Here is a 137,932-nt window from a genome sequence, read left to right on the forward strand (position 1 = left end):
AGTTCAAAGAACAAGTACATTTTTAAAAATGAGGAAAAAATTTGTACAGTCATAAAAACTGCATTTGTGCATGGAACTACATTCTTACACAATTGATCAGACTCTGTCATTGCTGGTTCACACCAAATGATGCGTCCAGGCCTCCGTTAGTAATTCAATAATGTCACTTCAGAAATAGTATCACGGCTTGTGCTGTTTCTACCAAGTTATTGGATGAACAAGGATGGATGTGTGTGTGTGAGAGAGAGAGAGAGAGAGAGAGAGAGAGAGAGATGCAGCATGTGCAATCAACAGTTGCCACTCCCAAGCAGAAATGCTGTCAGCTTTCTCAGTGGAAAAATAGCCGTCAAAGCAGGAGTATATCTCCATATTTTGCGGTAGCCGAAGCGCATGAGTCATTCACTATAGAAACCACAGTCTCCTCCGCCATTATTAACAGTGTGTCCACTCCAATGTGGAAAGTCCGGTACGGGTTAAGTGCCTTGAGTTTGTGTAATTAATCAATCATCTCAGCTGTGATGAACCATAATGCTGAAGTTATTCATTTAAAAGAGTCTGAGTGCTGATGGTGTGAGACCATCAGTACTCATAGAATGTCTCTTGTCCAATCAGATTTGAGGACCAGAACTAAATGTTGTAAATATATATATATATATATATATATATATATATATATATATATATATATATATATATATATATATAATGCCTTAATGCTGAAGTTGTTCGTTTAAAGCCGTCTAAAGCTATTTCCTAGCTTTAGTGTTGTAGCAGTAATACAAGTGTTAACGTGGTGCTGTTGTATGTAAACACTGACTGACGATGACTTACTAACTGGCTCATATTACACACAAAAATTATCTTTTTCCACCACCTTCTTGCTAACATATGTAATGTCAAAAAATTACATGTAAAGAGACACATATACAGTTGCTCTTAACACATCTGCACTGCTCTTACACTTTTAGTGTTAGTCTTGCACAGTTTCGAATGGCATGAACACAAGCGGAGTGATACACACACAGTGAAGCGTCTGACACCATCAGTACTAATAGAATATCTCTCGTCCAATCAGATTTGATGACTGGAACTAACTGTTGTATATATATATATATATATATATATATATATATATATATATATATATATATATATATATATATATATATATATATATATATGCAATATTTGTTTACGTTTATTAGGGAAATAAATGTACAGCACAATTTATGGTTACTCCAGGGATGTTTGTGCATCAGAATTAGATGCTGGAAATATCACACCCCTTACTGAAACAGAAAATATGATTGGTATGAAAATATCCAGTTGCGTCTAAAATTAACATTCTGATTGGTGGATAAGCTTAGTCGTCTGTCTGTCTTAGTCGCCTGTCTTGCCTGTGCCATCATTTACGCTCCCGCTTCTCCATGCCATTTAGAGAGTATATCTGTGCGCTTTAAAAAAAATATTAATAATAATAATAAACACACACACACACACACAATTCACTCAATGGTGCTTGCATTGTGTTATTAGATTGAAAAAGTTCCGGGACAAAAGCCTACTCGTTGTACTGTTGGCCATATGTATCAACACTTATTTTAGGTGGACATATGCAAAATCCTAAGAAAGATATATGGGCTTACAGTGTTTGCCTGCGTATGCCCTAGACTACATTCAATGCAGGATCCCAACCCAGTTCTCCTATGCTACTGTCACAACGTGCTTCTGGTCACGCCACAGGGAAAGGTATACATTCTGGAGCTGATGCAAAAATGTCTGAAATGAGATAGTGATCATCAGTGAGTCAGCATTATTTGGCTGATCCTAGGATACCGGAACTCTCAAAAACTACATGCCAAGTTCCCATGTGATCATGTTGCATAGAAAGGTAGTCTTTTTTACCCGTATTAGTCATGCTAGAAGAGAGAGACCTGTGCCAGTCATCATAAATATAAAGCACACACACACATATGCACACTTCTAACTAATCAGCCCTATTGAGCTCAAGCAACAATGGACGCTCATCCTCTGGCCACCCAAGCAGCACAGCAGATAGTGTGTTCCTTCTTTTGAAAATGTTCCCTCCCCCTCTTTGCCTGCCTCATCGCTTTACTCCGATAGTTGCCATCTGAATGCAGCTATCTGTTATTAAAGGTGTCAGCTGTTATCTCACCCGTATATTATAGACTATTTAAGGGAGGAGAGATTCTTTCAGTTTGTGCCAGCAGCTGCCCTTCGTATCTCAAGCACCCTTCTCTAAACCGCTCTAACAGTTGTGTTCACACACACACACACACACACACACACACACACACACACACACACACACACACACACACACACACACTTTTGCTCTTTCTTTCCGCCTCTTTAAATCTCAGTCTAAATCTACCCTGATGAAGTTTATAGAACTGGATGGGAAGGAGATAGTTAGACCCCCCATTTTGAATCACAATGCCAGTGCCAATTGGCTCCCGCAGCTCACGAAACACTGCCAAAACTAGACATGAATGAGAGACAGACCTATCACTCTTGCAATCAGCTCTCTCTCCCTCCCTCTGTGTCTCGTATCTTCACTATAAACAGTACGTCACAGAGCTCCTCAGGAAGATGTAGTTAAACTACGTCAGCTCTCCTTATCTCCTAATCTTCCCAGCGGAAACTGTTAAAAGATCTAGACCTCACATTAAAGCATAAAACTGAACAAAATGCCATCATACAGGCCTAAAGCATTGCCTGCCCATAAAATGATCATGTATGCTTTAAAAACAATTATTATTATGGGATATAATTATTACATTATATTGTGCCAATTGTTTCAAACCTAACTTTTCAAGAAACTATTAAAACATTGTAATGAGGAGTAGGGCGGGGCCGGGCTGTGACTACACACAGCTCCCAATCAAGCTAATCAGCCTAGGAGAGGGATCAGTGCAACGGAATTCAGCAATTCGAGAGAGAGAGAGCCACACGCAGTCCCGGAACTGACAACTGCAGTGTGTCAGTTTGTGTTCTGTGTCTTTTTGTTTACGTTTTCATTAAACCATTCTTTTGACGGTTCAGCTGCCTCCTCCTTTCCCATTTGAAACTTGTTACAAACATAAACTGTGAATGAATATATTTATATTTATATTTATGCATTTGGCAGACACTTTTATCCAAAGCGACTTACAGTGCAGTTATTACAGGGACAATCCCCTGGAGCAACCTGGAGTTAAGGGCCTTGCTCAAGGGCCCAACAGTGGCATCTTGGTGGTGCTGGGGCTTGAACCCCCAACCTTCTGGTCAGTAACCCTGAGCCTCAACCACTGAGCCACCACTGCCCCCTATGAATAAATGTAACTGCACTTTGTAAACCAAATTCTCTGCTTGCGTTGGCTGATCAGTACTTACGTATATGCGTTTTCAGTCACAATTCCAAAGCTTCCAATTACGCTTCTGGAGTTTTCATTTGCAGTTCTGACACAATTATCTCATGTGGGCGGGGCTAACAAAGATGAGTTCTCATTGGCTTGTGAGATTTTGAGTGAAAGCTCTTTGGCCTGGAAGAAGAGTTAACCTAGAAGGGTCTCTGGTTCAGGGTTTGCATGTAAAAGAACGACAATCTGTTTGCGGTTTCAAAATTAATTAGTGTTTAGTGATATATTTAGGATTTTGGTTTTGTATTTTATCAGTATTGTTTCCTACGACTATTTTGTCATATGTTTTGAGGAGCAACATGGACGAATGCCTTAATCGTCATCAGCAGAACACTCAAGACAGCCTGAGGTAAGTCAGTGTAATTAAGACAAGCTAATAAATAAAAGTTATTGCTTTTCAGTCGGAGAGCTAGTATGAGTCCCTTAGATGACAGAGTGATTTTTTCCTGAAATAGTTTTGCATGCTCTTTTACTATAGTAATACTGTAGACTTTATTAACTATGTTTTTTTCATATACTGTATACAGGGGTATATATTTATATATATATATCCAGATGCGCTGAATGACTTCACGAAGACCACCCCTCCTCCCAATGACCAGGTGCTCTGTCTTACCATGGCTGATGTGAGGAAAACTCTACGTAGAGTCAACCCACAGAAGGCTGTTGGACCAGACAACATTCCTGGCAGAGTGCTCAGAGGATGTGTAGACCAACTGGCAGATGTTCTTACCGATATCTTCAACATATCTCTGAGCAGCAGAAGTCTTCTATGTCTTGACTCAACGACTACCGTCCTGTCGCACTCACACCCATCATCATGAAGTTCTTGAGAGGCTCGTCATGAGGCACATTAAGACCCAGCAGCCCCCCTCACTAGACTCACTGCAGTTCGCTTATCGTCCCAACCGTTCTACAGACGACGCCATCACTACCACCCTCCATCTGGCCCTCACCCACCTAGATAAAAAGGACACATACGTTCAAATGCTGTTCACAGACTTCAGCTCAGCATTCAACACAATCATTCCTCAGCACCTGATTGGAAAGCTGAACCTGCTGGGCCTGGACACCTCCACTCACTAGACACATCTGCAACTGGATCCTGGACTCCCTGACTGGGAGACCTCAGTCAGTCCGGATCGGGAAGAGCATCTCCACCACCACCACCACACTGAGCACTGAGGCCACCCAGGGCTGTGTGCTCAGACCACTGCTGTTCACTCTTCTGACTCACGACTGTGCAGCAATGCACAGCTCGAACCACATCATCAAGTTCGCCAATGACATGACCGTGGTGGGTCTCATCAGCAAAATGACGAGTCAGCATACAGAGAGGAGGTGCAGTGGCTAACGGAATGATGTAGAGCCAACAACCTGTCTCTGAATGGCGACAAAACAAAAGAGATGGTTGTTGACTTTAGGACAGCACAGAATGACCACTCTCTGCTGAACATCGATGACTCCTCTGTGGAGATTGTCAAGCGCACCAAATTCCTCTGCTCTATTACCAAGAAAGTCCAGCAGCATCTCTATTTTCTTAGAAGGCTGAGAAAGAACATCTCCCACCCCCCATCCTCACTACATTGCCATGTCTCCCTTCCCTCCATCAAAGACATTTTCACCAAATGCTGCATCTGCAAAGCAACCAGCATTGTGGATGACCCCACACACCCCTCACACAAACTCTTCACCCTCCTGCCATCTGGCAGGAGGTACCGAAGCATTTGGGCCCTTATGACCAAACTGTGTAACAGCTTCTTCCCCCAAGCCATCAGAATCCTCAATACTCAGAGTATGGACTGACACACACACACACACACACACACACACACACACACACACACACCTGTACACCATCCAACTTTTGCACATGTCCAGTTACGCTTAATTCATTGTCACTTTATACCTGGATGCTACCTCAATAACTGCAATGTCCATAAAACACTATTTCATAGTATGTTATGTTTGGCATTTTTAGAAAGTGTCATATTTTTTTCACTAATCAATTACAAATGTGTCTCTCACTGTGCCTATTGTCCTGTTCCTTTTAGTAATTATTGTACTGTCCCATACTTTCTGCACACATTGCACGTGCACTTTATGTAGGAATGTTATTTAGTCCGTGTAGTCTCATGTGGTCCTGTATTTGGTCCTATATTGTTTTATGTAGCACCATGGTCCTGGAGGAATGTTGTCTCGTTTCTCTGTGTACTGTACTAACTGTATGTGGTTGAACGACAATAAAAACCACTTGACTTGACTTGAAAACTATATCTTTAACCATTTTTGAGAATAGCCACATCCACATTCTAGAAATGTTTTTAAAAAATTGTTCAAAGCAGTTTGTAATGTTTTTCTGATGAACCAGAGGATGGAGTGGTGGTACCAGAGATCCATTGCCCCTCATCAGACTAGAATTTTACTATTCTGCATGGATTAATGAATCCCTTGACATTACCTTTGAAAGAACTGGAGCTCCAGACAATATTATACTGTGATATTATGCAGACTAGGTTCTACTAAATTTGTTTTGAGTTCACAATTCACAAGTACACAAGCAGTTAAATTGTATTAGTCTACACTCACCTAAAGGATTATTAGGAACACCTGTTCAATTTCTCATTAATGCAATTATCTAATCAACCAATCACATGGCAGTTGCTTCAATGCATTTAGGGGTGTGGTCCTGGTCAAGACAATCTCCTGAACTCCAAACTGAATGTCAGAATGGGAAAGAAAGGTGATTTAAGCAATTTTGAGCGTGGCATGGTTGTTGGTGCCAGACGGGCCGGTCTGAGTATTTCACAATCTGCTCAGTTACTGGGATTTTCACGCACAACCATTTCTAGGGTTTACAAAGAATGGTGTGAAAAGGAAAAACATCCAGTATGTGGCAGTCCTGTGGGCGTAAATGCCTTGTTGATGCTAGAGGTCAGAGGAGAATGGGCCGACTGATTCAAGCTGATAGAAGAGCAACTTTGCCTGAAATAACCACTCGTTACAACCGAGGTATGCAGCAAAGCATTTGTGAAGCCACAACACGCACAACCTTGAGGCGGATGGGCTACAACAGCAGAAGACCCCACCGGGTACCACTCATCTCCACTACAAATAGGAAAAAGAGGCTACAATTTGCAAGAGCTCACCAAAATTGGACAGTTGAAGACTGGAAAAATGTTGCCTGGTCTGATGAGTCTCGATTTCTGTTGAGACATTCAGATGGTAGAGTCAGAATTTGGCATAAACAGAATGAGAACATGGATACATCCTCTGATGGCTACTTCCAGCAGGATAATGCACCATGTCACAAAGCTCGAATCATTTCAAATTGGTTTCTTGAACATGATAATGAGTTCACTGTACTAAAATGGCCCCCACAGTCACCAGATCTCAACCCAATAGAGCATCTTTGGGATGTGGTGGAACGGGATGTGCATCCCACAAATCTCCATCAACCGCAAGATGCTATCCTATCAATATGGGCCAACATTTCTAAAGAATGCTTTCAGCACCTTGTTGAATCAATGCCACGTAGAATCAAGGCAGTTCTGAAGGCGAAAGGGGGTCAAACACAGTATTAGTATGGTGTTCCTAATAATCCTTTAGGTGAGTGTATATCAGACTCTTTATATACGCTAGTCTCTGACTAGCATTCCATCAAATATATGTTAATGTCTGATATTGCATTCAGTACCACATTCTATAGAATGCATACTTGCAATTACATGTTACATATACACCACTAGGAAGGACCCTTGCATCAGGCAAATACCATTTCAAATTCAGTTGCTTGGTGTTTCTTATATTAACATCCTTTATGCTTATAAAATTGAGACCACTTGAAGATATAAAAAAATCATAATAGTATATTTTTTGTCTTAAAAAAAGTAATGTGTTTTAATGTGTCGACTGTTTTAAGAGAAAGAATATGGAACTTAATCTGTAGATCAGACACATGTGAGTTTTCTGGATGATAAATTCCGATTGTCAACTGATTGTCTGAAAATTAACATGAATGATAATTCTCTAGTTTGATTTTGCAATGATATTCAAATGATATATGGTTAGTCCCAATGAATTAAATTGTACTAGACACTGAAATGTACAGTACAGGAACACTGAATCAATAAAAAGAGACAAGCCTTTAATGTGTACTAATGATTGTATTATGTAATATGGATATTGTGTATTATGTGTACATATTTGTTCTCCATCGTTTTTTGTTCCTTGGAACGTTTTAAGTATCTGATCAACAACATGCCACGGTAAAGCTTAACTTGTATTCAACCCAAAACATTCCTTTCACAAGGAAACAAGTATAACTTGTACTATGCTGCAGTTACTCTCCAAATATTAGCCTAGATAGCCTGACATTGTTCTTGTTTCACACCAGCCATTTTGACAAAGCAACAGCTTTCAACACATACTTTTTCACAAACTAAAACTAACATGTTGAACGAGATCGTGCCCCACGGTCTCATTCGTTGCTCTCCGACTCTACAAGGTAAAACCCCTGACCTGCTCTCTGCCTCTTACAATACTAAGGGGCCTCAACAGTAACTTCAAAAGCCAGAGGTGTATCAGATTCAGACAGGCCCGAGGTAGCTGACAGATGAGCCCATGTTGTGGGAAGCAGAGGAATTTACAACACACGCCTTTCATCTTCATAGGTGGGCTTATTGTAATGAGGACACTAGCCTGGGGAGTCACAACAATAAAACAGGAAGTGTGGAGCTGATACAAATATACTGCATTCCCTCCTCTCACCTAATTACCTCACACATTCTAAAAGTAATTAGTTGGTAAAAGTGTTGTGCTGAAGAATGTGAACCACTTTTTTAGTAGTGGAATTTCAATGGTACAATGTATGTAAACAACATCAAAATATGACAATTTTTCCAAGCAAGCAGGCATATAATCTTGAATTTTTTATTTATTTTTTTCATTTATTTTGTTAGTTGAATTCCTATAAAGGGTGAAGGAAATGATGGTCACAAACGTTTTTTTCCCCCCTCAAAGTTTTCTGAAGTCACAGTGTTTTACACAACAACAAAAACAGAAACCCTTCAAATCTTTACATGAAAAAGGAAAGGCACAGATTCTACAAAAGTTGGACAACTGTAGTCACCTCTTTCCTTCATTATTTCCAACAGCAATATGGAGATCTCAAAGCCCACTCCACCCAAACTTCCCCACCCCAAAAAATAACAAATCTCAGAAACAAATAGATATAATTATATATTTATATTTATAATATATTTACTCTTTAAAAATATAACTTCAATCTAGTGACTAACATCTGTACAAACTACAAAAATAAAATTTTTATATAAATAATTTATATGGCATGACATACATTTGCAACAAAACCCCTATGCAGGATCCCCATCCCCTACCCTTGTCTCATTTCTGCTCAATCCACCCGTCCTTAAGCTGTACATGTGCTTTAGATTGCTTGCTTTGTGTTGCGTTGTCTTCCAGATACAGTAGCTACTTATTTAGTTTTCATTAAATCTTATTGTGTTAAATAGAGAAAGAGAGTGTATGAGAAAAGTAAGCTGCCACTTACATTTAACAAATTGTCCCTGCATTTAATCTGGCAGTGATGTGACAAATACTGAATGAGTGAGCTTCCTGCTGAAATACTGGCTGAAATTGGACCCAAGTAAGAGAACTGGATCCAAGACAGTACTGAGAAGACCCTACACCAGCCTTGTGGGAGAAGCCCATAGGGCAACTACCTGGTAAACGATTGTGCAGGTATTTTGCGAAAGCAGCCAGCAAGATGGAAAAAGAGAAAACAAACAAACAAACAAAAATATCCTTTTACAGTTAAACAAAATTCCCTTTCTGAATGATATTTGGGTAAACAACCCATTTGCCTGATATCTTCCCAAATTTCCTAAACAAATAGTGACAAATTGTAGCTTACTCAATGTATGGCTAAAATAACCATAAAGAAAACATCTAAAGTGTAATTTAACCACCCCTTCAAGTATGTAAATGTAGACATTAAAAGATTATATATTGAAATATTGTAACATAAATCACTAGACCCATAGTCTTGCTGTTCACTCTACAAGACATATGAAGCAATTCACACTAACAAGGATATCTGAGACCATAAGAAGTAAAACAATGGATGATAACATTTCTGTAAAAGTCCATAACATTGAACAGTCGGTTGCTGAACAGTACAGTAACTCATTAATGAACAGTTTGATCAGTTTTGTAAGATTGAAAGTTAAGGCACAGTGGTTGCTGTCAGTAAAATAAATAAAATAATATCAATGGAAGATTCATCAAGGAAAATTGCTATGTAGGTTTTGATTTTGTACAGTGCAATCAAAGATAAGTCAGCATCTTTGAACAATACAGATAAGCTTCATATTGGCTGCGGTTTAAGAATTTGTTAATCTAAAGTTATAACTTGGCTTATGTTGGGGAAAGGGGTACTGCAAGTGTAGCAGCAAAAAAAGAAAAGAAAAGAAAGAATGAAAAGAAAATGAACACTGACCTTACATTTCAATAGTCTAATATCATTTAACTTCTTTTTACATATCGCACATTTCATAATCTATATATACATCGTAAGGAACCAGAAGGCCTCCAAATCCTCTTATACATCTGATTTTTACACAAGAGAATACACAAGTTATAGAGCATATTAAAAATATTTTCCCTCTTTTTAGTATTTTATATATATATATATATATATATATATATATAAACACACATACACTTATTTATTTAGAAGTGTCTAAGTAGACCTTTTTTAAAAAATTAAATATTTCCTCTTTTCTGTGTAAGTTCTATTTACAGTTCAAAGAGTCAAAAGACACCAGTCTAGGGTTGGGAACTTCCCAAAACAGCCAGAGATTCCAGACAAAGGGATGTGGGGGCTGGGAGCAGTCTAGCAATCTTTGGCTGCTTGGATCCATGCACCACCTGTAAAACATGGCAAAAATAGAATGTGGTTAGGAGCTGTATGTTTCTCCATAACAATTTAAAATAAATAATTTCTATGTCAAGTGTAGATGTTAAACATCAACTGTAATTAGGTCAGAGCTTTTACCTAGCGCCTGGTTAGCTTGATGCTGGCTTTTCTCTGTGGATTCCAGATCCTGAAGTTCCAAAGAGTCACTCTTATAATGTGTAGCTTTACCATAAGTCTGAGAAGTCCTCTTAGAGTCCTCAAAAGAGTCCAACTCATTATCCTCGAAACCCTCATGTATGTAACTCTGGTACGACCCCGGTAAACTGGGGTGCACTGCCACTGTCACTGAGGCTGTGGCTGTAACCATGGTAATAGCATTGTTGGGTCGCTGCAATGCCCCAGTGCTGTGAGTTGGGGCTGTAGTCCTGTTTTGCTGCTGCCCTTTCCCTGGATGTGACCCTGGGCCACACTGAGTAGTCCTGTGAGGACAGTGGGTCCTCTCGCTGGGTAAATGTTGTCGCTTCTGCCCTTGGTACTCGTGTTTGTTATTCCATTGTGTGATCTGCGAACTGACTGAGTTGACGGCATTCTGGGTAGTCTCACTGATCTGTCCTTTAGAGTCGCTTTCATTGAAAGGTTTTACCACCTTGGAAGCAAGAACAAATGCAAACACATTATAAAACTGCTCAAAGGAAACATCTTAAGTGGTTTAATCCTTATACTTTCTGTCAGGTCAATATGAGGGACTTACTGTGAGCTTAGGGAAGCTGGGGTTCTTGCTGGCTTCAAGCAGAATATGAGAGTTGGGAGGCTGAGCTGGGGGTGTGATGTATGCACTCCTGTCACAGTACTTGTACTCCTCCTCGCCGATGCCAGAGGTGTTGGTTGTTTCAGAGTAGTACTCAGAGTCCGAGGTCTCTGAGAATGCCTGACGTGGTCCCTTGGGGATGTGCCCAGAGTAGTACCCGTGGTGGTTCATAGATGGAGGCATGGGCTCAGGGGAGGGACTTTGTAGATGACTAGAATTGTTAGCAGGTACTACCTCAGCTGGGGGGCCCATGAGGGACAGCAGTACTGGAAGCAGCACCAAACCATTCAGGATTCCCAACAATGTTAGTATCGCCAAAACTGCAAAGAAGTATCTACAAGAGACAAAACAAGTGAAGAGAAAGTTAAAGCTAAATCAGTCACCAAAGATGCACAGAATGTTCAAACTAGATATGGCATAATTTTGCCATTTTCAGTGGACAGTGGAGAAACAAGAGCTCTTGTAAGTGCTTTTAGGATGTTGGTTCCCCTCTTATTCATTATTTCTTTTATCCTTTCCCTGCATTTCCTCTTCCTGCTTCCTCTTTCCTGGTGACCTGACAAATCTGGAAAGAAATTCCTGGGTTCCATCTTAGTAGCGAGCGCTTTCTCTCTCTCCCTATGGGAACCCTCATCTATCACCACTGCCCTACCACTTCCTGAGGAGGTGTGTTTACATTAGTTAGCAGATTCTACAAGTCAGAAACACACTCTCTCTCTGCTTTCTTCCCGTCCCTCTGGCTTGAAAGCTGCCACTGTTGTTAATGTAATTTTACCCACAGCAACTTAATAGCCCCTCTCATTGATATACTATTTCACCAGGGCACCAAGGCACACCACCTCTATGCTTATGCTGGGTAGGCCACGCCAGACGTTTGCTTTCTATCTTTTGCTTTCTCCAACACTCTCTCCCCCCTCTTGGCCCCCTACAGCCATATTGGCTCAAGAGCTAATCACACAACACTAGCATGAGGATCTGTTGAAATGCATTTCTTTCACATGTGTTATAAACTGTTAAATGAAGAGCCAGTAAAATCGACCCTCAATAACAGTCCATCAACAACAGTCAACAAGTATTTTGTGTGCGTGGGGGAATTGTGCTGACAAAACAAAATATATATATATATATATATATATATATATATATATATATATATATATATATATATATCACACTCATTGGTCCAGGATGGTCTGAATAAGACTGATACTAAGACTAGCTGTTTTAATGAGACTCTTTGGACCACACCCTTTCTCAGCAGATGTGGCTAAAATGCAGAAGCCTCAATGCAGTGATGAAAAGAAGCAAGAAACACCACCCTCCAATGCAAGAGCCAAGAACATGGAGGTCTGGTTGGCACTGGTGCTAACGGGTCTAGTAGAACAGTGTGAAGCGGTGCAAAGTTGCTCAAGGCTGGTAACGGCACTGAAAGTGCATGTTTGAATGAAGGGGCCAAGGGAGAGGGTGGTGAATGAAGCTCTGGCTCATGTGAAAGCGTTAGATGTTAGCCATAAAGGACTGAATGATATAGGGCTGAAAAGAGCTATTGCAGTTGCGCTCTGTTCCCTGGCTAGCATGTTAACATGAAGGGCTCAATAATAGGCTGCAGGGCTGCAAGGGTGTCCGCATCTCAGTGCTTCAGCTCAGAGCATTAATGGAGAGCTCTAATTCATCACAAGGAAGGGAGTTCATGAGAAAATTAGAGAGCACTCCAGTTAAATGGCCACACCAAAAAGAGACAATTCAGCTTTTTTTTTTGCTGTGGTTCAAACTTCTGGAGTTAAGAAAAAAGTCTGGAATGTTCTCTTAACCTCCCACCCTCTTACCATTTTTGCTTCAGTCACATCTACAAGAAAGTTAATTTTAAGAAAGAAAGAAGAGGGAAAAAAGTTAATCTTTGGCATATCTGCTTGGAGCATTCCACGCGTACAGTGGAAACTGCTGTCCATTGACTCGTCTCCATCAATGAGGCCATGTGTTTACTTTGGCAATCTAAGAATTGCCAAGCACATGAATCAAAAAGCCCAGTTAAAAGATTACAGTTCTGACGGTCATCATACCTCCATTTTGTATTTATTTTAGTTTAGCCTCTATCGTAGCTCTCTATGGAACTGAGACCTGTAATGTGTCCTAGTACCTTGGGTTTAAAAAGACTATAATTACCTATTTCAGTCATTATGCTCAGTCAGGGAGAGGTAATGTTTAAATTGACCTCTAAAACCCAAATTTCAAAGGTGGCCTGTCAGGGTCTGTGTGTAAAATTCAGCACTACCGGAGATGCTGGTCAGAATTACATGCCACATTTAGACCAGAGGTTGAGCTATGCTGTGGGTTTCTCAGAAAGAGAGAAGCAAGCCTGCTCTCATTCTCCCAACCCTTTCCTCCCCCATTCTCCTGTGCTTGCCTCATTAACATAGATGAATCAGACAGCTTGAGTGTGAACCATTTTCTTTTCACTCAGCTTTATGAAACTCTCCATACCAATGCCTGAAAACAGTTCTCACACAGTGTGAGTGGCACTTTGATAGGAGTTCGAGAAAGGCACAATCAACCTTTCAACACAGTTTGTAATGTTCAGTGAAAACATAAGGGCTGTTTAAGAATGGAAAAAACAAAGCCGCCAACCATCTCTAGCTGCACTTAAGTCCACCTTTTGTTAGTTAAAGGCGCTCATTCTCTCTGACGGTCCTGTATACATGAAAAGATTGGGAAAAGGGTGCTTGTTTATTTTACTAAGTCAACATTCTGAAAGTGGAGCGTGATTTATTTAAGGAGTAAAAAAAGAAAAAAGAAAAAAAAGACTAAACCATCCATGGGCCCCGCTTGGGTTAGACCTCCAGAGTAGACCTAGTGTTAGGAATTCTGTTGTTTATATAAACTGTAATCTTTTCCATTCCAAGTCAGGGGTTGGAAAGGGTGGCTCGTTCTGAGAGGGGCCTCTGAGCTTGTTCTCCTGTTTATTCAGTGTCCCACAGCCAGGAGATGTTTACAGCAATGTATTTATGCTACTCCCCAACTAGAGGGCCAGACCTCTCTCTCTCTCTTTCTCTCTAAATCAAAACAGGACCTCCCACTGTGAATGCCCCAGTGCTGGCACACAATTTCACCAAATGGTTTGCTCCAATCCCCAATCTTTTCTTCAGCTTTACCACTGTCCTAAAAGCAATCTGCTTTAACACCCCACTGCAGTTTCCTAGAAACTCAAACCACACTCTTACTCGTATTCAAGTTCTGCATCCATCTTTGGTGCAAAACGAGTGTGCTACCCTTTAACAACTAGAGATTGAATGAGTCAAGAGGCCTCCATCCTGAGCATATTTTTTTATTTTTCACTGTGCTGCAAACCTCTAACTAACCCGTTTTTATGTCATGGGTCTGTTTGAGGCGGCTCTCAAGGTTGTGGTTTGCTTCCAGCAGAGCCCAGATCCAGTTATAAAACACTGCTATTTGCTGTTTTATCTTCCTGTGAAGCAAAACAGTGCAGTGGTTGGAGGGAGTTTGTCATTTCTAGCTGTTGTGTGCCTGACCCATTGAACCCAAGACTGGGCAGGGCAAACAATTTTCTTGTGTGGTGCCCAGTTTAGATGCAGAAGCTCTCGAATGAATGATTGGACTGTTGACACCCTCCCCACGATCAGAGTGGTAAATAATGTGAGTGTGTGCATGTATGAGTAACCACTCAGTAGGTTGTATGTTTACATGTTTACAAGCAGCTGCTACACTCCCTTGATGTTTCCTCCATTTGTTGTGCATTCAAGCGACTCAGAGGATGTTTGTAAGAATGCTCTGATGTCTGAGGGGGGTTAAGATCCAGACTGATAAAACCAGGTGATAAAAGAGAGGTGAGATTCAAACATTACCACCTGTACCTAAGAGTCATACAGACAACTGTCTTCCTGCCTAAGGACTGCCAACCTTTTAAAAAACAGCATATGGCCAACTGCAGAGATCCTCCTGGAGAAATGTCAATCACTCACCTCATGATGAAGTCAAACTCTGAGCCGGCAAGCATGAGCACTCCCAGCAGTGTGGAAATGGCGCCGTCAATCACAGGAGCGAACATATGCTCCATAGCCACTGCTGAACGAGTGTTCCTGTCACCAATGGCAGTCAGGAAACCCTGCACAATGACAACATAAAGAGAGTCATCATTGTTGCTTTGTGTATATAGTCAGCCTCATTGGCAGAAATACAAATAATTATAACATCAGAATAAATGTGCAAGATGTTCTAACCATTGCAATATGCACAGTAAACTCCACTCCAATACCCACGGAGGCAATGAGGATGACCACAGGAATGGCGCTCAGCTTGATACCAATCAGGCCCATGATGCCGAAGAGTTCTACAGTCATCATGGCCAAAATAAAAACCTAAGGAGTAAAAGGAAAGATTAAAATGTAAGCTGCAACATCCAGTTATTCAAGAGCATGTATGGCTGTTCATTGACTCCAAAAGGGATTATTTGCATGGAAATACTCAAAATGAATCATAAAACAGAGATGGGCCTCTTTAGCTAGCACCCTCTGCATTACACAATCATCTGCCCATGTTTCAGATTACATTGTGAACCATATTCTGGCCCCTCCTCATGTCTTCTCAGTTTCAGGTCTTGGAAATTGAGTGACACTATATGATAAAAGAGCATAAGCATCACTGTGCTCCGATCTGCTCTTGCTTTTCTTGTACTATTTAGACATCAATTATTTCCTACTCAAGAGAAACTTTTTTATACAATAACTAGGGCACTTGGTTAAGTCTTTGCCCTGAGAACCTTTGATGTTGGCAGGGGTCCCAATTTGGTCATGCTTAAATTGGAGATGGTAAAACCCATTTTTACTGCAGCCATATATAAGCTGTGAAACTGAAGAGGACAAGGCCAGTTTCGGAGCGAAAAAGTGCATGTGTGTGGATAAAATACAAAACACTCTTTTCTTTATCACGTAAATAATGGATCTTACACCAAGTGAGTTAAAGTGACTAAAGCTAAACCACTACTACATCTTAACCAAGGCCAATGGCAACTTCTTGTCTCCTTATTTCTTCATACAGAGCAGAGGACCCCACCAGCCTGTGTGAAACGCCTCCAAACCGTGGAACTAACCCACACTCTCACTCCCCCACTACACCCTGTCCCTGATGGATGGGTTTAACAGGCCAAGGTCAGATCTGTCCTATCCCCAAATTTCTTGACAAAGGCTATTGGAGGTAAAAGCCTTCAGGAAAGCTTTGCATTTCTTCTTTAGAAAACCTTGCTGCATCCAATTTGAATGATAAAAGAGGTAAGGGGGAGAGTATGTATGTGTGCAAATGTGTGTATGTGTATGCAAGCAGCACCTTCTAGACAACCCGCCAAGGCCCTCCCCAGAAAACTGCCCTGGTGGCAAACTTATTGAGCTGTGTAGAGGGGATCAGGGGGAGCAAGCGAAATTAGAGAATAGGGGAAGAGGGTAAAGAATAAGAAAAGACAGAGAGGGAGTAGAAATGGATTAGGGTGAGAGGAGGGCAGACTTACGATGATGCCTGCAGTCCAGGGATTGAGCAAGAGGATGGCGCACACCAGGAAGGTGCAGGCCAGCACCACGCTAATGGAGAGCAAGAACCAGTGGCGCAGGCCAATGTACTGTTCCCAAAACAGGAAAGGATAACCATTGGGATAGTTCTGGATTCCCTGACGCATGAACTCCTCGCAGATGGAGCGCACACTCTCGATGGCTTCAATGAAGTCTGAGGCTTGTCTGAGGCCATTCAGGTAAAAAGGGAACTGAGCAAATTCTAGATGCTCTGCTGCTGGGACTGGAGGAGAGGAGAGGGGGAGCGTTAAGACATACCATATATATAAAAAAGTAATGTTGTTTATAACCATGTTTATGACTAAACTAATGACACTGACATTAGGAAGTTTAACGGTGGTCACTTACTGCGAAGATTCTCCCCGGTGGCGTCATACTTATCATGGATCCATTCTCGTGGGTGGGGGTAAAAGTTGGCCTGGGAGGCTGCGTACCCCAATGGGTCATTACTGACCCATACTGTCAGGTAGATGTAGAAAACCTCATGGGGGATGACACCATCCTCATCCACCAGGCGACGGGATGTAAGCTTTGAGAGAAATAAACAGTATTAATGACTATGCAACAAAGCAATTACAATTTTGGGCTTGATTTCAATGGAATGCTCCAATAGTGGACCACACACCTGGCTGTAGTTGAAAGGGTCTTTCTTAGAGCCAGTCTGAATGAGAAGCTTGTAGGCCAGTGCTCCATCTTCTGTACCATTGCGATAGCTGTCATAGGTTATCCTGCCAGCTTCCCAATCAGCATCAAATGTAGCCTGTAGACCTGCATGGATCATGGAGGTGTGCAAATTAGAAATATACATTTTGACTTGTGAGAAAGCTGCTCAAACGTTTATATTTTGCAAGTCACAACTTGGTAAGGTATTACAGAAGATGGTAAAATCACTCTTTCTTCACAGGAGGGAAAATGTTTGGTCAAAGTGCATGCCAATTCACGCACACAAACAGATTTATAAACCAAAAGCCCCCTCCCATTTGCTTGGTTCTCCATCTTTCTGCCTGGTGCTGAATAAGTGTGTGTGGGCTGAATAAACTAACCAGAGAAAGGCTTTCGTGCTCTCCAAATTACAAAGTTTGGCAACAGCTGAAAAACAGTTTCCACAACCATTCTGTAATTACAGAGATCTCCTCACAAGAAAAGGAAATAGCTTAGGGGAGAACAGGGAGTGGAGGGAGAGAGAGAGAAAGAGTCTTTCAACTAACTCCAGTTTCCACAGCTTTTCAAAATAAAAAACTTCTTTTCCATTCGCTGAGTTCTAACTAGAGTGGATTCACCTCACAATTAAGCTCTCATCATAAGCAAATGTGAACAGAGGGGTCACAAACTGTCAGAGATAACACCTGACCCTCCCTCATAATCCTCTCTATGGCCAGGTGGAGGAACACAATAGCAGATGACAGAAGTGAACTTTCACTGAACTCTTTCTCTCACCTTGACTGATAAGAGTGATTCCCACACACAACAATGAACTCAAATGAAAACATTAGTCTAGTTGGCATTCTTTGTCAAAGGTATGTTTAATAGTTACCCTTTGGCATTTTTATATATCTTAATCTATAACCAACACAGAGATCATTATCATGTGAATGCTAATGCTAATAAAGAAAATTATAACTTCATAATGAAACCATGGCTTACCTCTGAGCCAGTCCTGAAAGTAATGCAGCCACATTCTGGGAAGTTTGTGATTGCTGTCCTTAACCACATATTTCACAGAGTTGAAGGCATTGTGAAGTTGTAGTAGCTGCCGTTGGGAACGAGCATAGTCAAAGCCGTCCATGGTAACCAGGTACATGTTGTAGAAGGAGAAGTATTTAAACTGGGCTGTAATGAAGTCATACTCCTGTGTGTCTCTGGGGATAATGTCATTCAAGTAGAGTCCATCATGAACCATTGTGGTACCATAGAGGCTGAGGCTGAGAAGTACCACAAAAACAACAACCACCACAGTCTTGGTCTCGGGCTTGAGCAACAGAGGGGCATACTTTTCCCGTGCAAATCTTGACAGGTTCCAACGAAAGAAGGGCAGAGGAACGCACTCGCGACCCCCTTTGGGCTCCTCCGCCTGGGCTAGAAGATCTCTAGTGGAGCTGGAGTTGGTGAACAGCTGTGAGCCATATGGGTCAGTGGTTGTGGGGGTGGAGACGACCATGGATGGATGGCTAGTGGAGATCTGGGAGGTGGGAGGCAGAATGGTGACAATATGCTGGCCAGCTGCATCACACTGGGTGAACGCCTGGACAGTGGTTGTAATGTGGGTGCTGGTGGTAATAGTAGAGCCAGTGTAGGTGGGGGTGGCGGGGGTGTGCTGGTGGTTATCACTGGTGTCAGAGAACTCTTGAGGCTGGATCTGGATTACCCGAGATGAACAGGGGCTTGAAAGATTGAAGAAAAGTTCAGTTAACATCTTGATGCTCCGATCAACTTCTTGAGCACCATAAAAGTTGTAATAATGAAATAGGTTGGGATTAAAGAAGAGGAAAGTGCATTTTAGTTACCTGTAGAAACAGCACAGGATGTCCAGTCTTTTGTCCTCCCGTCTGTGCAGGTCCAAGCTCAGAATGGCAGGGAAGATGAGCAGAACCATAGCAAAGTTAAAGACCACCACAATAGCCGCCTAAAATAAAAAACAAGCGAGAGAGAGAGAGAGAGAGAGAAAGATAGACTTTAGAAAAGAGGCCAAGTGTTTTCGTTCATGGGCTCTACACTGCCACCCGACTCCACAGCTGCTGTCTGAACTTGAGAAAAAACACTCCGCATTCAGGATCCCTCACTGTTTTAGTGCCTCGGATTGAATCCCAGAAAGTAAAATATGCACCCTAAATCAACCAGCAATTCCCTTCCCTCCCCCTTCACTCCCCAAATAGTAAACAAGCCAAGCAAAGGGGACTCCCAAGGTCACAGCGAGTCTGAGCAGAACCAAACCCCCCCCCCCCACACCCCCCCGGACAGACATTATATTTTGTATCATTACAACACAGACCACCCAGGGTTAGCCTGGGGAGATCAGAGAAGTATAGTCTGATGGCTGGGTGATATACTGATATATTCACTCATCTCATTACCACTCTCTCTCTCAGTATCCCCTCCCCACCTGAAAACCAGGCTGTGACTTTAGGTGGATGAAGAGGTTTTGACCATAAAGAGAGAAAGAATGTGAGAAAGAGAAAAGAACAAAAGCCATCGTCATTCTGAATTAACTATGTCCACTTGTTTATTAAAGCCACTTTTCACTGGCCTTTTCAGATCACTACTCCAGCCAGTCTTCTGAATGAGCATCACATGGCGCAATAGTTTATGACATGCACTCATACAAGACACACTATTGACACTGGTACCTGAAGTGAGAATGCCCGGAGAGCAGGAATGGGCACCAAGGCAGCCATGAAGAATGCAATCATGTTATTGATGGAGGTGAGTGCCACGCTCGTGCCAGTTCTTCTCAGGCAATCACCTGTCCTCTCCTATGCAGTGGCAATAAAAATGGCAAAGCATGAGCTAAGATCTTCTTCAGCAACAACCAAGATCCTCTGCAACACCAATATCTTCTACTAATCAAGTTCCAGAAATAGTTTAAGATATACATACCTTGAATGGGATATTGGATCTGGTTTCAGTGAAGGAATGAGCCAACAAGAACATGTCATCTACTCCAATGCCCAGGGCCAGGAATGGCAGCACCTGTGGATGAACGCACAGCACTGAGTTACAGCCAAGCCCTAGGGGAGAGTGTGAATTTAAAACGTTATTCAGGTGTGTACATACCTGTGTGGTGGCGGCATTGAAGGACAGCCCCAGCAACGAGCACAATCCAAGCCCTGCAGCCACAGACAGAGCAACCAGCAGCACTCCTGCCAGCCCTACAGCACCTTGGGACTTAGAGCAGTCCCAACGTAGCATGGTCATGCATGCGTATGCCAGCTACGCACAGAGAGACACAAGTGTAAGGCAATAGCTCCATTCATTCTATTAGCATTTACTGTATTAGCCACAGTAATGGATGTCTTACCATGAGCAGATAACCACCTGCCACCCTGATTACGCTGATGTCGGAGAAAGACTTCATGATGTCATTGAGAGTGGTGGTAGAGAAGGCATATACATTAGAGGAAGAGTTATGAGGAATGCTTCCATGGACGACCTAGAAACAAAATCGCAATTTTAAAATTCAAAGCTTATCATGACAGTCCTTTATATGCCAAATTACGATATTTAGATTGGAAATAGCATATATACGTGTTATTTGTAGATCTAGCTTGCAAATTACTATAATGTCGTCATGCCCCATTAAATTACAGCCTGACCAATGTTTGTGTTTTTTAATGAACTTGTACACTCATTGTGGAATTCAGAAAAAATCTTAAATTACGTTTTCTGACAAGCCACGAAAATGTTACATTCTTCACTGTGGGCAGTATCCCCATCCACCTCATATTTTATCCTAATAACACACAAACAAAATAGAGTCCCTATGAAGCTTGACAAGTGAGAAATAATGAGCAGAGATGCCAGAGGGCAGAGGTCAGATGGATCAGATGTGATCACATGGTCTCTCAGGCTACTCCATCAGCACCATGAATGGCCAACAACCTTAAGGGGAATGAAATACCCCTGCATTTTGTTTGTACAGTGCCCTATCCCCCAGCCTCCCCTGACTCCACTTCCCTCTCTCTCTCACTCTTTCTCTCTGAGGCAGTAGAATTTGCTGGAGACTCTTCCCGCCCTCCCACCCCTCTCTCTCTTTCAGTCAGTGTGCTGGGTGTCAGTTATCACAAAAACAGCTTGTTCCTATAACTGAGAGTCTGCCAGTGGCCTCCAAGGAGGACTTCTTTTACTAGGCAGCTGAGAATTGATAGAATTCAGACAAACGTTGCCATCCTTGGGTCTAAAGAAAACAACCTTCTTGCACCACTTGTGACCTTCTACGCTCTGACCATTCCTCCACTCTCTATACCTCTAAGTCCCAGTCCGCCACCCTCCGTGGTCATTGAAACCATTCAGACCTCCCAAATTTATGAGGGGGTGTGGATGTATTATGAAGCAGGAAATTACCTCAACAAACTTTCTTTGCCAGGACTCCAGGATGGCAGTGGCCTTGTCCTCGTTCCAGTTGATGTCATGGATCTCATAATCATCTTTAAAGTGCTCGTAGAGCTGTTTGGGACTCATAAGGAGGAACATAGTCTGAAGGGCCTCTGCACTGTGGGGGGGAAGTAGAAGGCTGGGTGAGATCAGAGTGCATACACATATACACGTGCAGATAACAGGGTGTAAGTGGAGTGTTAAGAGCTGGAGGTGTTATAATAAAGGCTAAATTGATGCACGTGACCCCTCACAGGCTGCTGTAAATCACTCTATCACTTCCAGTGAGATTATGATGTGGTTCAAGCACGTGCGGAAGGTCAATGCACTGCCCTCAGCTGAAACTTTATTTTATTGCAGATTAAACTCTGCATTATACTACACACGTGGGATTAAATTACAAGGGTCATATAAATGTACCTTTGCATTTGTTTTAGGCAAATTTCTGTTTACTTTGTATCATATGCATTTTTTTCTGTTTTCATGTTTTTTCTTTTTTCTCCATTGAGCATTTCAGATCTGTCCATAGGTTATGTGGCTGTCCATCATGTTTAATTGGTCTTTCCTATACTGGGGTCAAGGGTGGAAACTGATCCCTCTTCATACAAGGAATTCCTTGGATGTGTGAGGTTATTAGAAGTCAGAAAGTTTCCTCCCTCTCTTTCTCTATCTCTGTCTCTTTTTGGTTTTCTCGCTCACTTTCTCTCTCATCGGGGCCTCCTTTAAAAGAGGCCCACCCACACGCCCCTCCTTTCCCACTCCTCTCTTTTCTCAAACTTTCTCACCTCTGCAAGGCATTCTGGGAGTTCTTTACTCTTTCACCCAGGATCAACTCCTCCTGCCAATGCATGAACTTCTTGGAAAAACCATGGCAACCACCCTGAAGTTCTCCAGAAATGTCAGGGACCTAAAGACAACACAGACAGTGCATTTAATTAAAATGTATACAAACTTCAGACTCAGTTCATATTAATATCACATTGTCTTTTGCATTACACCACTGTGCCCACCTGCCATGGATCTTTATTAGGGGCACTCTGAGGGCAGTCTGTATCGTTGGGATCCAGGCAAGGCCGGTTCATATAGGCATGGCCCACCTGAGCCTTATCCAGCATTTCTCTGAAGCCCTCTAGAGACGTAAACTGGCTCAACTCCTCCATTAACTTGAGAGGGTCCAGATTCATCCACTGAATGTCAGGCATGCCCCTATAAACAAATTAAAACATACAATTATTAACTTCGCAATGTTTTCATGCATCTCGAAATTCCCCCTGCAATCAGAATGTATTGACCACTATGCAACTCTTTCAAAAGTTTGTATGCTTTTTTACGTAAAACCTCTTTCACAAACACCTCTCCCTTTCCACACTGCTTCTTCTTTGGGCCTGCCGGCCCTAGTCTCTCACTGGTGGTGGCGGGCTACAGATGCCGCATAAAGTAGCGTTTATTATCCTGTTACATGGAGAGGCATAATGTGCTGGCGGTCTACAGGCTGCTGTCTCTTAACTTTGTGCATTGAGTCATAATGATTACCTCTGCCTCTAAAACATCTTGATAAGGATGAGGGAGGGTAGTGGGTAGGCTAGGAGAGGCTGTGCCGATCGCCTTGCAAGCTTTGAGGCCAGTGTTCTCAAACCCTCAGCCTGCAGGTTTTAATCTATTGAGTCTCAGCAGGTGGGTATTGAAAGAGTGGACTTTTGTCTATTGATGTGCCAGAAACTAATTCTCTAGGTGTAGTGGAGTTACAGTTGGGCTCCTTTGACGTGCTGATTTGTTACGAGGTAAGATGTCAACAGAGTTTTTCAGCTAAACTGTGCCAACACTGATAACTAGAGGACTGAAAGCATGCAAATATGCATTATCTTGATATTATTCCATTATCATGACCTTCAAAACTGGTAAAAAGATGCAACTCTCCCAGTCAACACCTATGTAGCTAAAATAAATCCCACTTAAACAAGACATAGAACAAAGATTGTTACCCACTGAGTGAGAGGGGCCATTCAATGTGATGAGAATTTGTGGGTAAAGAAGAATAAAATTGTCCTAACTACAGGCCCAATCTCATTCCAATAACTCATGAAGAGCAGCTTCAAATAAAGCTGGTCCTCTCTCATTCCCACATACCAAACGCCTTTGCTTCTGCTTGCAAAGAGAGTCTCCTTTATCTCCTATTTTTTGCTTGAGTGAACCTGCCTGGGCCCTTTTGTTTTTCCATAGATTGCTGCTCTTTGTTCCCTCAAGTTTTTTTTCCTCCCTCACTCACTCACTCTCTCCCTCCCTTTCTCTCTCTCTATCTCTCTTTCTCTTTCCCCTTTGAATAATAAAAAAAAAAACAGCTGAACTGAAGCGGAAGCCTGAGAGGACATTAGCCTTATTGGCTACCTCAAGCCCTCTTCACACATGGCAAAATAGAGAGAAAACAAAAAATATATAAAAATATTTTATTTTACAGGCCACTCATTTTTTTCATACAACATAAGTCTATGAGGATGTAAAAAAAAAAATGTCTTAATGAGAACTGACATAATAAACCACTTTAAAACAACAAAAACATTTTTGTCAGGCATGACATGCATTTTCCACCTCCAAATTTGTAAAGCAATGTAATGCCTGGAAATGTATTCTACAATATCCAAAGTCCACTGTTGATATCTCCCTCTTTTTCTCCCTCTCTCTAGGCCCACGAATTGAATAATGGCCATTTTATTTGTTAGACAACTTACAGCTCCGAGCCTGGGCGATTACCATGAGAATGCACAGTGTTACCCAGTGCTCACAAAGCCAGGCCCCCTCCAGGCCCCCTCACTGATGGACACTCACTCGTAAACTGAAAGAATGCTTACCATTGTCTGACCCAAAGAGTCCCCTAACCCCCCTCCCCCACCCACCCAGTAGCAGTCATCTCTCTCCTTCTCTCTCTCTCTCTCTGTCCCATTTCCATAAGGGCTTCCTCAGCCTGGAGTGGAGGGATTGGGTGGGACAGGGGTGCAGGATTAAAGATTGTCCTGTAAAGCCCCTCACCACATTGATGACAGCTCAAGCCCCAGTGACGATGGAACCAGGCCTCTGCTTATCAACAGACTAAATAGAGCTTTTTCTAGGGACTTGATGTCAGAGTTTGCCACAGTCAGCACTATGTTTGGTTGAAGGTAAAACTCAATTGTTATAGGAGCACGTATAATATATCTGGGAATGGTTCACAGTCTAGACACAGTCCGCTGATCCAGGGTTAACTCTGTACCCCTGATCTTAGATCTATTAATAATACTACAATAAAGCAATATGTGAATTAATTACAGAAAAGTAGTGGGTAAAGTTTAGCAGAATGCTTACGGTAAGTAGGCAGAGCCTCCCTGCAATTTGGAGCCTTCCCAAAAGCAGTCCAGTGGAGTCACGATCATACAGGGGAAAAGCTTGTCAATCATCTGTGGAAAAATGGCATATAATCTTCAATAAGGCAGAACTGATAGCTTGTTAATTCTTGTATGATGCTAAGTGGATCAACACTGTAATAATCATCTGAATTACTAGCAAGCAAACATTAATAAAAAAATTATTACAAAGCAAGCCAAAAAACATGCTTACCCTCTCAATCATGACATTTTCTATAATTGGGACTCCAGATTTGAAGCAAATTTTATTAAGATCCCAAGATCTGAAGATAGAAGTTGCACAGTTGCATATTAAAAAGACATCCTTTTTAAGGGCAGAACCACATATACATAGCTGTTATGAAATTCCCTGTAATCCCCCTGTACTCACTTTCCGTAAAGAGATACCTGGACTTTGCTGGCTGCCAAAGCAGCCTCCAGGTGGAGCAGCAAAGCATCCTGGGTAAGAATATTGGTTCCTTCCTGTTTGGGTGTCTGTATGAGCATCTGTGAGGTGAACACTGACTCCTCTCCCTGCTTCTCCTTTGTGTAGCGTAGCTCCTTGCTCACCCGACTGCCAGCTGAGAAATGTGATAACGCAGTCTGTTATTTTTCAAACACAGGGAAAGGGGAATCATCTGTGGTCATAATTGCATTCCTTTCTGCTCTATTAGATGAATTGATTTAGGTCTATAGATAAATACACTAAAGAAACAATACAGTTATATGGATATGCTAACACTGCAACAATTGTTTCAACTAAAAAACAAATAATATCTTTAATATGAGTGAGAATAATGTCATAATTAAACTGAAATTACAGTCACTACATTTCTCATTCCCCTGTGTACCCTCCATCTAAACTCAGAAACAGATTTGAGGGTCCAAATTGGACATTAATGAGAGTGGGAGCGCTCCAAGATATAGGGAACACTTTCTCTTAAAGTATACAGTAACACAGCTCATGCTGTCAAACAAAGTTTACAAACAAGCTTTTGCAAGGCTGATAGTCAAAATGTTGTTTCATAAATGAGACAAAATTTTGAGTTGTGCATTCTCTTTTTTTCTATAATTTTTGCCAAAAGTTACACCTCTGAATCTAAGGTGTGCATTTATTAAATTATATAATAGAAAATATTATTTTCTATTATACCCAAAAAAAAAAATGTGGTGGCTAAAACACTCTTTCCTGGGTTAATCTTACTACCAATCTTATATGTTGTCCAATAGGAAGACTTGGGTAAGTTTTAAAGCTTTTTCACATGACCATTAATGGCTAACCCAACAAAGTCTGTTGTTTATAATAGGAAGGTCCCAATCCCAAGGCTTTGGGTCTTGATCTCCAGGTCACCATGCCTGGATCCAAAATGTGAGCAGTTAATGGAAGGAGTGAATGAGGAAAAAGAGTAGAGGCAGAAACGCTGTTCATGTGGTACGATGAGCCGCAATGAAAAGAATCAAAGAGCGCAGAGGAAACTCCGGAGTCCAGCCCCCTAATTAACAGAGGCGATGGTGAAATGAGGACGCAGGGTATTTGCAGCCATGCCAAATGCACTTCAAACACCGGTCCAGATCAGAGCCTGCCCGTCTGCCTCTCCACATCCCAATACATGGTGACAAGCTTGCAGTGGCTGGCTGAGCCCATCGGGTCACTTTTTCTCCCTTGCATATCTCGCTGCCTGCCTCGATTAATTGAGAGAGAGAGTGGAGGGGCAAGAGACATAGAGAAACATAGAAAACATAGAGAGAGAGAGAGAGAGAGAGAGAGAGAGAGAGAGAGAGAGAGAAGTACAACACTGCTGTTCTTGTGTTAACCCACAGCAGCTTCGTAAGAGGCTAAGAGATCCTTAAAGATCATTCATTTAGCACACACGAACGGTACTGTTTAATGAATGAAAAGGCCAGCAAAGAGCAGAAACAAAGAAATTACACTGCAAATACAAAGTGATCTTAGAAATGTTGTAAAGATTCTCATATAGTAACTTCAAATTGAACAGATGAATTCAGCACGCATACATTCAACCTCCTGGATCCATTCATGCAGCTATCAGCTATCTGACATCTGGGTTATGTAAACACATTACTTCAAAAAAATGTAGTGGGTTAAATCTTAAGGCCGTATCCTTTTGCAAAATGCAAACACTCAATTGTGTCGATCTACAGACACTGTGTTCATATTTAATGCATCCAGGCATCTGCAGGAATTGAGCCCCAATCCTTGGGCCTGTAATTACAGGGGCTCCTGAAGTAAATTATAGCTATTTGTGTCTGGTTCCTCCCATCTGGACCACCCAGCTAGAGGCCCGAGCGGGCCCCGCCGCTCAGTCACCGCTCCACTCAGCCACCCTCCAGATGGAAGCTCTGCTCTGTTCTCTCGGCTCACTGCTGCTGCCGAACACTTAAAGAGACAGGAACGCAAATACTTTCACAGCTAGAAACACACCGCAGGAGGAAAAAAGGAACAACGATGCACAAAAGTGAGCTGGAATGTATATTTGTGATTTGAACAGCTAGAACTGTTAAACACAGGATTTACTTTGAGGCCTGATTTTAAAATCACTAATCTTTGCTTTGAGTAGCTAGGATGGGATTGGAGTTGTTTATGATGAAACAAAGGCTTTTTATCTATATAAAAAAGACTGCAAAAATTCAGAAAATTGCCAAAGTCAAGTCTTGTGTGATATTGATCCAGCAGTACTCCCATACCAAGCTTTCATTTTCTCAAGCACAGCCCCTCTCTTCTTTGTTGTCCTTCATTTTTCACAGCCTTGGGGGTGACATCACCATCACAGGCCAATTATCCATGAGGGTCCAACCAATGTTCCCCAACATAACAGGAAACCAGTTTCAATGTCTCACAGATTAGACAACTATGTGATGGACCCAGTAAATTCTCTCCTGAACAAAAAATTATAAGAGCTGAAGCTAGACTCCAGTCAAACTGATGCCTCTGTCCTTGTTGGAAAACCTGGATTGGGACACAGTAATAGCAAGCTTCAGGGGAACTGTTTCAAGCTCCCACCCAGAAGCAGACCAGCAAAGAGAGCTGGTGTGACAAGGTTCCCTCCCAGTGGGCAGTATGGAAAGTGACATGTAATTAACCATGGAGAAGAAGCCCCCTGCTCCCTGGTGTCACCCTGCCAGTGGACCCTGTCAAATCCAATCTCACTCATGTCTGCTCCAGCCCTGCTACTTTGACACTCTGCAACTTATCACCCACAAATTCTATAAAGTCACACTGACCTGTATTAAAGTCACACTGACCATCGAACGTACATTTCAAAATGTTCAGATAAAACATATTTGATATGTTCTATAACATATGATTTATTTAGCAGATAAGTGTGATATGCTTATGACGAAATTAAGAAATGTAAATGGCAACATACTAAAGAACTGCACAGTTACCATTAAAAATAATTATGACAAAGTTCTTGCCAACAGGTAAAAATAAATCTATTTCAAATTTCTTAAAAAATTGGCTCTAGAAAATCAATGATTGTGCTATTTGTATGTGGCTTAGAAGCACTGAGCAGCAAAGTCTGAAACCCAGTGCTTTCTCCATTAGGACATGCCACCTTCAAAGTGTTGTGGGACAGATTAGAGGGATTTAGAGGCTTCTGAAAGGACTCACGCTGTTCTGGAGGAAGTCTCTCAAGGAACAGTGCTGAATTATTATTTTTTATTTTACCTGTTTTTGCCACCCAAGTTACTCATGAACACAGATAGAGTCAGGTGCCAGTGTGTGCCCACTAAAAACTCTTGCATACATGCATTCACTCTCTCTTTCTGTTTGCCTTCTTTCTCCCACACACCTTCAAGAACAAAACAAGCTGGTCCAGCTCTTTTGCCTTGGGTCCGTCAAGCCCCCATCTTGTCCATTCCAAGCTCATTGTTTGATTTTTTCTTTCTCCTCTTTTCAGACACATAATGTAGACAAGAGGGATAGATTTGGCTTCAGTGCAAATCTTTTTAAACATTTCAGCTTCAGTGAAACTCTCAATCACAGACAGTCTCAATGGCTTGACCATGACTGAGAGAACCACCCCATCTCGCCCCAATACAGTGGCAGATGGAGACTGCTCCACCTCTGCCTCTATGAGCGCTAACTCAAGGCCACCAAGAGACTCAATGTGGGTTATTGTCACCCTCATTTTCAGTCTCTTTCAGTTGTTTCCCAACAAACAGGAAAAAATAAAGAAAGAAACTCACAACAAAAGCAATTGGACCCGGATTTTTCTCAGCAGATAAAACAATGTTCTAGAGAGGGAGGAAGGGTTGGCACAGTATGTATGGAAATAGTGTGTGTGTGTGTGTGTGTGTGTGTGTGTTTGCATTTGTATGTCCACATGCGTGTTCTCACGTACATCTTTCGAGGTAATTTTTAGCCAGTATGAAAAAACCAAAACACACCTCATAGCTTGTATAAAAAAAAAATTTGAATATTCACAAGGTAAAGAAATATTAAACACAAATCAAGATAGCTCAAAAGTATGCTTGAGCTAGCACCTATTCAGACCTGTTACTTCTGTCAGCATTGACATAAATTTCCACCGGTTCTGGCATTTAGGTCCTGGCCATTTCCATATGTATAGCCTTCCCTGTACTAATTATGCTAATCAGCCCCAGTGTTGGCTGCTGTGAAAAATACCCACATTAGGCACTCCACTGGCTGCTAATGCAGCTTAATGTGTGGTTGAAACATACATTCATCCCATGGTGAAAGGCAAAATTTTTCCACATTGCTGGTCTCATTCAAACTGGAAATGAATTTATTGAGCCCAGAAACCATTTCTTTTCCAGCGAGTACCAAGATTTTTTTTATCCTAACCAAAAGGGCAAACTGTTCAGTGGGACAAAGGAGACATTTTTTTTTTTTTTTTTTAAGTGACCAGTTTCTCTTTTTTAATATGTATCAAAGAAAATGACCCTAGTTGGACTGAATGTAAGAAATACTGTCTGAACCGGGCAGTGAGAGGGGCAGCTTCATGGGGGTCTGGACCCCTCCTGCCTCTGCTAACGTTGTTCTAGTAACATTAGCTTAAGAAAATAAACACAAAGGTGTACCCAAGCACCTCAGCCATGGATTTAGGCCTTCACTCACCATCAACACTGGCTCTCTGATGGTGTCACGAACAGCAATTGCATCTAAATTGCAAAAAAACAAGTGTGATGCCAAAATGAATGAAAATGCTGGCAGTGTGAGCAAAGCATTAATTGGCTATGCTCTGATTTGGGGTAGAGGCTAAAATTTGGAGAAGGGATGCATTCAGTTCATATGGCTGTTCTTGAGTAATGGGGGGGTTGATAATAAACATTTTCAACTGACCCAGGTTGACTCTGGCCTTGTTTGTTCTTTCTACTGGTGAGGTCTAAGTCTCAGCAGTTAGAGTTTATTTATGTAGCTGGGGTACTGTGGCTTTCCATTCACCTCCAACAATGTCTCATAGAGATTTCTTTCTCTTAAATTCGGCACCAGGACTGCAAGACTGTATTTTCTAATGAATTACTGCATTTACCTAGCATTTCTTTTTTGTTTAGATAACTGCTCCAAACATTGAAAGCTCCACATGTGTCTCTGTAAAGCCTGGTCTTGTGCTGAATCCCTGGGAGGTACACTCTGCCTACATGCATGTGGACAAGGTCATTTATGTGATGTGTATATATTCTTTATTCCTCTCTTCTGCTGCCTGGTGCCTTTATAAAACTCAACCAGGCCTGCTACCCAGATATCCCTGCGCACATTCACTTAGTGTTTGCACAGCTTGTCTGTGTGTACATGTCTTTCAGCCACACCAAAACTGTCAAAACGGACAAGAAAAATTAAGATACGAGTGTATATGAGCACATAAACACGTCCGTCTGTTTGAGAAAGTTTGCTGTTTGTTTAGCCCACCACACATTTTTGCAATGACCATAAAATGCCAGCAATCCTTTTGGGAGTCCAGCATTACTCAAGCATATAATCACATATCAAAGTCTGCCGTTGTCCCCTAAACTGATGGGCAACATGTCACTGACAAAGCTATCCTCATCCTTCACTCTAAAAAGGAAAAAAATATATAAATTAGAATCCGTACAATTAAAACAAGATGTGGTACTTCTTGGGTTAGTGCAAGAAGCCAGATGAAATAACTCAAGATCCTTTGAAACTATAATTTTTCCTCCCCCTCTTTTAATTCTCCCACTGCAATCTGACACTTTACATAAGGACAAAACATGCAATCCAGATAAATTTAAAGGTGTAGGGGCTAGAATGTTTATTCTCTCACCAGCCCCAAGCTTTCATTTAACTTTTTTATCCCCTCTATTTTTGGTCTTACAATGCAGGCTAAATAACACTTTCCCAAGAATCAACCAATGACTTCAACTTAACCCTGCTTCAGTAAAGTTTGAATTTTAAAAAACAAAACATCACTCTTGGTCTAGAATTTCAAACAACAAGCCATAACTTGGTCAAAGAGAGATAATAATCATGTGATTATATCAGCAAACCATTCAAAAATGTGTTAACCTCTATCACAGTTGGAGAGGTGAGGTTAGATATAACCCACTGATCTATTTTGGGCTAAGTTTGATAGATATGTTTATCATTAAATTCTGACTTCTTTCTTTGTAATAGGCAATGAACAAACAGTTTAAATAATCTCCAAACACACTCGTGCAAATGGAAGAGGGTTTTTGTGACACAAAAGACAAAACACACTGTATTCTTTACAGTTTACAGTTAAAGGTTAGTTTTTTAAGGCATCTTAACACCTTTACTAGGTTGACGATTTTCACACACTGTTTGATGGAAGGCGGAAACAATTACGGATGGCCGGGTGGTCCCTGAGGACATGGACACTTGGTGGCCTGGGTGACATTTGGGTGGGGGGGCTATAGCAGGGGTGAGGAAGGGACAGTTACCGCTTCAGGGGGTAAGTAATGAGGAGGCATATGCTCCAAAATGCACAGCTGGTCAAGTGTTAGTTCCACAGGCCAAGACTGCCACACTATTCAAAACAGCTCGCACACACAGCATATTTGAATATTTGTGTCTTGCTTGGACTTTTAATTGCAATGCAGTTGTACTTTTCATGTTGATATAATATTGTTTTCTTTATGATAATAAAACATTGTGGCTTGATAAGTAACTGCAAAACACCCTTAATATATGCAGTTATTTAGGCACAAGGGAGCTTTTTAAATTCAATTCCCAATTACAAGACCCATTATAAAACTCTTTTGTTTGCGCCTATGACTTTGTATGTGTATGTGTGCAGAAGTGAGTGTGTGTGTGTGTCTGTGTGTGAGAACTAACCTCTCCTTGTTACCATACCACTTACTCCCCATTCAGCCCTGAGCAGCTTTGTCAATGGGCTATTGGGGGAAACAACACAGGCAGAAACTTTAGAAACACAGGCACTGCCTCTTAAAGGCACAGCATTCCTTTTCAGCACTTTGGCGTTTCACTCCAGGAGCCCCATGCTTTATGCCTGCTTTACATTTAAACACAAATTTCACTGACAACATCTGACAACTCCCTTTGCTTTATACTCCATCTAACGTTCCCACTGGAGAGCACACGTTCATATATCGCCACGTTTACAGTTTGGCATATTTTACAAGTAATTACAACAACAATACTAAACTTTGTGTGCTTTCTGACTTGCTGAAATACATATTTTTGAAAAAAAAAAAAAAACTCTTGTCTTCACAGAGTATATATATAGTGAAATAGAATGTGTGAGTGTGAAACAGGTGGGTAAACTTCAGCTGTATTCACTTTTTTGGTAAAGGGGGGTCCTTTATTGTTGAATGGAATCCAAGAGTAGTGAAGGACCACACAGCGAGCAGGAGGGGGAGGGTCAGCTCCTCAAAGATGGCTAACGATTCACACAGCCCATCTGTGCAGGGGATCAGCACTGTGGTGAAAGCCTAGGGGGCTTGGAAGGAATTTGGCAGTGTGAAAACCAAATAAAGCTGCCCGAAAATGCACAGATAAGTGAGGTGCATGGAAAGGACGTCAAACGCAAGAAAAAAAAAACTTCTAGCGCAGCACCCACCGAAAACAATATAGGCGGAAAGGGAGAGAACAAGAGACGGCTTGCATGTGCTATGAAAAAGAATGCTATGTGTGCGTGACAGGAGATATGGAATTCCAGAGGCCACGGTCTACGTCCGCTCAAAGATCCAGAGACTTCATATCAGAAGCCCACACAAGCCTGAGTCAAACATCACCCAAGAACTGCACTATGATTACCACAATCGAATTTTCAATCAGAGAATATCCATAAAGCTAAGTACATTCAATCTGAAAGCAAAGACATTAAAATGTTTGGGGGTAATGTATCTAAAATTGAGCTGTGATAAAAAGGACTCTGTAAAATGGTGCCATACCAAGCTAACAACACTGCATACAGCCCCCACATAAGTTGACCTGACCTTTTACTGCAGATCTCATCGATCAGCCCCAAAACCCACCCACACAGCACACAACCAGAATATGAAATCTCAAACTCACCTTCCACCCATAGTTTTTCAATGTCCGTTTCAATGGCAGCGACTCGCAAACCAACAGATAAGGCTCCAAACACAAGTAGTCCAATGAAAAGGACTTTTCCACAGTGTCGTTGGATGTGACAGCCCAAAGAAAAGAGAAAAGCCTGGAATCTCGCCCGAATCCACAGCGGTGCTTTCTGTCCCACAGCTTTCCCCTGAGACACAAGAGAGGAACACTTATTCACATGTTCAGTGATGCTATTGCAAATCATTTGTAGCACACAGTGCCCTGCCAGGACAGTGAACTGCTTTGACAATGCAGAAATCGATATTTACAAATGAGGCTATTAAATTTTCATGCAGACATTTCAAATTGACATGATATCTCTTTTAATACAACAGGGAAGGTTAATAAGATACAGCCTGGCATTCTTTACCATAAAAGTGACCATTCCCAGAGATAACTGACACTTGTTCCCATATCGAGCTGTAGAACATACTTAGGGTGAACTTTATTAACTATATTAAAGGGCCTTCTCTAAACATCTCACAGGCCTTCTTGAGTGTCTCATTTGGGCAGTAATCTATGCTTATCTCAGTAGCATGTAAGACAAAATGATTATTAAAAGTGAGAGGTGTAACAATTTAGAATAACCAACATTACAGTTAGTATTTTAAAAGTTGTTTGCTCAATTAGCATGTCATACACTGGAAATCCTTGACAAGAACGCTACAACACATGGGACTAGGTAACCACAACTAAAAGCTGTCAAACATGTGTTTAATTATAAGCTACACTAATTGCTATGAGAAATATATTCTTCTGACACTAATCATACATATTTACTATGCTATTACATGACCAAATACTAGAAGCTATTCAGAGCTTCAAGTTCCAAACATGGGAAATGTTTTCAGCAGACCACTATTTGTAGAAATCAAAAGCCCACAATTACTGCTGCTGTGGCTAATGTCTTGCTAAATCTACTTAGACAGGTTCTCAAACTGTAAACTGTAGAAAAACAAACACTTTCGCGTGTAATTTGATCAAAAATTTAGATTAATGAAGCCAAGCTTGGTTTCAACAAGTTTCCTCTAACTGGCAGTGCTGGCTGCAGTATAACTGGACATGTTTTGGTTTCACTCATGGGAGTTTTGGCACATAGCCAAGCGTTCGTGCGCTTCACTGATGCTTTGTCAGATCAAACTTAATCAGTGAATTCATCAGCAGGATGCGCGCATTGTCAAACAAACAAGCTACACTGTATCTAGACCAACCAGACTGAACACTGAAGCGAATTAAACGTCATAAAGGCTCAAAACGCGCGTGTACCTTACTAAAGATGGGCTAAATGAATGGAGACTCTACTTTCATTCATGGAAAACACTAACTGGACTCACGCTTTCCTATTGAGTGTAGTTTACTCTCTGCCTCTAAACCACTGTCTACTCAACTAGATTTAATAACAACCCCTATGAGGAGTACAGCTAATGTAAAAGTTGTCTGTTGATAATTTCACTCTCACTTTCTTACTTCAAGTTAAATCTATAGTGTATTGTACCGATGATTAATTGTGATTTCCTCGAACACAACTAGGCTAAAGATTGTCCTTTACAATCCCCAGACTTCTATAAAACTCTAAATAAAACTTTAAGAACAACAATGCGGTGTGTATATTCCACTGGAAAATGCGTTTGTCACCTTAGAAATCTGTTTTAACGCAAAAGCTGCGTGGCAGTAACTGGGTCTCCGGAGGAGTTCTGAGTTCACAGGCGGCGGAGAACGTGTGTATTTCGGGGGTAAATCTCCAAAAACATCACTGGCCCCCGGGTCTCTAGGATCCGAGGCCATAGTCCAAACGAGAGAGAGAGAAGAAGAAGCGTTGAAGAAAGTTAAAAGACAAACGACGCGTGTTAGGCAGAAGCGATAATAACAATAATCCAACAAACAGGTCGCGCGCATCCACCGGGATAAACTTGAAAGAATCTTCTTTAGTCTTTCGCTGAGCCGAAGTCTTCCAACTCCATCCCAACATTATGCGCTCGAATCCGTATAGATCCTTCGGTTTTCATTCGTCCGGCTATAGCTCGTAACTCGTTTTAAAGTGGTGGAAAGTGGCGAGCGGATTCCTTCAGTCTACCTCTGATCCTGTTGCACTAACATTTGGAGAGGTAGCCCCCTTTGCAAATCCTGAAATGGGTGGTTTGATGGAAAAGTGCTCTGGTTCTCATTGGCCGAGGAAGAGGCAAATTACTTTGCAAACATCTATTATTAGCTGCTAAGCAACAGCTCACCAAAGTGGAGGGAGAGGGAGACCACCCAGGCAGCCCTTCACATCAGCGCCGGGAGGGGGAAGTGCAAGAGGAACTCTTTCAGTACACTCACTGCACTGCTGCCCTGCTCTGCACATTTCCAATAGCCCGAGTTCGTATTTTAACACGCTATCACACATGCCATCCATTGATACCACTGGCACAGATTTATTTTATGCTGACAGTCTGATATAGAGCGCGACATTACAAGTTAATCTGGTATAAACTCGCGCATACATTCACTAACTCCAGGAAGAGGACTTACATTTTTTTTAAATTAAATTATTTATTTAAATTATTATTATTGTCTATAATAATATAGATTAACTAGTTTATAATAATAATAAACGTATAAAATTATAAATAATTATTAATTACATTATTTTTATTATTATCAATAATAATAAAGATACAAATTTTTTATTTATTTTAACTGCCAGCATAATTGTAAGCTAAAAAACCCTTGGTGGATCACTTGTCCTTTTTAGAGCATTTGTTACTTGCTACTGACTCTTTTTGTCAAACCTAGGAATCAGTGGCAAATCAGGTAGCATTTTTTACCCTTATGTTCTAAAAGAAAATCTCTGGAGTTTGGTTGGTTGTTGGATATACTTGTAAGACCTCTGTGGTTAGTAGATGACCCCAGGTTTACTATAATGATTTTTAGATATTGCATAATGGCAGGGACAAGATTAACTTTCCAAGATTATCATTGATGATTAGACAAATTATAAATGGGTCTCCCTTATTGTTATTGTGCTGGCTGATGACATTTGCAATTAATTCATGGAGGGCGCTGTCCAGTGTCATACTTTCATATTTAGGGTTTACTCTCTCTTTAAGACACTTTCATCTGAACTAGTATTAATAACAACGTTCTGAGACATACAACTGGTGTACATGTAGCCTGTTGAGTATTTCCTCCCATTTTCTTAATTCAAGTTCAATCTGCTCAATCTTAACAACGATCATTTATTATTCTCTCAAACACTTCTAAAAGTAGGCTAAATAAATTCCTGTAAAAAGAACAATAATGTGGTGTGTGTATTCCACTGGAAACCATAGCAATTTGTTTTAACGTTGTGTAAAATGTGATACTTATTCATTTACATTTACATTTATGCATTTGGCAGACGCTTTTATCCAAAGCGACTTACAGTACAGTGCACTTATTACAGGGACAATCCCCCCAAAACAACCTGGAGTTAAGTGCCTTGCTCAAGGACACAATGGTGGTGGCCGTGGGGATCAAACCAGCGACCTTCTGATTAACAGATATGTGCTTTAGCCCACTATGCCACCACCACTCCATATAAAAACTTATAAAACATATTCAGTTTTCCATCTTGATTGGACAAAGTATAAATGAGTAACATGACATTCTGTTGATCATCCTTTATTGCTATTCTGGCAGCCATGACACGCGTGAAGAGCAACACACAGCTCTGCCTAACCTGACCATGCTAAAGAAATAATAGGGATCCTGTAGTCCAATAGTTTACTGTAATACTTTCCATCACAAAAGAGAAAGATGTAAATCAAAGGCTAAATATAAATAAAGTCAGACTCAAAATATATACACAGACAAGAGAAAAACTGTCTATTGTGTTACGATGTTGATATGCAGTTGTACAGAGTTCAATGTCCCTCACTTTTATACACACTATAACCATCATATTAAGCAATTAGTTCCTCCATTTATTATCCACTTTGATATGTATGAAGTCAAGCTATTATTTAACACTGAAGTCTTACTTTAAAAGTACGAGTGTCCCAATCTGCATACTACTAAACAGGGTGTGCACATGCGTGCATGCTGTGGCAGCCACAAATGCATTTCTTGAAATTATTTAATTTGATGAGGGTAAGGGCAGCTGGGAATGGGAGCTAATGTGGAATCTGAGGAATTGCTTCATGCAGTAGGGGGGGCCCCTTTAAGCCTAACAAACTGAGGGAGGTCCAGGCCGAGGTCTAGAGGCCTTGGATAAATAAACTGGGGAGATGACCATGCGCTGTCCAGAAATCTGCCATCACACCGTCCCTAAACATAAGAGGCCAACGGCCCATCCTTGCTTGTGTAAAGGTAATCTTCAAAAGTATAGATCTCTGCTATCATACGACAGCTGAGAGGCTCTGCAGACAAAGACGTGTTTATTTTCCCCAAAAGCTTCAGGGCTGAATTTATTTATCTTACTAAGGCATCAGCCTAGTGAACGGATTGCTTTGAAACTACCAGCTGAGAGGGTTCTGCTTGCAGTTGACGTGTGTAAGCATCAGTGAGCCTGCAGTTGGGTTTACACACTTACAAAAGATTAACAAAAAGTACTTTTTGGGCAAGGTGCTATTACTATGCTAATAATGCCATGGTTATAGCAATAAAAAAAATAAATAAATAAATAAACAATAGTATTCTTTTAAGTGCCTTGGAGTACCATGTGCAAACCGTGTTACATAAAAATGGTTATTCAGTACCATGTTATTACCATCTGATACATCCATGTTTCATGGTACAACCACAGTACTTTTTATAAAAGATATTCTAAACAATATTTCTAAAATTACCAAACATAAATATTAGTTTGATCATGTTGCATGTGCCAAAATTCTGTTTTAAGAAAAAACAAATTCTGAATCAGCATTGTGGGCTATTCCGTAACAAAACCTAAACATTAAGAAAAATTTAAGGATCCACAGGCTAAATTCGTGACTGCCTAGAATAATAAATTACAATAAATCTCTGTAATCTCAGGAATTGGATTGACAGATGATTCTTACCCCAAAAAATGTCCATGTAACAATGCAGAAGCAATGGCTTTGTAGGGGCCGAACCCCTCATAAAAAAATAGACTTGGCAGAACCCCAAATAATTGTATTTTAGTAAAGATAATAATGACATATCTCTCTTATATAAAATTGCCCCTATTGATTTAAAAAAATAATAATATTCTTCACCTTTGTTTCAACCACACACAACAACTAAAAGCACTATAACAAATAAAAGACTGGAATCATTTCAAGCACTGTATAGCATTACAAACAAATTGACCTCATAAACGTCAATAGATACACACATGCAACACACATAAAAACAATAAAAATCCTAATGGAATATACTAGACCACTAGTATTCTTCACTAGTAGTTACATAAACAGGGCAAATGTGTGTTGTAAAACACATTTTGGTAGGTGAAAAATATTATGTTAGTTAAAAGTTACAAAGGAACATAACTTTAACTTTGGAAATTAACTCAAAAGGGGGAAAAACATAAATCTTTCACACCAACACATACTTACCAACAAAAGTCTTTTTACATTATTTTCATGTTTAAGATAGTAAAAATGTGGCGCCTCACATTTATTAACATTAAATTAGCAATGTGGATTTTTTTCACACAGTTGCAAATACTAGAAACTTGTACCATTGTGCTATGGAAACATCCTTGAGAAAGGAAGTCAAAATTTGTATTCAAATTGGCAGTGACTGACTGTTTTGATCTTTATAAAGGCATGGGGAGACACTAGCCTCCAACTAACATTCAGGACTTGTTTGGCGAATGTTTACAAAGCTTAAAATATTCTTAGCCCCCAAAGTGCTTTGACACACAGTGATGTGTACATGTTGGCATTGTAAGGGTCCGTCAGTCTCAAAGGAAAGGACCCGCCACCCACAGCCACAGATAAGATTAATTATGATAATGTATTTCTTTGCCCTTTGTCATCGTAATGAATGGCTTGCTTAAAAAACTTTTTCAGCCGGCTTTGTTTGTGGCCCTTTAACAGCGGTATTGTTGGGACAGAACTAGCAGGTGGCAAGATGAAATCAGACCCTTTGTTTTCTTACTTATCTCTCTACTTATTTAATTCTTTCATAAGTGTTTGTTTGTGTGTGTATATATGCTGTACATAGTTGATATAAACAGAGTTTGCGCAATAATTCTATGAGATGATCCATGTTCAAACTGTCTAAACCATGAATTAGAGTAACTGATATGGAATGCTTATGGGAAGTTTACATGTACGGTTGACTTACTACACTGTCTATAAAACTATTTTGAACAGTATTTTGAGAATTCTTATAGAATTATTATGTATTCAGTACTTTTAAAAGTCAATTTGTCACACTGAAGGACCATTTAAAATTTACTATGAACTGATAAAATGTATATATTAATTAAAAGAAATGGTGACCAGCCACATCACCCAAAACATATTTTTCCTTATACATGCAACTTTTAACTGAAAAATATTGAGGTTGATTACAATACTGTTCATAGACATGCTTTAGACAGCCAATCATTAAATCATTATATTAAAGAAAACTGCACATCCAACCCAAATTAGGAACAGATCCAGTAATCAAAAATAGAGTAAATGTCCACACACTCCAAATTTTGTTCAACAAGAGTGATGTTTTAACCATTTTCGAATCATTACAATTCACCCATCATATCTGACAAGCTGTTATAAATGTCTTTGAGTTTATTTCTTATAGAGAGAATAGAGACACCAGTCACAGAGGTGTAGTGGCTGTGTGGGATAAACAAGGTTTACCGTAATTTAGCGAGTGTCCTGGGGAGCATTGTAAAGGAGCCAGCATGTTCATTTCAGAGACCAAGCAGTCCCTCACATGTCATAGAGGTTATTGGCCTTTACAGGCCACACAGCATCCATACTGTCTTTGTGCAGCTGTAAAAGTTCTAATTGTTAAGTGTGTGTGCACTGAAGGTGGGCGTGAGGGTTTGCAGGACGCTTGTGGGGGATGCAGCGTCTTAAAAGGAGTCGAAAAAGAGAGGAAATTTCGTTTGTACCCCAAGAACACAGAAGACAAATTGAGGAAGTGTTCTGTTAATGTGTAGGGGTCAGCAGCAAAAATGCAGGATTTCTGCCACTTGGGTGGCCAACAAGCCTCTCAGCACCCTCCACCATGCTCAGACCTTCAGACTAGTATCTCTCCACCCCACCCAACCAACTACACAAACCGCCAACCCCCAAACCCCACCCCACACACACACACACACACACATTCATTCATACAGTCCCATAGAGCAGATTCGTTGACCATGCCTGTCAACTGCTCAATCAGGTCACTGCCTCTCTTGGTTTTGGGAGACCTGTGACACTATCTCCCTTTACGACTAGTGGCAGAGACATTGGAACGTGTTCCAATTCTGTATTTTTATCCATGTCTCTGTGATTTATGAGGGCGCAGGCTTACAAAAGTAACAGTGAACTTACATTACTTACAGTAACTGCCACTCACACCCATTTAAGCACAGGCTTGTTCATATTAGCTTAATTTACAGTGCAAAGATAAGCAGCCTTGGACCTTTGGAGACTTTTAAGAGCTAGCATCTCAATCACTCTAAAACAAGACAGAGCTTGCAATGGATGTAAACAATACCATTTCAATTGAAGATTGTGCATTCTTTTCTGTTGCATACCATTAAATATACTAGTCAGTGGGGATATCATCGATGCTGAAAAGAAATAAATAGCTATAACCAGCCTAAGCTGATTGGCTGGTCAAAATGGGTTTAAGCTGGTCTCCAAGCTTGGCCAGCAGCAAAAAACAAATAAAAAATCCCAAGACAAATGACCATCCTAATCCAGGCTAGAACACAAGTTAAAACCATTTAACCAAAAACAGCTAACTTGATATTCAGTTGAATATATCTATAAATCTGGTTATTAATTATTGTGTGTTTCACTTAGTTAGGCCCATCTTGAATCTTGTCTCGCTTCTACTTCTAAGCAGGCCTAGAAAACCCAGGCTGGAAGCTACACAGAGACAGTGAGGTGAACCTGATATATGATCTGTCAGTTGACATCTGATCCCAGGCCCAGGAAAACACAAGCATCTGTCACATTTGGCCCAAAGGGCAGGGAATGACACTGAACACAGCTCCTTGGAGCTCCAAACCAACGCAGCCATGGGGACTCCAACTCTGGGAGGCTGTCTAAATATACAAACCTTTCAAAAACCACTGCTGCCACATCTCTTGAGCAAGGTCTGGTGGTCCAAGCGTGGACACTGCAGTGAGAAGGGGCAGAGGGCACGACATCTGATTAGTTATCACACTGACAAAATGGAGGACACATGTTTTGCATTAGCAGAGGACAGGCATTCAAATGAGATCGTTTCTGGGGCATTTGGGCTTAACTTATCATATACATCAGAGAGCCAAACAATCTAACGAACATTACATGTCTCCAGGGAAAAATTTAGCCATTTGGGAAAAATGCCTTCACAACTTTCAAGCTTAATCTGCCAAGTCTTGAACTCGACGGAGTTCAACTGAGAAAAGTGAGGACAAATGAAGCAGAGATAAGCTCATAAAAACGTTATTTTACGTAATTAGATAGAGCAAGAAAAAAAAAAGAGATGTCACTGAAAATTAATTTAATACGCCTAAATACAAAACTTGGGAAGCACGGTCTTGAAGATAGATGACGTGCAATCATTCCACTGGTGACACTAAATGACTTGCTTTGGCCCTAAAAACAATAAGAAGAGCTACAAATTACGGTAAGAGTCAGAGCATCTTCCTGAGGCTCTGAATCAATCTTCACCAGGGATCTTAAGTCCTGTAATTTAAGAGATGCAGAAGTGCTGGAATGCTATAAATCATTGACAGCAAAGAGAGATGGCAGAGAGAATCTTAAGGAAGTTATCCTTTTAAGCATTTTGTGAAAGGAGTATGCGAGAGAACATGAGAGAGAGAGAGAGAGAGTGAGAGAGCGAGTGTTAGTAGTCAGTCTCTGAGTGGGTGGTCTTTTTCTTTCATTCTTTTTGTGTACAAATAAACTTATCCCCATTGTGGTTATCTGTTCTTTTCAGCACTAGGGCTTGCAGTCCCAGTCACGGTGGTCACGCAGATGGGCCCTGGGATGTCCACTGGACAAACACCACAAACAAACTGCAAACTACACAGACACCCACCTAGAGCAACAACACCTGCATCCAAACATCATTCTATGAACTCATTTGCACTCAACTTTAGTATAAGCGCACACTTTAGAGCCACAATGTATTTTAATAGATCCTCTATTGAATCTAAGCCTTCTGTCACATCACTTTGTTGGAAGTTTATACAATTCTGTAAATACATGTCCCATTTAAAAGTGTTTTATTTCTATGACATTATGGGGACACCAAATGCAATTGCAAATATAATGAATGTTCCAAACTTATGGAAGCCCACAGAGGCTATGCATTATTTTTCTCTAGATAACTTGGTAAAAAGTCACAATAACTTCAGATCATGGCTTTTTTCCACAAGATCTTGAGAAAATGTGTTACCTTTAGACAGAAAAATACTAATGCATGGCTGCTTATTTGGAATAATTAAATTTTTTGCAATTCCTCTTATTACCACTAGTGTCACAGAAATTACACAGCTTGAACCTTTTTCTATAAAAGATGTAAATGTGACACCACTGTGTTCTTCCAAAATGACCTGTTTGTAGAAAGATTCAGTGAGGGTATCAGATGATAATTTAATGGTTCTTTGATATATACCAAGGTACTTTTTGATTACTATAGGACATGCTACTTAAATGATATTATAAGGTACTAGGGTAAAATGGAATTACCATCATGGTAATGTCCAAAAACATGTCATCACCATATTTATGGTAATATCATGATACTTTTTTGTAAGGGCCTGCGCCCACTAAACTGGTGAAAAAAGAAACAGAAATAAATAATCAGAGTCTTGAGATAAATAAATCCACTTTTACACATACAATAATGGATCCTGTGCAATGGGGTATGCACATGGAAGCGAGTTCTTCCATCCCGATTGGTCTGTACTTAAGGAAAGTGATCGATCCCTTCTCCACCAGGGTTCTAGAGCTCCATGAGCTGGTTGGATCCAACAATGACATCATTGGTTCTTTCAGCTGTAAGGGTAGAGAACAAGATTCTGAGACTGAGCTGTCAGGCATCTGTTGTGCCTGAAAGGAGATGAGATGTGTCCATCCATCCATCCATCGTCAACCGCTTATCCTGTGTACAGGGTCGCGGGGGGCTGGAGCCTATCCCAGCTAACATTGGGCGAAAGGCGGGGGACACCCTGGACAGGTCGCCAGTCCATCGCAGGGAGATGAGATGTGTGTTTGGTCAAATTAAACATCTGAAAACAGGCTTTATTCACAAGAGTTGTTTCAGCATCAATGATTGTTCCACTGAATCAAAGAGAGGAAAACAAGTTTGAACACACTTTAATAAAGTTTATCTGGACATATACCCTGTATACCCTTGTGAGCCATTCCATCACATACTGACAAGCACACAGTTTACAAATTTGTTAGGCTTATACACATTCAGCCTAGGAAAAGCTGATATCCTCTTGCAGATATGTGGCTATTCCAAACTAAACGTTTGAGAGCAAGATTAATGACCTATATAAAGACATATTTTTGTGTGAAGGAATCTGCACAAAAGTTTTTGTGTCCTGAGTTTTGGGAAAGACAAATAGAGCATGTTATATCAGAGAGAGAGAGAGAGAGAGAGAGAGAGAAAGAGGGAGGAACATGGAGAGAGAAGGTTAGAACAAGAGAGTTTAAACAGTATGAGGAAAGGTACATGTCAGGAGGTTCCATAACACCTGCAAATCTATTGCACCTTACAACAGAGTGAAAAGTGACAGGCAAGGTGATCTTGGAAGTACAAGCCATCTCCAGTGATGCTTTTAGCAGCTATAACCCAATACACTAATTTCCCCAAGGACAAGGATGCTGGGAACACAGGAACAAATAGAGAAAGTGTTCTGCTAGAGTTTATGAGATATCTATCACTCCTTTGTGGCTAACACACGCGAAGAGTCAGTAGTGGTAAACAGACCACAAATAGAGAAAGAGCGAGCATGAATGAGACAGAGGAGAAAGAGTGTGTGTGTGATGTTGACTACAAGACCACCATAGTGGAACAGCTATAAAGTCTACTTAGAGTAGTCTAATAACTCTAAACTAGTCAAATACCAAGTCATGTGCTGAAATAGAAATATCAATTTTGGCTGATACCAATATCTTATGATTATTTTAGCTTTTGGCTGATAAACTATTTGATGGTCAATGGATAAATCTATACTGTTTTTTTTGTTGTCTATTTTTCATGTTCATGCTAAAGATTAAATCTAGAATTTTACATGCTTCAGGCACCAAAACACAATGTACTGTAGAAAAGATGGGACATTTGTTGTGTGAATCTCAAAGATATCAGGGTATATTTTACACCCCAAAATCAAATAAAAAATATAAGTGCATTTCCCCCCAAATTTCCAATACTATAATAAAAAACTAAAAGAAAAAATAACTTACAATCATTATTATAATACAGTAATGACAATCATCCTGTCGAAAACAATTACTTCAAATAAAATAAAATAAAATAAAATCACTTTATTGTCACACTACCATGTACACAAGTGCAACAGTAGGTGAACGTCTTGTGTGCAGTTCCGAGCAACATAGCAGTCATGACAGTGACGAGACATATAACAATTACAATAAACAACATATTTACACAACACAATTTACATATCAAATGTACCCATACATACACAACACAATAATAATATACAATGTACAGTAAACAATACACACAATATAGAATACACATAAAAAAAAAAAAAAAAAGGTTATAAAAATATATATATATATATATTGTATTGTGAAGAGAATATAATTTATGACAGTCCAGTGTGATATAATAAGATTAATAAAGTGCAGTGCTGATTATTGATTGTGAGAGATCAAGTGTTCAAAAGTCTGATTGCTTGGAGGAAAAAGCTGTCATGAAGTCGGCTGGTGCGGGTCCTGATGCTACGATACCGTCTGCCTGATGGTAGCAGTGAGAGCAGCCCATGGCTCGGGTGGCTGGAGTCTCTGATGATCCTCCAAGCTTTTTTTCACACACCGCCTGCTGTTATATATGTCCTGGAGGGAGGGATGCTCACCTCCGATGATGCGTCTGGCAGTTCGCACCACCTTTTGCAGGGTTTTGGGCGGTGCTATTGCCATACCAGGCGGTGATGCATCCAGTCAGGATCCTCTCTTCAGTGCTGGTGTAGAACCGTGTGAGGATGTGGTGGTTCATTCCAAACTTCCTCAGCCATCTCAGGAAGAAGAGGCGCTGGTGAGCCTTCTTCACAACGGCCTCAGTGTGGACGGACCATGTGAGTTCCTCAGTGATGTCCTCAGTCATTTTCTTTATGCAAAATAAGATTTCTGATTTTTTTCCCTTTGATTTTGTGGTGACTTATGTCTCAGATAAGTTTGGACAGTTTTAGTAAGATTCACCAAGAGAAGAATAGTGCACTGTTGAATTGGAAAAAATAAGCTGTCGTACATTATTTATGTGCTTCAAATTTTGCCATAAAAACACAGACCCCTTTTAAATGCACTTAAGAAAACTGTTTATTTAAGTGTTTTTGCAGAAAGCAAAGAAAGAAACATCATGTAAACAAGAACGCAGGTTTCATTATGCCACTTAAGGGATTAAGAGAAAGCGGTTTAACACACCTAAGTTTCTCCTGGAGAACGCGGCTTATCTGGCCATGTTAACACATAAGCAGTGGCGGTTCTGGCTTACTTGGTGCCCTAGGCGAGATCCAACGTGGCGCCCCTTTAATATCAACAATGTCAACATGAGAAACAGATCAATATTTAAGTCCTTTTTATACTCTAAATCTCCACTTTCACATCTGATATTCACATTTGATGCCTGATGCACACGCACGCACACGCACACACACACAAACACACAGGAGGCTAAAAGTTTGGAATAATGTACAGATTTTGTGGTTTAGGAAGGAAATTGGTACTTATTAATTGGGATGTCATTCACCAAAGTGGCATTCAACTGATCACAAAGTATAGTCAGGACATTACTGGTGTAAAAATCAGCATTTACATTTACATTTATGCATTTGGCAGACGCTTTTATCCAAAGCGACTTACAGTGCAATTATTACAGGGACAATCCCCCCGGAGCAACCTGGAGTTAAGTGCCTTGCTCAAGGACACAATGATGGTGACTGTGGGGATCGAACCAGTAACCTTCTGATTACCAGTTATGTGCTTTAGCCCACTACAGCACCATCAGTATTTGAAAAAAGTTATTTTTGATAAAATCTAGACATGCCCCATTTCCAGCAGCCATCACTCCCAACACCTTATCCTTGAGTAATCATGCTAAATTGCTAATTTGGTATAAGAAAATCACTTCCATTATATCAAACACAGTTGAAAGATGTTTGGTTCATTAAATTAAGCTTAAAATTGTCTTTGTGTTTGTTTTTGAGTTGCCACAGTATACAATAGGCTGGCATGTCTTAAGGTCAATATCAGGTCATAGATGGCAAAACAGAAACAGCTTTCTCTAGAAATTCATCAGTCAATATTTTTTTTGAGGAAAGAAGGCTTTACAATGCTTGAAATTGCCAAAAAACTGAAGATTTCATACAAAGGTGTAAACTACAGTCTTCAAAGACAAAGGACAACTGGCTCTAACAAGGACAGAAAGCGATGTGTAAGGCTAGATGTACAACTAAATAAGAGGATAAATACATCAGAGACTCTAGTTTGAGAAATAGATGCCTCACACTTGGAGGATTTTTTGATGAGATCTCTTTAAAGTAGTTTAAGAAGTTCTGAAGTTTATGTAATATACCCTGGCACCAAAAGTTTGGAATAATGTACAGATTCTGCTCTTATGGAAATAAATTGGTACAATCAGGGTAACACATCATCGGATGGATCCGAACAAGAACTGTTTTAAGATTATAAGAAGTGGGTTCCCTGCAAGGGGATCATCATATTTGGGAGCCCCTGGCATCCAAAAGATTAAAATCTTGACCTAGATGATGGGATTGTAGATCGGCTTCATCCAGCATGCACTGTAAACATGTTAACTGGACCTCAATTGGTCTCGGAGAGGTAATGTGTGACCAAATGTTTTTCACCTGGACATCGAATGCAAAACAAGCAAGTGGTATATTACTTAATTATGCATCATGTATACTTGGACAGAGAGATGAAGACTGTAGCTCGATTATAACAGCACGCAACATTCAGCCTTACAAATATGTTAATTAAGCAAAATACAGGAAAGATCCCGAAATGGACTCCACACTCTTAATCTGTATAGACCATCAAGTTTCTAATTATAATTTATTCTCACTAATCAATTTTAATTGTAATCCTCTGCATCTCTTCTTTTGTTTTAAATGACAACATTTGTAATGCAATATCCTGCATCAGAGGGGTTCAGAGTCTTTCAATTTAGCCCTGACCTCAAAAGGAACATCATGATCTTTATTTCAGGAGGGTTGACATATCAAAAACACAGAGCTTCTCTGTACTTTAATAAAGAGATACATTTCTGTTTGTAAAAAGTACAGAGATGCTCTGAGTTAATGTTCAATTTGTGTGTCTTCATTCAAAAGAACTAGTGTCATCCCCAGGGCTACTGGGAGGAATTTATTGCAGTTATTATAAGCAATGCTTTTTAAATAATAGGTTACATTAACCTCTACTCTATGTTTTTGTGGGAACACTTTTAATTGTGGTTTCTTGCTGCACTTTAAGCAGTGAAGACTGTGGGGTGTGTGTCTGTTGGGGGAAGTACAGGGGGTCTAGCTTGTAATTTGGGATTTCTGGGAGCACTTCAATAAGCCCCAGCATTTTTGAAGGTTATGGCCAACTAATTGAGTCCAGCTCAAGTGATGATGGAGAGGTAGGGGGTGGTGGAGATGTAGAAATTTTGCAGGAGGAGGTGGTGGTGGGGTTTGGTTGAGGCAGCAACACCCTGTTGTTCAGTCAATTAGACCGGGCAGCCTTTGGACATCTTAGAGACGCCTTAAGGCACTGTCATTGATGGAGAGGCTAGAGACCAGGCGCGGACCACCCAGAATACAACAGCCTCAAGCCAACAACCCCCCCCACTCACACACACACACAAACCTCACAGTGATCTAAGACTGTGAGGATTAAGCATATTAAAAAATAAAGCTCAATTGTACACACAAGCTTAGGTTTTAATGCACTATTAAAACAGATTAAAACACACAAGACACACACAAGATCACACAAACAAAAAGGCAGACATGGGTGTGAGAGCGCACATATAAACACACACACAAAAGCTGGTTTTAATATGCACACAACGGAACTCCAGAAGTTTAGACTGTGTGTATTTTGTGTGTATAGTGTAACACACAGTGCACTGGACTGAATCGTTCTCACCCTCTGGCTCGACGTGCTGACCGCTGCCCACAAGATAGTACATAATGTCGGTACTTAATCACGGGATTGTTGCAGATCACGCTACCTTGAACGTTACACCTGGTGGAAAGCAATCTTGGATGAGTCTCATTTCAGTGTCTATACAATGGCACACATTATGATGATAGTAATAAACACATACATACTTTAAGTCCTACCTACAGGGTTCCCAAACTTTTTGACCAATGAATAGTCATGGCATTTACATTACTTTTCCAGTTGTTTGGAACAATGAATAAAAATGTCCTTTAGTGCTGCAATAACTAACCAATAAAATAGATTTTCTCCAGCACATAACTTGCAATTACCATTATATTCTTTTATTTAGGTTTTGCATTATTTTTATACTGTATAACTGATATTATTTCAAAGTCAAGTGTGTATTTCAATTTCACAAAAACACTTGTCTTTACGACCAGGGAGTGTCTGTTAAACTTCACTGAGCGAGCATGCACACGCATCTGTGTCAATCAAACAAGAGCAACAGAGCACAATCATTTTGATTAAACTATGCAGTATGATAAACATTTGTTGTTAAATATCAAATTTAGGTTAAATGCAACCATAACTGAAATTCAACATATAATGCTATATAATTTTGTTTTATAAGTACAGTAACTGTAAACAGAGTTCCTTATATTTTTATATATGGAACATTATAGTAACATGTTACATGTTCAGTGGTGTGTGCATTTTCCTGCATAAAATCATGTTTATTTTTAAAAAGTACATTTTAATAAAAAATAGGAAATAAAATTTGGCTTTGATCCAATTTATTGAAGAAATAATCGAAGATTAATTGATTATAAAAATAAGAGTTGCAGCTCTAGATAAAAAAAATACATACATTTTATGGAGGTTACTTTTAAAAAGAGCAATGACTTGCCAATTAAATATTAAAGAACTGAACATTACTAGAAACAATTATATTTACTATAAGATGTTTCATAACTCATCTTCACTTCATGAAAATCAAAGATTTTATAAATTTGTCCGACTTTTCCAGGACTGAACATTGCAATTTAAAAATTCCTTGATATTTCCAGGTTTTCACTTACAATGGGAATCCTGTAACTAGTAACAGAGACTATTTAGCAGAGAAACAGTCAATGGAAAGGAAGTCTCTTTTTAAAGGTAAAAAGCCTTTTAGATTCAGACATCGCCTGTCAATCAACTCAAAAACGTGCATGAGCATTAGCAATACAAGCTGGGAAAATATTGTTATTTTTAGGATAATCTGAGGTTAAGAAGCACAATTCATGATACCATTGTTGTCAGATTTTACTGCTGATTTGAAATATGCTTTTTGATCATAATCTTGACCAACCATTTTGGAGATTTCTGTCTTTCCCCATTCAAGAAGATAGGAGCTGCACTTGTATGCCACTAGTTTACAAAGAAAAATAGCTGCCCGAGAGTGTTCCAAAGATGGCCACCAGTGGACAAATTTGCTAATAAGACTTTGCTAGTAATAAGTCCACCAGGTTGATTAATTATCTGTTATTTGGCCATTTTGAGATTATTGGTATCAGCTGATAACTTTTTTTTATTTTTTTTTATTTAACCTTTATTTAACCAGGAAAAGTCCCATTGAGTTACAGTAACTCTTCTCCCAGGGAGTCCTGGCCAAGATAGGCGGCCAAAAAAAGTTGCAAAGAATTTACAATTTACAATTACATACAAAATTACATACTACACAACAAATCTCTATACATAGACTATACATATACAAACAAGACATTTTGTTTAACTTCAGTAAATACAAACATATCATTTAAAGGGTACCTAGTTAAAAACAATTACACCGTTCAGTCAAAGTTGACTTTAAAAGGTTTTTAAAAATATTAATAGATGGAAGTGATTCTAAATTTAAGGTGTTTTGGAGTTCATTCCAGACATTTGGTGCATATGATGAAAAAGCGTTTTTACCAAATTCTGTTTTTGTTGATGGAATAATTAATAATATTTTTTTTGACGACCTTGTTCTGTAAACACTGTTTTGGTAAATAAGTAAATTTGAAATGTAAATGGGTAATTTACCCATTAGTGCTTTGCCAATAAAAATCAATAGATGAAATTTTCTTCTGAGAGAGAGGGAGGGCCATTTTACAGTTTCATACAGAGTGCAGTGGTGAGTCCTAGCTTTTGCATCTGTAATGAAACGTAAGGCAGAGTGATATAATACATCTAATTTTTTTAATAAAAATGAGGTAGAGTGCATATAAATTAAATCACCGTAATCCAATACTGTTAAGAATGAACTCTGCACCATCCTTTTCCTTGCTGAATAAGGAAAGCACCTCTTTAATCTAAAATAAAAACCTAACCTAGGTCTGAGTTTTTTTAAAAGGCTCTCAATATGGACCCCGAAAGACAATTTATCATCAATCCAAATACCTAGGTATTTGTAAGAAGTCACTCTTTCTATTGGAGTACCACTTTGTGTTAAAATAGTGTAATCCATAGGAGAATGTGAACGTGTAAAGACCATTCATTTAGTTTTTTTTTTTTTAGCATTTAATACCAACTTTAATCCTACCAAATATTTTTGTACCTGACTAAAGGCAGACTGTAAATGATAAAATGCTTCCTTCAATGATGTAGCAGAGGTGTACAAAATAGTGTCATCTGCGTAAAAATGAGCCTTTGTTTGATTCAGACCTAAACCTAAATTATTTATATAAATAGAAAATAAAATAGGACCCAAAACTGATCCTTGGGGGACACCCATTCTTACTTCTAGCAATGATGAGGTACAGTTATCTAGTGTCACACACTGTGTTCTACCACTCAGGTAATCAGAAAACCAGTTTAGCACAGTGCTACTAAAACCTATGTTTTGCAATCTTTGCAGAAGGAGATTATGGTCAACGGTATCAAAAGCTTTAGATAAGTCAATGAATAGAGCAGCACAAGACTTTTTGCCATCTAAAGCATTAACAATATCATTTGTAACAGAGGTTACAGCCGTAATTGTACTGTGTCCTTTCCGGAAACCAGACTGAGTGGTTTCTTTCCGGAAACCAGACTGAGTGGAACTTAAAGTACATTTATCAGATAAAAAATGTTTTAGTTGCTCATTTATAAGAGACTCAAATATTTTAGACAAGACAGATAATCTGGAAATTGGCCGATAATTATCTAAGGCCAATGGGTCTCCACTTTTTAATAGTGGGAGGACAAATGCAGATTTCCATGATTTGGGGATAGAGCCACTACATAAACTAAGATTAAAAATGGAAGAGATGGGTTTAGCAATCAAATTTGCAGCAGCTTTGAAAAAAAAAAAACAAATGGCTCAATCTGGTCTGGCCCAGCAGACTTTTTACAGTCCAGGCCTAACAGAGCCTTTTGCACTTCAGAAACAGATATTGAAGTAAAGTTAATATAGTTCAAATTTACATTAGACAAGTTTGTGGTAGAAGTTACACTATCAGTGGGGTTGGTTGGGAGTGTTGACTGAGTATATATTCCTGCATTAATAAAATGCTTGTTGAATGCATCTACTATATTTTGTTTACCCCTAACTTCACCCTGACTTGCTATCATAACTTCTGGAATAGTTGGAGGGGGTACATCTCCTGAAGATGATTTTACTACTTTCCAAAAATGTTTGGGGTCATTAAGGTTTTTATTTAATAAATTCAGATAATATTCACTTTTTGTATTTTTTATTAATCTTGTGCATTTGTTTCTTAATACCCTATAATTTACCCAGCATTTATCATTTTTATTTACTTTTACTTTAATCCATGCTTTGTTCCGTTCTCTAATAGCTGTTGCAATAGAGTCATTAAACCAAGGATTGTCTCTACCCCTCACTCTGTATTATAACTGATTATAATATTTATATTATTCTCATATTGGCCAATTAATTTCAGCAATGTTTCATTTTTCATTTATAACCATTATATCGGCCACACTGCTTTGTAGATATCAGCATTGTCCATTGAAAAATCCTAATCCGTCCACAAAACTATTCTATCTAGTCTTAACCAAAGCATTCTACCCCTAACATTCCAGATATTATGCAATAAATAAGTTCTACATTTATATAATACAGGAACTGAATCTGTAATCATTGGCAATGCTTACAAACTTCATTATTTCTCTTTGAAAAACCTCAGTTTATGTCTGGAGTTTTGTGCTCAGCAATGCATTTCCGAGCATACTGAAAGGCTGATATTTGTGTATCTGAGTTGTAGACAGCCAAGTGCTAAGGAGCCCAACTTTGAACAGTGTGCACTTAGACGGATACGCACACACACACACACACACACACACACACACACACACACACACACACACACACACACACACACACACACACACACACACACACATCCCTGTGCTGCTGTCTGTTTACACCATACAAAGAATAATATTTTCCTGGGATCGCTTTGGCACCATAAAACTTTATTTGCACAGTTTTATGTTTACTTGGATTGCCTGCGCCAACTATTAACTTTTGTTTGCCCTCTCTTGCGGTGAAACATATTTACCATGAGTGTTCTACTTTCATGTCTTTTTGCTAATTGCACAGCTGAGGGTCTTGTCCTTTCCTCACCCGACCCTCTTACACCCTCCCTCCCTTCTTCACCCTTGACAGTCCTTTGACCCCCCATCCCAAATCTGAAACCTGATATCTCAGTGTTTTCAACAGGCTTGTTTTATTTTCCTTTAGGTGCCATTAGCATATATATTAAAGACAACATCACTGTGTGATGTACAGCAACCAACATAGGCAGCTAGGAGACTGCTCTAGTCCTGCTTTTAAAGTGTGTTCTGCGGTTTAATGTCCGGATGTCATAGGACCTACAGGAAGTGTTATTTCACACTTTCCCTGGCTGTACCTGCCATATAGGGAACATAAATTTATAACAACCACAATGTCTTATTAAACACACTCCAAGATTTTTAGCTCACGGAACAGGGACAGCAGACAGGACCTCTTGTCTTTCAGATCAAGGTGCGTCAGACAGCAAGGCCGTGTAATAGCTGACGGAGGCAGGTTTCTATTGGCAGCTACACAAGGCTCTCTATTCAGGTGCACGGGTGTGTACAGGCCAGAGAGAGAGAGTGCGTAAGATTGGAAGAAAGGGAGAGAGTGGGCGAGACAGAGGGGGTAGATGGGAGATTACAAGGATTGGAGTTTTAAACAGAGAGACCACCAAAGATGCAGTGCTGAAATACCACTAATTACTGACACTGTGCTCCTCATCACTGTGAACACCCCCCCACCACCACTTTGCCCTACACCCCCACAAACCACCTTCACACCTCCCCCCCTCCCATCTTTGTAAACAACCACTCCAACATGCAAACAAAAGGCCGAAAAATACAAGTGGCGCTTTTAAATGCCAGGGATTTCCTAATCCCCTCTTTTATTTTTTATGTTTTGAAAGAGTTGCTGTTCCTTTCTTCTCTTCCATCTTTTCTTTCTCTATTTCTTTCATGCACATGACTCATTCGTACATGAAGGTCACTGTGCTGGCTCTGGGCTCATTTTTTTAAGGGAAAACACTGGTTTAGAGCAAAGCTCTTCCCTTCGATCTCAACATAACAGAGTCCTTTTTCTACCACCCAGAGTTGATTTGGTACAATTCCTGTTATCTCCTACTTTCTCAATGGCAAGCAAGATCGCCATTAACTCAAATCAGCTTAACTGTAAACTGTTTTTGAAAAAGGGGTGAAAAAAATCAATTGTTCATTCAATAGTCTGTGATCTCAGAAAAGAACCATCCAAATAAAACTCTCGAACAAGACTTGTCCAAGTTTAGCAAGATGCAAATGAGGAAGTGTCTTTTAGTCATGAATGTAACACTTGTAATGAAACACTTGTTTCTTTGAAAATATTTACATCTACATTCATCACATTTCTGTACATTTTTTGTAATGTTGGCCTGTTCAGGGTCAATGAACACCTTTAGCAGTTTGGCAACGCAAGTTTCTGTTTTTTTCTCAACACAACAAAAAGCAGCAGCAGCCACCCCCTGACATGCCACCCACAGGCAGACGCACCCAGTCTCTGGATGTATCCACAGGACTGTCTGCATATTCAAGCCTACTTTTAACTGACAACATCTGATCTTTGGTCTCTACTTGCTAAAAATCAGATCCAGACCAATAAATAACCTGGAGACAGTCAACATGTCTAGCATCTTTGACTGGGGATGTTACAGGACAACAAGGGGTGCATGAACTTGCAAACACTTTGAAGACATATGGGAAATTGACATGTCCTGTGGTGTGACATGCTACACTTCATCAAAAACTATCAGAAACATAATTTTGCTAATTCTTTTGCAATTATTATGCATGCAGATTTTAGGGTCAAATTAATTGAGATGCAAACACTTTACAATAAGGTTGCATTCATGAACATTAGTTAACTACATTAGTTAACATGCACAATATTAACATTATAACATTAGTTAAATATTAATTTACAGTATATATGACTATTGCTTAATGTATCAATTTATACAAATACATTTTTAAGAAGAAAAGCTTTATAAGTCAATATTAGTTATTGCATTATGAATGAATATTAATTAAAATTAACATTTTCATAAATTAACATTAACCAAGATTAATAAATGCTGTTAAAGTACTCTTTGTTGTTATTTCATGATACCTAATGCATTTACAAAGTTAACAAATAGAACCTTATTGCAAACTGTTAACATTGAGACTTCACACCACAGGACAATTTAAAATGAACTAGTAAAGGCAAAAAGTGTTTAAAAACGGTTAAATCCTTGTGACCAGTTACAGGACAAGATATACACTCTCCCTTAAATATTCATATACATTGTAATCTAAAATCTTGACATTTTGATAAACACATCTATGGACACATTATGCATCACCTACTCACTTACAAATTATATTTTTTATTTACCTGAATTTCTAATAAAACCAGTAATTCTAATCCAAATAATTTAATTGAATCTAACAGCAGTAGACATTTCAATGTAATTAATGTGATATGTGAGTTAGCTAATGTGATATCTTAGGCATTTTGTTACCCGATATATCAGGGTTTTCAGCGTTTGTTTAGTTTTTTTGTTTTTGTTGTTATTTTAGGGGTTATACCATCTAATGTGTTGGACTAAGTAGATTAACACAATTAACTAGATTTTTCAGGTGTCTGAAAGTAGCTCAACCTTTTTAAAAATAGTGTAGATTTTCAGTAATAAGATATTTATTCAAACAAGTACACTTGAAAAAAAAAACACACTTTGCTTGATGTATTTTTTCCCATTGTACTGCACACACAGACTTTCAACATAATCGAGATGATGATCAAACCCACTCTCCTAGAACATCCTCTCTCTCAAGTAGTATCTAGCAAATAGACTAGTTTGGGCACTGTTGCAGTCATAAGCAGTCAGAATGGACTTGGGTGAGATCACCTACCCTTCTTCAATAGTCACACCTTTCATGATGATGGAGTTGATAATCTTGACATTCTCCTTGATTGTGGTTGATCTAAATTGTCGAGCACTTGACTGATGTCTTGTTTGATATCTGACAAGACGGCCCAACAATGCTGTGACTTCCAACCTAAATAAGAGAGATGGCACCATTTTACAGATGCAGTAATTTATTAAAATAGCACACTGGATTTATTTACCACACCAATTATCATTTTATGTGTATTCCTTAAAGGATTTGTATGACATAGAATATTAAATATGTGTTTTTAAGCATACAAAGACCAGTGTCAGTAATTACATTTTCCAATAAGGAGCAATATTGTCCCCTGGCTTTGATATTCAGGGAATTGTTTTTTTTTTTTTAACCTTTGTGAGGGTATATTTTTTTCTTACTATATTATAGATACACTGTGTGTCATTTTATATCAAATACTTATGAATAAAATAGAACTTATTCCTTATTATCTATAAAATTAATCTGCATAAACTTAAATTTTAAGAGATCATATGTAGAATAACTTGGTCTAGAATATAATTTTAAGAGCTATAACAGGTTTCAGATACAATTAAAAAAGAAATCATTACTGGGGCAATTTTTGTCCCAACAACTTGAATTTCAATTGCATTTTAGTCACTTTTGATGACCCTTTCACCCCAAGCCCCTCTGAGCCACAGAAATATCATAGTGACCATGTTTACATGTACTCCTGGGTTTTTGCAGTAAGCGATGTTCTGAAACGTCATGTACTGTAAACAAGAATGCTGATTTCCTTATGCCATTTAAGGGATCACAAGGAAGAGGTTTAACACACCCAGGTTTCATATCCATAAAATTTAATCTGCATAAACTTATGTTTTAAGAGATTATATGTAGAATAACTTGGTCTAGAAGCAAATTTTAAGAGCTATAACAGGTTTCAGATACAATCATTTTTTAATTTATTTTATTCATTACAGAGGCATTTTTTGTCACAACAATTAGAATTTCAGGTGAATTTTGATCACATTTGGTGACTCTTTTGCCCCAAGCCCCTTTGAGCCACAGACATATCATAGTGACCACGTTTTTTCATGCACTCATGGGTTTTTGCAGTAAGAGGAATTCTGAAACATCATGTAAACAAGAATGCTGATTTCCTTATGCCATTTAAGGGATTACAAGAAAGAAGTTTAACATACCCATGTTTCGTCAGGAGAATGTGGCTTATGTGGCAATGTAAACACATAAGCGGCTTTCTAACAGGTTTTTGAGGAGTGTGCATATGCGTGAACAGACAGGATAACAGACATCATAGGATGGAGACAAACAAGTCAACAAAATGGAAAGAATTCAACATTTCTGGGAGTACAGTGGGAAAAGCACATACACTATAAGCTATACCCATTTTTACACACCAATATAAAACATTGATGGCCCCTTTCATTCACATACTGTATATGCACTCATACATTGGGGGAATCCAAGAGTATTATGTTTGATGGAAACCCCACTGTTGAAGTGCATGTCCTCTGCAGGTTGCGATAGGAAGTCAAGGTAACAAGCACAGCAACAACTCTGGAATATTTAGAAATAATGTGAAGCAATGGAGAATATCGAAGTCTTCCTCAGATACCATGTTTGTTATTTACACATTTGTCACAGGGAAATTACATTGCTGTGGAGAAAGCTGCGTACTGACCAGTTAAAGAGTACGTCGCTTATACATTGCATGTAAACCTGAACGTTGCAATAAGCCACTTTCTGGTCTACATGTAAATGCAGTCAATGACTACTACTGTATTAGTGATATGTCTAAAGGACTCACCAAGGAGCGTTCTGAGACTACAGCAGTTGGATGGACTGGAGGGTCCTCAAACAGTCTGGGAACCTGCAGGACAACAGAAACCATCCAACAAATTCAATGTAACCAATATATGTAGCTCAAACAACATATTTGATGGTTGACAGAGACAACCCTTTTAACTGTATAAATAAAACCAAGCATATTCTAGTCTCTGCTCTTATAACAACTGTTCTTTCGGTTTGTCTCACCATGCAGTTGGCCTCTTGTAAGCGGCAAGCATGTTGACATGGTAACACATGCCATCCTCCATGATGTGAACGTAGAAGCGTAGCTTTCCGCCATGATAGGCCTCGCTTATGTCTCCACGGTGATCATTCCAACCTGACCTCTCACGGGCAAGCTGCAGCAGGGTCTAATCTTTACTAGAGTTAAAGAGCTCTGTGAACACATATGAGTTTGTGAAAGGCCAACGGTTATTATGTACACATAACATTCGCATAATAGGTGACTAATTTTAATCAATACAAAAGGGAATTTTACCCAAATTAGCATTAACATCCTGTTTTTTCCAATTCTTTTCAGAATCGTCTGTTGGATTTGGTGAATTGCAGGACCTTAAGATTTGTTTACGTAACAAATAAGGCACTAATTCTCCCCTAACTGAAGTGACAGACCTGTAAATTTAAGCATATTGTAAGAAAACAATTGTATTTACAGTCAATGTGAAACAATGCTCCAAAACCACTTTACTTCTTAATGAAAGATACATTATAATTTACTGTGGCAGCACAGTACTTTCTTTAATTTCAGAATCAGAATGAGCTTTATTGCCAAGTGTGCTCACATACACAATACATTTTTGGGTGATAGACGAAACAAGCAAGTGCACACAGAACATTACAGTGAGACAGAACGATTCTACCAGCAAGTTTCCTCACACTGGAGAAGTACAGGTCTTGGAGGGTGGGCAGGGGTCACCAATAATCCTCCCAGCAGCCCTGACTGTCCGTTATAGTTTCATTCTGTCTGATTTGGTGGCTGAACCAAACCAGACAGTTAGAGATGTACACAGGACAGACTCAATGATGGCTGAGTAGAACAAAGTCAGCAGCTCCAGTTGAACCTCATCTGGAGAAGGAAGTACAACCTCTGCTGAGCCTTCTTCACAATGGTGTCTATGTGGGTGTTCCTACTTCAGGTCCTGAGAGAGCCAGCTGTTCAACCTCCCATCTGTATACCGACTCCTCACTGTAGCGGATTAGGCCAATGAACGTGGTGAAATCTGTGAACTTCAGGAGCTTGACAGAGGGGTCCTTTGCAGTGCAGTCATTCGTGTACAGGGAGAAGAGCAGTGGAGAAAGAACGCTTCCCTGAGGAGCACCAGTGCTAATATTGAGGGTCCCGGATGTGATTTTCCCCAGTTTCACAAGCTGCTGCCTATTTGTCAGAAAGCTATTGATCCACATATTGTGGTTGGCACGGAGAGCTTTATCAGTTTGGTTGAGATCAGGCATGATGGTACTGAAGGCTGAACTGAAGTCCACAAATAGGATCCTAGCATAAGTCCCAGGTCTGTCGATGTGTTGCAGGATATAATGTAGTCTCATGTTGACAGCATCATCCACAGACCTGTTTGCTCGGTAAGCAAACTGAAGGGGGTCTAGCAGGGGTCCAGTTATGTCCTTTAGGTAGGCCAAAACTAGTCTCTAAAATGACTTCACGACCACAGATGTGAGAGTGACTGTGATTTATTTTTATTTTGGGGGGAACTGGAATGATGGTGGAGCATTTGAAGCAGCAGAGAACTTCATACTGCTTCAATGATCTATTAAAGATCTGTGTGAAAATGGGGGCCAGTTGGTCAGTGCAGACTTTCAGACAGGCAGGTTAGACACCATCTGGGCAAGAAGCTTTATAACACCATTTTCAAAAATGTATGAAAAAGCTAGTTGTTGTTTATTTTTGTTTTACAGGGAATGTGACATTTTTTTTTTTTCACTCGACGATGAAATGCCCTGACCAATAAAATATCTACTAAGCCATCATTGAGTTTGTCCTGTGTTCACTGTCCTGTTCCTTAGTTGGTTTGGAAATGCACACTTTTTGGGTTTAAAAAGATAAAACAGCCACCCAGTTTAGATATAAAAACAAATGCACATAATTTCAGTACCAAAGCAGAATACCTCAATAAAGAGCTTTTTAGAGTCTCAAGTGTTACCTATGCGCTGTCAGAAAACATCAAGGCATAATGTCATAATGTCAGTGTCAGTTTTTCCAATGAACATTCCCCTCCAAAAAAGAAAACAAAAAAAGCGAAAGACAATTAAACATTTTTATATATAATTTATGATCTCCTAAATGGTTAAAACTGAATCATGGTTTGAAAACATATAAGCTTGAGAAATCAGTATGCTTGAGCAATTCAGAATCTATGCCATATCCTTAAATCAGCCTCTCTCGCTCTCTCTCTCTCTCTCTCTCTCTCTCTCTCTCTCTCTCTTTATTTTCTTTTAGGCAAGATTAAAATTTCCATCTGAATGCCTAGAGAAACAACAGTTACTATGTCCATTTTCTTCTTCAGTACGCCACAGCACTGCAGGCTCAAGGGCGACAGAGAGAGAGAGAGAGAGAGAGAGAAAGACCAAGAGAGACGAATGGAGGGAGGGATGAACAGAAAAAAGAATGTAAACGAGAGAGAAAAGGCAGCATAAAAAAGTCAAACTACTTTGATGATAGAAAGTGGGGAGAGGAGGAGGAGGGGGTTTAGGGGGCAGATTAGATGAAATGATATTTATATCAGGGGGAGCGCAAATTAAAATGTCACAGTGGAGAGAAGCCCCTCGCTTTTCCGTATGAGGGAGAGGACCTAAGAGAGGCCATGCTCGGCACCACTTTACAGCAGGCTGCCCGGCCTCACAATGTCAGTTACAGGAGCACAAAGGGGACTGAAGGGGAAGGGAAACCGAGGGCTATTGGAGAGGATGAATGGAGAGCTGAGGGAGGAATGAAGGGGTGGACTGTAGAGGACACAGGCCGACTGCAGGATTACAGATGCTGCCGTTTGAGAGAAAGATTAGGAGTGAAATTGTGCTGATAAGATGTTTGCAATGAAGCGCTGAGAGCATTATTTGTTATTCCATTAAAGGAATAGTTCACCCAAAAATGAAAATTATTTGATAATTTACTCACCCTCATGCCATTCCAGATGTGAATGACTTTCTTTTTTCTGCAGAACAAAAACAAAGATTTTTCGAAGAATATCTCAGCTCTGTAGGTCAATACAATGCTGGTGAATGGTGATCAGCACTTTAAATCTTCACAAAGTACAAACAGTAGTAAAAGTAATACATATGACTCCAGAGGATAAATTAATGTCTATAAAGAGATATGATCACTTTGGGTGAGAAATAGATAAATATTTAAGTCCTTTTCACTAGTTTACTTCTGTTCGCTCTACAATGTGCATTCATGAGGTAACACAGCCTCTCGTGTGATAAAAACGCGTTTGCATGTTCACGCAAGAACTGATACAATACAACCGGAAGTGCAGCTCAGTTTATTTACAACAGAAATCTGTTCACAAGCTTCGTTGGTTTTTCTTTTCATTTGGCTGCGTGAACTCGGCCCTCTCTCTCGGACCAGAAGTAAACAATTATAGCAAGCAGGACTTAAAAATGTATCTATTTCTCACCCATAGCAGTCAAATCACTTTAAAATACATTAATTTAACCACTGGAATCGAATGGATTACTTTTACTACAATTGTCTGTGCTTTTTGGAGCTTTAAAGTGCTGATCAACATCCACTGGCATTGTATGGACCTACAGAGCTGAGAATGTTTTCTAAACATTTTCATTTGTGTTCAGCAGAAGAAAGAAAGTCATTCACATCTTGGACGGCATAAGGGTGAGTAAATGATGAGAGAATTTTCATTTTTGCACACCCACACCCACACCCCACTAAAATACATGTATACAAATGGCCACACATAAAAACACAAGTACACAAATATACACACACTCAATATAAAATTGAATCTATGTAGGAAGACTAGCAGCTGTACATCATCGCACAATTAGCAGGGTAATTCCCAGCCAATCACATGTAAGCCGTTGCTTTATACGTCTCCTCACAATCTATCTAAACATTGCTGTTTCAGTGTGCTAACATGGCAACCTCCACCACATCACCACCACCAGTTGAGTCCCGTCCCGCAAGGGGGTAGGCTCCTCGCCCCTGCCTCCTACCTCTGGCAGGATATGACGTTCCGAGTACAACTTCTTCGGACCTCCAGAAGAGAGACATTACTTTTCTGTTTTATTTTCATCAAATAAATGTCATCTTAAATTTCACTCAAGTCTGCAAGTCTTCCTGATAGAAATTCCTTGATAACTGTTCAAAATGGTTGTAGTAGCTACATCTTAACAAAATCCCCATAAAAGTAAGTGTGGATTTTATGGTACAATATGCAGACAGGCAAAGACAGACATAGAGTTGTGAAATTCTTGTGGCACTGGGAAATACCAACTTACTTGTTGTTTATTAAGAAATTAACCACAGATCTCTTCAGGCAGTACAGGTGGGCATCTATCAGGCCTGTTTTGATGAGCATTCTGAGATGTCTGAAAAAGTGACACAAACAATAGCATAAGTAAAAGGTGAAGAACCAGGAAGAGAGAGCAGTGAAGACAGCAAATAAAAAATAATCACAGTAAATGTGTCACAAAGAGATTGTGGATTCACCAGTACATCATGCAGGGTAAACATGGAATGTGTCTTTGTGCTTGATGGCAAAACAAAGTAAATACATAACAGCTTTGACAAAAAACATTGTTAGGCCCCCTGCTACCCTGGTTTCCTCAGATGTTATATAATTACACTATATAGCTTGCCTTTACATTCCATGCAGCCTTTAATTTTCCTGTCTCACTTCCACTCTAATTGGTCTCTTTGAGGGACTGTTAGAGTATTATAATGACCCCCAAAATAAGAATAATAAGTGAAACACTTGTGAGGTGACATGAAAGAGATGGAATGTGGTTGCATATTTAATTTGTCTCCAATAGGAATGTTAAAATGTAAAAGGTGAAGAAAAACAATTGCCAACTACTCCATTCACTTTTTTGCATCACAAACGTTTACATCACGGCTGCCATGGTAACCTATGCCGGATTATAGTTGCTGCCACAGCCCACGAGTAGTGAGATGTCAGGCGCACCATCAGACCCCCCAGATGGTTTTATAGGCTGCCATTGACATGAAAATGCTCCTGGAGCCCCTCCACAGTGCCACAAAAGGCCCACAAAATGGCTGCCCTGGGGCCAGAGCATTTCACGTGGAAAAAGAGTTAAGTGCATCGTGATGGACAAGACAAAGTGTTACTGAATGCAAAGCAGAGTGGACAGCAATGAGAGTAAAGCTGTCAAAAGTACTTGAGGACTTCCAGTCACATACACACGTAAACTACAGTGTCTGGAGAGATGAGTTATTATAACAAGTTTACTGGGTCATGGTTTTGCAGAATGGCCTCAATTCAAGATGATGCAAAGTCTAACAAGCAGCAGTGCGAAGTTTGTATGATGGGGTTCAAAAGTCTACGCTGAAAATTTGGGATTCAATATTACATTTAAACCTGGAAATATAAATGTTTTAGGATTTTGAAAATATTTCTACACAATTTCTAGATCACCAATCATGTCATCAAATTTGTGACACTGACCATGTTAATGCATTTGTGCAAAGTTTAGAATGTCTTGCTTCCATTGAAGCACACAAGATGCTCTCTTTGGTCATTGAGTCAATGCCAGCTTGAGTGCATGCTGTCAATTAAAGATTAAATTGCCCAAAAATGTACATTTGTATCACTCAAAATAACAAATTTAATAATGTTACTTACCTTAAAATTCTTTCATAATTTACTCTTAATTTCAAAGCTATGACTTACTTCTTTGAAACACAACAAGAAACAGAGTCAGAAATATTTAATTTTTTAAAAATTTTTACTTCACTTAGGCATATTTTTTCCTAACCATGTACAAGTTGTCAGATACTTACATTTACATGTATTCATTTAGAAGATGTGACTTTCAAAGTGACTTACAAAATGAGGAGGAATGCAAGCGATTCATCTCAAGGAGACCGTAACATGAAAAGTGCTGCATTACAAAGTTTCAACTGCATCAGAAAAGTACTAGACAAAACAAAGATTAATGTGCAACACTATGTTTTTTTAAATACATTTTTAATTGGAGTGTATAGTAAAGTGCTCATGTAAAAGTTGTGCCTTCAGCCAGTTTTGAAGACAGAGATTCTGCTTCATGGATGGAATTGGGAAGGTATATCCAACATCAAGGTACAGTGAAGCCGAAAGTTCGGGAAAATTATTTGGTGGCTCTTTGTATTGGTACCATAAATGAACTTCAATTTAGTACATTTATTTGTCAAATAAGTCACTTAATTGTTTCATACAATGTATTTAAATGTATTGAATTCACTACCTCTTACCCATTCAATTAACTCAACATCATCTCATATTTTATTCAATAATATGTATAACCAGGCCTAAAATGGCATATTAAGAACTAATTTATCAGTTCATCAGATGTTATAAATAAAAATACAGAGTAATTATTACAGGTGCATTTGTTGCACCCATATTTTTTTTTACTCATTTTCTATGGCACTTTAGCCCAGAGTTTCCCTTCATTTCTGCCCATGACTGGAGAAATGTTGGAGAATGTTGATGCTGACATTCTAACATTTAACCAAACCACTCGTTTTGTGATCAGTGGAAGAAAATAGTTAAATGGATTTGGAACGAAATGAGAGTAAATAATTACAGGTTTTTCCATTTTTGGGTCAACTATCCCTTTAAAAGCTGGTTTAATCCAAATACAAAGAAATTTTTACATTCATGATAATTTATCAATTCTTTGACTCAAAACTTTTCACTCAAATTGTTTTGCTGATACTATAATATAAAAGCAATGTAAAAAAGAAGTTAATTCGAAAAATTGACTCTCGAATACTACTGTAAACAGAAAATACCTCCACCTGTAGTAATGCAGCGTTTGGATGCTCTATACCGTGCAGCCTGCTTTAAACACAAAACAGCCCCCCACCGACATTTACTAAGTGAGAAAGTAAGAGAACCATCTTATCTATAGAGCTGTACTGCTTCCCTCCACCAGATGACACACAGAGAGCCAGAAACACTACAGTTTTAACTCACCCAAATCTCAAAAACAGACTCACAGTGTGTAAATCAGGGCATGCGTGTGGACGGGTGTATGTGTGGATACATTACAGATGAGTTATGATGACACTGAGCCGTTCCATTAAGCAGCAGTGTCTGGATTCCTGAAAAGCAGGAAAAGTGCATGCAGAGACAGAAGAACACTCAGATGTTCTCGGCTACATATGGCACCAATGTGCTTGGCTCACACACGCAGCTAGAGCTAGCAGACTGCAGGGAGAGATCCAGAGGAGGTGAGGAATGAACAAAGGCATGATTTATGGGAACACCCAACACGTGACATCATGGTTTGGCACCTGTGGGCAGGAGAGTGAGTAAATCAGAGAGAGAGAGAGAGAGAGAGAGAGAGATAGAGAGAGAGAGAGATGGGCTGAATGAAGGAGTGATGAGTAATAAATATGGATACTTGTGGTTTCGGAGGAGGAATGAGTGGTAAAGAGAGAGGGGCAGAGGGGCAGGAGGAAAACGAGGCAGTCAAACATAGAGCAACAGGTGTTGTTTATGAAATGAGAACACTACAAGGCTCGCAGAGCAAACCATAACCACAAATTATTCCTATTCATTCATACTATTCACTACTATGTAGTGCGACTAGATTTCTAGAGAAAATGTGAGTGGTGCTTGCCTGTGCAAAACTTGCAAAGAAATCGCTATGAGGTTGCTAAGGTCTTCTATGGTGTTACCATGTGGTTGGTAACCGGTTGTACCAAATGGTAGCCAGGGCATATGTCGTTACTAAGGTAATCTGGCAGGTTGCTAGGTTGTTACTTGTTGGAGCAAGTCAAAAGAGACCATATCAACATGTCTCTTTGATGTTGTCCCTGGATATGGATTAGGAACCTCCTTTAATATTATTAAATGTGCATCATTCATGGCTAGTTAATACTAGCTCCTTTCTAAGTCTGATTGCTTAGAAAAGAGAAGCCCACATGACTCAAGCTCGTCTCCTTCTATTTTTTGAGTTGGCGACTGGTCTGAGACTAGAAGTTTAAGTCGTGTAGTTTTCACACTCCTGCGACTCAATCAGACTAGTGACAGATGCTATGACCCAAAACTTAATTAGAACATAAAACCTATGTCTCCCGACAATTGTCTCATCAATACGGTCAGTTATATTTCTTATTTCTTCCTGTTCTGTGCAAATAAGTACAGAACAGACACTAGCACTTCTTCCATGTTGGTTGTTGGCATGTTTTCACTAATAAACTTTCCCGTTGCTGTGTGTGTGACTTTGTGAATGAATCACAGGATAGAAGCATCAGTCGGGGACGAATGGCCGTGTAGTTGAGTGCTCACTGCAAGTCTTGTAGCATGCACTTGGGTTTACAAGCTGAAGATGGCAAGCACTGCTAATAAAACTTTAAAAATTTCACTTTGAATTAAGGGCCAAGCGCTGAAGGTGCGTAGCCCTTATTGCATCCATTAATATTATAATTTGTATTATTCTGGCTGGGAGTCTATGACAGCCAGTACATAAGAAAATGACTACATCTGGCACACTGATAGAGGTGGGTATGAATATAAAATTTTTCCAACATCAGCCATATAACCTCTCTGCCATTTTGAATTTTATGAAAAAGTATTGCATTATATATATTTTTTATTATATAAAACCTGCTGCTCTCAGCTTGGAATATATCTTTGGCACTTTTGAGCTGTGTCAAATGAATGGCCCAGTGGTTAACGCATTGGAACCCAAGTCTTGTGTTCGAGTGTGTACTTTTGTTGATCAGTACAATCTACATTGTACAATCTACATTGTAGTAAGCACAATATGAAGACTCAGACTTCATATTGTGCTTACTGCAATGTAGATTGTACTTTATTGCGTAATTCCTGCTTCAATTTGAATTAAATTCAACATCAGCCATATTAGCGCCATTTCTAATTGTATGAAAAAGTAACCTCCTATGGTATTCAAAAATGACACTTTGGTATTCGCGGTCATATATGACCAGAAGGTTTAGATGTGTAACACTTTTTCTATGATTATTATGATAAAAAATTATCTTCCCTGAAGTAAGAACAAAAATTATACATTTCTTTTGTGATTTTATGCTATTACTACCATTAATTTACATATACAAATAAACACATTTTTGAAAATATTTTAAATAATAATTTGAATGTACACTTCTATAAGTTGAAACAAAGAATTATGAGAATGTGACATAAATTGGAGGCAGATTACTGCCATGTGGAGAACAAAATATAAATAATATGACTTGAAAACCATGTCACGCCAGTAACAGCCAGTAGATGGATGTAGCCACCTACTGTGTAGTCTGATGGCTTGTTATAACTTAATTTTATATTTTATAACAAGATAAATATTTGGATAAATATTTTACATTATCAAACTATTATATGTCAAAGTTTAGCACTTTAAAGTTGATTTGAAGTGTCAGTTTTGCAGTGCAGTTTATGTCATTATGCTTGTCATGAAACCTGACAATGGTGTTACAAAGAGAAGACACAGAATAAGCATTTTCTACCAATAATTTATTTCAAACATAAAAATGCAATAACTCAAAGTAAATGCATAATAATTTCAAGAAAATTTACAAAGAAACAGAAATGAATGGCAAATTCTGAAAATTAAATTAGAATATAAAACAGAAGAGTCAGAGCAAGTGTGTGTGTGTGTGTCAGATTGCTGTAATCAGGTGGAAAAAAAATAGATGACTTGTAATGGCAAAAATTATCAAAAGAGCTCCACTTATTGATCCCCTGGTTCTGTGTGTGTGTGTGTGTGTGTTCTGCATTGTGAGTGTGTTATCATCTCAATCCTTCATTTCTGAGTATGTATATTTAGCATTGTGGCTGATTTATTGGTTTAATTTGACCAATGCAACAAAAAAAAAAAGCATTGTGTTAAAGTCTCACCAGATCATTCTTGAGTTTGTGTAAGTGTGTCACCCTATCATTTTTGTCTGTTTTGTTTCTGCATTTTGGCTGATTTATTTATTGTATTTGACAGATTAAAAAAAAGCAGTTTTTTTTGTTGTTGTTGTCATTTTCAATGGTCAGTTAATTTTGACTGCGAATATCAAAGGTGTGTTTTTTTTTTTTTTTACGACCATTTAAACATTGAATTAAGCCCAATCTTTTTTTTTTGGTATGTTCAGATGACACATTTATAAAAATTTTAAATATGTTGTCCGATTGTGTGGAGCAGTAGATAGAGCTCTGGGTTTCAGTTCAAAGGACTGGGTGAACCCCAATTTGATACCCGCTTCAGCTGGTATACAGTAAATGTTGTGACTCTGTTGTGCCAGATCTCTTGGCTTTAGGCCTTGGCCCCGATCACTGCTGGTTGCAGCTATCTTTAATCATCAGAGCAAGGGCCTGGTAGTTAGTAGGTATGTGCAAAATGACTCGGTTACTAACGTAACCTCGGTTCCCTGAGAGGAGGGAATGAGTATTGCGTAAGTAGCTTACGCTATGGGAAAACTCAGTTTCTCGAGAAATATTGAAGTCTTTATGTAAAACGCATTGCAGCTGCACAGCATACAGCAATGAGCGAGGCAGCTCGGTCATTGGCTGTGCTGCGGCAACTTGCTCGAACCAATGACGGGGCGACTCTGAACGCGCGACCAATGGGCGCTTTGCTTCAGCGCTCAAAGCCCGCCAAGATGGGCGTGGCTAGGGCTATATATTAGGCGCCCCGTCATGAGAGTTCTTTAGGTTCAATCGACTGAAGCGAGCCGTTCCCTCTCGAGAGGTCTCTCCTATTGCGTAAGTAGCTTACGCTATGGGAACACCATGCAAAACGCTGTGCGTGCTGACTTCGCTCTATAAAGCCAGAGGCGGATGCCTGAGCCTTAAAGCAAAGTGATTATCCAACAAGCCGGCCAACGGCGAGCTATATAATGGGAAAATACAGAGCCTTTGCCCCAAGGAGGTCCATGGTGGGCGCTCATTGTAAAAACACAAGCACATAACTTATGTACTGATTTTTCTATGTATTGATATGCATAAAAAATCCTCTAAGTCAGTCAGAGACGGACCTATAAGGGAGGAGATAATGCTCAGCATATACATACTCCAGTCCATTCTACAGTCAGGCTGATAGAATGTTGGAATGCAATGAGGGGACCTGTAGGTTATAAAACCTGATAAATGTCGAAGGCGAGGCCCAGCCTGCCGCCGCACAAATATCTTCAATGGGTATCCCACCCGACCACGCCCACGAGGAGGCCATGCTCCTCGTAGAGTGAGCTCTGACACCTAAGGGGCATTGAAGGCCCTTGGCTTCATAAGCCAGCCTATAGCATCCACTATCCAGCCGATATTCTTTGCTTTGAAACTGCGAGACCTTTAGTGCGGCCGCCAAAGCATACAAATAATTGTTCTGTCTGTCTGAACGGGGCAGAACGTTCCAAATATACTCTGAGCACCCTGACCGGGCAGAGTAAATTAGCGTCGCTTTCGTCCACTGTGGACGATAGAGCTGCCAGAGATATCACCTGTACTCTGAAGGGTGCGGAGAGCACTTTAGGAATATACCCGTGCTTTGGCCTAAGGACAACTCTGCAGTCGTTAGGTCCAAATTCCAGGCAAGCAGCGCTTGATGACAGCGCGTGTAGGTCACCAACTCTCTTGACTGAGGCGAGCGCCAGCAAGAGCGCAGTTTTGAGCGAGAGCTGTTTAAGGTGCACGGTTTGGAGAGGTTCGAACGGGGCACTCTTGAGTGCGTCCAGGACCGTGGCCAGGTCCCAGATCGGCACCGAGGGGGGGCGAGGGGGGTTCATCCTCCTAGCGCCTCTTAGGAAACGAATGATTAGGTTGTTTTTCCCTAATGAACGTCCTTTATCAGGATTGTGTGACACCGCTATGGCAGCCACATAGAATTTGAGCGTGGAGGGTGTGCGGCCCGCCTCCAGCAGCTCTTGCAAAAAGGCGAGTACACTTGGTATCTCGCACAATTTGGGGTTCAAGCTCTTGGTATCACACCAGTCACTGAACACTTTCCACTTTTGGGCATATAAGCATCTCGTAGAGGGCGCTCGCGCATCCGTGATGGTTCTCAAAACTCCACTGGGGAGGTTCTCGGGAACCCGTTGAGGGGCCATGCATGGAGGGCCCACAGATCGGGGCGGGGATGAAGAATCATCCCATTGGCCTGCCTGAGGAGGTCTAGCTTCAGCGGAATCGGCCATGGGGCAGATTGCATCATCTGCATCAGTTCTGGAAACCACGTCTGGTTTTTCCAGAGAGGGGCTACCAGGAGCACTGCACATTTCACTTCCCTGATCCGACTGATGACCTGAGGTAGCATCGCGATCGGGGAAAAGCATACAAGGGGCTGCTCGGCCAGACTTGGGCGAGCGGTCCGTGCTCTTTGAGAAGAAAAGGGGGCAGTGCGCATTTTCCCTGGAGGCGAAGAGGTCGACCTCCGCCTTGCCAAAGGTTTGCCATAACCACTGAACCGTCAGGGGGTGGAGAGACCATTCTCCTGGGAGAACCTTGTCTCTGGACAGCATGTCCGTTCCCTGGTTCAGGACGCCTGGCACATGCGCTGCTCTCAGCGAGCGCAAGTGGTGCTGTGACCATGAGATGAGCTCCATGGCCATAGAGTGCAGGGAGCTCGACCTGAGTCCACCCTGGCGATTTATATACAATACTACCGTCATGTTGTCCGTTCGGACCAGGACGTGTTCGTTTTTCAGGTACGGAAGCAGGGCTCTGAGAGCCAAGGCAACCGCTTTCATTTCCAGACAGTTTATATGTAGGCGCTTTTCCGGGTTTGACCAAAAGCCGGAGACAGGCCTGCCCTCGTAAAGGGCCCCCCATCCTATTTTGGAGGCATCTGTCATGATCATTTTTCTCCGTGTGTTCACGCCCAGACTCACGCCGGTTCGATACCAGTCGACATCTTTCCAGGGCGTCAGGGCTTTTATACAGCCGTGATTTGCTCTTATTAAAAAGTGGCCCGAGCGCCACGTGTGAGTGGGGACACGGCTCTTGAGCCAGTGTTGGAGAGGACGCATGTGCAACAATCCTAGCTGGCGTACAGCTGATGCCGAGGCCATGAGACCGAGCATCCTTTGAAATTGTTTGACGGGCGCGCGACCGGTCTGAATGATGTTGCAAGGCGTCGACAGAGAGCGCAGCTCTGATGAGAGGCGCCGTCATCTGCACTGAGTCTAGCACTATTCCCAGAAAGGAGATATTCTGGCTGGGGATAGCACGCTCTTTGCAAAATTGATTCTCAGACCCAGGCATTCTAGATGGCTGATAATCCAAGATCTGTGCGTCGTTAACTGACTCTCTGATTGTGCTATGATTAGCCAATCGTCGAGGTAATTCAGTATTCACACTCCCCGCTGTCTCAGGGGAAAGTGCTGCGTCCATACATTTCGTGAATGTACGGGGGCCAATGATAGGTCGAATGGTAGTACTGTGTACTGGTATGACTGTCCCTCGAAGCTGAATCTCAGAAAAGGCCTGTGATGAGGCGCTATCGAATGTGAAAGTAAGCGCCTTTCAAATCCACTGATAGAAACCTATCCCCGGGCTGAACTTGTGCGAGGATATGTTTGGTCATTAACATTCTGAACGAGCCGAATCATTAAAGCTTTGTTCAGATGTCTGAGATCTAGGATGGGGCGGAGGCCACCGTCCTTTTCGGACGAGAAAATAGCGGCTGTAAAAACCTGCCTCGCTCATAGAGGGAGGAACAGTTTCTATAGCGCCCTTCTCTATTAGTTTGAGCACCTCGGTGCATAGAACATGTGACACATCTCTCCTCACTTTCGTCTCGACCACCGCTGAAAAGCGAATTGAAGTGAGTAACCGTGTTTTATTATGTTCAAAACCCATTTCGGCATGTCGGGGATTTTTTCCCAGGCTTTTGCTCGCACAGATATGGGCTGAATGCTGGCTGGGGGCGTGTCGCAGTGACGTATGGGCCCCACCGGCAAATTGCCTTGTGCTAACACTGAGCTTACAGCTGTCGGAGGCGCGGGCGCGCACTGAGCAGCCTTGTTGAGTGCCGAGTGCAGGGGTGCGTGTGAGATTATAGGCACGCGCGCTATCTCCGAAATGCTCGCAGCATGAGCTGGAGAAATGTTTGAAACTGTATGGACAGTGTTTACGGGTGGGGGTGCATACATTGTAATAGGCACGCCGCCACTTTCATAAAGCTTCCGCTCTTAGCGGGAGTTTCTATTAGCTGTCGCATCTGTGATGCTTGAGGCATGAGACAGAGAACTGTTTGAAACTGTATGGGCAGTGCTTATGGGTGGGGGTGCATATACCGTAGTAGGCACGCCGCACCACTTTCATAAAGCCTCCGGCTCAGGGCGGGGTTTTTGGCAATGCATACAGTGTTTGTGTGTAGGGGTGCATGCAGGACAGCAGGCACGCGCGCTACCTTTATAGTATTTCCCGCTTTTACTGGGGAAGTGTTTATAACTGTGGGAACAGTGCTTGCGTGTAGTGGTGACATACATGACAATAGGCACACGATCTACATATATGGCGCGTCCAGCTGGAGCTGGGGAAGTATTCGGCACTGTTTGGACAGTATTGATACGTGGGAATGCGCACTTTAGCGGTGACACGTGACCCCTTAGTGACACAGGCAGAAAATGACTCTTTTTGTGATTTCTGTGTGTTGCCGTTAAAACGGCGTTTGATTGCAGGTGAGCGAGTTCTGTGACTGGCCCATTGACTGCTGCACAGACATTTCCAGCCGCCTGTAAGGGGACTGGGTAATGTTTCACACGTTTTAGCGAGAGTGGTCCGGCTTTTGCGAGACACGCACTCTCTCTTTTTCTTCCTATTGCTAGGAAGACATACGAGGCTCCGGGTTCAGCACGATCTTGGGCCGAGGACCCTTTCTCAGGCGGCTTCCTTCGGTTAGCGGAATGCGAGCGGCGTCGAGCGTCCGTTTCAGGTCTGCTCTTTGGCTGGGAGACGGGAGGCGCCACCCTGGCTCGCTGCTGCTGCTGAGGCGGTCTCTTGCGGCTCTGAGACGAGCTGGAGCGCTTGGGCAGGAAGTGACGCATAGCCTGCGAATCCTTCCGAGCTTCAGTGAAGCGTGCAAACTCTTTTTCTTTTGGGCACAGATGGTTGGCCACAGCCTCCTCGAGGGGCGGGGTTCCCTCGTAGCCTCTTTCTCTCGCGCCGTCCACCGAGGAGAGCGAGGAAGAGAAAGAAGGCTTCAGGCGAGCAGAGTGCGGGGCTTTCCACGACTTTGTGAGTTCATCGTGAACTTCAGGGAAGAAAGGGGAGGGTCTCTGTCGAGGGGCCTGCCGGCGCCCCTGCAGGAACCACTCGTCCAGCCGGGTGCGGGCAGGTTCTTCCGGAGAAGACCAGTCGAGCCCGAGGTCTTCCACGGCTTTGGACAGGATGCGGACGATCTCAGAGTCCATGCTGGTGCCTGTGCTCGTGTCCGCTAATGTCGGCGGCGCGGGGTCGAAGGCCGAGCCCGGCCAGTCGTCGGATGCAGCGTCAATAGAAAGGCTGTCAACCTTTTCACCATCGTCCCCTGACGCGCCGAACGAGACGAGACCCACCGCTCTGTTGGAGGGTGCTGGTCCGCCTGCGTGAAATGGACTGGCGGCGGGAGATCTTGGGTAGTGGTGAAGCACGCGGGACTGGCCCGGCGTGACGTCACTGAATTCCGCGTGCTCTGGCAGCCTCTGTGAGCGCCGCTTTTTCTTGCGCGGCTCGAACGGAGGAGACGGCAGCATGGTGGAAGCAGGCTCGCTTTGCGGCGAAGGCGGCAAAGCGAGCGCCAGCTCAGCGAGGCCCAGGGAGTCACATTCGGGCATCCGCCCTGAATGAGAGCAGCTTCTGCGTGGTCAGGTCCCAGGCAGCGAGTGCAGATAACGTGACGGTCCCCGCCAGGAAGAGGGCCTCTGCACGAGGCGCAGGTTAAAGGCATTTGGAACAACGCTCGAAAATTGCTCTTTTACTTAAATCAAAAGCGTTGCAGAGGCGAACACTTGTAAGTAAAAAAGGATATCAGTGATGCGCGCCGGTTGGCGTAGCAGAAGGCTTCGAAGGCGGCTGAAGGCGCTGGCGTCCTCTTAGCAGTCCTGCTGTAGGCTTGTCAATGGCGGGCGAAAAGACTCCAACAATCCGGAGGATCCAGCGAGGAGGTCTTCGCTGAAGGAGATTAAATCTAAAGAACTCTCATGACGGGGCGCCTAATATATAGCCCTAGCCACGCCCATCTTGGCGGGCTCTGAGCGCGCGAGCGTTATTGGTTCGAGCAAGTTGCCGCAGCACAGCCAATGACCGAGCTGCCTCGCTCATTGCTGTATGCTGTGCAGCTGCAATGCGTTTTACATAAAGACTTCAATATTTCTCGAGAAACTGAGTTTTCCCATAGCGTAAGCTACTTACGCAATAGGAGAGACCTCTCGAGAGGGAACTACTAATATCATAATCAACTAGTCAATTGGTTGTTTGAATGACTAATCGTTGTTGAGGAAAATAAAGTATGAATAGGCTCTGTTATGTTTATGTGACACAAATCAGATGCCTTTTAGAGTGATATACAAAGGCAATGTTCAGCACTCAACTTAGTGACTTACGGATATTCAACAAATAAATAGACTAAATAACTATATAATTTAATTGCACAAAACTATCAAATTAAGAAATAAGAAAGACTCCAATACAGAGCAGCACAAAACCACTTATGCACACCCTAAAAGCAATATAATGCACTTCAATGTAACCAGTGCTTCAGGGCGATCCTCGCTGCACATTCAAGCGCAGAACTGCAAGATAATATTGCAGGTACATATCTACTTCATGACATCAAGCAGTTTGAACCTTTTAACTTCAACTATTTAAGCAGTGTTAGACAGAATCAGCAAAATGTTTTAATCTCTCCACAGCACCTCAGAAATACAGGAATATTGTTGATGCAGTGCTTTTCTGTAACAAAAATGCATGACTAATCCTAAAGCATTAAAGAGACTGTTCAATGTTAAACACAGCAAGATATCATTATGCAAAAATACTCTCTTAGAAGTAGCGTCTCTATTAATTTGATAATAACATCTCCCTTTAAAACTACCACCACTAAAAATACTAATGTTAGTAGTTGACCCCAATAATCGACAAGTCAGTTGTTAGACTAGTCGATTAGTCAACAATCCTGGCATATTCCTAGTAGTTAGTGCTCAAGGTTGACCGATAGTGGATTTTACCGATACCGATAACTAAGTTGGGCAGTACCTGTTGATAACATATTAATCAACCGCAAATTTCTTTTAAAATTATAAAGTAAAATAGTGCTGAACTTTATTACAAAAATGAACAGTACTGACTGAATCATCAAAATGTATTATATTTAAATTAAATAATTGTATATATATTAATATATATGAACTAATATTCTAATTTTAAACTCAGCTGATTTTTAAATTGACGTTGTTCCTTAGATGACAAGAGGGTGCAATAAATAATGAAACCATTCAGCACCGTTATATTATTGCATAGAACATTCCTATCCTGGCTGTTAAAAAAAAGCATTTCATGTTCAACTAATGTGCATAAAATAAATAAAAACAAAGTTTTAGTCGGTCCATATTCTCAAATATTAAATCAAAAGTAAGAGAGGGAAAAGCTTCAATAGACTGTTCACACGGTGTTACACTTACACTGATTCCTACTACTCCAGACTCGAGCTTCATAATAGTGAAATACCACATTGATTTTTATTCAGTACAGTTGTATGTAGAGTAGCAATATTCACATTTAGAAGTGGTATTTGCCTGAACTCGGTCGTGAAGCAGCTCAGACTATGAGCCCAGGTCAGGGGCTGTTCAAACAGATGGATCACAACGGAATGGAACAGAACTCAACGATCTCGAGACACACATTTCCAAGTTGAACATCTTTCCTGACAAAGCATTTAAACAACTCATTGCCTAATCTGAGAAATGCTTATAAGAGAGCAAGACGCAATGGGCAAAGACCTCCACCTAATTTAAGGGGCTGTTCACACTGAACACTTTTGCAACCATCCATTTGTTTTTCTATGCAAACGTGCAATAGAGGAACGTCTGTTTCCTTTTTTTTGTTTATTCAGTGTCTGGTGCAGGAGCACAGTTTTTTAGTCTAATTAAAAATAACTTTAAAAGCATATAGAAACACCTGATTTCTGTTAAACTGTATTTTTTTTGCACTGTGTCTAGCCTTTTTTAGCACACAAATGTGATCAATCAGAAGTCATCGTATTACAGTGAGGATAAATATATGTGTTGTGTAGTCTCACTTGTCAAAACAAACACCATAAGCCATCAGTGAAGTGCCCGTCTCATACTGTATAACGACAGCGAACCCTTCCCAGCCGCTCCAGCACTGGACACGATGGGGAAAAACTATCAGTGTGGATTTTTGGTAAAACCGATATACTGTTGAAGTAAGAAGTTTACATTCAACTTAGTTTTTCAAAATTTCTGACATTTAATCACTGAAAATATTCCCAGTCTTAGGTCAGTTAGGATCACTACTTTATTTTAAGAATATGAAATGTCAGGATAATAGTAGAGAGAATGTTTGAATTCAGCTTTTATTTCTTTCATCATATTCGTAGTGGGTCAGTAGTTTACATACACTTTGTTAGTATTTGGTAGCATTGACTTTAAAGTGTTTAACTTGGGTCAAACATTTTAGGTAGCCTTCCACAAGCTTCTCACAAAACGTTGCTAGAATTTTGGCTTATTCATACAGGCAGAACTGGTCTAACCGAGTCACGTTTGTAGGCCTCCTTGCTTGCATACACATTTTCAGTTCTGCCCACAAATTTTCTGTCGAATGGAGGTCAGAGCTTTGTGATGGCCACTCCCAATACCTTGACTTTGTTGTCCTTAAGCCATTTTGCCACAACTTTTGAGGTATGCTTGGGGTCATTGTCCATTTGGAAGACCCATTTGCGACTGAGCTTTAACTTCTTGGCTGAAGTCTTGAGATGTTGCTTCAATATATCCACATAATTTTCCTTCATCATGATGCCATCTATTTTGTGAAGTGCACCAGACCCTCCTGCAGAAAAGAAACCCCACAACCCCAAGTTTCACGGTTGGGATGGTGTTCTTTGGCTTGCAAAAGAACCCTTTTTCCTCCAAACATAGCGATGGATATTCTTCTCAAAAAGTAATATCTTTGTCCAATGTGCACTTGCAAACTGTAGTCTGGCTTTTTTATGGCGGTTTTGGAGCAGTGGCTTCTTCCTTGCTGAGCAGGATTTCAGGTTATGTTGATATAGGACTTGTCTTACTGAGGATATAGATAATTGTCTACCCGTTTCCTCCAGCATCTTCACAAGGTCCTTTGCTTTTGTTCTGAGATTTGCACTTTTCTTACCAAACTACGTTCATCTCTAGGAGACAGAATGCGCCCCCTTCCAGAGCGGTATGATGGCTGTGTAGTCCCATGGTGTTTATACTTGTGTACTATAGTCTGTACAGATGAACGTGGTACCTTCAGGCATTTGGAAATTGCTCCCAATGATGAACCAGACTTGTGGAGGTCCACAATTGTTTTTCTGAGGTTTTGGCTGAATTATTTTGATTTTCCCATGATATAAAGCAAAGAGGCACTGAGTTTGAAGGTATGCCTTAAAATACAACCACAGGTACACCTCCAGTTCAGTACACCTCCTATCAGAAACTAATTGGCAAACTGTCTAAAGGTTTGACATCATTTTCTGGAATTTTCCAAGCTGCTTAAAAGCACAGTTAACTTAGTGTACTGTATGTAAACTTCAGACCCACTGGAATTGTGATATATTCAATTAAAAGTGAAACAATCTGTCTGTAAAAAAATATTGTAAAAATGACTTATGTCATGCACAAAGGAGATGTCCTAAACGACTTACCAAAACTATAGTTTTCTAATATCTGTGGAGTGTTTAAGAATTTTTTTTAATGACTTCAACCTAAGAGTATGTAAACTTCTGACTTCAAATATATCAGTCGACCTCTAGTTAGTGCATTGCTTCCATGTTGACACATACTGCTCATGAGAGTGAAATTTGAAACCGGCTCGCAACATTCCCCGATCTCAATTCCCCTTGCATTTTAAGTCTGTTCTCTACTGTGTGTCTAACAAAAAGTTTTTTAATTTTGAAGGAACTGTCACGGAATGTTATTTAGCGCAATGCTTCAGAAAGTAAGGACTATGTTGTGAAATCAAATGTCTTCAAAATTTTTTGTCAAATAAATACAGTAATTTCCTCTCAGAGTCTGTATCCTCTTGGCGTTCCTTTATGTTGTCCAAGCTGACAAAGATGACAAAAATCTGGGAAAGGCTTCCAGGCTCACTGAGTGACTCACACTATTAGTTTTAATGGCTTACTAAACAGCCCAGCACAATGAGCAGCGTAGCAGCGCAGTGAGGTCATACGTTTTACAGCACGTTGTCAACGTCGACATGGAGCCCAAGCTAATTTATATAGGCTTCTTTGAGTCTGGACACCCCACAAGACGCAGGACTTTTGTTCTCTGCTCGCTTGTCTGAATTGACAGGGTAAATAACTATCAGACTGAGAGAGGATGAGAGAGACAGGAGCTGACTGTGGCACTACCTGGGTTTGATGGGTTGGTAAATCTTAGCACAGGTCATATGGCTCACACCTACCCCTCAAACATTTGCAGCCAGTTCAGAGAGAATCATGTTTGAGCAGCATGTTTAAAAGAGTGAGCTGGACTACATACCATGTTAAACACTGTTAATCACACACAAAATGAATGAGAAGCAATGTTGACATGCCTTTTCTATGAGGCGTCTGTGAAAGTTTACTGCTTCTTAAGCTGTCGGTGTGAGAAACATGCACAATTGTAAACAATTACAACTGTGTGTGGGAGACAGAAAGACCACACCTGTCAACAATTTAAGGAGGAAAAAGAAGCAAGATGTGTGAGATTAGATTCTGTAAGAAACTGTAAAATCAATTCAAGTGTCAACTAACATCACATGTGTAACACTCTTTCACCATGTTCTGCCACTACCAAGAGTCTTCAACCCTAGAAATTCACCAGGCCACCTGTTAGATGTATTTAACCCTTCTACTGTCTTAGGGTCATTTTTACCCGTAAAGATAAATAATCAATTCTACATAGTTTTTGGAATTGAAAGCAGGCTTTGTGACATTGTCAAGAACATCTAAACAAAAAAGAAAAAAGTATTCTATCTGCAGTCTTACATAATTTACAAACCAGTTATGATCTTTCATCTTAGGCCTTTTAATCATGCTATGCGGCTTTAAATAGTGTAAATATTTCTGTAAATATATTAATCTAATTCTGAATCAAATTACAAGATTTAGCACTTCATACATACTGTTGTTGTGATGGAAGTTGTGTAAATGATTGAAATATCATTAAATATTTTCAACGGGACACCAGTTCATGTATAAATTATAACTCCCAAATTTAACCCAAGTATTACAGGTGAGTACTGTTTCTTAGGAAAAAGGAGGTTTTCTGAATCTTATGATGAAAATATGATAATAATGTGTCAGTCATCTGCGACTTGACTTGAATTGTCAATAAAAAAAGCAAGTTGAGGATGCTGTTAGGACAGAAATATATAGGATAAAAAAGAGTAGCCTTGAGCCATTGTGATGCAGAGAGAACAGTGTTTTTACAGGTCTTACAAATAACAAGGAATGACATAACACATGTGGATTGCACATATAGGCTTTGCTCTGTATAAACACATCGGAGACTACTCAGACAAACAGACAAGAATCCAAAGTACTGTTAAACATTAGCAGACGTCTCTTACCGCATGGAGAATTCCTGTGTCCTTGAAAACAGCAGAAACAAAAAAAAAAAGCCTTGGTCTTGAAACATATAGCAAATATGTGTCCAGAGTTTGACATAAAAAAAGATTACAGATAAACATTAAATGGATAGGTCACCCAGCACATTCACAATATAGACACGAACCAATACAGTTTGCGTAACGTTTCTTCACCTCTTCCTTATATGCCATTGAGTGTGAGGTGCTTACAGCTGTGCGCAAACAATCAAGTTATTGTTTAATATCAAGAACAAACTAGATTTGAATAAGTGAAAATATAGATTTTGGTTTGCTCCACCCATAAAGCTATTTTACGACATAGAATGGACCTCATTCACAGTAACGACATCTTACGTTTTTGAGAGGAATGACGATAAGGTTGTAAGCGATAGACTTACAGTCTCCTTTAATGGGTTGTACTGCTGTTTAAAGTGTTTTGGATCATTCTGTATCAGTATAATTGATATCTTGAGATATCTCACCTGTATCTGTGAAAGCAATTTTGAATGTACAGTAATTTCAAATCAGATTACAACACTCCAAAACATTTGGGGCAGTCAAGCTTTTACCACTGTAAAACATCACCATTTCTTCTAATAACACTTATTAAGCGTTTAGGCACTAACGACACAAGTTTAAGTTTAAAAAGTGGACTTTTCCCCCATTCATCCATTATGCATGTGCACCACACGTACTTCATTGGAAATGGTCAGGACTACAGGCAGGCCAATCTAGCACCCGCACTCTCTGCTTATTCCGACAGTATATGGTTTCCTGCTGAAAATGCCAGGACATCCCTGGAAAAGATGGTGCTGGATGGCAGTAAATGCTACTCCAAAATTTGTACATACGTGTCTGCATTAATGGTGCCCCCAAAGATGTGCAAGTTACTCATGCCATGGACACTGACACACCCCTGGCCCACACAGACACTGGCTTTTGAACCTGACGCTGATAACAGCTTGGAAGGTCCTTTTCCTCTCAGAGAACATGAGAGGTTGTGTTTTTTCTAAAAACATTTGTAATCTGGACTCATCGGACAAAAAAACATGAATCTACTTTTTTGAATCTACTTTTCATCTAAAATGAGACCAAGCCCAGAGAAGTCAGCAGTGCTTCAGGACAGTGTTGATGTAGGACTTCTGCTTTGCATAGCAAAGTCTTAACTTGCATCTGTGGATGCAGCGGCGAATGGTTTTGACTACAAAGGTTTACTAAAGTTATCCCAAGCCCATGTTCATGATATCCATTACAGATGAATGATGTTTTTTAAGACAGTGATGTCTGAGGGATCAGAGATAACATGCATTCAGAAGTGGTTTTCATCTTGCCCTTTACACACTGAGATTTGACCAGATTCTTTGAATCTTTTAACTATATTGTGCAAATTGACAAGTCTCTTCAAGTGACAAGTTGTTTCGCTTCAGAAGACATTAATTATTCCACTGAAGTCATATAGATTACTTTTATGATGACTATATGTGCTATTGGAGCTTTCAAAAAAATATTGAAAATATTACTGAAATATTTTTGTTTGTGTTTTGCTGAAGAAAGACAGTCATACGCATCTGGGATGGCATGAGGGTGAATAAACAATCGAGTTGTGACATTATTTTCATAACAATTATGCACATTCCCCTCAAATTATTTCTACTATCATAATGTGCCAGCTTCCCAGGACATTTTACTTGAGTTTTGTTTTGTAATTCCCATTATTCTCAATGGCGATACTCATTACATTCTTACTACTATAAAACATAATTTCTTACATTTAAATCAGAAAAAATGATTACAGTACAACAAATACATAATTATGAATAAATACTTTACAATTTAATATATTTTTATTTTTACATTACACTAATGAGAATTCAGCATTGCATTAACTTAATGGTCCAAAAAGTAGGCTCAATTTTCTTTTCTTCGATTTTTGGGTGAAATAAGCCCCAGACATGTTCTTGATAGGTTTATTGAGATTCACCTATTGGTTGCTTTTATTAATGTTAATACTTTTTAATACTTCTTCATACTATTGTGAGTATAAGTGCATTAGTCTGGTGGAATACGTTACCAAACATCACAGTACACTGTGTGTGTGTGTATGTTGGCGTGTTTATGTGGTATACGAGGAGAATTTTTTAGGTTACAAACTGATAATTACAAGGGTATTATGCTATAAATGTAGTTTATGAGGACATTCCTAGAATACCCATAATTTAAATAGCTTAAAAAACATGCATAATGTTTTTTGTGAGGGTTAGGTTTAGGGGATAGAATCTATAGTTTGTACAGTATAAAAATCATTATGTCTATGGAAAATACTTATAATGATAGGTAGACCAACATATGTGTGTGTGTGTGTGTGTGTGTGTGTGTGTGTGTGTGTGTGTGTGTGTGTGTGTTTCATTCTCCCAGTGCATGGAACACCATGCTAACAGCTGTTGCAACTCTTCTATTATTGGACAGGATTTACAGTGGCTTAGACACCCCAAAATATTTATGAGCTCCTAACACAGACAGCCGCACACAGAGCTCTATCACAGTTCTACTACTCCCAGAGCCCTGACTGTCCCCCTGCACAATTCTGCATTGGATGTCATAAATACATAAAAGATGCAGGGAGAAAAGACAGAAGAGATACTAGGGCAGTTAAAACAAGAATAACATTGGGATATTTGAGCGAAATATCTGTTTACAACATTTATAAGGACTTGAACTGTTGTTGTATAGTTTGCATGTCTATTGAGACCGACACTTGTTCACCAAGATCTTCTCTGGAGAGTCTGTGTTACATGTTTACTGTCTGAGAGAAAGCAATGCATGTCCCCAATGTGATACAATACACACTCACTGAGCACTTTATTGTGAACACTATGGTCCTAATAAAGTGCCAGACGTGGTCTTCTACTGTTGTAGCCCATCCGCCAAATCCTTTCTGTCAGCTTGAAACAGTCTGGCCGTTCAATTTTGACCTCTCTCATCAACAAGCATTTCCGTCTGTAGAACTGCCGCTCACTGGATGTTTATTGTTTTTTGCACCATTCTGAGTATGTTGCACGTGAAAATACTACGACATCAGCAGTTACAGAAATACTCAAACCAGCCCGTCTGGCACCAACAATCATGTCACAGTCTAAATCACTGACATCATATTTTTCCACATTCTGATGGTTGATGTGAACTTTAACTGAAGCCCTGACCCGTATCTGCATGATTTTATGCACTGCTGCCCAATTATTGGCTGATATAGTCAGCAGTGTCATTTCATCTTGAAAGAGTAAGTAAAAGAGTCATTTGATTGTGAAAAAAATAGTAGTAAATTAGTAGTAAAAAATAGGAATAAACTGGCACTTAAACATGAACTTATTAGACTTGAGGGGACAGATGAGGGAAATAGGCTTTTGAAATCAAGTACCTACAATACAAAATATTTTCCTTTAGTCCTTGAGGTAAGAAAAAATAGACATAGCTCCAAAACCTCAGACACGGAGAAAACCCAAAGAAAAGAGAAAACAGTGAGAGAAAGGCAGAGCAGAAAGGCCAAGGAGACCTCAGGAGGGAGGGAGGTTGGAAAAAGGTACAATCAACAGTTAAGAAAGGCAGCTGCCTGGTGAAGCAGGGCTAACAGGCCAGCACAGAGGAGGCCCTGGTTTTATTTAGTCAGCCCACATAAACACTGGGTCATCGCAATGTTCTGAGGGAATGGCACCTCCTTCAGCCCACTGTTCTGAGGGCAGTAGCCTTAAGGCCTTTTCAAACCAATTCAAATCTTTGGCATGACATGCATGGAAAACTTTTAAATGGAAACAATGCATCTCTCTATGATCTTCTTCACAAAGGGTTAGGCTGTGCCACTTTATTTTAAGGGATAGTTTATACGAAATTAGCCTAAATCACTATTCACATTCATTTAGGGCTGCACAAACAATTATTTTGATAATCGACTAATATAAGGATTATTAGAATGTCATTATAACCTACAGTATATGTTAATTATTAATGATCATAGGACATTAATTTAAAGCTCTCACAGCTGATGTTATTTTTCATTTAGCAGTTAATTTTACATAATATGCAAACATATAAACATGCTTTAGTTATATAAGATGTTATATATTATGCTATTTTTTATTATGTTTATAATTTGGTTTATTAATATAATTCTGTTAGCTTTCTTATTTATTCTATTTATTTTCAAATGGAGACTTTATTTTTTTTACACATATTTCCATTAAAAAAAAAATGGTTTCAAGTTTCAATTTAAATAAAGTGTTTGTTCAATCAAAAAAAAAAAAAAACTTCTGTTTTCACTCCTTTAAGAGTCATTGTAACTGATAATAATAATTGTGTAATACCGTATACCATGATACCATGATATATTCTGAGACGTTATCGTACCGTGAAAATCTCATAACGTTGCAACCTACCATTTTAGGAAAAGTGCCAAATTATGTACATGTTTAATAAATTTGCAATTCTTCAACATGTATGATATACATTTTGAGATTTGGATACATTTGCTGTGTAAAATGTAAAATACATTTTACCTTCAATGTAGAAAATTTACTTTGATGTACAAAAAAACGAAAATGTATCACTTGTTTCCCTTGATCATGGGCAACTGTATACGATGGGCCCTTTCTAAAAATATGGTCACAAGACAAATATTGTGCACAGTGTCCTAGATAATGGGAGTGTCACAGCTTACCCACACAGAAACATCTTCCCCCATGTTGGATTAGGTGTGCTTGATGGCATTATAAAACTACCAGTAATTAGAAAAGGAGTGTAGTGCTGGAACAGAGTGTACCTGAAGTTATGTTGACACTTACTTGCACATGATGGACTTTCGGAGAACAAGGCCTTCCTCCAGATCTGCCTCGTTAGCCATGAAGAGAAGCCGCTTCCCTGTGCCGTCCACGCCAACAAAGTCTCGCTGCTCTCATGCCACAGGGCACAATTCCAATATGTCACAGCAAACTCATGAAACACCACTACAGGGCACACAACGTTGAACTATATTCAGTCTGAACATAGACTGCTAGTCAACAAACTGAGACATTGCAGGTTTACAAAAATAAAGTAAGTCCATTTGAATATATTTTGAGTCCAATTAGGAAAAGAGGAAATTAAATAAATAGTGTTTGGAAACAGCGAAAGAACATTTTGTTTAAAACACTAGATTCAAAATTATCCTTTTCAACCTAGCAATTAGCTGATCATTGAAAAGTTGACTGCTGATGTTGGCACTGTCCATCAGAGATGGGCTAGAATGGTTGACATGTCGACGAGTCTGTTCATCCTCTTAAAACACTGCTGATAAAGTCCTCAAAGAAGCACTTGTGCACAAATTCCCTGCCTTAAATAATACATTTCAATACAATCACTATTGTAGTTTACTAAATTATTAAACAGCATTTATGTACCTGTTTTCTTCTTGCCCTTCTGGCCAGGGACTGCACTTTGCTCATCGGCATCGACAGGGTGGCGTTGTGGGAGCGGAAGAGGTCCACAAATTCATGCAGGGCTACGTCAGTTATCAAATCATAGCTCACCACCAAAAATGTCTGTCTGCAGGAAAATAAATGCAAAAGGCAGTACAAATCAGCTATTCTACCCACAATTTGATTATAATGCCAAATGGAAGAGCGGTGTGTTCCGTACACATAATTAAAACGATTACTTTGAGGTTTAAAAATCAGCAGTTGGGCTAAAATACTTAATCTTGGCCAGTGGCACAAAAAAAAACAACAAAAAAACATTTATTATTATCTGAGTATTCTCTACATACACTGAAAACAGGATTTTCTTTAACAAGAATGTAATATTTTGTAACTTACACTTTAGACACAATATGGCCAGTTATTTTGTCTACATGTGCTCCTCCAACTAAAATAGTTTCAAAAGAAGCAAAAGCAGCTGTTTTATATAATTGAGCAAAGCACTAGCTGGCACACAAACAAGAAGAATGATAAAAAGGCTTTGTCAACACCAATACATTTTCATTTGAAAACTCAGTTTTTAGATTTCAATCACCAGCGTCCCAGTACTGTTAGGGAATATGGATATTGTTGAATGATTAGATTAAAATCTTAAATTAACGTTAACCCAAAAATGAAAATTCAGCCATTGCTTACTCACTCCTGTGTTGTTATAACCCCATATGACTTCCTTTTTCTTACCACAAATGGAGAAATTGTGAAAGAAATGCCGTTCTCAGTGATGTCATACAATGGCAGTTTATGGTGACCACCTCTTCATACTTCAAAAAGACACAATAGAATAATTCATTAGTCTAATAAAGGATTTCATGAGACTCGTGATTGTTATGAAAGCAAACGATAAGTTTTGGTCCAAAACAAACCAAAATCTAATGTATTATTTAGTAAAAATGTTCACTGACCGTTTTTCTCATTCATGAGTCTGCATGCAAGCTTTAGAGCTCCTTGCACAAGAGCAGCAGCAGTTAAGCAGCATGCATGAGATTAGCCTTTCAAGCGAAAACCCGTTTTGTTTCTGGCAGTAATAACTTTTTCCACAAACATATCGATTCACTTCAGAAGACACAACTTGATCGGCTGGAGTCGTGTGGATTACTTTGATGCTGACTAAGTGTGCTTTTTGGACAGTCAAAAATTGGTGTCTATTCACTTGCATTGGATGAAGCTAAAAACCTGGGATACATTCCTGGAAATCTTAAATCCTGTTCTGATGAAGAAAGAAGGTCATACCCATCTTGGATGACCTGAGGGTAAATTATCAGCAAATTTTCATTTTTGAGTGAACTATTCCTTTAAGAATCATAGCACTGTGCAAAGAAACGCTGAAAAAAAAACAAAAACAAAAAAGCCATAGAAGTGATACTGTATACTACAGTATTATATTCCATTCAGGTCAAGTAAACATTTCTGGTTTATAAAATACAGTATTACTGTACTATAACTAAAATTGGCCTAAAAACCAAACAATAATGTAATAAATATGACAATGTTAATGCACAAATTTAATATAAACATAAACATTTCCTCAATCACACTACTATATTTCATTCACTGTAAGTCAAGTAAGCATTTCTGCTTACTTTTGCCTGCATGGTTTCATCTCAAGATATGCACAGAAACTTTTTCTTTTTTTCAGAAATGATTACATTCTGGTGACATTGAGAGAAGTATTTGTACATTTTCTTCAATACAGCCCGTGTTTTAAAAGACTAGAGGCTGTTCAGACCAAGGCAGTGCAACAAACATGGCACACGTACATCTCTGATATGTCTGTTTTAGATCTTTTAATCTGGAAAGCATCTACCATCTGCAAAACATTTGAAAAAGATCAGATTTACAATCATTCTAAAACATAAACATCACAAAAACATTTGCTGAATGTCTTATTGACATCCAAGACATACAGTACTTATTGACATATGTCTAATAGCAAACAACGTAAAATAGACGATATCCATATGTACAAACACACATCAAAAAGATGTCTGGGTGTTGTCTATGAATACAGGTGTCTCGAGACACGTTTTTAACAGTTGATTTCTTTTTTACTTGACAAAACAACTGCACAAAAAAAAGGCAAAAAAAAAAAAAAAACAGCAATACATTACGTATTAGCATGTTTACATAGAAAAACAGCATAGATGGACACAACAACACCTTTGGTGTAAAAACCCCCTTATTAAAAAGACACAGCACCAATGGAAGATTCTCAAAATTACAGACGGACGGATGGATAATTTACCTACAGTATTTTGTTGGCTATAGGTAAAAATCCACCTTATCCAATGATTGGTTTTGTTTTGCATTTTTCCACTTTCACTGTATATTTTTTGAAAAGGGACTCGACTACACTTGTTCAAGTTCGAGTCAAGACCGAGTCAAATTGCTCTTGAGTCCATGACAAGACCAAGACAATAAAATATGATCTTGGACTCTGTCACGATTCCCTGTTGTCTGCCCCGTGTTTTCCGTGTCACCGTCACCATGTTTCTCTATCACGATTCCCTGGTAGTCTGCCCCGTGTTTTCCATGTCACTGTCACCATGGTTCCCGGTCTCCAACATTGTGTTATTGTTCGCACCTGTTTATCCATTATTAGTGTAGTTTGAGAATGAGTATTAAGTTGTATTTACGGTCATTATGTAAAACAAGAAATGGCAGTGAAGTTGTTGATAAAATGGCTTTGTGCTTTTTTAATGTTGCAGCAACTGCTGTTGACTTTACCTTCCTGGGCTTTATATGATATACATCAAAGAGTGAGCCAGCTCCTCTGTGGCCTGCTACAGCACTCCATAAAGACTCTTGCTGTATTTCTCTTGATGGTCACAACAAAAGGAATGTTTATAACATGATATGAGGATGATGTGAGAAAATGAGTGACTGATGGGCCAAATCTCTTGAATAAGCTCAGTGTTCTGCTTTAGTTTGCGTGTGTACGTGTGTGTGAGTGTGAGTGTGTATGAGTGTGTATGAGTAAGCACAGGCATGGAGAGGAACCCAACGATAAATCCTGTTCGCCTTTGCCATTGTTTCTGTTTGAGTTGTCTGGTTCCCATCTGGTCTGCCCATCTCGGGCGTGCGGATACATAAACATGGGAGCAGGATCGGCGATCAGCCCGTTAGAGCATGCCTTGCTCTGGGAGAGCAGCATGCCTCATTGGGGAGGCCAAGGGAGAGGCCCTGCCGTGATGCTTCGCTCCGATACAGTTACGGTTCTCTTGTTCTGGCCCCGGGGCAGAGGGCCCAGGGGCCACTGCAGCACACATGCTCAAAAGATAACAGAGTGCACTGTGCTGTCTGTTTAGAATGAGCTAACTGCGCTACTGAGGAAGGAGAACAATCCCTCCTCACTGACCACTGCAAACCCAGCATGAACTCTAATGTGCATGTGAATAAAGCACAATGAAACTGACAGCAGAGCAAGACCCACTAACAAATAAGTGCATTTTTTTACTTTTTATACACTCATTTACAGGAACAATCTTCAGAAAAATAGAAATATGTAGTAAATATAGAAATCTTTGGTAAAATAAACGTGTACTACTCTCTACAACTGGATGCCCATTCTTATGTCCAGTGATTTTCTGAATGGAACAAAAAACCTGTGTGGAAATATGTAGCACTGATTAATAATCAAGATAATGACCATACCGTAGAACATTACAGATATTTTAAGTTCATAGGGATAAATGAAATTCACAAGTTTACAAATATACGGAAGCCACAGAGCCCATCCATTATTATTATGTTTTAAGATAATATTTTTTGTCTTTTTGTTTTGGCATACAAAAGTTTACAAAGAAAGTAACATATGCATAACATAAAATACACTTATTTCAATAAACAAATATAGAAATATTACAATAAAACATGGGTTCTAGATAACTTACCAATATTAAATAACTACCATGTTTGCAAAGTTAGCCTAAATATTTGCAATGTGTAAAATGCAATAATGCTAAAATGTTCCAGTGTCTCGCCTATTTATTATTATAGATTATTATAGGCTATGACGTAATCGGTTTCAAAAAGTAAAAAAAGATGGCATGATCAAAATATAATGCATAATATTTTGTCATTATGTGAAGATTTGCTGGTCAACTCAATGAAAGAATGCTCACAACGCATCTCTCTGTTTCTCCTTCAGGTTATCGTAATAATCTTCGAAATTGGAAACTTGTGCAGAAATCTTCAACTTCCATTTCGCTGAGATGCAGGTGTGTGACTACTTCTGCCCATCCCTAGTGCATGGGGTGTTTCTGCACAGGTGGCCGAAGCGTAGCCCAATAGAAATAGGCTTTGCACAGTAAGAACAAAATTCAAAAGGAACATTGCTGCTAAGTTTTCATCATAGTTCTGCAGGCTCATATTCCATGCATTCTTAGGCATAGCAAAAGCTACAATTAGGAGAACAGCAAGTGTCAAGGGGGGGTAAAGGAACATACTACTTACAAACTGAAATTAAGACCTACAGTTGGTATTTGGGGGCTTTATTTAATCCCGAAAAACCAAAATCCATCTGGTCTGAGGCCTCGGCATTAGAAAGCATGAAAAAGACAATTTGACATACAGATTTCCCATTCACAATCAAGACTGGCCACTGCTGTGGATAAATGTAGTCAACGGGCAGGAGATGTCTGGAAATGTGGACTCAATCAGTCCCAGGGTAAATAAAACACAGAGCGAAGGAAATCAACCACATTGCAGCTATCATTCAAATAGCCAAACATTTACCATGACTTCACAGTCAACCAGGAATGTACACTGTTGAAATGCCAAAAACTTTGACCAATGCCAGCCCACCCATAATAAACCACCCAAGTAAATCGATCTGTCACTGCAGCTCTAACCACTTAACATTTCATAGCTGGGGTTTCTATTTTTGAGGGGACCCAACAAGTGGCCAAATGCCTGAGGCCTGACAACAGCCATGCCCTCTTGGCCACAGGGAGGCTGGATCAGTGGCCTGTCTCAGTCACAGGGCCACTGAAGCTCTGGAGTGGGCGTCAGCTGTTGGATCATCTGAGCACTGCTGCTGTCGCTGGGCCTTTCAGCAGGCCGCAGTTCTGCCCTGCACTGTGCTGCACTGGAGTGGAGGCACAGGGAGGTCAGCCCACCCACAGACACTTCCAGTTCTGCTTGGCTGCCCCCTGGGCCAGCCAGGTGAGACCACCCAAGAGGGGAGCAGAGGAAGAGAGGAGAAAAAGAGGGAGGAGAAAGAAGAACAGGATAAGAGGAAATCAAAAGGAAGGGCAGAAGAAATGCAGCTCACACTTATCTGCCACTACGAACAAGCACACTAACTCACTGACAATTCCGCTGTGATGGATGTGTTACAGGGATAGCTCATCCAAAAATAATTTTTCACCCTCATGTTACTCACCCTCATGTTGTTCCAAACTGTATGAATTTCTTTCCATGGAATACATAAGTAGATGTTAGACAGAAAGTTATTGTCTGACAGCCTCAGTCACTCAGTAACATTCACTTTCATTGTATGAAAAGACGCAATTAAAGTGAATGGTGACTGAGGCTTTCATTCTGTCTTAACAGGAGAAAGAACATCATATAGGTTTAAAACAAAATAAAGGTTATTTTTGGGTGAACTATGCATAAGAATAGACTATGAGAACACACAACTTGGTTATCCAATTGATATACACAAATGTTGTGTGTACATAAAATCCATCACCACGAAAATCCAAAAACAAAAAGCAAGAGAATGCTGACATTTAATTGGCGTGCAGAATGGCTCTAAATACCAAAAAAGTAAAAAAAATAAAAGATACATTTATTCTTCCTGACCACCTGGTGCAAACAAAGATTTAAAAGTGCATTTTTCTGGAAAGATGAGTACACAAGTCGATCGGGAAAGAGCTGATCTCGTTGAACTAGAAGACTTATTACTAACAAAAGCTGGCAGAACGCGACAACGCGAAGATTATTCAGTTTCTGTACAAACATTGACTCAATGCATCAGTATGAACGCAAACACAAGCTAATGAAAGAGAGCTTTAGGAGCCAGGCACTCAGTCAGATGCTTCCATTATATCCATGTTGTTTGCTGAAGCAAGGGAGTATACTCTGTGTTTATACCATACAATAAAACGGGGATTTAATGTCCCTATTGCCAACTCTCATCTCTCAACACGTAGTGGGGCTGTTCGTGCACTGGAGAGCTCTGCAACTCAATGCTTTTAATCTCTCATTTCTCTCTAGGATTAGAAATAAACACATCTGTGCTATTAGCGTGCTCCAGCAGGCCCTCCTTCTCGACATTCCCTTTCCACTGCATTTATATTTACTGTAGTGGAGTTAATCCCTGTGAGGAGCGTTCGCACATGTTTAAGACATTGCCCTCTCCAAGATCTTGCAGTTTCATAGTATTGTGTGCAATTGTACATAAAATTGACAAATGAAGCATTAAAGTACTACATTAATGTATCAGATGGATGCAATCTTTTGACCTCAACAAGAAACAAATTACTAATTAGTGATTTAGCAGATTGTTTTATCCAAAGCAAGGAGTTCTATAACAATCCAATTCATCTTAGCTAGTACGAGCCCCCGGATGTGCGCAATTTGAAATTTTGCTGATGGGCAGTCATTTCCAGAATTTTTGTGCCAATCAATTGAGCCATAAATGCCATGTTACTTACTCTGGAGCTGCAGGATGCTGATTGCTTGGATGAAACTATAATGGTCCCAAGCTGTTTACTAGTGACTATCCTGAGCTGTGATGTCAAATGCAGCAGAAGAGGGGAAAGTCCATTTCACACTTTTAAGAGAGGGCGGTAGAAAATCTATAATTTAATTAATTATTTCTCTTTAGTTGGGGAGAAACAGAATATATGTAACAGAATCACGTATTTAAAATATAATTAACTGTATTCCACTACAGTTATAATTTAAACCATTGGTAATTAGAATACCAGTTTGAAAAGTATTTTGATTACTGAAGAGATTACTTTGCATTTTTTGTAATTTGTTTAATTTAATATTTACTTTCTGGAATAAGATTTTATTAATCCCATCTACCAACAGAAGGGGTTAACTGAACCATGCTATCCAGCGATTTTGACCATTTGTCCAAAGTGACTTACAATATCTCTTCTGTTTGGGTCAGTAGAGTACAGTAGACAAACCTCTCTTTTGATTATGACAATCTTGTTTTCACACTGAACACAAACTTTTATAGTGGCATTTCATCTGGAAAGAGTGCCACCTATCTGTCAGTGGTGGTACCATTATTTTACAGTAGATATACAGTAAACCCTTTATTTGAGAGAAAAAAAAAGCAAATAATTGGAAACCTTCCACATTGCATCAGTTTGAAACAAATTCAGAATCATGGTTTATATTCTAAAATATTTTCATTTTAGAATATATACTGTATGTCCATCTGGCAAATGTGTAAAATCCCACAGACCTCCATTGAAAAGGTCCACTAGGGCTGCACAATTAATCGATTAAGCAATAAATTGCGATATGATCTTGTGCATTTATTAAACACAAAGGGCTGCAATATAATTACATAAAGTCTGATCGCTTAAAAGTTTATGTGCTGTTCTGTCCTGTCTGCAGAGCATTATTACAGTGTTTCAAGAATGTTTCCATGCTCCACAACTTAAGAGTAACAAATGTGCTACGAGTTCAGTTCCATTTGCTTAGGTGTGCCGAGCATGTTATATATTTAATACAACACACATGATTTTCAAGTAATCCTTAAAGGGGACCTATTATGCAAAATTCACTTTTACATGGTGTTTGAACATAAATGTGTGTTGGCAGTGTGTGTACACAACAACTCAATAAATATAGCTGCAAGCAGCAATGCGGATTCCTCCTCAAAATGGCAAATCATTTAAAATTGATCAGTAGATGGTTGGGGATAAACCCTCCCAATTAAGGAATTCAAAAAACATGTCTTCGTCTGATTCCTAAACAAAACATTTTCAATGTACAGGAAAATCCATACCGGACCTTATGGATCCTTGAGGCTTTTTTGTTCCCAATGAGAAATGCGGCATGTACACCAAGTTTCAGAAGAATTGGACAAATGGGGTGGATATTATATCATTTTGAAAAAAAAATTTGGGGCGTGGCCTGTAGCGCCACCTATGGGCAAATGTTGGTCATTCTTGGTTTGTGGGTTCCTGTTGGCCTGTAGTATAAATGTACAAAATTAGAAAATATTTGACCAGAAAATGGGAATTTTGGAGTGGCCTGTAGCGCCCCTAGGGGCTGAATGTGGGCCTTTCTTGGTTTGTGGGTTCCTGTCGGCCTGTAGACTCAATACACCAAATTAGAAAATGTTTGACCAGAAAATGGGATTTTTGGAATTACCTGTAGCGCCTCTAATGGCTGAATGTTGGCCATTCGTGGTTTGTGGGTTCCTGTTGGCATGTAGTATCAGTGTACCAAATTAGAACATTTTTGACCAGAAAATGGGAATTTTGGCATGGCCTGTAAGCTCCCTAGGGGTGAATGTTGTCCATTCTTGGTTTGTGGGTTCCTGTCTGCCTGTAGTATCAATGTACCAAATTAAAAAAAATTTGACCAGAAAACGGGAATTTTGGCGTGGCCTTTAGCTCCCTAGTGGCTTAATGTCGGCCATTCTTGGTTTGTGGGTTCCTGTTGGCCTGTAGTACCATTGTACCAAATTAGAACATTTTAGACCAGAAAATGGGAATTTCGACATGGCCTGTAGCGCCCCTAGGGGCTTAATGTCGGCCATTCTTTGCGCAGTACTTCAGAGTGATGTCATCTTGAAGCATGTTAGGTTTGAAAAACCATCAGTCAAAATTACATTTGATTTATTGACAGGTATATATTGTTAAAATTTGGACATTTACATAAACACGCCCTTTCAGACATTTTGTATCACATTCATTTTTCCTAAGTAATGTTTTCAAGGATGTCCATTCTACAAATGTGTACCAAATTTCAAGTCAATTGGAGCTACGGTTCAGGAGAAGAAGAGTATTTTTAGGTTTTCGCAAATTTTCAACGCACGGGAAAATCCATCATGGTGAAAGTTATGGGTCCTTAAGGCTTTTTTGTTCCCCATGAGGAATGAGGCATGTACACCAAGTTTCAGAAGATTTAGACAAATGGCGTGGAAATTGTATCACTTTGAATGAAAAATCACTTTGAAAATCTCTACTTTCACTTTCACTTCTCTCTTAAGATTTTTTTTCTGTTTTTTTTGTGTGATTTACATAAGCATATCACAAGCAATTTTATTTGAAAGACTATCTAGGCACATAATAACACTGTATAGCTGTGACTGTTTATAACTATTTCAAAATGTAGCCTACAAGCTCACACTTTAAATGGTCAGTGCTTTGATTTTTAAATCATTAAAATAGCAACAGATCCAGTGAAAAAAATGGAGTGATTGTGTTTACATGCCATTCAAAAACGTGGCATTTTACAAGGTAAGAGAGAAATAAAAAAACTTAAAATAATACCATTTGTACTTCTCAATTACTTGGGAATGTCTATGTTCAGGACGAAGGCTAAATTGTTACTGTCTCTTTAAGAGGCTTTTATCGCATGATACGATACTTAAGGCACAGTTCAGTTTAATCTTTTGAGAACTGAGAAGTATCATTATTTTCGTTTTGTGCCATGCTTGTTGCATTTGTATTCATTGTGAGATGATAAAATACAGACTGCGTGAATGGTTGATTTTGTTCACTTGAATTTTGTGACGTGTTTCAGAAAAATAATCGCGAAGACAGAGACTGAGCACCCTGTTTATTTATTTTACAAAAGCACAAGGTTTTGTTGTTATTGTAAGTGTACACAAATAAAAGTAAACATTTCATAGTTCGTAATGATGTCTTGCATGTTTCTGTATGGGCAAAAATGACGCAGTATTTTGTTTAAGTTGTTTCCGCTGTTTCGAGAGAAAAATATAGCAGGACGTCATCTGGAATAATGCCAGAATAAAATATAATTATTCCAGATTTCTTTCTCAACTGTTTGTTCACTTGAGACATAACAGACTCCTCAATATATCATGTATTTTGACACTCTGTTGTATGAAATTGTCCGTTCAGACGCAAGCAGCAGCGAAAGACATCGGAGTGCGTGAGTTAGACGCGACGCGGCTCGCTGTGTCACACAAACAGCTCGCAAACATGTATTTGAGTTGTTTTGACATTTGTTGAGTTGAATAGTGTAAAATCGCTTGAATGTTCAAACAGGCAAACATTGTATACAACCGACAAACCTTCATGATGATGCGAGCAAAAATGATCTCGCCTCGCGGTTTGCGTGTTGTCAGAGACAATTAAACAACATCATTCTCGGAAGTTTTGATACGTTAGGATTGATCAGCCCATCCCTACTTTCTTTAGACATATGTTTCATGTTTGTGTAAGTTTTTGTGACGTGTTTCAGAAAGATATTCGCTTAGACAAAGAGCACACGGTTTATTTTCTTTATTTTACAACAAATAAAAGTACAACTTTCATAGTTTGTGACGATGTATTAAATGTATCTGTATGTGCAAAAATAACGCAGTATTTTGTTTAAGCTGTTAACGCTGTTTCGAGAGAAAAATCTTAACAGGACACCACAGCGGCATCCGTGTTGTTCACAATAATTCATAATTAAATATATTGATACCCAATTTCTTTATCAACTGTTTGTTCACTTGATACATAACAGACACCCCAATATATCATGTATTTTGGTGTATGAAATTGTCCGCTCAAACGCATGAAGCTGTGAAAGCGTAACTCTCATCGGCGTGCGAAGCGTTAGTCGCGACGCTGCTCGCTCGCTGTGTCACACAAACTGCTCGAAAACATTTATTTGAGTTGTTTTGCCTTTGTTGAGTTGAATAGTGTAAAATCGCTTGAATGTTCAAGCAGGCAACCATTGTACACAACCAACAAACCTTCGTGGAAGATGCGAGCAAAAATGATCTCGCCGAGGATTGGCGTGTTGTCAGAGACAATTAAACAACATCATACTCGGAAGTTTTGATACGTTAACGCTGTCTCGATAGAGAAAATCTAACAGGACATCACAGCGGCATCACTAGACCCCTTCAATAATTCATAATTCAATATATTGATACCCGATTTCTTTATCAACTGTTTGTTCACTTGAGATATAGCAGACACCCCAATATATCATGTATTTTGGTGTATGAAATTGTCCGTTGAAACGCAAGAAGGGAAAGCGTAACTCTCATCGGCGTGCGAACGTTAGACGCGACGCTGCTCGCCGCTGTGTCACACAAACTGCTCGAAAACATTTATTTGAGTTGTTTTGCCTTTGTTGAGTTGAATAGTGTAAAATCGCTTGAATGTTCAAACTGGAAAGCATTAAGACACACAATTGATTTGACATACCTCCATGCAGACGCAAAATGTCTTCTGTAGTCTAAGTCTGGAGCTCCACCCACTAGGAGACCGAAATGCTTCATTAGAGAGATTGCTACAGAAGAGCTGCATGTGGTAGACAGAGTTACTCCAGTAGAGGGAGCCTCTTTGCTCAGCCAATGTAAGTGAATGGGATTTTACATGTGGACCATATTTGTCCAGTAGAGGGAGCACTATTGCTCAGCCATTGTAAATCAATGGGATTTTAAAAATTTTTGATCATCTTTTGTGTGTACATTTACATAAACACGTCCATTTCAGCCATTTTGTATTGTATTCATTTTTGCTAAGTAACGCTTTGGAAAGACATACATACTACACACGTGTGCCAAATTCCAAGTCAATTGGAGCTGAGGTTCAGGAGAAGAAGAGTTTTGTAGGTTTTCCAAAATTTTCACTGTACAGGAAAATCCATAATGGCAGAAGTATGGGTCCTTGAGGCTTTTTTGTTCCCCATGAGAAATGAGGCATGTTTACAAAGTTTCAGAAGATTTGGACAAATGGGGTGGAAATTATATCACTTTGAATTTTTGTTTTTGGGCGTGGCCTGTAGCGCCACCTATGGGCGAATGTTGACCATTCTTGGTTTGGGGGTACCCGTTGGCATGGAGTATCAATGTGCCAATTTAGAAAATTTTTGACCAGTGACTTTTTGAGCTATTGGGGCTCAAGGAGAAGAAGTAATAATAATAATATATAAATATAGCTGCAAAGCAGCAATGCGGATTCCTCCTCAAAATGGCAAATCATTTAAAATTGATCAGTAGATGGTTGGGGTTAAACCCTCTCAATGGATGAATCCAAAAAACATGTATTTCTGTCTGAATCCTAAACAAAACATTTTCAATGTACAGGAAAATCCATACATGACCTTATGGATCCTTGAGGCTTTTTTGTTCCCAATGAGAAATGAGGCATGTACACCAAGTTTCAGAAGAATTGGACAAATGGCGTGGAAATGGTATCACTTTGAAAATAATTTTTGGGGCGTGGCCTGTAGCGCCACCTATGGGCAAATGTGGGTCATTCTTGGTTTGTGGGTTCCTGTTGGCCTGTAGTATCAATGTACATAATTAGAAAATATTTGACCAGAAAATGGGACTTTTGGGAATTACCTGTAGCTCCCTAGGGGTGAATGTTGGCCATTCTTGGTTTGAGGGTTCCTGTTGACCTGTAGTATCAATGTACCAAATTAGAACATTTTTGACCAAAAATGGGAATTTCGAGGCCTCTAGTGCCCCTAGGGCTAATGTTGGCCATTCTTGTTTGTGGGTTCCTGTTGGCCAGTAGTATCAATGTACCATATTAGAAAATTTTTGACCAGAAAACGAAATTTTGGGAGTGGCCTGTAGCTCTCTAATGGCTTAATGTGGGCCATACTTGGTTTGTGGGTTCCTGTTGGCCTGTAGTATCAATGTACCAAATTATAACTTTTTGACCAGAAAATGGGAATTTCGGCTTGGCCTCTAGCGCCACCTAGTGGTGAATGTCGGTCATTCTTGGTTTGTGGATTCCTTTTGGCCTGTACTATTAATGTACCAAATTAGAACATTTTTGACCAGAAAATGGGAATTTCGGCATGGCCTGTAGTGCTCCCTAGGGGTGAATGTTGGCCATTCTTGGTTTGAGGGTTCCTGTTGACCTGCAGTATCAATGTACCAAATTAGAACGCTTTTGACCAGAAAACGAAATTTTGAGTAGCCTGTAGCTCTCTAAGGGCTTAATGTGGGCCACACTTGGTATGTGGGTTCCTGTTGGCCTGTAGTATCAAAGTACCAAATTAGAAAATTTTTGACCAGAAAATGGGAATTTTGGCTTGTCCTGTAGTGCTCCCTAGTGGCTGAATGTCGGTCATTCTTGGTTTGTGGATTCCTGTTGGCCTGTACTATTCATTGTACCAAATTAGAACATTTTTGACCAGAAAATGGGAATTTTGGCTTGTCCTGTAGTGCCCCTAGTGGCTATGTCGGTCATTCTTGGTTTGTGGATTCCTGTTGGCCTGTACTATTAATTTACCAAATTAGAACATTTTTGACCAGAAAATGGGAATTTTGGCATGGCCATTCTTTGCACAGTACTTCAGAGTGATGTCATCTTGAAGCATGTTAGGTTTGAAAAACCATCAGTCAAAATTACATTTGATTTATTGACAGGTATATATTGTTAAAATTTGGACATTTACATAAACACGCCCCTTTCAGCCATTTTGTATCACATTCATTTTTCCTAAGTAATGTTTTCAAGGATGTCCATTCTACAAATGTGTACCAAATTTCAAGTCAATTGGAGCTACGGTTCAGGAGAAGAAGAGTATTTGTAGGTTTTCGCAAATTTTCAACGTACGGGAAAATCCATCATGGTGAAAGTTATGGGTCCTTAAGGCTTTTTTGTTCCCCATGAGGAATGAGGCATGTACACCAAGTTTCAGAAGATTTAGACAAATGGCGTGGAAATTGTATCACTTTGAATGAAAAATCACTTTGAAAATCTCTACTTTCACTTTCACTTCTCTCTTAAGATTTTTTTTCTGTTTTTTTTGTGTGATTTACATAAGCATATCACAAGCAATTTTATTTGAAAGACTATCTAGGCACATAATAACACTGTATAGCTGTGACTGTTTATAACTATTTCAAAATGTAGCCTACAAGCTCACACTTTAAATGGTCAGTGCTTTGATTTTTAAATCATTAAAATAGCAACAGATCCAGTGAAAAAAATGGAGTGATTGTGTTTACATGCCATTCAAAAACGTGGCATTTTACAAGGTAAGAGAGAAATAAAAAACTTAAAATAATACCATTTGTACTTCTCAATTACTTGGGAATGTCTATGTTCAGGACCTAAGGCTAAATTGTTACTGTCTCTTTAAGAGGCTTTTATCGCATGATACGATACTTAAGGCACAGTTCAGTTTAATCTTTTGAGAACTGAGAAGTATCATTATTTTCGTTTTGTGCCATGCTTGTTGCATTTGTATTCATTGTGAGATGATAAAATACAGACTGCGTGAATGGTTGATTTTGTTCACTTGAATTTTGTGACGTGTTTCAGAAAAATAATCGCGAAGACAGAGACTGAGCACCCTGTTTATTTATTTTACAAAAGCACAAGGTTTTGTTGTTATTGTAAGTGTACACAAATAAAAGTAAACATTTCATAGTTCGTAATGATGTCTTGCATGTTTCTGTATGGGCAAAAATGACGCAGTATTTTGTTTAAGTTGTTTCCGCTGTTTCGAGAGAAAAATATAGCAGGACGTCATCTGGAATAATGCCAGAATAAAATATAATTATTCCAGATTTCTTTCTCAACTGTTTGTTCACTTGAGACATAACAGACTCCTCAATATATCATGTATTTTGACACTCTGTTGTATGAAATTGTCCGCTCAGACGCTAAGCAGCAGCGAAAGACATCGGAGTGCGTGAGTTAGACGCGACGCTGCTCGCTGTGTCACACAAACAGCTCGCAAAACATGTATTTGAGTTGTTTTGACATTTGTTGAGTTGAATAGTGTAAAATCGCTTGAATGTTCAAACAGGCAAACATTGTATACAACCGACAAACCTTCATGATGATGCGAGCAAAAATGATCTCGCCACGCGGTTTATGCGTGTTGTCAGAGACAATTAAACAACATCATTCTCGGAAGTTTTGATACGTTAGGATTGATCAGCCCATCCCTACTTTCTTTAGACATATGTTTCATGTTTGTGTAAGTTTTTGTGACGTGTTTCAGAAAGATATTCGCTTAGACAAAGAGCACACGGTTTATTTTCTTTATTTTACAACAAATAAAAGTACAACTTTCATAGTTTGTGACGATGTATTAAATGTATCTGTATGTGCAAAAATAACGCAGTATTTTGTTTAAGCTGTTAACGCTGTTTCGAGAGAAAAATCTTAACAGGACACCACAGCGGCATCCGTGTTGTTCACAATAATTCATAATTAAATATATTGATACCCAATTTCTTTATCAACTGTTTGTTCACTTGATACATAACAGACACCCCAATATATCATGTATTTTGGTGTATGAAATTGTCCGCTCAAACGCATGAAGCTGTGAAAGCGTAACTCTCATCGGCGCGCGAAGCGTTAGTCGCGACGCTGCTCGCTCGCTGTGTCACACAAACTGCTCGAAAACATTTATTTGAGTTGTTTTGCCTTTGTTGAGTTGAATAGTGTAAAATCGCTTGAATGTTCAAGCAGGCAACCATTGTACACAACCAACAAACCTTCGTGAAGATGCGAGCAAAAATGATCTCGCCTCGAGGATTGCGTGTTGTCAGAGACAATTAAACAACATCATACTCGGAAGTTTTGATACGCTAACGCTGTCTCGATAGAGAAAAATCTAACAGGACATCACAGCGGCATCACTAGACCCCTTCAATAATTCATAATTCAATATATTGATACCCGATTTCTTTATCAACTGTTTGTTCACTTGAGATATAGCAGACACCCCAATATATCATGTATTTTGGTGTATGAAATTGTCCGTTGAAACGCAAGAAGGGAAAGCTGAACTCTCATCGGCGCGTGAACGCTAGACGCGACGCTGCTCGCTCGCTGTGTCACACAAACTGCTCGAAAACATTTATTTGAGTTGTTTTGCCTTTGTTGAGTTGAATAGTGTAAAATCGCTTGAATGTTCAAACTGGAAAGCATTAAGACACACAATTGATTTGACATACCTCCATGCAGACGCAAAATGTCTTCTGTAGTCTAAGTCTGGAGCTCCACCCACTAGGAGACCTAAATGCTTCATTAGAGAGATTGCTACAGAAGAGCTGCATGTGGTAGACAGAGTTACTCCAGTAGAGGGAGCCTCTTTGCTCAGCCAATGTAAGTGAATGGGATTTTACATGTGGACCATATTTGTCCAGTAGAGGGAGCACTATTGCTCAGCCATTGTAAATCAATGGGATTTTAAAAATTTTTGATCATCTTTTGTGTGTACATTTACATAAACACGCCCATTTCAGCCATTTTGTATTGTATTCATTTTTGCTAAGTAACGCTTGGAAAGACATACATACTACACACGTGTGCCAAATTCCAAGTCAATTGGAGCTGAGGTTCAGGAGAAGAAGAGTTTTGTAGGTTTTCCAAAATTTTCACTGTACAGGAAAATCCATAATGGCAGAAGTATGGGTCCTTGAGGCTTTTTTGTTCCCCATGAGAAATGAGGCATGTTTACAAAGTTTCAGAAGATTTGGACAAATGGGGTGGAAATTATATCACTTTGAATTTTTGTTTTTGGGCGTGGCCTGTAGCGCCACCTATGGGCGAATGTTGACCATTCTTGGTTTGGGGGTACCCGTTGGCATGGAGTATCAATGTGCCAATTTAGAAAATTTTTGACCAGTGACTTTTTGAGCTATTGGGGCTCAAGGAGAAGAAGAATAATAATAATAATAAATATAGCTGCAAAGCAGCAATGCGGATTCCTCCTCAAAATGGCAAATCATTTCAAATTGATCAGTAGAGGGTTGGGGTTAAACCCTCTCAATGGATGAATCCAAAAACATGTATTTCTGTCTGAATCCTAAACTAAACATTTTCAGTCTACAGGAAAATCCATCATACCTTATGGATCCTTGAGGCGTTTTTGTTCCCAATGAGAAATGAGGCATGTACACCAAGATTCAAAAGAATTGGTTAAATGGCGTGGAAATGGTATCACTTTGAAAATATTTTTTGGGGCGTGGCCTGTAGCGCCTCCTATGGGCAAATGTGGGTCATTCTTGGTTTGTGGGTTCCTGTTGGCCTGTAGTATCAATGTACATAATTAGAAAATATTTGACCAGAAAATGGGACTTTTGGGAATTACCTGTAGCGCTCCTAGGGGTGAATGTTGGCCATTCTTGGTTTGAGGGTTCCTGTTGACCTGTAGTATCAATGTACCAAATTAGAACATTTTTGACCATAAAATGGGAATTTCGGCGTGGCCTCTAGTGCTCCCTAGGGGCTGAATGTTGGCCATTCTTTGTTTGTGGGTTCCTGTTGGCCAGTAGTATCAATGTACCATATTAGAAAATTTTTGACCAGAAAACGAAATTTTGGGAGTGGCCTGTAGCTCCCTAATGGCTAATGTGGGCCATACTTGGTTTGTGGGTTCCTGTTGGCCTGTAGTATCAATGTACCAAATTATAACTTTTTGACCAGAAAATGGGAATTTCGGCTTGGCCTCTAGCCACCTAGTGGTGAATGTCGGTCATTCTTGGTTTGTGGATTCCTTTTGGCCTGTACTATTAATGTACCAAATTAGAACATTTTTGACCAGAAAATGGGAATTTCGGCATGGCCTGTAGTGCTCCCTAGGGGCTGAATGTTGGCCATTCTTGGTTTGAGGGTTCCTGTTGACCTGCAGTATCAATGTACCAAATTAGAACGCTTTTGACCAGAAAACGAAATTTTGAGTAGCCTGTAGCTCTCTAAGGGCTTAATGTGGGCCACACTTGGTATGTGGGTTCCTGTTGGCCTGTAGTATCAAAGTACCAAATTAGAAAATTTTTGACCAGAAAATGGGAATTTTGGCTTGTCCTGTAGTGCCCCCTAGTGGCTAATGTCGGTCATTCTTGGTTTGTGGATTCCTGTTGGCCTGTACTATTCTTGTACCGAATTAGAACATTTTTGACCAGAAAATGGGAATTTTGGCTTGTCCTGTAGTGCCCCTAGTGGCGTATGTCGGTCATTCTTGGTTTGTGGATTCCTGTTGGCCTGTACTATTAATTTACCAAATTAGAACATTTTTGACCAGAAAATGGGAATTTTGGCATGGCCATTCTTTGCACAGTACTTCAGAGTGATGTCATCTTTAAGCATGTTAGGTTTGAAAACCATCAGTCAAAATTACATTTGATTTATTGACACGTATATATTGTTAAAATTTGGACATTTACATAAACACGCCCCTTTCAGCCATTTTGTATCGTATTCATTTTTCCTAAGTAACGCTTTCAAGGATGTCCATTCTACACATGTGTACCAAATTTCAAGTCAATTGGAGCTACGGTTCAGGAGAAGAAGAGTTTTGTAGGTTTTCGCAAATTTTCAACGTACGGGAAAATCCATCATGGCGGAAGTTATGGGTTCTTGAGGCTTTTTGTTCCCCATGAGGAATGAGGCATGTACACCAAATTTCAGAAGATTTGGACAAATGGCGTGGAAATTGTATCACTTTGAATTTTGTTTTTTGGGCGTGGCCTGTAGCGCCACCTATGGGCTGAATGTGGGCCATTCTTGGTTTGGGGGTACCCGCTGGCATGGAGTATCAATGTGCCAATTTAGAAAATTTTTGACCAGTGACTTTTTGAGCTATTGGGGCTCAAGGAGAAGAAGAATAATAATAATAATAATAATAATAAATATAGCTGCAAGCAGCAATGCGGATTCCTCCTCAAAATGGCAAATCATTTAAAATTGATCAGTAGATGGTTGGGGATAAACCCTCCCAATTAAGGAATTCAAAAAACATGTCTTCGTCTGATTCCTAAACAAAACATTTTCAATGTACAGGAAAATCCATACCGACCTTATGGATCCTTGAGGCTTTTTTGTTCCCAATGAGAAATGCGCATGTACACCAAGTTTCAGAAGAATTGGACAAATGGGGTGGATATTATATCATTTTGAAAAAAAAATTTGGGGCGTGGCCTGTAGCGCCACCTATGGGCAAATGTTGGTCATTCTTGGTTTGTGGGTTCCTGTTGGCCTGTAGTATAAATGTACAAAATTAGAAAATATTTGACCAGAAAATGGGAATTTTGGAGTGGCCTGTAAGCCCTCTAGGGGCTGAATGTGGGCCTTTCTTGGTTTGTGGGTTCCTGTCGGCCTGTAGAATCAATACACCAAATTAGAAAATGTTTGACCAGAAAATGGGATTTTTGAATTACCTGTAGCGCTCTCTAATGGCTTAATGTTGGCCATTCGTGGTTTGTGGGTTCCTGTTGGCATGTAGTATCAGTGTACCAAATTAGAACATTTTTGACCAGAAAATGGGAATTTTGGCATGGCCTGTAGCTCCCTAGGGGTGAATGTTGTCCATTCTTGGTTTGTGGGTTCCTGTCTGCCTGTAGTATCAATGTACCAAATTAAAAAAAATTTGACCAGAAAACGGGAATTTTGGCGTGGCCTTTAGCGCTCCTAGTGGCTTAATGTCGGCCATTCTTGGTTTGTGGGTTCCTGTTGGCCTGTAGTACCATTGTACCAAATTAGAACATTTTAGACCAGAAAATGGGAATTTCGACATGGCCTGTAGCGCCTCTAGGGGCTTAATGTCGGCCATTCTTTACGCAGTACTTCAGAGTGATGTCATCTTGAAGCATGTTAGGTTTGAAAACCATCAGTCAAAATTACATTTGATTTATTGACAGGTATATATTGTTAAAATTTGGACATTTACATAAACACTCCTTTCAGACATTTTGTATCACATTCATTTTTCCTAAGTAATGTTTTCAAGGATGTCCATTCTACAAATGTGTACCAAATTTCAAGTCAATTGGAGCTACGGTTCAGGAGAAGAAGAGTATTTTTAGGTTTTCGCAAATTTTCAACGTACGGGAAAATCCATCATGGTGAAAGTTATGGGTCCTTAAGGCTTTTTTGTTCCCCATGAGGAATGAGGCATGTACACCAAGTTTCAGAAGATTTAGACAAATGGCGTGGAAATTGTATCACTTTGAATGAAAAATCACTTTGAAAATCTCTACTTTCACTTTCACTTCTCTCTTAAGATTTTTTTTCTGTTTTTTTGTGTGATTTACATAAGCATATCACAAGCAATTTTATTTGAAAGACTATCTAGGCACATAATAACACTGTATAGCTGTGACTGTTTATAACTATTTCAAAATGTAGCCTACAAGCTCACACTTTAAATGGTCAGTGCTTTGATTTTTAAATCATTAAAATAGCAACAGATCCAGTGAAAAAAATGGAGTGATTGTGTTTACATGCCATTCAAAAACGTGGCATTTTACAAGGTAAGAGAGAAATAAAAAAACTTAAAATAATACCATTTGTACTTCTCAATTACTTGGGAATGTCTATGTTCAGGACCTAAGGCTAAATTGTTACTGTCTCTTTAAGAGGCTTTTATCGCATGATACGATACTTAAGGCACAGTTCAGTTTAATCTTTTGAGAACTGAGAAGTATCATTATTTTCGTTTTGTGCCATGCTTGTTGCATTTGTATTCATTGTGAGATGATAAAATACAGACTGCGTGAATGGTTGATTTTGTTCACTTGAATTTTGTGACGTGTTTCAGAAAAATAATCGCGAAGACAGAGACTGAGCACCCTGTTTATTTATTTTACAAAAGCACAAGGTTTTGTTGTTATTGTAAGTGTACACAAATAAAAGTACACATTTCATAGTTCAGTAATGATGTCTTGCATGTTTCTGTATGGGCAAAAATGACGCAGTATTTTGTTTAAGTTGTTTCCGCTGTTTCGAGAGAAAAATATAGCAGGACGTCATCTGGAATAATGCCAGAATAAAATATAATTATTCCAGATTTCTTTCTCAACTGTTTGTTCACTTGAGACATAACAGACTCCTCAATATATCATGTATTTTGACACTCTGTTGTATGAAATTGTCCGCTCAGACGCAAGCAGCAGCGAAAGACATCGGAGTGCGTGAGTTAGACGCGACGCTGCTCGCTGTGTCACACAAACAGCTCGCAAACATGTATTTGAGTTGTTTTGACATTTGTTGAGTTGAATAGTGTAAAATCGCTTGAATGTTCAAACAGGCAAACATTGTATACAACCGACAAACCTTCATGATGATGCGAGCAAAATGATCTCGCCCATGGTTTGCGTGTTGTCAGAGACAATTAAACAACATCATTCTCGGAAGTTTTGATACGCTAGGATTGATCAGCCCATCCCTACTTTCTTTAGACATATGTTTCATGTTTGTGTAAGTTTTTGTGACGTGTTTCAGAAAGATATTCGCTTAGACAAAGAGCACACGGTTTATTTTCTTTATTTTACAACAAATAAAAGTACAACTTTCATAGTTTGTGACGATGTATTAAATGTATCTGTATGTGCAAAAATAACGCAGTATTTTGTTTAAGCTGTTAACGCTGTTTCGAGAGAAAAATCTTAACAGGACACCACAGCGGCATCCGTGTTGTTCACAATAATTCATAATTAAATATATTGATACCCAATTTCTTTATCAACTGTTTGTTCACTTGATACATAACAGACACCCCAATATATCATGTATTTTGGTGTATGAAATTGTCCGCTCAAACGCATGAAGCTGTGAAAGCGAACTCTCATCGGCGCGGCGAAGCGTAGTCGCGACGCTGCTCGCCGCTGTGTCACACAAACTGCTCGAAAACATTTATTTGAGTTGTTTTGCCTTTGTTGAGTTGAATAGTGTAAAATCGCTTGAATGTTCAAGCAGGCAACCATTGTACACAACCAACAAACCTTCGTGGAAGATGCGAGCAAAAATGATCTCGCCGAGGATTGGCGTGTTGTCAGAGACAATTAAACAACATCATACTCGGAAGTTTTGATACGTTAACGCTGTCTCGATAGAGAAAAATCTAACAGGACATCACAGCGGCATCACTAGACCCCTTCAATAATTCATAATTCAATATATTGATACCCGATTTCTTTATCAACTGTTTGTTCACTTGAGATATAGCAGACACCCCAATATATCATGTATTTTGGTGTATGAAATTGTCCGTTGAAACGCAAGAAGGGAAAGCTGAACTCTCATCGGCGCGCGAACGCTAGACGCGACGCTGCTCGCTCGCTGTGTCACACAAACTGCTCGAAAACATTTATTTGAGTTGTTTTGCCTTTGTTGAGTTGAATAGTGTAAAATCGCTTGAATGTTCAAACTGGAAAGCATTAAGACACACAATTGATTTGACATACCTCCATGCAGACGCAAAATGTCTTCTGTAGTCTAAGTCTGGAGCTCCACCCACTAGGAGACCGAAATGCTTCATTAGAGAGATTGCTACAGAAGAGCTGCATGTGGTAGACAGAGTTACTCCAGTAGAGGGAGCCTCTTTGCTCAGCCAATGTAAGTGAATGGGATTTTACATGTGGACCATATTTGTCCAGTAGAGGGAGCACTTTTGCTCAGCCATTGTAAATCAATGGGATTTTAAAAATTTTTGATCATCTTTTGTGTGTACATTTACATAAACACGTCCATTTCAGCCATTTTGTATTGTATTCATTTTTGCTAAGTAACGTTTGGAAAGACATACATACTACACACGTGTGCCAAATTCCAAGTCAATTGGAGCTGAGGTTCAGGAGAAGAAGAGTTTTGTAGGTTTTCCAAAATTTTCACTGTACAGGAAAATCCATAATGGCAGAAGTATGGGTCCTTGAGGCTTTTTTGTTCCCCATGAGAAATGAGGCATGTTTACAAAGTTTCAGAAGATTTGGACAAATGGGGTGGAAATTATATCACTTTGAATTTTTGTTTTTGGGCGTGGCCTGTAGTGCCACCTATGGGCGAATGTTGACCATTCTTGGTTTGGGGGTACCCGTTGGCATGGAGTATCAATGTGCCAATTTAGAAAATTTTTGACCAGTGACTTTTTGAGCTATTGGGGCTCAAGGAGAAGAAGTAATAATAATAATAATAATAATAATAAATATAGCTGCAAGCAGCAATGCGGATTCCTCCTCAAAATGGCAAATCATTTCAAATTGATCAGTAGAGGGTTGGGGTTAAACCCTCTCAATGGATGAATCCAAAAACATGTATTTCTGTCTGAATCCTAAACGAAACATTTTCAGTCTACAGGAAAATCCATCATACCTTATGGATCCTTGAGGCGTTTTTGTTCCCAATGAGAAATGAGGCATGTACACCAAGATTCAAAAGAATTGGTTAAATGGCGTGGAAATGGTATCACTTTGAAAATATTTTTTGGGGCGTGGCCTGTAGCGCCTCCTATGGGCAAATGTGGGTCATTCTTGGTTTGTGGGTTCCTGTTGGCCTGTAGTATCAATGTACATAATTAGAAAATATTTGACCAGAAAATGGGACTTTTGGGAATTACCTGTAGCGCCCCTAGGGGTGAATGTTGGCCATTCTTGGTTTGAGGGTTCCTGTTGACCTGTAGTATCAATGTACCAAATTAGAACATTTTTGACCATAAATGGAATTTCAGGACTCTAGTGCCCCTAGGGCTAATGTTGGCCATTCTTGTTTGTGGGTTCCTGTTGGCCAGTAGTATCAATGTACCATATTAGAAAATTTTGACCAGAAAACGAAATTTTGGGAGTGGCCTGTAGCCCCTAATGGCTAATGTGGGCCATACTTGGTTTGTGGGTTCCTGTTGGCCTGTAGTATCAATGTACCAAATTATAACTTTTTGACCAGAAAATGGGAATTTCGGCTTGGCCTCTAGCGCCACCTAGTGGTGAATGTCGGTCATTCTTGGTTTGTGGATTCCTTTTGGCCTGTACTATTAATGTACCAAATTAGAACATTTTTGACCAGAAAATGGGAATTTCGGCATGGCCTGTAGTGCTCCCTAGGGGCTGAATGTTGGCCATTCTTGGTTTGAGGGTTCCTGTTGACCTGCAGTATCAATGTACCAAATTAGAACGCTTTTGACCAGAAAACGAAATTTTGGAGTAGCCTGTAGCTCCCTAAGGGCGAATGTGGGCCACACTTGGTATGTGGGTTCCTGTTGGCCTGTAGTATCAAAGTACCAAATTAGAAAATTTTTGACCAGAAAATGGGAATTTTGGCTTGTCCTGTAGTGCCCCTAGTGGCGTAATGTCGGTCATTCTTGGTTTGTGGATTCCTGTTGGCCTGTACTATTCTTGTACCGAATTAGAACATTTTTGACCAGAAAATGGGAATTTTGGCTTGTCCTGTAGTGCCCCCTAGTGGCGTATGTCGGTCATTCTTGGTTTGTGGATTCCTGTTGGCCTGTACTATTAATTTACCAAATTAGAACATTTTTGACCAGAAAATGGGAATTTTGGCATGGCCATTCTTTGCACAGTACTTCAGAGTGATGTCATCTTTAAGCATGTTAGGTTTGAAAAACCATCAGTCAAAATTACATTTGATTTATTGACACGTATATATTGTTAAAATTTGGACATTTACATAAACACGCCTCTTTCAGCCATTTTGTATCGTATTCATTTTTCCTAAGTAACGTTTTCAAGGATGTCCATTCTACACATGTGTACCAAATTTCAAGTCAATTGGAGCTACGGTTCAGGAGAAGAAGAGTTTTGTAGGTTTTCGCAAATTTTCAACGTACGGGAAAATCCATCATGGCGGAAGTTATGGGTTCTTGAGGCTTTTTGTTCCCCATGAGGAATGAGGCATGTACACCAAATTTCAGAAGATTTGGACAAATGGCGTGGAAATTGTATCACTTTGAATTTTGTTTTTTGGGCGTGGCCTGTAGCGCCACCTATGGGCGAATGTGGGCCATTCTTGGTTTGGGGGTACCCGTTGGCATGGAGTATCAATGTGCCAATTTAGAAAATTTTTGACCAGTGACTTTTTGAGCTATTGGGGCTCAAGGAGAAGAAGAATAATAATAATAATAATAATAATAATAATAATAATAATAATAATAAAACCATCAATTACAATAGATTCCCTCCTACGGAGGAATCTAATAATAATAATAATAATAATAATAAAACCGACAAATACAATAGATTCCCTCCTTACGGAGGAATCTAATAATAATAATAATAATAATAAAACCATCAATTACAATAGATTCCCTCCTACGGAGGAATCTAATAATAATAAATAATAATAATAATAATAATAATAATAATAATAAAACCGACAAATACAATAGATTCCCTCCTTACGGAGGAATCTAATAATAATAATAATAATAATAATAATAATAAAACCGTCAAATACAATAGATTCCCTCCTTACGGAGGAATCTAATGATAAAAATCCACCCAGTCCTTTTTATTAAATCCCAATTAATCATAAGCACTCTCTCAGAACAAGCCGTTCGCAGATTCTGTACAAAGTGATGTCACTTTGTACAGCTCCTGCCCACGACTGTTGACAGACACTACTGTTAATAAATGAGCACCAGCTCATTTGCATTTAAAGAAACACACACACAAACAGCGAATTTTTATTCCCACCCAAAAATTGGCATTTTCAACATGGTATAATAAATTATCTGTACAGTATTTTGAGCTGAAAATTCAGACACATTCTGGGGACACCAAATATTTAAATTACATCTTGTGAAAAGGGGCATAATAGGTGCCCTTGATTAGCTGGTTCAGGTGAGTTTGATTAGGGTTGGATCTAAATGCAGGAAAGTAGCTCTTTAGGAGCAGGATTGGCTACCCTTGAGCTAGACGGTTTTTAACTCTTTTACCATTATTATTGTATAATAATAATAATCATCAATATAATAATATTACAATAATATAATATTCAAGTTGACTGGGTTCCAAAAATAAAAATAATAATAATTATGAATAGAGGGCTGAGACTCGATCACAAAGTGGACAAACACATTTACACAATGGACAGGTACAATGTTAATACAAAGAGGACAGAGTTTTTTCCCCCTATTTGTTTCACTGTTTTATTCATTTATTTATTTGATTGTTTGTTTGTGTCTGAAGTGAAAAATGTCTACGTTTGGTTCTTTTAAAGAGGATTCAAGTGGATATACATTTTTTTTTTTTGGCAGTAGAACATGGGAAAAACATTTCCAAATTTGGCCATGAGGAATCACTTACCAGTTTTTTGATAATCATATCAGTTTAAAACACAATTGCAAAAATGTTCAAAATAACGCCAATGGAAATTTTGTCCAAATCACTCAGCCGTAATTCCCACACATATCTAGTGATCAGAACATCATAGATACTTGGGGATGGTCTCTTTTGACTTGGGCCAGTAAGCAGCTAACAACCATTTAGTAATGCCCTTGAACCACCTAGTAACCCCTAGTATCCACCCAAACACCATGATATTGCATAAATATAAACAAGTATCATAACATAAAAAATATATATATATATATTTTATATATATATATATATATATATCATGTGTATATATATATATATATATATATATACACATGATGCTGCATCCAAGCTGCTAGGTTTAAATCCAAGATGACACAAATACAGAAGTTACTGAGTGCACCTTTAATTGTTGTTTGATTAGATTCCGATTTGATTAAGTATTGATTCATATGTTTATATTTCAGATATAATGTCCATTTTGCTTACATATGGAATAAATAATCTCCCAGCTAATGCTATAAATTATACAGGGGACCTGTATTTTTTTCTTCATCATTTTGGTCACATTTTAGCTTTTAAAAAATGTACAAACCTGTGTATTCCATCAATAAATATGATATTATATTTCATATATTTTTTTACATTTATTGTTTAATGCATACTTTATATTTTGCATTTAAAAATATACATTGATTTGTAGAATGTGTGCTAAAAATCGGAACAGTTTCTTTAAGAAAATGTCTGTCTTAAAGTATGTCTGTAAATAAGTGCATATTAACGGACTCAAATGGCTTATTAACCACATCCATGTCATTCATTATTAGAATTAAATGTTGATGTGTTGTATTTGATCAACAATTGACTGTAAAGAACTGAATAGATATTAAAGGAGAGATCCACCCCTTGTGGGGATTGAAAAAACTACCGGTACATTTTGGTTACCTGCCTAGATCTTTAACCACTGGGCTACACCATACACAAGAAACACCAATAACATGTCAATGACATGTACCACCCCATCTACACAAAAACCCCACACATGTCCTGCAGGCCCGTTAATGTTTGTAAGGGTTGAAAAAGGGTTGTGACATCATATGTTTGTACAGTTAGTGGTCTCTGGCTGCTGAGTTTTCAGCAGGTGAAATGAGGCACTCTGTGGATTTGGACCCAGTAGTGCCAGACTGCATGAATCAAAGATCCCCCTGTGGCACACATGATCTGGCCCTCACATCATTCCACTGACCCCAGACCAGCTCACACGGGACATAGGTGATGCTGTGTATGCCTGCTTTTACTTGCCTATGGGAACAAGCTTATGCTCAAATGAATGTGTGTATGCTCACACTGAGATTGTTTCTTCCATTTAGTCACCATGCTTACAGTGTCTTAAAGTGATGAAACACACCTCTTCATCACTAATGATCCTCATGATGATTTGATCCTCATCAAATCACATTCTGCCCAGTGAAAGATAGAGTGTTTCGGCCAATTGGAAAATACTTTTTCCCTGAATCCTGCATTACTTTACAAATATTTTCTAGCAAAGCAGCTTTCTTACCATAGTTTGTGCTAAGACTTGTAAAAGCTCATTGCAGGGTCTTGTTGGCTGGCACTCTGTTAACATGGCAGACTGTGCCACACATAAAGGTGCATACTATACTGCTAGGCAAGCAAAGGGCCATACCCACAAACTCCACACCAGCTGGACTGAACAGTTAGTCTAAACGGCTATGTGTGAACAATAAACATTTACTATGATTAAGGTATTAAACACAGATGCCCAAGAATTTATGCCTCCTCTACTGGCTCTCAAATGAGCTCAAGCAATGAAGGGAACATAGGGTTCCAAGTTATGAATTATGATTTATTTCTACAAAAACACCAACGTTCTTATTTTTGAAGGTAATTTCTGCAATGTAGTTATTATCCAGCACTGTCAATTTGCATTCGTTTGCCCAAAACAGCTTTGTAAGAACATGGGTAGGCCTAAATAATGTCTCCTTTTTCAGAGTATGTGCATGATTGAAGACAAGCTGGTCTTCATTAGAAAATAAGGCACTCTGCCATTTATTGTCACATATTAGGCTTGAGACTTTTCAGCAATAGAACAGAATAAGCTGGCTTGCCTTTTTATTCCCCATCACAACTTTTACAGATAGTTTGTCAGTTATGCAATCCACTGACCTCCATAATGTTGACCATTTGAATGCTTACATTAGAGGCCTTCACGTGTCCACCCTAACCCGAGACCCGGGTTGGGTCCCATTCTATTGCTGCGGGTCTGTATAACATTGTATGTAATACCAGAGTCGATCCAAGAAGGCCCCACCGTGATCAGACAGTGCTGATATTGATGGTGCTGTGTGTGTGTGTTTGTAACTTGAAACATTGTAAAATTAGGATGAGAAAGAGCGGGCTGGGAAATAAGGTGAAAAACGGAGCGGAGCCACAATGAGCCGAGTGAAGTTAGAGCGGAGTTAAGGCACACGATAGCAAATTAGCAATGCTAACGTTAGCAGCCGTGGCAATGAACGAGCAATCTTTATTATAGCTCAAAAGAGCAAACAGTCAAAGTTATATTATGTGAGATACAAAAAAACTGCAAAGCTGATTCTAAACAAGTCGCAAGTGGACTTTTGAAGCTGAAATGAGTGGATTGGCTATGCTGTATCAATCGGCAAGAGAGGAATCATAGAAAGCTTGGATGAATTTTACTAACTTTCTTGGCAAGGAGGATGGATTATATGCATCACAGCCAGGCACAGGGGAGAAGGCTACTAATGTTACATTAGGTAAGACACAAAGTTTTTAATTTACACAACTTGTAAATTAACTTGTTAATAGCAGAGTTACATCAGTGGCAGCCTCTAGACTTTGGAATGAGCTTCCGTTGGCCGTGATATTATCTCCATCTCTGGTGTCTTTTTAGGGGGCATTAAAAACGTATTTATTTTCCCTAGCTTTTAATTAATTGCATTATAAATTGTACTAGGTCAATATATATTATCCTGTCTTTGTTGGTTTTAAATGCTTGTTGCAGTTTTAAGCTGTATGTATGTTATTTTTGTAACTCCTGTACAGCACATTGGTACCCAGTGTGGTTTTTGAAAGTGATCTATAAATAAAATTGAATTGAATTACATTAAATCAATGGAAAATTATGACAACTGTGGAGATCCTACAATTGAAAGAGGGTCTATTAATACAATGAGACCATAAGCAACTGTGGGAAATTAAAGGTGCCATTATTCTAAGTTTTAGAATCCCCAGCTTAATACATCAAATGGAATAATAAAAAAAAGGAATTAGGTTCACATGACATACAGTAAAATCAAATTAGCATGCACATATCATGGTAAATACCATAGTAAATATATAGCCTATCATAATATTAATAGAATGTGAATGTTAATACTTATAATGAAGTTCAGTGCAAACATATAATGTAACGTTTGACCTATTAAACATTAATGTAGGTGAGAGAGATATAATATTAATGTTGATTTAAGCTTTTATATGTACGGTAGAACTTTATAGTTTTATTAATTTAAAAATCTGTCAAGCAAACTCTCAGTCCTAAACTAGAGTAGCACCTATCGCTATTACATGTAAAGATGAAATAATGCTCGTTTGCAGTATTAAAACTTCATGTTCTGCTTCACTGAAATATGGCACACCTTTCATCTTAATGTCTGTTTCCATGGTAACTTATGGATTCGGTGATCTGCTGAGAATGCCTTTCTGAGTTAACCAAGAACGCGCACAAACTCTGAGTTTCAAACTCATGGTTTAGTGAACTAACCCAGCGCAGGTGTTCTGGAACCCACATACGTAAGAAAGTTTTGGGTTAATCAACTGAGCAGCTTCAGAGTTAATGTCATGGTAAGTTAACCTTGCTTTCTGGAATACTCCTCAGGTTTATATTTTATTTATTTATTTTTTATTTTTTTTATTTCAGACTCAAAAAAAAGGTCCATAAGAAACATACAAAGAAGACAGACAGACAGATAAAAACAAAGGATTACTATAATCCATATAAACAATTTCTCCAGTGCCTCCAAAGCAGCGAACTGTACCTAGTACTGCTCTGGTCAGGCCATATATAAACAATTATAATTTCATTTTGCGAGTCCATAAGTCTCATCATAAATTTATAAACAGCATTTCTTATTACAGCATTTAATGTGTTCACATCATTCTGCACACATAACTGGCTTGCACTGGTCCAACGAGGTACTTTCAAAAGAATCCTAAGAGCATCGTTATATGCTACTTGTAACTTGTGAAATACAGCTTTTGTGTAACAGCACCACAAGTGAGCAGTGTAGAGTGGTGTGCAGTAGGCTTTAAACAAGGCTATTTTTACATTTTCTGTACACATTCCAAATTTCCGTGCCAGCATATTTGCCTGTGCATACAATTTACAGTACTGCCTCTGGATGTCATCATTATCAGAGAGGTCACTCCTTATAATGTGACCAAGGTACTTCACTTTTTCCACAACTGCCAGATCCCTTCCTGACAAGTGGAACATGGGAAATACAGCATTACGCTGCTCTCCATACCTCACAATCATCACAACAGTCTTTTTCGGATTAAACTTGATGTCATATCGTTCACCATATTCAGTACACACATCAAGCAATTGCTGGAGGCCTGCAGAGTATGGTGACATAATGACCAGGTCATCAGCATAAATTAAATGGTTTAAATGGTTAAAAGACTTTGTTTAGTCTTTCCCCTATCATGCAGCCGGTCTTACAGTTTTTCAAAGTTCGGGAGAGTTCATCCATGTAAAGATTAAAAAGCATGGGTGACAGGATCCCACCCTGCCTCACCCCATTAGTCACAGAAAAAGGTTTTGATATCACACTACCCCATCTAACCTGCATTGTTTGATGTGTGTACCAAAAACCTAGTATCCGGATTAGGTAGGGAGGAACCCCTCGCTGTTGCAATTTTTCAAACAGTTTGCCATGGTTGATGCGGTCAAATGCTTTGGAGGCATCCAAGAAGCACAGAAACACAGTGGAGTTCTGCCCTCTGTACTTCCTCACAGCCTCTTTCATGGCATAGATGCACATATCAGTCCCATGTTGACTTTTAAAACCAAACTGCTCATCAGTGGTGACAACATATTTCTGAAATCTATCCAGGAGCACAATTTCAAAAACCTTTGATATGACACAAGCCAATGCAATTGGCCTGTAATTGTCAATACAAGAGATCTTCCCTGTTTTATCCTTCATTACAGGTGCAAGTACAACAGATAGCATAGAGCTGGGCAATATACCATGCATTAACATTGCAGAAAAACATAAAGCAAGTAATACCACAACTCTATGACTGGCAAATTTTAAATGCTCCACAGAGATTTTATCCAAGCCACAAGATTTACCCGTTGATAGTTTCCTAATGGCTTTAGTTACCTCCTCAATAGTGACACTCACATTATCACATTTACTCACATTTACATTATTATATATTTATATATGTAAATGTGAGTCATATTACGCATATTACTAACATTTACATTATTATAATTTGCAAACGTATACATTAGCAGATCAACTTACAGTGTAAGGCTCATTGCTTGCCATTGTTAGTTGGCTCGTTCCTGTTGCGTGCCTTCAACCTGGCAACCCACGTGAGTTTCGAGTCTGGGGAGGAGGGGGTGGGTGAGACAACTTTCTCCAATATTTTTTAATTTGGACTGCAGTATCCATTTTAAACGCTTGATATCAATGTTTTTGCTCCTTTAAACATTTATTGTTCTGTTTGTTTTTCAGTGAGCTTACATTTGGCAATATGTGCCACAGAATTACTGAAACACAATATTACAAAATATTGAACATATTTACACATCTTACAATATGTATATGAAAAATAATTGTATCCTTAGCAGGTTTGACTAGGCTAAATTTAAGAATATTTATACATTTATTTGAAGCATCACATTAACAACAAAAATAAATGTACAGTAAATTGCTTGCATTGCATCACTTAACATACAAGGAGTATTAAGCACATATTGAGGGACATTGCATTTTTATGCACATGCCTTCTAATATTCAAATGGAATATGGCATTACCAGTGATTATTCATAATACCAATTGAATTCAGTAAATTCAGCTAAAACCAACTTTCCTAAAACATTTCTTTAACACATGATTGTTATTATAAAATAAACATGTTCATGAATTAGGTGAAGCCAGTCAAGATGTTGTCATATCTATAGTGCTTTTCACTGTTTCAAAGCAGTCAAGATAACAGTCACCCCCTGGGAACTCTATTTCACAGGTAGACTCATTTGATTATGTTTTCGAGTGAAAAAGCTTTTCGAACAAGAAAAATTGTATGGTGGGGATTTGAGTTTATTAATTGGTTGTTGATTGGATTGTGAAAATATGGGCGTTGCATAGTGGAATGGAGGCAGATTGGAATGAGAGTTTGCAGCGGACACACACCCCTACCACCATGCTGCTCGAGTCAGAGCCAGTTATCGGTGAAACTGAGTGTCGATTTTATGATCAAAATGACAACACAAACGCATGAGCACATCGCAGTCTTTTGTTACGAAGAGGTTGTAGCCGTTGGAAAATTTGTGATAAAAGATAACCATATTTTAACGTTTTGAATCACAATACACTAAATATAAAGGGGAAAAAATACTTACTCATGCTGTGCATTCCAAGATAACTGCATTCAAAAATATAAATAAACTCCAGAGCCATCTGAAGCATTGTATTCATTAGTGATCACCTCAGCAATTCAGGCGTGAAATGTCTTTAACATAACCATAAATTCAACATTATTCCTCTTCATTTGAAATGTAAATTCAAGCCAGTTGACCCATAACCAAGGAAGTTTGAGTTAAAGAACGGTAGTTTTGAAGGTCTTTTTAGTTTCGATTGTTTTCAACTATACACTAGGTTGTGTTATTTATTCACCTTATGCACCAGAGACACTAACGCACAGCCATCTTGAAAATGTTGTCTCGGAACTTCCGTTCTAGTGGTTCTATATATATATATCTATGGTGTTGATGTCAAAGTGTAAGTAGATAGCGGAGTGTATTTACCGGTTATAGAGTAGTCAAAAGCTATCATAAGTATTTTAAAGTGTTCAGGGTATGTCATAACAACTGGAAGCAGAGTGGGGACATTTTAAAACATGAATGCTTCATTTTTTTTTATTATTTAAGATCCTTAATGCTGTGGACATGCTGATATTCTGCAGTGCTCATGAAACTCCAAGAGACAACACAAAGTCATTTATTATATCTCTGTAAGACACCTCTGACCATCTTTTTGTTTCATTCACCCATCATGTTATTGTTAAGGTGAGCAGATTGTTTAGTGTTAAACTGGGATGGGGGAACCTTGCTACTATTTTTATACACACATACACATATGATAATGTATGTTTTATTTCAAATTCGTTTGTAACTTTTTGTAATCACATTTATGCCTCTAAAACAAATTAATTTTAAAAGTACAGTTGTACTTTTCTTTATGTTATGAGCTTGCATGTGAAATACTACGAGCTAACACTGTTGGAAATTTCATGTCATCCACACATTTTAACACAAATTATTAACCAGTTGAAACCTAAAAAAATAAGCAAAATTGAACGTATAACAATTAAACGGGTGTATCATGAAAAAGTGAACATTCAGAGTGACAGAAAAATCACTTGAATAGCATTTTCACGTAGAAAAGGGGTGGAGTATACTCACACCATCAACTGTTGGTGAAAAATATATTCTGTGCTCCCACACATAATCCAAATTTACAGACTCTCATCAGTACTCTTCAATACAAACAGGAAGTTAGATGACAAAATTCAAAAGAACGTGCATCGCAGAAAAGGGGTAGGGCTGAATAAGGTGATAAATGATTGGAGAAGTACCGCATACGTGACCAGAGAGAAGTCTGTTGTTTCACCGGAAGATCCGGTTATAACATTTTGATTAAAGTTTACGAGGTAATTTTTCTTAAAATAAAACATATGCATGGATGAATCATTCACAATAGGATCAGTAAAAGGCATTTAGAAAATAGATAGAGTGAATTTTCTTTTCATGCCGATTTAACGTTATTTGTGCAGAGGACGTTTTACGTAACACATGTTCATGTTTAAAGTAATGTACATCTGATAGTCCTATGAGGGATGAGGTTTAATTATCTAGATTATAACAGTTTACAAACTATCAATTTTACACATAATGTCTAGACTTGTCCTTGTCCCTATGACATATCTTTTAACTTAATTTTTAAAGATGGAAATCATATTAGTTACATTTTCTGTCATAATTACATAAAATGAGTGAATTGTAAATAATTTCATTATTTGAGTTTGAGTGGATGTTGCCATTTTGTTCTTGTCCCTTGGTGCATCCATCTGTTAAAATAAAAAAACTGGCAATTAAAGAAATAATCCAGGTGTTTTCCCCATTTTATTTTCTTTCTCTAATCAAAATGTTTCAAACAAAGCATGTTTAATTCGGAAAATATTTAATACCTAATAATTTTATAGATCATTTTATTTCACTTTGCATCCTGTTTGTCTTTTTTAATGTCCATTGAACTAGCCTAACAAAATTAATTAGCCTACTATTCACCCCTTTGCTCACATAGTAATTTTTTCTTCATATAAATATTTTACTATTAAAGAAATGAATTATAGTTGTGAAAAATGTGTATTCAGTCATGACCACTCACTTGAGATGCAGACCTCAGCGATATCAGAAACCGTATAAAGGCTATTTTATTCTATATAGAGAGAGTCCCCTAATGGGGCCTGCCATGTTAGAATCACATGACCAGCCGAAGATTACTTGCTTATTATCATTATCCACCATGTAATTGGACACTTTTACTCAGGGATCAAATGAATCCTGTCTGACTTTGAAAGGTGAATTTGATGCTGTCAGTCTGTGTTTTTGTGTGACAGGATCGTGACATCATTGTTCTATGTTTGTCTTGTGTTTGTTTGACCGTGCGTCTTCGGTTGTTGTTTCCCTGCAATGCGCTCTTCGGTTGGTCTCGTTTTTCATGTCCTGAGCATTGTGTCTGGATCCTGACTTCCCTCACGTCAATAGTCTGTGACTGTCTCTAGTGACCTCGGACGCACGTTGCGCTGACTGTGCTGTGCGCACCCGGGTCGCGATCTGTCTTCGTGTTGTGCTAAGTTCGGTCACTTTGGTGTGAGATGTCGGGTTTGTTTGTGGCCGAACTCGCGCACAGGTGTCCTGTCTCGTTTTTTCGCCTGTTGCGTGCATTGTGTGAGAATGCATGGCATTGCTTTGTTAACATTGCCATGCATTCTCTTGTCTTGTCTGTCAGTTGGCATGGGTGCATGATGTCTATTGTCTTGGCGATATGTGCTCATGCCATTCGGGTGTCTGTGTCTTGTGTGAGCATGTGGCTTTGTTTTGTCTCTGAATTTACAAATGTCTCTCAGTCTTGCATCATATTCTGCCTCCTTGTTTGCCTATTATCAGTTCATTTGTTTCACCTGTTAACCTGTTGATTTCCTTCCCTATTTTAGTCTCCTTGTGTGTGCTGTCCAGTGCCAGTTCGTCTTGTTTCGTGATCGTATCAGTCTGATTTTTCCCTGTTCCTGTTTGGTCCTGTCGGTTCCGGTTGGTCCTTTTTCCAGTTCTTTTGCCCCAGCACAGCTTCAGTGTGCTTCCAGTGATGGACTTTTTGGTTTTTTGGTTTATTCAATTCCCTATTGTTTTTATTCTGCATTTGGGTCCTACCTAATGATTCCTGATAGACAACTGAAAACAATTGCGTTTGAATGATGCTGCATCCACACCTCTAAGTGTCAGTGTAAGTCCAAGACAAACACTTACTGAGTCCACCTTTAATAGAGCTGTTCAGCTGTGACATCAATTGGTAGATAAACTGAGAAGACTAATTCGCCATGGCATTCTTCAGGAATTTCCTATGGGGTTTTATAATGGGGTTTTTACATTTATGAGTAAAATAAGGTCTGTGGTAAACATTACCTGGTGATACGTGGATGTTTTGTTATAACATAAATTACACCTCAAATGTGAATTTTGATGTAGCCATGATCTTTTTATAATTTTTTTTTATTATGCAATTCAATACAGCTACAAAATTCACATTTGAGGTATGAAAGTGTGTAATTCATGTTGTAGGACAAAACATCCACTTATCATCAATTAATGTTTACCACAGATATTATTTTACTCATAGGTTGAAAACGTCTAGGTTATGTAACCTCCGTTCCCCGATGGAGGGAGCGAGACATTGTGTCAGAGAAGCGACACTAGGGGTCTCTCTTGAGCGCCGATATATACCTCTGTCTTATGAAAAAAGGCCAATGAGAAGTTGGCAGACAGTATTTGCATATCCTCCCGGACATATAGGTATTTAAGCGGGGCGAATACGGGAGTTCATTCAAGATTTTTCTGAGGAGCCGGAAATGGTCCGGCCACAACAGTGGCTCGGCTCAGCGACGTGGCGGGGAAGACACAATGTCTCATTCCCTCCATCGGGGAATGGAGGTTACATACGTAACCTAGACGTTCCCCTTCTGTCGCTCTCTCCACGTTGTGTCAGAGAAGCGACACTAGGGGTCCACTTTTAAATGTGCCATGCGCTGAGCCGTGTGCGTGAACTGCTGATACAGGAGCGGGCAGGTATTTCTTACGTGCAAAGGCGACCAGCTGTATCAGGCTGCCCTTCCCCAATGCCCCATTAAAGCCATCAGAATCCTTCTGGTTACCCTGGAGGGGGGAACAAGGTGATGCTTGCCAACCTGGGAACGGGCCAAGCCTGGCTGGGCCTCTTTTCTCTCTATGTTTCTCACATAGAGCAACTACGGCCGGGGCCCCTACATGCATTAAGGGAAGGGGGTCTTACCCCATTTCCTATTCTTTCAGGGGGAGAAGACCCTGCGGAGACCACACCTACCCTGCAGGGGAGTCAAAGAGTGGCGAATACATCACATGGCCGCTTAGGACCTATGTGGGAAAGTTGGCGCGGTGGTAGATCCAGCCTCGTAGAGGGGGGAAGCTTACAGCACGGCGACCGAGGCAGCTGTAACTGCCTAAGGGAGACACGGGAGTCCGCTCGTGAGGGGACAGTACCGTGGAATTACACACAGGGGGAGTCCGAACAGGAGGCCTTAAACTGTGGAGCACCTATTCCAGTACAGGGTAGATTGAGTACCCATAGTGGCTTGGGTCGGCGAGTTCCTCCGCTGAACTGCAGACCCAAAAGGGCTTGGGAGGAATCAACCAGGGACCCGAAGATGGGGTCTCCTGGGAACAAAGGCGCACTATTTTACCTCGGCTGAGGGAAAGGGCGCTAGGCGCAAGCGATTCACCCGGCGACATACACCTTGAGGGTGGAGGGGGACAGCCTCCTCACCAGCCTCTCCTGTAGAAACACGAGCACTGACCTAACCGCGCACTTCTGTGGGTCTTCAGCCCGGGAAGAACACCAATTTGCGAACAAGTGCCACTTTAGGGCGTAAAGATGCCTGGTAGAGGGGGCTCTGGCTTGGTTGATAGTATCTATGACGGTCGATGGTAGACCGGCTTGATCTTCCGCATCCCGTCCAGGGGCCAGACGTGGAGGTTCCAGAGGTCTGGGTGCGGGTGCCAGAGTGTGCCCCGTCCCTGAGAAAGAAGGTCCTTCCTCAGGGGAATTCGCCAGGTAGAGGCTGTCGTGTGGAGCATGAGGTCCGAGAACCAAGTCCGGATGGGCCAGTAGGGGGCTTGCTCTTCGTCCTCCCTGACCTTGCACAGCACCTGTGCAAGAAGGCTCACTGGGGGAAATGCGTACTTGTGCAGCCCCGCGGGCCAGCTGTGTGCCAAAGCATCTGCCCCGAGGGGAGCCTCTGTCCGGGCATACCAGAGCGAGCAGTGGGAGGTTTTTTGGGAGGCAAACAGGTCTACCTGGGCCTTGCCGAACCGATCCCAGATCAGCTGGACCGACTGGGGGTGGAGCCTCCACTCTCCGCTGGGCAAGCTTTGTCTTGACAGCACGTCCGCTATCACATTAAGGTTGCCGGGGATGTGAGTGGTGCGCAGTGACTTGAGTCACTGCTGACTCCAAAGGAGGAGACGACAGGTGAGCTGTGACATGTAGAGGGAGCGTACTCCACCTTGGTGATTTATGTAGGCTACCACTGTAGTGCTGTCTGTCCTGACTAGGACATGTTTGTCTCGAATTAACGTGAGAAACTTCCTCAGGGCAAAGAAAACAGCCAGCAGCTCTAGGCAGTTGATGTGCCAACACAGCAGGGCCCGGTTCCAACGCCGCCCCAACCCAGTTTGGAGGCGTTGGTTGTGACCAGAATGTGTCGGGACACCTGCTGCAAGGGTACTCCTGCCTGTAGAAAGCAGAAGTCTGTCCAGGGTTTGAAGGTTTGGAGGCAGGTGGTGGTAACTTCCACATTGTGCGTGCCGCGTCGCCATGCTTGTCTCGGGACTCGAGTCTGGAGCCAGTGCTGAAGTGGTCTCATATGCATCAACGCCAGTGGCGTGGCTGCCGTGGAGGATGCCATATGCCCCAGGAGCTTTTGGAATCGTTTTAGAGGGACCACGGTGCCTGGCTTGAAGGAAGCGAGGCACTCTAGCACCTTGGAGTTGGACTCTAGTCATTGAGACTGAGTCCAACTCCAAGCCGAGAAAAGAGATGCTCTGAACCGGGGTGAGCTTGCTCTTTTCCCAGTTGACTTGAAGCCCCAAGTGGCTGAGGTGCCTGAGCACCTGGTCTCTGTGCGCGCATAGTAACTCTCATGAGGGGGCCAGGATGAGCCAATCATCAAGGTAATTGAGTATGCGTATGCTGGCTTCTCGGAGATGGGCAAGAGCTGCCTCTGCGACTTTCGTGAAGACGCGAGGGGACAGAGACAGGCCGAAGGGGAGGACTTTGTACTGATACGCCTGGCCGTCGAACGTGAACCTTAGGAAGGGTCGATGACGAGGGCGGATTGAGACGTGGAAGTATGCGTCCTTCAGGTCTTCAGGCTGCGAACCAATCTATATGCCGGACGCCAGATAGAATTTGTTTCTGGGTGAGCATTTTGAATGGGAGTTTGGACAGAGCCCGGTTGAAAACTCACAGGTCCAAGATCAGTTGTAAGCCGCCGCCTTTCTTGGGTACAACGAAGTAAGGGCTGTAGAAACCCCTCTTTGTTTCGGTTGGAGGGACAGGCTCTATCGCGTCCTTGATTAGAAGAGAGGCGATTTCTTCGCACAGGGACTGGGCATGTTTGGCGAGTACTGCGGAAAAATGGACGCCCACGAAGGGGGGCGGAGGCCTGGCAAACTGAATTGTGTAACCGAGTTGAATGGTTAAGAGGCCAAACTGGGAGACAGGGGCGTTGAGGGCGTGCATATTTCTGAGTGCCTTGGCTTGGTGGACCTGCAGGAGAGCCATGGCATGCAGGGCGGAAACAGCGTGTCCGGCGGCGCTGTAGGCCATCGCGGTCAGCGAGGATGTTGCTCGCAGTGAGAACATGAACCATCCACAAACGCAGCCTCGGTGTGATCGCTACCCAGACACATGAGACAACGCCTGTGGCCGTCTGAAGCGGAGAGCACTCTACTGCATCCAGGAACAACACAGGGGCGGAAAGGCATCTTCATAAAGACGCGTCCTTAAAAGGATGTTCAACGCCGCTGTGTTTGGCTCTTTTAGAGGAAATTACTCTTTTAAATAAAATCACTCTTTTATGAAAAAAACTTGTGAGATTTCTTTAATTTGCGCTGTCGAAGTGCCCAGGGGCAGGAATGCACAGCCGTGCAAACAGGAGAAAGCCGCTGTTGTGCGCTGTAAGATCCAACAGCATGCAGCAGAGGAATGACAGGAATCGGCTCCGAAGAAGTTTTCTGAATGAACTCCCGTATTCGCCCCCCTTAAATACCCATATGTCCGGGGGCGGGATATGCAAATATCGTCTGCCAACTTCTCATTGGCCTTTTTTCATAAGACAGAGGTATATATAGGCGCTCAAGAGAGACCACTAGTGTCGCTTCTCTGACACTTTATAAAGTGTCGTTATAAACCCCATTATAAAAGCCCATAGGAAAATCCAAAGGGAACCCATGGAGAATTCTGTTTTGGACTATAACCTGAACAGCTGTATTGTGATTTTGTAATATGCGAAACCTAAATTTATTTACATCTACCTCTACATCTACAAATTCTGTCAGTGGTAGCATCCTACAGGAAGTGACACCAATTTTGGATGGAAAACAACAGGACAAACAATAGCTTGTAGAAACAGATTTTATGAATTTGTGTTTTGTTGTAGGCTATGAGTTGGTTTGTCGCACTTTGAAGCATTCCATTTTAGATACAATTAAAGAAATTGGTTAGATTATATCAAAATGTAAACAGATATTTAAAAATACTGAAAATTACCTTCAAGTTGACACTCTAATGTGCAGTATAAGATTATCCTCAGACCCTCCCTGATAAATTACTTTAGCTCTTTATTTCTATCCTGTTAGGTTCCATTCAAATAGGCATCTTACTAGTGTGTGTGTGTGTGTGTGTGTGTTTGTGTGTTAAATAGCCATAATAAATTGAGGTAGTTCATTAACCACCACTGCATCAAAAAATAAATAAAATAAAATACCAGAACAATTCTGAATGTGTCTAGCTCTTTAAAGGAGGTCATATATCAATAATGTATAATGCTTTTATAGAATTAACAAGAACTGTAGTAACCTGTGGTATTTTGGCAGAATGGTTACCATGGCACATTTTTGTCAGGGACTTTTTCTTCCCACATTAATAATGCTCTCTTGTCCTGAACTTCCCTGGGAAGAGTGTATTAAGAAAACGTCCAGTTTCATACAAAAAAAAGTCTTTACTCAAGCCCAGTTCCATCTACCAAGATTCCCTCAGTCAACAGGCATGGCCCAAACCCCAATTCACAGACCTCCGATGTAACAGCAAATTGAACTCTGGGAATGTGGCTTAGCTTTGTTTTCTCTGGATAGGAGATGAGCTTCATTGGTCGCTGCCTGCATTTGAAACATTGGAATAACAGAGCAGGCTGCTTCCATTAGAAAAAAAGTAGAAAGAAAAGTGAAAGCAAAGGAAATATTGATGTTAAACCTCAGACTGTTTGTGTGCTGAATTTACACATTTGGTATGCTTACTAACAATCTCGACTCTAAAACTGTTTGTAATCCTCTCACTCCCAAAAATCTGTCCACTCTATCTTTTCAATGTTTAAACAGTGAAACAACATTTTGAAAAGATTACCTGAGAATTCTCATATAGATAACATGACCCAAGTTTAGCATCTTCTGGTGCTTTGCTTGAACAGGCCACTGAATTTTCTGAAGAGTCATGCAAAAGGTTCACAAACAGAGAGCAAAAACAAGTAATTATTGAGTACTTTGTATATACAATGTGTTTACATAGATGTATGTATTATTTATGTGGAATATATATATATATATATATTCCACTGAAAACTTCACACCAGGAGTAAAAAACAAATGCAATACAAAATAAGTCCACTAAATTGCTTGATATAGTCTATATCATTATTTTCTACCATACAGCAACGTTGCACATACTGTTGCCATGTATACCCGCCCTTTGGTTTTGTTTCTGATATCCTTGCGGTTCCATTGGAATTTTAGGCCTAGAAAGGTGGCCATGGCTTTACGTATTCGGCTGTTGGCCTCACAGGCAACTTGGCTGTTTACTGTTATCAAGCTGCCCAGGTAGGTGAAGGAATCGACAGCATCTATTATATTGGGGCCGATTGATAGCATTTGTTGGTGGTGGTCGGGATCTGGGTCATACGCAATGAATTTGGATTTTGCTGGGCTGAGATGTAAACCCAATTGCGCTGCTTCTGCTTGAACTCTGTCGATCATAGCTTGCATATCAGTTGTTGTTTCAGCTAATAGGGCTACGTCATCGGCAAACATTAGGTCGGTTAAAGGCGTTTGATATGGGTGCAGAGAGATGCCCCCTGGCTTATTGTCAAGTGCGTTTTGGAGTATGGCGTCAATGCAAATATTGAAGAGGCATGGGGGATAAGATTCCGCCCTGTCTCACTCCACTTGCAATGTTGAAAGTTTTACCCATTTCTCCATAGACGTGAACCAGGCTTTGAGTATCAGCGTACATTATTGAACATAAGCGAACCAATTTTTGGGGATTCCAATAGTCCTTAGGAGCTCCCATATGCCATCCCTATGGACACTATCAAAGGCTGCTGTGAAATCTAGGAATGCCATGATGGTGGGTTGGCAAAATTCATGCCTCTGCTCGAGTATCTACCTGATGGCAAAGATTTGATCTTTGCAACCTCGGCCTTGCCGAAAACCAGCCTGGTTTTCTCTTGTGTGGGAATCACAAAAGGGTCCAATACGGCGCAATATGATCTTCTCCATGATTTTGTAGGCAATGTTAAGGAGTGAGATACCTCTATAATTGGCGCAGTTGTTTTTATCTGCCTTTTTGAAAATAGGAACTATGATCGCCGTTTGCCAATCTTGGGGTATACGTTCTTCAGCCCATACCTTGTGCAATAATTGTTGTAAATAGTCTGTGACCACCGGGTCATTAAGTTTGAAAAAACTACCATACAATGTTGCTGTATGGTAGTGAATCGTGGAACACTAAGAAAGGGGACCTCAAAAAACTAGAAATATTTCACCACCGCTGCCTGCGGTCTATCACGAAAGTTCGCCTTATAGACAGAATCACCAATGAGGAAATTCGGCGAAGATGCGGATTCCAACTACCGCTATCAGAACTAATTACCAAACGTCGCTGGAAATGGCTCGGCCATGTGCTAAGGATGTCCGAGGATAGGCTACCACAAAAAGCTTTCCTATGCACAAACGGCCCTCGCTGGAAGCGGCCCCGAGGTGATGTATTAACGACCACTAAACGCTATTTTCAAAAAGCAACAGAACAATTTATTATGAAGCCATTTCATCTTAGTCGTAAAGCATATGCAAACACTTGGACTGGACACCTACAAACGCTTGCCAAAGATCGCCATCAATGGAAGGACATCACTCGTGAAGCGATGCTTATCCACCTTGGATGAAGCCGTCGTTAAGCAAGTAGTCATTATTTTCTACTGAACCCAGATTAGATTTTATTATGTGTACATTTTATTTATTTTTTACATACAATTAGGCTGTGCATTATAGTGATATTACTTCTGTAACACATTGACTCGTGTGGCTTGTTGCTTTTATTAAATGGCGGCAACAGCAATATGATAAAATACAAAGATGTTCAATATATTGTTTATTAAAAATCTAAATAAACATTTCCTACACCAAGTTTTATAGTCCATTAGACTTTATAGTTACCAAGCAGTGGATAAACTGTCCGGATTAATAATTTACAGTCTCAGGTGTGAGTGTAATGGCATTTTATAATTACAACAATAGCTCATCCACTATCTGTTTCATAAATTTGTTTTTATTATATCTTGACTTATTACAATACAGGTCATCAACATGAAGTTATTTAAGTGCATTACATACTGTTATGTATATGCAGATTAAAGATCAGAATCACCCCCAATAAAAATATGCTTGAATTTCAGGGTTCTCACTTCTACACACTTCTAAGTGAAGGCCAGTGGGTTGATTTTAACATATACTTATAATCTGGCAACCATCATCTCTCCTATCCACCAATAATCTTTTTATGTTTTAATACCCTCCAATTAATCTTTATTTACAAGCTGTTCACTACATAAAGGAAGGCAATAGTTTTGCCATTACAGCAGTGGGCTCTGGTTCAAGGGGAGATATAATAAAAGTCAGTTCAAGCCTCTAACACTCCTCTAGTGATTATCTGCTCTTTTATAGCACTAACCTGTGACCATGACAAACTACTCAGGGCTTAAGTCTAAAGGCAGACATGACTGTGTTAATGATGGTATGGAAGGATGGGGCACTGACAGGAAATGGGCCACAGGTGTTGCATTATAGAACACAGTACTTGATGAGTGCTACTTGACATGAACATGCATACAAACTTTAATGAACCCTTTCTGATGGAACCTTATTTCAATTTAAGCCTTTTTTATTTGTATAGAACTTTTCACAACACACATCGTTTCAAAACACCTTTAGAGAACACTATGCTGTAAATGCTGAAATGTCTTAAATCACTCTTTGTGAAGTCTTGTTTTATGTTAGTAAACTGAGTAAATATTGGTGGGCAATGTTTAAAACTAAAGGATTTTTAATTAATTGTAAGAATGATGATTTAGGGAGTTTGCAGTCCATCCCAAATCCCAAAAGTCCATGACGGGCAGACTTCAAGGTTTAGAAGTCTTAGAGACCAATGAGAACTGATTATAAATAAAATTTCAGTTTATTTACATGAATAACTTCAATAAACATTTTTACATTACATACATTTGGTGGTCTCAGATATTATTCCAGATATAAAATATGAAAAAAAATCAATTATATTCTCTGTTTATTTGATTTGTATTCTTACATTTAAAAAAATGTAAATGGGAAAACTTAACACCATACAGTGCATTCCTGTCTATTTACTATTTTAACTGCATTTTTCTACTATGTTGCTATTGCTGGGGTCAATTGACCCCAAAAAATACAATGTTCATTTCTTGAATAACATTTATATTCTACTGTGTTTTATTAGGTATATTGAAGAATTCATATAGGAAAAATAACAGTTATTTTCAAAATTAACATTATTATTTCTACACATACAGCATTATCATCTCTAAGATTCCAAACATCAAGAAACTACAGGCAATCTCAACAGAGCATGAATGCCCTGGCACACTTCATACAGAATCAAAGAATGAATGGGTGTGATGTCATTTAGATCACAATCTGGCCAAAACAAAGGTGTTTTTGAGTTTGTTTCTGTGGTTTGTAACAGGTAGCCATGGTGAATTTTCATGAAAACTTTGCACCAGCTGCTAAACCCGCCATTGGACCATGTCATCGGTCCAATGGCGTGTTTAGCACGCCATTTATCCTTTTCCCCCAGTTTGACATGTCCAATTCCCCAATGCTCACTATTTGGCGCAATTGCTTACTTCAATCTGGGTGGCGGAGGACAGATCTCAATTGCCTCCGCTTCTGAGACTGTCAGCCCACGCATCTTATCACGTGGCTTGCTGGGTGCATTACTATGGACACAATGCGTGTGGAGGCTCACGCTATTCCCCACGCTATATTATACGCACAATTTACCACGTGCCCCATCGAGAGTGAGAACCACTATATCGCGACCACAAGGAGGGTAACCCAAGTGACTCTACCCTCCGTAGCAACCGGGCCAATTTGTTTGGGATTCAGGTGTAAAATTGCAAAATGTGTTGCAAATCCACAGAGTCTAAAGTTATCAAGACAAATGAGCCTGATAACTTTGGTGCAGCAGTCAACATGAAGACTTTCCAGCAAACAACATTGAGGGCAGATAGATAATAGCACACCAGAGTCATGAGGCTACAACAGACTCGATTTCCTATTCCTGGCCATTGCAGTTCTTGTAAATCATTCTCAGTTCCCTTAAACAAGCCAGTTGGATTAGGTTGGTTTAGATCATAAACATTTGCAGGGCCAGACCACCCAGGGAGTGAGTCGCAATTCTGACCGCTGCCTCGCTGCAAGCCACGGCCAGGCCGAAAGCACAACACGCTTGGTGTGGTTTGTGTTTACGCCACTTCCTGGACCCAGAGAGAGAGAGAGGGCCCCATCTGCCATGGAAACAAACACAGCCCCCCCCCCACCATACCCCCACACCACCTTATTCACGGTCAGCCACCGATAGACTGTGACATAGATAAACACACTGAGCTCCACAGGCTTCATACTCCTCTGTCTTTTTCATTCACTGCTCCTGGAATCAAAGAAATCTGCCATTCACAAGGGTTTACAGGTTGGCTTCACAAACATAATAATGCATGAGGAAACAGAAAAGGATCCTTGTTATGACAAGTGAAGGAATAGAAAAAACATTTATGTTGTTTACTTTAGAGATTAAGGATTATGTTGGTGTGGTCATGAGGTATAGTGTGCAAGTGAGGCATTTCAGCATTGGAGCTCAACTCAAAGTTTTGGGTTAAAAGACCAGAGGAATTAGCCCATAGTTTGACAGAGTCTGGCCACATGGTTTTCATTCATGCACAATTGGACTCTGCTGTAGCAGGTCTCCCAGTGAGTGCTAGTTGACATGGAGGTTGAACTGTAAGAATACACATTCACAGTCCCATTAGCAACTGATAATGGTGCATAAATCATGACCACACAACCGCTCAGTCAGCTCCACACTGAACTGCAGCACTGTCTAGTGGTGAAGGAATTCACGAATGCCAATTTGTAAATTGCAATCAGCAAAAGAATTATAGGCCTAAATGGCTTTGCTATTTGGCTGCAGAGGTGTTTGTGATCTTACTGTTTAAATCCAGGACTCAAATACCATCATGTTTTTTCACAGGCAATTTGCATCCATTCATCTTGCCTAAGCACAAAAAAAAGTGTATTTGTGTGTATGTGATTATTGGTGTGTGTGTGTGTGTGTATGCTGCAGCTATGACATTCCAGCTGCAAAAGGAATATGAAACCATTTTAATAAGGGATGATCTAATATTTCACTCATTTACAAAACCGAATATCATTGATGCCAGATTGTTAGTGCTGCCCCACTGATATCCACACAGCTTTATTTAAAAACATCTGTCTATTTGATCAGAATGATGTAATATTCAGATGCTTAGTTTTAAAGTCATAATGCAATATATAAATATTAGATATATTAAATTATTGTAAAATAATTTTCTTTTGCATTTGTTTTGTCAAACCTACTGCTTTCATAAGGCCAAAGATTACATAGCCAGAGACGGAGCACATGTATTAAAATGAATGGGAGAAGTTGGAATGCCCAATGGTCCCTTTTAACATATTCAGTTTTGGAATGCGGAAGTAAACGATAACAGGGTAAACTTGTATAGCGAATATAAGCAAATATAATTATTGATTACTCATTTTCTCCTGTAGCAAAAGAAAGAAATTCACTATTAAGCTTTCACAGCTTTCCAAAAGGAAAAAAATAAATAGAGAGCAATCGATTATAGAAGTCAGAAGAGAAAAAGAGGCCAAATATTCTGTCACTCTCTCAGCAGCTGTTTGAGAAACCTCATTGCAGCTGTGGTAAAAAGTTTTTTTGAACTTATGCTGCCTTCATGTGCTATCGGAATTATCCTACTTCTGAATTGGCAATTAATAGTATGTCGCGTTCAAGTTCTTTGTTGTCGGAAAAAACAGGAAACCTGGATGACACCAGGTCTCATTCACTACAGAAACCATAGTCTCAATTTAGATTCCAAATGATCTCTCAGTTTCACAGTCGAGTATTAGACCGGTCAATCGCCTTACTCTTATTTATTAAGCACTGCCATTTACTGCTGTGCTTGGAAAACACCAAATACTCCAAAATTATGATGAAACAGCACTACCCGATTACCGGATCACAGCGCGAGAGCCGAGCAGGACCAGACCTCCTGCACAAAGCATCTACTGACCGCAGTGCGAGAGCCAAACCAGACCGGCCCACCCATGCAACGCTGATGAACCTGCTCTGCACTCGCACCACACAGTCCCATGGTAAACACAGCTCGAGATATGAAAACCTTAAAGATTCTGTGCAAAGCTCTTTAAAACCAGATTATACAGCCCTGATATTCTAAACAGCAGTGACGATGTAAACAGGATAACAATGGGTAATTACAGTACATACTTTTCAATCCACACATCACCATTCTTGTTGCATAGCAGTTAGTAACTATATGTAAAAAAACATGGTGTTTTTGGCAGAAATATTGTATATATTTGAGATACTGTATATGTTACTATAATTTTAATTATATTAAATATTGTATACTAGGGGAACATAAGTCACCTTCCTGGCAGCTGCTTTTTATAGTCTCTAGGATGGATATTGTTTTTCATTATTTTCGATATCATTGTTTGTTTTTTAGAAACCATAATTACATCTGGTAATGAGGAGCATGGTTTTACCTGTCATCACCAAGTTCTTACTAATACCACAGTTAAAATCTGGATACAATGCAAGAACTGTGGTACATTTTCATAAGGGCAAATACAACAGAGAATTTAACAAGAGCTTTATAGCCTGGACCCCAGTGAATTAAGTATGAAGCTATGAATTTTTCCCTTTGCTGTAAATGTGTTCAGTTCAAATGAATTTTAATGGAAAAAGGTCATTCAAGTTAATTCAATAATTAAGATCCTGATAAAAGACAAATATCAGTTAAGAAGTCCTACTTAGATGACAGATTAATAGATGACAGAAGCCTTTCATAGATGACAGATTTTATTGTTGTCATTATTAGTAAAATCACATCTCCCTTACAACTGAATGCTTTACAGTCAAATGTACATTTATATGCAACAGAAAATATGTAAGGGATAATGTACAGTCAGTTGGTTGTTATCGCACAATAAACCCCCACAGGGTGATCAGAACACTGAAGGGTTTTATTTTGCAATAACATCCGGCTGACTGTACATTATCTTGCCTATAACATGGCTACTAACCAAATATAAATACATGGACATAAAATATTGATTTGAGTTAAAATTATGTAATTTGAGGGGACATAATTCGCTGAAAAGTTGATATGAGTTTTCTGTTAGTGTTTAACAGAAAATGGCCGTCTGCCTCCTCATTATCCAGGCTATTACAAGACTACTTGCCAAATAAACAAATAAATTGACATGAAACATTTATTTGAGTTGAAAATATTTTATTACCTTACTTGAAGAGATCGCACAGTGATCAAAGAAGCAAGAGAGAAGGCTCGCAAGGACCTGGATGAGCGGTCTGATACGTGGAGCTGCGGTGGTTTCAGAGCAATAACAGATCGCTAGATGGTGCCATTGACCAATCAGAATCGAGTGTTCTAGGCCACCATGTAATAATCAGTATTATTACAGATAACTGCATTTGCAATTAAATAATAATATCACTGTCTATAATATTATCATCGTCTGTCAAATAATTCGAGAACGTGTATGCACATATGCTGGACCAGCCTGAACATTTATTTTTTTTCCTTGATCTGAGCTAAAGAAGCACAAATTATCACATTGATGTAAAATGTCATTTGATGTTAATTTTGACCAAATGTTTTGGAGATTTAGGTCTTTCCCCATTTAAGTATACAGGAGCTGTTCTTTCATACCACTTGTATTCATAGAAAATAGTGTTCCCAAGATGGCCACAGAGTGGAGTAGCTTGCTTTGAAAGGGATTTTGATGAGACACATTTTCTTGCTTGGATTACACAGAGTGCCATAGGTTCCTCAGTCCTAATTTTAAAATACATTATGATTTTCTTATTTAATTTCATTTTAATGTTCAGACAGAGTCAACAAGAAATAAGCCATTTGTATGTTGATTTTCTCAAACTGTACAAACACTGTGACCCTGTGTTGCTTTTAAAACATTGTTTTGTTTCAGCATCCAGACCAACCAGTATCACGAGTTTGAGACAGCATTATCTTTTTGTCTGACCAATGGTCAGGGGAATAGCCATTATTTTTGCAATTCCATTTGGTGATGCTAGTGGCACAGAAATTACAGACTTCAATTTTAATTCAATAATTTTAGCTCAGTTGGCTCCCCATAAAATATTATGGGTATTTCTACTGTAATAAAACTATTTATATACTGTTGCTACAGCAGTTTAAAATAGCTTGGAATTGCTCATTGAATTTATGCAGTATGTCCAGTAGCTCTTACAGCAGGTTATTGCTCTTTAAGGGCTTCATTAATGCTGGAATTACTTTTGGAAAGACTACGCTCCACAGAGATTTGTAATTTGTGATAACTGCACTGAAAGTCATCATTAACTCACTGGCTTTAAGCACAGGCTTTGCAGGGTGATACTTCATAAAACCCTTCAGATTCCTTGTAAAGCCCCACAAGTAGACTGTTCTCCATCCTGGCATGGGTTTTGCGCTGGGGTGGACAAAGTTAGACACATCCCAGCGAACTCTCCCTGAGCTGCAGCCATGTCTGGATGGACACTCCCTTCCGGTGCTGGGGTCCTGTGAATGCCAGGCTCCCTGTGCTAGGTGAGTGTCTGTATCAGACTTTTGACTGTTTTACCTGCTGTCTGGGCTTGGCTTGCCTCATATCCCACTTTGTTAATGACTGCCATAACTCCTAATTGTGGCAAGGGTCCGGGCAAAGAGTCACAGCCCAGCCCTGAATAATGACAGGGAGGAAAGGAGGGCTTAGGGAGAGACAGAGAGTAAGAAAGCAATAATAAAGTCTCAGATTAAGGGTACAAATATTTACTGCAATATAAAAAAATGGACCAATGTTAATGGATTTATTTTATAATACCTAAGGAATCTGAACAAATCAACTAAACAAAATAATAACACATGTAGACAATACTGAGTTATGACCAAAATTTTGTATCTTAGTAAGATCTTACCTGAGACAGATGGGTTTGGCTCAGCTAAGATCACATTCAGAGAAAAGATAGTGAGACTATTTCAAAGTCCACATTTGGTTGGGCATTCAAAAAACCTTGAAGCCATTTTTCTCAGTTTTTTTCTTCGATTTTGCAATGATTGTACGTATCTCTATTGATTGCATATATTGCTGTATTGCACATTGCACTTTCTCAAGGTCTCAATGTAATCATTAAATATCACTTGCCATTTTGTACATTTTACTATTCTGTACCTCTTATATAATATTTGTTCTACTAATATTGCTTATATAACTCTTATGTATAATCCTTATGTATTACGTTTTTTTCTTATTTTTTCTTAAAAAGATAGTTCACCCAAAAATGACAATTCTCTAATCAATAACTCACCCTTGGGCCATCCCAGATGTGCATGATTTTCTTTCGTCTTCTGAACACAAATAAAGATTTTTAGAAGAATATTTCAGTTCTGTTCCTCACAATACAATTGAATGGGTACCAAAATTTAGAATTTTTGAAATTGTTTGTCTCACTAACGCTTGTTACAACTTCTGATTAGATGGTAATTGTATTTCATTGGCCTTTTTACTTGTACTCTGCGCATTGACAATAAAAAATATTCTGATCTAATCTACTGCATTTATACTTTGCAGGGCATAATTTTCGGTTATTGTGATAATGAATTAATCATAACCTGAGTTTACCTCTTCCCTCTGATTTACATGCACAACCTCAATTTTTGCCCCATTCATGTATATCCATATTTGGCACGCTTGTGTAATTACCTGTATCTTTTCTGAATAGATTGCATTTATGAGGGATTACAGGCATGATGTATCTGTCACTGTCTCATGGGATGAATTCCTGCACTGTGTTTGGGTAAATGTTTTTTGGGGGAAAGGCAAGCTAGCGATGTAAGCTTGTACAGGCATATTCACACACGCACATTGACACACATACCACTCTAACCACTCTCTGTGATCTCTGTGTGTGTCTGATTTGCCTGTGTCCACCCCGAACCCATCGGTCTGTGAGGTCTGTTAACCATACATGCTCCCCACACCACTTAAAACATCTTGACTGTCTACAACGCCATACCCAGACTATCTCTCTCTCTGCCTGTGTCTCTGAACATGGGGAGCATGTCTCCAGGCACTGAACACCAACATTCTTGGC

At 39.7% G+C, this 137,932-nt stretch overlaps 1 protein-coding gene and 1 pseudogene across 1 annotated transcript; both read right to left on the minus strand.

Moving 5' to 3' along the window:
- Nucleotides 1–8,340: 8,340 nt before the first annotated feature.
- Nucleotides 8,341–35,835, minus strand: LOC127649390 (protein patched homolog 1). The gene is made up of 22 exons (XM_052134458.1): nucleotides 35,392–35,835; nucleotides 33,712–33,904; nucleotides 25,597–25,786; nucleotides 25,420–25,489; nucleotides 25,168–25,259; nucleotides 22,842–23,037; nucleotides 22,617–22,738; nucleotides 21,802–21,949; nucleotides 20,759–20,890; nucleotides 20,515–20,670; nucleotides 20,338–20,430; nucleotides 20,088–20,213; nucleotides 19,248–19,366; nucleotides 18,388–19,124; nucleotides 17,369–17,511; nucleotides 17,092–17,272; nucleotides 16,686–16,966; nucleotides 15,406–15,543; nucleotides 15,148–15,290; nucleotides 11,114–11,504; nucleotides 10,501–11,008; nucleotides 8,341–10,373 (listed from the first exon to the last, which is right to left on the minus strand). The coding sequence occupies exons 1-22, from the start codon at nucleotides 35,650–35,652 to the stop codon at nucleotides 10,339–10,341; spliced, it is 4,455 nt and encodes a 1,484-aa protein (XP_051990418.1). The 5' UTR covers nucleotides 35,653–35,835; the 3' UTR covers nucleotides 8,341–10,338.
- Nucleotides 35,836–43,851: 8,016 nt separating this feature from the next.
- On the minus strand, nucleotides 43,852–117,318 carry LOC127649715 (translation initiation factor eIF-2B subunit gamma-like; annotated as a pseudogene).
- Between the last annotated feature and the right edge of the window lie 20,614 nt (nucleotides 117,319–137,932).

This window comes from Xyrauchen texanus, chromosome 9 (assembly GCF_025860055.1).
Source record: "Xyrauchen texanus isolate HMW12.3.18 chromosome 9, RBS_HiC_50CHRs, whole genome shotgun sequence".
Classification (NCBI taxonomy): domain Eukaryota; kingdom Metazoa; phylum Chordata; class Actinopteri; order Cypriniformes; family Catostomidae; genus Xyrauchen; species Xyrauchen texanus.

Excerpts from the sequence above, each read along its gene's own strand:
- LOC127649390 (XM_052134458.1), bottom strand. The coding sequence starts at position 35,652 with ATGCGCGCGACCTGTTTGTTGGATTATTGTTATTATCGCTTCTGCCTA. Across the intron at positions 33,905-35,391 it reads CGTTAAAACAGATTTCTAAG|GGGAAAGCTGTGGGACAGAA; the intron begins GTGACAAACGCA and ends CTTGTGTCTCAG. Across the intron at positions 21,950-22,616 it reads TCCCAGAATGCCTTGCAGAG|TGCAGAGGCCCTTCAGACTA; the intron begins GTGAGAAAGTTT and ends TCCCCCCCACAG.